This window comes from Rattus rattus, chromosome 4 (assembly GCF_011064425.1).
Source record: "Rattus rattus isolate New Zealand chromosome 4, Rrattus_CSIRO_v1, whole genome shotgun sequence".
NCBI lineage: Eukaryota > Metazoa > Chordata > Mammalia > Rodentia > Muridae > Rattus > Rattus rattus.
Genome location: NC_046157.1, coordinates 17,607,033 through 17,751,211, shown reverse-complemented (window position 1 = coordinate 17,751,211; position 144,179 = coordinate 17,607,033). Strand labels below are relative to the sequence as shown.

Here is a 144,179-nt window from a genome sequence, read left to right as displayed (position 1 = left end):
AAAAAAATAATAAAACAGGAGAGGAGGAGCCAGCTGAGATGGCTCGGTGAGTAAATGCACTTGTTCAACACTTAACACCCTGAATTCGATCCCTGGATGCCATAGTGGAAGGAAAGAAACAACTCCTGAAATTTACCCATGGCCACCACGTGTGCCATAGCATGCCTATGCCTGCTTGCTCTCTGACTCTGACATCCCGACCCACTCTCCCTGCCTGCCCCTCAACTCATTTTCTTCTATATTTAAAAAAAAGGTAAGAGGAGAGGAGTGGGAAAAGAAGAAAGGCAATCAGAAATGTGCTTCTTACTAACGAAAACAAACAAACGAGCCCAAGACTGCATTTGCTGTGGTTTCTTGTTCATCTGTCCACTCGGGAATGCAGAGAACAAGGGCTGTGGTGCTGCCTCCCCACCCTCCCATATCCATCCAGATCTGTGTGCCTGACACCGTTTTCCTCTCTTCTGGTTCTCTAGGAAAAAGACAACACTTAAAAGTCTGTGGTGTGAATTCCTGGTGAGAACTCCTGACTGGGAGAAGTTGTGGATGGAGGACTTGGATAACCCACCCATGCCTTCCTGCATATCTGCGAGTGTCCGGTTTTAACTTCAGTCAGAAGGTGACATTTTGGGCAGGGGTGGGCACACTGCTTTCTCAGAAACTTCTAGATATTTCTTTACTACTTTCTCATCAAAGCGTATGACAGAGAGAAAGGGAGGGAGGAACAAGGAGATGTATAGAGAGAGACTCAGAGGGGGTGGGGGATGACTTGCACAGGTGTGACACTCAGAGGACGACTGGCTAAAGCTGGTTCTCTCTGACCACATAGGTTTTATGGGTGTGAGGCTTCACACCGTGCTGCCCTCCAGCAAGTTCAATCCTTCTTCTGAACCAGAAAGGGCCCTGTACCCTCAGGGGCCATCTCCATGCTCTTCCTCGTGTACTTCTGTTCAGTGGACTCTTCTGCACGGTCTCCTAAGGCATGCATTTGAGGACTTACATAAAACTCCTCTATAAGTCATTACAGTTTCCTCTCATTTAAAGTTCTTTTATACTCTGACTAGAAGCATGCTATTCTGTTCCCTTGAGACTTTCAAGACTACTTGGTTTGTTTGTCTTTCCCTAGTCTACTTCTACAGCCAGCTTCCTCACCCACTTTCCTTATTCACGTTCTCCTCGATGTTTTGCCGTAAGCAGACAGTAACAGTAGGGAGGCAGACAGTTTAGCAGACGACTCTTTCTTCATCAACTGACGAGTCTCCTCAGTCTCACAGCTCAAGCCACACTGCAAGGGTTCACTGAGTGACAGTTCACCTTAGAATAGTAGAAGCAATGTTTAAAGGTTTCCTTTTGTGAGCTCAAAGGTTGTGATCACCATCCAAAGGCCTCTGATTATCTCATTTCTCAGGGCCACTATACCAAAGAACCCCATGCTCCATAAGGAAGTCTGCTGCTTGCCTACCACGAGGTTGTAATTTAAGAAAGAGACCAGCATCTTGCCAAAGCACCTCCTAAGTGCACGCACTGTCTGTGAGTGTAAAATGCAATTGTATAAAAACAAGTTTCACATAAGAATCATCTTGAGGAGAGTAAATATACTCTCTTCCTCCCAAAGAATTACAATATAAAATTATTCATAATTTGATGTATTTAAGGATAAACCCTTTGCATATAATCACATTGTGAATGTCTTTAGCACATAGTACAACAATAATTATTTTATCAACTATAATTTAATTCCATTTTAAAAGCTAGAAGAATAAAAGGAATTACTAATGTTAATTATAAAATGTTTCAATATGGGGCTGGAGGGTGTCTCGGCAGTTAAGAACACTGGCTATTCTTACAGAAGACTTGGTTTTAATTCTCAGTACCTACACGACGGCTCACAACCATCTGTAACTCCAGTCCCAGGGGATCTGACTCCCTCTTCTTGTCTTGGAGAGCACCATGCACTCACACAACACACAGACATATATACAGACAAAACACCCATTTACATAATTAATAAAACAAAATGAATGCTTCAATATTTAAGTTTGATGCAACAATCTTCAGGCAACAAGCTAAAAGAAGTGGAGACAGCTTCCGAAGCAGAGTATTTACTTGTAGTTAGTCTTGCTTTCTGATGAAGGCTAACCTTGAATACAGCGTTCTGCCTTAGTATCTCTAGTGCTGTGATTGTAGGTGGAGACCACATTTGGTGTGGTAGTTTGAATATGCTTGACCCATAAGGACTGGTACTCTTAGGAGGTGTGGCCTTGTTAGAGGAATGTGTCACTCTGGGGGTGGGCTTTGAGGCTCCACACAGTATGGAAGAGTGAGTTTTTCCTGGCTGCAGTCAGATCAAGATGCAGAACGCTCAGCTCCTCCTGTGCCATGCCTGCCTGAGTGCTGTCATGCCCCTGCCTAGATGATAACGGACTGAATCTCTGAACTTGTAATCCAGCCCCAATTAAATGTTGCCCTGTATAAGAGTTGCCTTGGTCATGGTGTCTCTTCACAGCAATCAAACCCAAATTAAGATTAAATCTGAACTATTATAACCTAAGAAAGAGAGGCTTGACTTAGTAGATAAAAGTGTTTGGTAAGCAAGTATGAGGACTTGAGTACAAACCGCCCAAACTCCCATAAAGCTGGATGCAGAGAATGAGCATCTATAATCCCACACTCCTACAGGGAAACAACAAGTGAAGACCAGAGAATTGCTCAAACTGTGGGTCTGGCATTGCAGGAGAAAAGAACAAAGAGGTTCTGCATCAACCAAGGTGAAAGGCAAGGACCAACATCCAAGAAATCCTGCCTCTCCTCTGCCTCTCCTCTGCCTCTGTCTCCCTAGTTAGCTGAAGGCGAGTCTGCTGCACCTGGCTCCTAGGTATTCTTTGTGTTTTAAAATCGTAAACAAACAAACAAAAAAAAAAAAAAAAAAAACCCAAAAAACAAACAAACAAAAAAACCCAACCACTTCTTGAGAGCTTATCCAAATCACAAAATCACACCAATTCCACCAACGTGGGAAGAAAGAACATCCTTACAACACTGAGCCTTTTGGTCTAAAAGTGCAACTCATTTCCTCAGCAAAGAAAAGCTTTAACACTTCAAATAAAGCCTCATAATTTGTCCCAGAGACTTTACAAAAGTGTCGGCATATTCCCAGATTCTATTACTTCATGAGTGACATACTCGTAACCACTTGTTACTCACATGGAGAAGTAAAATAACTGTCCTATTTTGATTTTGTATCTGACAGCCTTGGTAAATTTTTAGTTCAAACAACTTGTCTGCTGATCCTTTCAGACTGTTTACATGGCTCTCTGAATAATGGAGCCTTTGTTTCTTCCTCTGTGCTTTTCATGTATTCACGCAATTTCCTCACCCTGTTTGTTAGAACATCAAGTATAATGTTGAATAAAAGAATTATCTCTTTTGTTACTAATTTCAACCGTTTTCTTTGTTGACTGTATGAAATTAAGAAAACCTAAGTTTGCTAAGACTTTTTATTGGTAATAGGTATTAATTTTACTAATAAGTTTTCTTCCTGTATTGAGATAATCTTATGACTTTTATATTTTATTACAGTAATATGGAATTTTCCTTTTCCTTTTTTTATTTATTTTTTTTTTGCAAAGATAGGTTCATTAAGAAAATGTGAGGGCTGGGGATTTAGCTCAGTGGTAGAGCGCTTGCCTAGGAAGCGCAAGGCCCTGGGTTCAGTCCCCAGCTCTGAAAAAAAAATAAGAAAATGTGAGAAAGAACTACTGAGAATAGAAGGAAACCCAAGGGAGGGATTCTCAGTTTTTACTTTTTAATATGCCATATCCTCATAAATCCTTCGTTCTATTAAAGTAGATGAGAGCAGTTTTCTAATTTCTAAGAGATTTTATAACAAAGTGTGATGTTTGAAGCAAAGTGATGGCTGCCATCACTGTCAACTCCGTTAGATTTAGCTACCAAAGAGCACCTCTGGGTTCTCTACGAGGGTCCTCCCAAAAAGGTTGAACAGAAGGGAGTGTGGAGGTCTCAGACAGGACAAGCAGGTGAGAGGAGCAGAGTGCCAGCATTATCAACCCGGCTTCCTGGTTCTGGATTGTGGTGACGCCCCACGGTCAGCTGCACTGTGCTGCAGCAGGGAGGAAGTGACTAACACAAGCCCAGGGCTCTCTGACACTACGCCTCACCCAGGCTCTCTGCTTCTGCCGTGTATCCCTTACCCTGTTCAGCTTGCTAGAGCACAGTGCAAGTTCTTACTTAGTCATTGTGAATGACTGTTAGTACTGACAGCAAAATTGTACTACCCTCCTCAACTTGGACTGGGAGCATTCCCTCCTCTTCTACTGACTGAAAGGGCTATGTAGGTTTCAAATTATTATTGTTATTATTAAAGCTTGTTAGAATTGCTGGTAAAGCCATTCATTTAAGCTTAGAGTCTTCCTTGAAGAATTACTCTACTGGACTTCTTTTAATATTTTAAGATCATTTATATTTTCTTGAATCGGTTTTAAATTATGTTCTAGGAGTTTGCTGGTTTTGTCTTGTTTTCTATTTTTATTTTCATTAGAATGAGATCTTATTTTGTGGTCCAGGCTGATCTTAATTTGTAAGCTCAATCCTCTCTCCTCAGCCTCATAAACACTGAGACCACAGAGGTTTTTTGTTTGGTTGGTTGGTTGATTGGCTTGGTTTTTGGTTTTTCAATATATAATTTCTCTGTGTAGCCCTAGCTGTCCTGGAACTCACACTGTAGACCAGGCTGGCCTGGAACCCACAGAGATCCACCTGCCTCTGCCTCACAGAGTGCTGGGATTAAAGGCCTGCGCCACCACTGCCCAGTTGACCACAAGCATTTTTATCATCATGCTGGCCTAGCTGTCTGCTATTTTTATTAGCATAAAGCTATTCATAATATCCTGTGTTTACAAACTTTTATAGTATCTATAGGGACCTCCCCTACTATATTCTTTTGCTTTGGTTATTTATACCTTCTTTCTTGAGGAGAGCATCCTAAGTTTACAACATCACTGGCATTGTCTTTGCCTTTCTTCAGTGCTAAGGTTGGGTGTAGAGCTTGTGTATTCTAGAGAAGCACTGTCCCTCAGCCACAGCCCCTCCACACCGTTGACTTTCGCTTGGTTAGTCTGTTCACCACATGTATGCGGTTTCTACTCTGTTCCTTTCTCATCTTTATCACCTCTCTTCTATCAGGAGGAATCATGCTGGGGTTTGGTTTTTTTTCTTCAAATTTTAGCCCACTAAATTTTACTTATTTTTCAAATATACGCATTTAAAGCTATACATTCATCAGACATAACAGCACATGGCTTCAATCTTAGGTAAAAGCAGGGTAAGTTCCAGGCCAGCTGTGGTTACATAGTAAGACACTTACCTACCTTAACAACAACAAAAACCAGCTTTAATCTCTCAGAAGGCTTAGGCAGGTGGGTCTCTATGAGTTCCAGGCCAATGGACTAGACAGGGCCTCAAAGTAAGACCCCATCTTTAAGAAAAAGAGGGAAAAAAGCCCCCTAAAACTATAACTTTTCTTCACTGCTGTTGTTATTTCATAAACCCTTAATAATATAGTATAAGCTTTATTAGGTTATTAAAGATATTGATATCTTATAATTTTCATTATTATTTGACTCATTCTATTAAAAATATTGCTTAATTGCCAAACATATAAGGACATTCTACTCATATTTTTGTTAGTGATTTCTAGCTGTAATAAAATATATCTGATTTTAATCCTTTGTTTTTTGCTCAGATTTCCCTATGATTCAGCAAGTGATCATTCATATAAATATTTCATGAGTCTAAAAAGACTTCTACACCAGACATCATGTTCCAGTTAAGTCTATATGTTATGTTTACTTATTTGATAATATTCACTCAATACTTGCCATCATTTTTTATTAGACTTACTAGGTTTTATTAGATTTTTCTATCAGTTGCTAGCAGAGAGGGAATATTACACTCTTTTACTACTGTTTTCTAGTTTTGCTCAGGCTGGCCAGGAACCTCAGATGCCCCTGCCTCAGATTCCTGAATGCAGGGGTTACAGGCACAAAACATGCCCATCTCTTAATTACTGAGGACTAGTTTTACACAGAAACACTGCTAAACATTATATATTTGCTAATGTGTTGTATTTCCAATAGTTCCTGTCTTAAAGCATGGTTCATTTTTTCTTTCTCTCTTTCTTTCTTTCTTTTCTCTCTTTCTCTCTTTCTTTCTTTCTTTCTTTCTTTTCTTTCTTTCTTCTTTCTTTCTTTCTTTCTTTCTTTCTTTCTTTCTTTCTTTCTTTCTTTCTTTCTTTCTTTCTTTCTTTCTTTCTTTTTTCTTCCCTAGAAACAGCTCTGTGTAGCCCTGGCTGTCCTGGAACTAGCTTTGTAGACCAGGCTGGCATTAAGCTCAGAGATTCACCTGCCTCTGTCGTCTGAGTGCTGGGATTAAATGTGTGCAGCACCACCACCTGGCATTCATGATGCTTTTATTTCTGTGGTTACTTTAGTCAGAATTCTGAAACCATTCTGGAAACCTAATCCTACCAGCAAATGTCAGTTTCTTGGTCCAAACGCATGTTGAAGTCATTAATCTCCTCTCCTCTATTACTGCTTCTTGTGCCTATTCTGAGTCAAGCTAAATGACTCATGGAGAATTTTTCATATAGAATAAAACACAAAGATGAAAGCATTAAGTCAGTTTCCCATGTTTGATATATCAAAAGAAAAAAAAAGAAAGAAAAAGAAAAGAAATACCAAGCCTTCCCTAAATCACAGACCATCATTTTTTAATCATTGGTCACCCCTAAGAACTAATAATATATTCATTATTTTTGCTTTTACAAAAGGAAAAAAAACATAAAATAAAAAGACCTACATTAAAATGTTATGATATTTTTCCTATCCTTCAGCAAAGTTCAGTGAAGGAGAGGCTACTGTATCCTTGTGTGGCTAGAGCAAGCTCCTTGACTTTACACACATACGCAATACGACGACACAGGCCTCTGAGGGTTCATCTCGCTGCCAAAATAACCAATCATCTGCTGATTTCCAGACTGCCAAGTACTATAAAAGCCACCATCTGGATCATAAACAACTTTGCAATTAAGCTATTAAGTTACCTCTGTGTTTCACATCCTGAGTATTGGTCTTCTAAATGCCATTTTTTGTCTAATAATAGTGCATAAGCCAACGACTACACCAATTTTTGGCACAGCCTTTGGATATTTTATTCAGCCGAGCAAGGCAGAAAATGGCCTATTTAGGCCTGATATAAATACAAGAACATTTTTGGAATAGGAAAAGATGAAACTCTCAATTAATTAAAAGAAATAGTTCTATTCCTCTCCAGGATCTAGCTGGAAAAGTGTAGCCCCCCCCCCTTTTTTTAAATCAGGGAACAGATAAAGATCCTTACAGAAAACCACAGCTAATCAAAATACTAAATTGTGGAACCCAAATCTATAAGCCAACTCCTGTTTCTAAGGCTCGGGGACAACCGTGGAAGAGGGGACAGGAAGATTGACCAAGGACCAGGAAGTTTACTGTGAGGTTGTGTCTCCTAGGAATGGCAGAAGCTACACCCATACAGTCTTAATAACATGGCTACCTGAACAAGAACAACACTGATAGATATGCTAACATGGACAGGGAAGCCTCAAGAGGTCTCAACCCTACAAAAAGCTAGAGGCAATTGTGGTGGTTTGAATATGCTTGGCCAATGGGAAGTGGCACTATCAGGGGTGTGGCTTTGTTAGAGGACGTGTCATTGAGAGACCTTCCTCCTGGCTGCCTGAGGAAGACAAGTCTCATGGCTGCCTTTAGATCAAGTTGTAGAACTTGGCTCCTCCAGCACCAAGTCTGTCTGCATAATGCCATGCTTCCTACCATGATGATAGTGGGCTGAACCTCTGAAACTGTAAGCCAGCCCCAATTAAATGATTTTCTTTGTAAGAGTTGCTTTGGTCATATCAATAAAATCCCAATACAGCAACTAAAGAAAGCTGGGAAAAGGAGACAGAAAAACCACTAGACACACTCATGGTGAGCCTGTCACAACTGACAGATAACATCTTTACCACAGCTCCTGCATCTATGGCTCAGGGAACATCAGTCTCTCCTAGAAATGGCTGCATAAACAAGAGCAGAACAATGGTATCGATAAGTAAACTCACATGGAAGGGATTCTTTTGGGGTCCTACCCAGAGACAAAGAGCGACAGGGTGCAAATGAGTGCTAGAAGAATTTACCTCTCATAGGAATGAGTCGCTGACTGGTTGTCTAGTGCAGAGTAGGCAACCCTGACCATACACACACACACACACACACACACACACACACACACACACCCCAAAAAATATAAAAGAAAAAGAGTCCAACAACTTGAGATTGGAGGAGGGCATGGAAGAGGTTTGAGGGGCAGTAGTTGGGAGGGGCTAGAAGGAGGAAAGGGAAGCGATGAATTCTATTTCAATTAGAACATTAAAAAAAGAAATATTTCAGTGGAAAAAGCTTTAAGTAATCACTTTCACATTTAAAATCCTGATTACCTTCTTTACAAAACCACATCTTCAACATTAAACTCATTTCAAAAGTATTCATTTTGCTTTAAAATATATTAAATGAAAAAAAACCCTAAAAATAGTGTTTTTAAAAGTCTTAAGAGTATAAGAATGATCATTTCAGATTCATACATCAAGTTTCCATTAGTAATATTATTTTTGATTGACAGATTACAACTGCATCGATTTATGGGGCACAGTGTGTTTTGATATGAAGTGTATAACCTATGTATATGGATGACTGTTGAGCTCATTAACATATGCACTGTCTTGCTTACCTATCTTTTTCATGGTGGAGTAACTGAAGTTGACCTTGTTAGTTATTCTGAAACACACACTATTATTTCCTGCAGTTACTGAGCCACACAGTAAACAGTAGGTGTGTTTTGAGGGAAAACTGTATGGTTCAGCTCTGTATACTTTATACTTGTCATGAAGAGTATTACAGGTATTCAATCAGAAAACAATGAGGCGCCCTGCGGTGTTGGTGCAGACCTTTAATCTCAGCAATAGGGAGGCAGAGGCAAAGTCAGCCAAGTCTACAGAGACAGTTCCTAGACAGCCAAGACTACACAGAGAAACTGTCTTGGAAAAAAAACAAAACTAAACCACTAAAAACAAAAATGATAACCAAATAAATAAATAAATAAAAGCCGCAGTGAATGTTTGAAACAAAAATTGTCTGGAGCTGAAGAGAAGGCTCGGCAGTTAAGGGCTCTGGCTGTTCTTCTAGGGCCTTGGGTTCAATTCCCAGTGCCCTCACGGTAGCACACAACTGCCTATAACTCCAATCTAAGGGATCTGATGTCCCTTCTTGGTTTCCCGGGGCACTGCATGCACATGCAGGTGAAATATCCATACATCAAAAATAAATAATAGGGGTTGGGGATTTAGCTCAGTGGTAGAGCCCTTGCCTAGGGAGCGCAAGGCCCTGGGTTCGGTCCCCAGCTCCGAAAAAAAAAAATAAATAAATAAATAATAATTTTAAAAACAAATTTAAATTGTGGACTCAAAAAAAAAAAACAAAAAAAAAAAAACAAAACCTCGGTCTATACAAGGCTACAACATAACTAACTGAAATACTGAAAGGGACCAAGATAAAACTTTGCCTTTTTTGTTTTTTGAAGAAATACTGTGTAATCTAGATAGAAAATAAGATTTTCTTAGGAGGCTGAGGTAGGAAGAGCCCATGAGACTAGACTTTGTAAGAAGAAAGGGAAGAAGAGATGATGGATGGATGGATGGATGGATGGATGGATGGATGGATGGATGGGTGGGTGGATGGGTGGATGGGTGGGTGGATGGATGGGGGCGGGATGGATGGATGGGTGGGTGGGATGGGTGGGGATGGATGGATGGGTGGATGGATGGGTGGATGGATGGATGGATGGATGGGTGGGTGGGTGGATGGATGGATGGATGGGTGGGTGGGTGGATGGATAGATAGATAGATAGATAGATAGATAGATAGAAACAAGCCTCAAGGTAAAACATATCAAATCTACCTTCTGTATTCCCATCAAATCCAACATCTGCATCCCCAACTTTATTGCAGCAGTGTTCACGACAGCAAACAAAAACTAGGAACAAGGAAAATCCAAAACAACCTATATGTTCATCAGCTAATCAATGTGTAAGAACATCTGGTACATATACAACCACAGTGCTATTCAGCTATGAAGAAGATGGGCTCTTATCACTCATCAACAATATGGAGATAATAATTAAACATGTCAAGTGAAGTCACATATAAGGGCAAACACTGCATGATTTTACTCCCAGCAGAGATAGAACGCTTTTTCTCATAGAAGCTCAGAGTAGAATGGTGGTTCCAGAGGCTGAGGGGTGGAGGGGAATAGGAGAGGTGGAGAGAGGGTGCTCAGTAGGTACAAGCTAGACAGGAAGACGATGTTCTGGGGTGTTACTGCAGATTAGGGTAGCTGCCGTAATGTGCAGGACTGCTCAAAAAGACAAGAAAGGAACTGGAATTTCTTAACACAAAGATGCTTAAGGTAATAGCTAATTTTACCCTAAGCTAAACATTATACAAGTAATATTAAAATATCACATAGTATCTCCCAAGTATGTAAATTGCTTTTATTCCTCAGCTAAATAAGTTTAAAGAAAAAATAAAAATACATAATAGAATGAACACATGTGCCAACAAGTGAAAAGATAAACCCAAAAGATGTAATAATATACAGAGGCTGAGATGGGTTATAATCGTGAGATGATTCTTCAGGAATATTTGTCCATATGACTTTGGGCCTTCTAAAATACAAACGGTTTAGTTTTGAGACAAAGTCTTACTATGTAGCCCTGGCCGGCCCTGAACTCACAGAGACCTCTCTGCTTCCCCACTGCTGAGGCTGCAGACATGAGCCAACATACCCAGCTAAAATGTTTTTAATTTATGGAATCCCTTCTCCTATTTAAAAGCACCCAAGCAGTCTATCTGTTAGCTTATTGTCTTCATGGCTGTAGGGCTTCTCATTTAACTCGTCTGTATTACCTACCTATGTAAGCCTTGTTTATTTTGATGCTCAGATTTGCTAACATTCTGGCACAAGATATTCCAGGATGACCTCAAAACTTCCTTACTCTGGTTCTGGAACTAGCTATTTTCTTACCCGCACAACAAACTTACGGCAAGGTACACTTGTGTAGACAGAGAGGGGTCAAGCTAATAATCCTACAGGAAGCTACAGAATTAAGTTAACTGTTGCATTATGCCACTAAGTTTTGAAGTGTTTTCTTTAACAGTAATAGAAAAGCAAACCAGAAATTGATACTCAAGACAGAAGTCTGGTATATAAAAACCTACAATATCAGCTTTAGAACTGGCCAGAAGAAGCAGGAGCGCTACGAAGGCTGTCTAGCCAGACTGTCTGAGAGGCGTACAAGCTGCAGCACTGAGCCAGAGGGGCTGCGTACAATTCATAGGGACCAGAAATATATGCCGTGTGACCTGTTTCTTAAGAAATATTTGAAATTAAGAAGAGACCCACCGTATGATCAGATATACTACTACTTGCACTGACCCAAACCCCTATATCCTACCGCAGAGATATTTGCACACCCATGTTCACTGCTGATTCACAACAACAAAGAACGGAAGCAGCCTACCTATCCATCAGGAGATGAATGGTAATGCGAATGTGACATACATATAAGATGCAATGTTATTCAGCTGTGAAGAAAACAGTATCATGAAATTGCCAGGAAACAGGTGGCCCTGGGACTGTATTAAGTCAGGTGGCTCAAACCCAGAAAGAAAAACACCGCACATTCTCCCTTGTATGCAACACTGCCTATACTGGCTATGGGTAAAGAGGTGAAAGTGTGGGTACAACTCAGAGAGAGCTCTATTAGGTGAAGAGAGAGGATGGGACACAGATAAAAGGACTCACGGGGGGTTGGGGATTTAGCTCAGTGGTAGAGCGCTTGCCTAGCAAGCGCAAGGCACTGGGTTCAGTCCCCAGATCCGAAAAAAAAAAAAAAAAAGGACTCACGGGTCATGAAAAAGCTATAAAGGTATTTTTTTCTCTTTTTAACTCACAGTTATTTCATAGTAGGTACGTGGGTTCATCTTCCTGTATACTAAAGTAGCAAGAACCACTCCTGCCTTCCAAAGACTGCAACATGCTAATCATTTAAGCTAGTGAACAGAAAAGCTGGGCTTCCCTTTTTATTTCACTAACCGTGCAGTAAGAATCAGACATGACTAGTAATAAGTGTACTTGTCACATGGCCCCACTTAGAAAAAGTGATTTTTTAAAAACTTGTTTTGAGGGAAGGGTCTTCAAATATAATATTTTATTAATTCTTGAAGTTTTTCATACTAGCATACAATTAATTTTTATTATAATCATCCTCCCTACTCCTGGGAGAGATGTTTCGTAACTTGAATTTTTCCTGGTTTTCTTCTGTTTAAAACTATATAAAGTCGTTCTACTATAGTGTTATTTTATTTTTATTTTTTTTAATTTTTTTTCTTTTTTTCAGAACTGGGGACCGAACCCAGGGCCTTGCGCTTGCTAGGCAAGCGCTCTACCACTGAACTAAATCCCCAACCTATAGTGTTATTTTAATTTAGTTTTTTGTTTGTTTGTTTGTTTGCCTTTGAGACATGGTCTTTCTATGTTTCCCTGGCTGGCCTGCAACTTACTACGTAGACTGGGCTGGTTTTGAACTTGAAGAGTGTAGATTAAAGGCATATGCCACTACACCTGGTGATTTTAAACTACTATACATTAAAAAAAAAAAACAAACCTGTGGTTTTAAAATTGTTTAAAAAGAAAGATGCAACAATAAGCCGGGTTCCAAAGTTCAAGGTCATTCTCTAATCTTAACTTTTGAATACTGCTGATCTTTTGTTTACAGGTTGCTTACGGAGTGTGGACCTTTATCAGTGTCTGCCTCACAAGACTGCAATCCTTCCTGACCCACTCAGCCCACACTGAGTAGCACAGGATGACCCTGAACTTCTGACCCTCCTGCCGCTTGTTCCTGAGACTACAGGCTGCACCTCCATAGGGAGCTGTAGGCCTATTTTTAACTGTTTATGACTTTCTGAGGATAAGCTTGGAGCCCAAAGAACTCAGGTCTTCCTTGAGAGCAGCAAGCACTCCTCAAACTGTTGAGCCATCTCTCTAGCCTCCAACCCTTTTTTTTTTTTTTTTTTTTTTTTAAGATAGGGTTTCTCACAAGGACCTGGGGCTCATGTTGACCTAGGTGGCTAGGCTGGAGGCCATTAAGCTCCAGGGTTATTCTGGTCTGGGCCTTCCCAGCACTTCCATGAGATCACAGCTTGAACCACTTTACTCAGATTTGTACATTCATCCTAAGAATTGAATGTAAGTCCTCACACGTGGGTCAGATGCGATAGTTAATGCTGATTTTCAATTTGATGGGACCTAGAATCACCTGGTAGACAAGCCCCTGGGCATGCCTGTGAGGGACTAACTCACAGGTTAACAGATGTGCGAAGACTTCCCCTCCGTAAAAGAGAGTGAGCTGGACTGTCTTCCCGACGGTGAGCAGCTGACCCGTCACCATGACATCTGTCTTGATGGACTGTACCCTAGAACTGTGAGTCAAAATAAAGACTTCCTTCCTCAAGCTGCTTTTGTAGGGGATTCTAATCCAGCAACAGAAAGAAAGAGAGACAACAGGGTGCACAGCAAACGCTCTGCCCAATGCACTTGCTCCTGGTTCCTGCTGAAATGGCAGCCTTTTCTCTCTGGCCGGCTGTTTAAATTTTCTACTTCTGTTTGAGACTATGAAGATTATAAGTTACAGAAATATTTTTGACTGATATAATACAGCTTAGTTCAAATAAGACAGCAAAAAAAAAAGTAGAAAAAAACATTAGCTACCATCTTAAATCTTTAAAGGAAAATAATTACACGTGTTTCAGTAGTTTTCTAACATTTAGCTTAAGAAGTTGTTATTTAGTCTCAGAGAACTCTGTAATTTTGTCTGTTTTCTTTCCCTTTTCTTTCTTTCTTTTTTTTTTTCTTTTCTTTTCTTTTTTTTGGAGCTGGGGACCAAACCCAGGGCCTTAAGCGTTCTTCCACTGAGCTAAATCCCCAACCCCTTCTTTCCCTTTTCAATTTTGCCCTTTGATGCAATCACCACTTTTGACCACTCCTGAGTTGCTTGAAGCAACATTTTTTTTTACAGATTAGTGTCTGCTTTTCATATTGAAGGTGCCTGAGATCACTATATCTTCCTGTCAGATCAAATGACTCTCTTTTACCCTATTCTCCTATTCATTCTCCTAAAAGATAGCAGAACATTAATATGGTAACATCTGATAGACAGGAACTACTTATGTGGTAAAGTAGTCACATGAACTACTCGACTACTCGATCCCAGTACTTTCAATGAACACTTAGGTTCTCTATGTCAACAGAGGTCAGCTTGACCTCATTCAGTTGTCCATAGAGTTCAGACTTCTAGCTATTCTCTGAGGGCAAGGGCTTAAGGCACAAAGAAAACGGGAATCAAGGGACACATTCCAAACCTCTCATTTGGGCAGTGCATACTGCTCTTAGCACAAATGTCTCCAGAAAGGCAGCTATTAGGTTTGCTCAACTGACAGTGTACTCATTTCTGCCACACTCGTAGGGGCTAACCTTCCCCAGTCGGTCAGTCCTAAGTACCAGTGATACTTAAATGTGGGGACTTGCTCTCTCACGGTAATACTTAAAACTCTGAGCTATTGAGTCATGACAACCTTGTACATCAATATTCACATCAACATTATACACGACAGTAAAAAGTATAAACACCCCAAATGTCTGCGGATAAGTGAGGAAATGGAGCGTGCTGCCTGGATGCAACAGAATACCTTCTCAGCCCCTTCTTTTCATGCTAGTTTTAAAGACTGGTCTTCTACATTGCTCTGGCTGGCCTGGAACTTGAAAGGAATGTAATTCTGCTTCATGGTGCATCATAGATACACAAAACTAAGTAAAGCAGGCCAGGTGACAAAGAACAGACCCTGCAGGGCTCTGTGTGCATGGATCCCTGAGAACAGTCCAAGTCAGGGTCTTGGTAGAGTGGTTACTAGAAACTGGGGCAGGAGGAGGAAGGGAATCAAGAGGGTTGGTTTGGTAGATAAAATTGTATCACTTTAGAATGATAAAAATTCTGGGGATAGACATAGAGGTGACAACTTGTATAACAATGTATACATAAAACTAGTTAACGATAATAAATTCGGAAATGCACATCTTACAATAATAAAAATATCAAACATGTCAATCAAAGTAGAAATATAATCTGCTTCTTTTTAATGTAACTCCAGCTCCAGAGGGATAACAGGCTTCCAAGGGCATTAAAAATTTTAAATTACAGGACTTTCTAATAATCATTATCTTATGCTTCAGTAACAAACTGAAAACTCAAAGCTGAACTTTAATCTCAAAATTCTGTCTGTGTAACAGACACTGGCATGTTTCCCTTTCCAGTCCCATTGCTCTTCACCAAGAAAAAATATATTTTAATATTTTATTCAATCCAGCTCTACAGTTATGATAGTAAGATTTACTTCTCAAAATCTCAGTAAGCAGGCCAGGAAAATCTAGGTTCATTCCAGTCCAAGCACAATGTTTTCAGCAGAATGGTATTTAGTGAGAAATGCTAGCACTCAAAAGTCTTGTGTTCTTTAATAACTGCTTCAGGCCATCCCACACAGTGACATCATCCTTACCAAATAAGGCCCATTATGCAACAGCCACATACCATATCATCGGGAGCACTCACTACTACTGTGGATGGAAGGACGAGAGCCTGGGACTATGACAACCTCTACATTAGATGTTTTTTCTATACTGAGCAACATAATGAGAAACAGTATATACAAACTACAAAAAAACTCACCTTCTAAAATACACAGACCAATATTAAATCAAATATAAACCTAATTCTCATGAAGGTCAAGTACTTCATGGGCCATATCAAAGTAGTCTGACCACCAAGAGACTGCTGCCCATGGGGCTGCTGCAGCCTATGTCAAACAGAGGAATAGAGTATCCGTGCTGAATGAAGGTAAGGGACCACTGCCATACATTTGAAACTTTCTAAGTTTGCCATACTGTGGAAATACTCTATGCTTACATATTTCATTTTTGATTTCAACCATTATGGCATTTTGAGGTAGAAAGCAATAAAATATTTTCATTTCACTAATATTAACCCAGAAAAGTTAAAAAAAAAAACAACAGTATCTTCTAAAGCATTTCACTCAAGTCATATCACATTTATACAACTTGTGAACTATCTTTTAAATTTGTTTTTACTTAGAATCACAGCCATAAATTTATAACTGTAAGTGCTAGTGACTTTTGCTTCTGGAGCACAGGACACATAGACTCTTCCTTATTTCTTCTGCTTAGTACAACTAAAGTACTGAGATGTATACATCAAACAGAATGAGAAGACTGAGTGCAGGGGCCTCGGGGCTCAGCAGACAGCAGCAGCAAGGTCTCTGGGGTTTGCTGTTTGGATTGCTTTGGTCTGTACCCATATTTCAGACATGGAGCTTAAGTCACCAAGCTGGCACCCCATCAACACCAAGTCACAGCAACAAGAAAAAGAAACCGAGTGGGTGGGGCAGCTGCTAGATCACTGTGACAATGTTTGAATGAACCTTGAAACACCTTGAACACTCGGAAAGCAGAAAGCCTCACCAGAGCAATGGAAACTGAAAGAAATGAGATTAAAAACAAATGGAAACTAAAGCTGAAAACTAAAGCAACTGAAACAAGCACATGGAAAGGGAGGGTCAACTTCGATGCAGAGCAGAGAAGAGCGTAGGGGTCAGAGGGATGGCTCAGTGGCTAGAGCCCTCTAGCAGAGGACCTAGGGTCAGTTCCCAGCAGCCATGACAAGTGGTTCACGACGACCAGAAACTCCAGCTCCAGAGGGATCGAAGGCTTCCGGCTTCTAAGGGAACTCAAGTGCACAGACAGACACACAAAATTAAAAATAAATCTTTTAAACTGGCAATGAAATGAAATGCAGAACACTAGAAATTCTCTATTTAGAATGACAGACAAAAAGTGGAAAAAAAAAGAGAGAGAGAGAGAGAGAGAGCTGTAGTGGGAACACAAACACCTGACTCCTCGTGTCATTAGAGTTCTGTGAGGAGAGGAGCGTAGGCCTGGAAAAGCCCCTGACTGAAGCCTCTTCAGGTTGGAAGTAATAAATGTAGAGACTTGAGGCACTCAACAAACCACGAATTTTAAAAAGAAGGAAAATGATATTAAGATATGTCAAACCGGAGGGGGTTGGGGATTTAGCTCAGTAGTAGAGCGCTTGCCTAGGAAGCGCAAGGCCCTGGGTTCGGTCCCCAGCTCCGAAAAAAAGAAAAAAAAAAAAAAAGATATGTCAAACCAAGCTGTGAGTGGTGGTGGTGGTGGTGGTGGTGGTGGTAATGGGTCTCTTGAATCCCAGTACTTTAGAGTCAGTGGCAGGCAGCTCTCTGTGAATTTGACGCCAGCCTGGTCAATTGAATAAATTTCAGAACAGCCTGGGCTGAAACACAGAGAATCCCTGCATCCTGACCCTCCCCCTGCAGGAAAAATATTTCATACCTAGACTTCTGAAAGATAAAGATAAAGAAAAAATCTGGAAAACAATGAGAAAGAACAGGATGACAGTAAATACCACATTATGAACCACAGAGGATAGAGAAAGTAGGACATCTTCTAAGATGCTGAAAGGAAACAATTGCTCACCCAGAATTGTACTAGAAAAACACCCTTCAGGAATGGAAGAGAGAAATCAAGACGTCTTCAGACAAAGAGAGCTAAGAGAACTTGTGGCCAGCAGAGTGAATCTAAAAGGATAACTAAAAGTAGTGCTCTAATCAGAAAGGAGGCAATACAAGAACAAACAGTACAACAGGAAGACAGTCCAGAGTCTATCAGTTTGCCAGGGCTGTGGTTTCAACAACCAGAATCTATTTTCTCCTGGCTCTACCTTTAAAAGTCCGGAATGGGCACACACCAGTGATTCCAGCACTCAGGAGGTAGAGGCAAGAGGCTAGAGTTCAAGATCACCTTCCAAGAAGTAGCAAGTTAGAGGCCAGCCTAAGCCACATGAAGCTATTCCAATGCCAAGCAGGGCTGGGTGCAGCCCAGCTAGGACAGGCAGTGCTTGCCTAGCACGCATGCTCAAAGCTCCATAATCCCAGCACTCCAGTGGCAAAGGCAAGAGGAGCAGAAGCTGAGGGAAACAGACTACACAGCAGGCTGGAAGCCAGACTGCGCTATGGGAGACACTGTCTTAAATATCAGCTAAAAGGGTTTGGAACTTGTTTCTTGTCTTGCTGTCTGTCATATTGCTATCTTTTCAGTTTCAGTTGTTATATATCCCTGTCTTTGGTGTCACAGATGTTCTTCCAATACAGACTGTCTCAGTCTGTGTCACCCAAACCAAACTTAGAGCCCCGGACAGTTCTCTGAGATAAATTAAGTTGTAGTTCTGAGTTTAAACTTTCATTTCTCTACATAAATTTCTTTATAACATTTTTTATAGCCCAGTTTTGTAAACATGCACCAAAATTTTATCAGCCCACATACATTTTTCAGCATCCCACTCATAGGATATGTGGAAAGCACAGCTGTGAAAAAGAAAGAAAGTTGTTTTTAAGCATGATTGATTTTCTGAGAGAATGTACACAAACCAATAATGTCCCAACACAGGTGACTGATGAGCTGAGTATGTGAGCACATGCCTGGTGACAACAATCTAAACATGGAAATACCACTGCAAGCATGGAATTACGACATTAGACACTTCAACTGGTAGGAGGTCTAAAAATAACTAATAAAGAATTTCTCTACAACTTTAAACAGAAAATTCTCAGGGCCAGAGAGATGATAGTGGGCTCAGGCACTTACAAGGCTGGAGGACCCGAGTTCAATCCCCAGGACCAACATAATAGAAGAAGAGAACTGATCTTATACACATATATTGGTGCGTACACACACGCCTTATCCTCGCCTCCTTAAATAAATACATAGATAAATAAATCAAGGTAAAAAGTATCATTTAGGAGACAATTAAACCGTGCAATAAGAAAAATAAATGCCTTCAACGAAGCACTCTGGGAACACAACACCACTTAGCAGTAACAGCTCAGTAGAAGAGCAAGTGCCCAGCACATTCTAGAATCCGGACTTCATAGTGAGTTTCAGGACAACCAGGACACATGCAGGACTCTATTTCAAAATACGCAAAGAAAGTGGAAGAAAGAAGAGAGTGCCACGCACATAAAATAATGACACCTTTGTTACTCTGTTCCATAAGGCTGCAATCTCAAACTATAAACCTCTTTACCAGGCAGATACTGCACAGAGGAGAATGCTATTCGAGAAGGTTAATGTTATTGAAAGTCTAACACTTGTTTACAAATCACTATCCTATACATAATTTTCTAATGTATACCAAAGTTGTAGAGTGAGCTTTGTAAACATGCATTGGGGAAGCATAAACAGGAGGATCACGAGCTCCAGGCAGTCTGGGCTACGTGGCAAGTTTCACGCCAGTGTGGGACACATGAGACCCTGCTTTAAAACTGTCAATAAGAAGTAGGGTACGGGGGGGCTGAAGGTGGCTCAGTGGTTAAAAGCACTGGCTGCTTCTCCAGAGGTCTTGAGTTCAATCCCCAGCAACCACATGGTGGCTCACAACCATCTGTAATGGGATCTGATGGCCTCTTCTGGCCTTATTAGGAGTACACACAGATTGAGCACTCATACATAAAATAAACCTTAAAAAAAAAAAAAAGAAGTAGGTATGGTGATGCATGCATGGAAATCCAATACCCAAGAAACAGAGGGATGAGAACCAAGAGATTGAGGTTAGTCTAAACTACATGGAACCCAGTTTCAATAGTAATAAAAATGGTGATGATGCCAAAAACCAACTATGAACCCACCATTATCCTAGACAAAACCAAGGTCTGAGTAAAGGGAACTATCTAATAAGATACTATGATGCTGTCAGCTTGACCAGACCGAGAGACACCTAGAAAGCCTGCTAATGTATATCAAGGTGTTACCTGTTAGGCTATTTGCATTCAAATCAGCATTTTATAGGAAGAGATCCATAATGTCAACCACACAGTACAATGCATGGGAGCTTGGGAAGGAGGTCACTTTGGTAGGCAAGTTCAATTTTTTTTGAGTGGGTACAAACAATGCTGCTGCCATTGCTTTGAGAGGGGACATCAGACTCTAGCTTCTTTAGCCTTTGAGCTGGATTCATACCAGTGAGTCTCCAGGGAGCTTCCAGCTTCTTAAGACTGTGTAACTACTGCCTTCCCTTGCTCTCAGGATTGCAGATGGCTACTGTGGAGTCTCCAACCTCTAATTCTGTAAGCTAGTATACTAAATCCCCTGTATAATTACATATGCATTCACTGGTCCTCCTCCTCTAGAGAACCTTGACTAACACAGATCCTATCATTAAATCATCTTTCTTCACAGAGGCTCTCACTAAATATAACTTAAGGTGTCTAGGGACTCCAGGATAAAGTCTATGTTATGCTTATATGCTTACAGGCTGGGTTTCTCTTTGGATTTTGGAACAATATGGTTTGAGTGTGCTTGCAGGTCTGTGTGTTAGAAACCTGGTCCTGAACTCTCGATGGAACATGGTGGGACTTACTGCAAGGTAAGGTTCACAGGAAGCACTGCCTTCTGAAGGTATTAAAGTACCTCTTGTGGGACTCCAGTTAGTTCCTTTCAGAGAGAGCTATTATAAAATGCAGTATTAGCCCTTGTACTGGTGGTTTTGTGTGTCAACTTGACACAAGCTGGAGTTATCACAAAGGAGCCTCCCTTGAGGAAATGCCTCCATGAGATCCAGCTGTAAGGCATTTTCTCAATTAGTGATCAAGGTGGGAGGGCCCCTTGTGGGTGGTACCATCCCTAGGCTGGTAGTCTTGGGTTCTATAGGAAAGCAAGCCAGTAACTAACATCTCTCCATGGCCTCTGCATCAGCTCCTGCTTCCTGACTTGCCTGAGTTCCAGTCCTGACTTCCTTTGGTGATGAACAGCAATGTGGAAGTGTAAGCTGAATAAACCCTTTCCTCCCCAACTTGCTTCTTGGTCATGATGTTTGTGCAGGAATAGAAACCCTGACTAAGGCAAACCTCCTCTGCTCTCTGGTTTCCTGTCTAGTCATGTGACCTCTTCTGCATGTGCCTCTGTAATGCCACCACCATAAGGCCCTGACCAGAGAGCTGAACAGAAGTAGGTGATATACTCTCAGACCCTAAAATTATAAGCTAGATAAACCTCTTTTCTTTAGACGTTACTCTACCTGAGACACTTTATGCAGCACTGGAAAATAGATGAGTAAAGATAGGAAGGTTAAAAACAATTATATTGGCAAGAAATGGGGCCTGCTTTCTGAGTGTCACTCGTGCTCCCTGTGCTAATTTCCCTGTTCCCAAAATTTTTATTCCTTTTGTTTGTTTGTTTCAGATGGGGCCTTACATAGTCAAGGCTGGCCTTGAACTTGCTATACAGCTAAGGATAACCTTGACCTCATCTTCCTGCCTCCACCTCTCAAGTGCTATGAGATTACACGCATACACCACCACATCTAGTGCCCCCCCACTCTGTGTGTGTGTGTTTCTTTGCATGTGTCCTAGCTTTTAAACACGTAATAAAGCTTTTTGTAAAGTATTTACATGTTATAATCATACTTTACCTAGTGTGGCTGCCCTATTCCTGCAGATATTTATAAATGATTACACCTGTTCTGGCCCATACACTTGAGTCACTGCCTACAACACTTGGCATGCCTGCTTCCCCAACAGTGTTCCTGAACGATATAGAAGATGTAGGCCAAGAACAAAACCTTCTGTATGTCCATCTTCCTCACATGGCCCCTAAACGAGGCACCATTGTCCTTTACAAGCCTTGGTTCCTTTTAGTGAACAAAAGGATAATGATATTTGGACCTCATTCTCTATCATCATAGGGCAACTACATCCAGAACGAATGGCGTTAAGGACAACTGTAAGTATTTCATGTGGAAAAGCAGTAAACTTTCAAAGTCATGAAAAATTATCCTCCATTATTGTAAAATTTTAAGTTTTAAAAATTATTTAATTTTTAAAGTAATAAAGCCTTAGCAATTCTTTCTCAAGAGATGGTTCTTGTCCACTCCTATCCATCTTTTGCACCTCGAACATCAGGATGCTGATTTTACAAGTAGCTTTACAAGACTCCACCGCAGTCCGAATCACTCTGTGGGGGCTACCTTGGAGTACACTGCCTTAAAACTGACGCTGGTGACTCTGTACACTCTCACTCTGAGAACCGACTGGCTACAGGTTTTCACCTGATACAACTCAGACTGCTTACACAGTGAGCCCATGATACCCTGGGCTACTGTGTGAGGAAAGCTAAAGTAAATGAAACTAATTAACTAAACTGGCTAGAATCTACACTTTTATTGCATAGAAAGAAGAAAAGAAAGACATGCTTATAATCCTAGCACTTAGGAAGATGGAAGGTTAGAAATTCAAAGACATCTAAGGCTTTATAAAGAGTTTGAGGTCAGCTTGGGCTATATAAATTCCTATCTCAAAAACAACAACAACAACAACAACAACAACAAACCCATGTTATCAGGATTCTCTTAAACTAAGTGAAACTTGTGCTATTATCAAATTACATATACCAGATAAACATAGAAGCCCTACATTATTTTGTAAGGACCTTACAGTTGTGCCAGACTCAGAAACTGTTATATTGCTTCTGGTTTATTTAGGGTTCTGACTACTTATCTATGACATCAATAAAGGTCTGAGTGTCTGTCTGCTCTACACCAAAGGTATATAAAGTCATCAGTAGTATCCTTAAGGATGTTCTCATTAAATTCTACTAAACCTAGCAACAAAGAAGGCAGTTTTTAGTCACAGCACTTGAGAGGCAGAGCCAGCCACAGGCAGATCTCTGTGAGTTCTAGGCCAGTCTGATCTACAGAGTGAGTTCCAGAACAGTCAGGGCTACACAGAGAAATCGTGTCTTGGGGAAGAAATATAAAAAAGAAAGCAGGGGTTGGGGATTTAGCTCAGTGGTAGAGCGCTTGCCTAGCAAGCGCAAGGCCCTGGGTTCGGTCCCCAGCTCCAGAAAAAAAAAACAAAAAAAAAAAAAAAAAAAAAAAAGAAAGAAAGAAAGCAGCAGCAGCCACCATCATTATTTTCAAAGCTAAGATCCATCTAATTTTCTCATTCAAAAATCTATTTTTTTTTGGTTCTTTTTTTTCGGAGCTGGGGACCAAACCCAGGGCCTTGCGCTTCCTAGGCAAGCGCTCTACCACTGAGCTAAATTCCCAACCCCCAAAAATCTATTTTTTAAGGGATGGATATACTTCCTAGGAAACTACAACTTATCAAATACGAATCATAAAAAAAAAGCTTTTGAACGGATTAATCAGGAGTAAAGAGAACGAGTCAGTAATAGAAGTTTCTCTGGAGTTTTCACTGCATTTAAAGTATGCTGATCTGGGGCTAGGGAGGTGGCTCCGGTTCAGAGCAGGTACTGTTTGCTCTTTCAGAGAACCAGAGTTTGGCTCCCAGCGCCCAGGCCAGTGCCTCACAACTGCCCTTCTCCAGCTGCAGGGGAACCAATCCTCTGAACTTCACAGGCGCCTGCACTTACGTACACATACAGTCCCACACAATTAAAAATAAATCTTTAAAGAATATTGATCTGTCAGATGTGGTAGCACATGCCTTTAATCCCAGCACTTGGGAAGCAGATGTGGGCAGATCTCACTAGACTGGTCTTCATAGCAAGTTCTAGGTTAGCCAAGGCTACATAGTGATACCTTGTTTCAAAAAGCAAAACACAAAAAGTCTTTCTCAACTTCTTTCCACAGATTGAAGAGGAATGAATAGTTCCCAGCTCATTTTACAAAGCCAGAATTAAGTTACCAAAGCCATGTAAAGGTGTAAGGAAACAAAAGCATAGGATAATGTCCGTGATTGATGCAAATGCACAAACCCTCAACCAAACACTAACAACTGAATTCACAACACATTAAAGGACCACTCACTCGGTCAGACGAGATTTACACCTACATTCAGGAATGGTTCAAACAACTTACATTTAATCAAGGAAAAAGTTATACAATAAAACCTGTAAAAGACTGATGAGAGGAATTGAAGAGGGACACACACAGATACAGTCCATGTTCATGGCTTAAAGGAATTTTACTATTATTAAAATGCCCATGCCACTTAAAAGTGCTCTTAGATTCATGAAGTCGCTGGTAAAAGACACTTTTTCTTTTTTTTTTTTTTTAAATGACAATTTTATAGAAACAATCCTAAAATTAGTTGGATATGGTAGCACTTGTATGTAGTCTCAACTAAGTCAAGAGGCAGAGGGTCTCTTGATCCTAGCCTAGGCGATATAGTAAGGCTCTGCCTGTATAAACACAACCAAACCCCCTTGGTTCAATTCCTACCACCAGAAAAAACAGCGCTAAAATATTTATGCAACCACAGTGACCTTAGAGATCCAAAACAATTGTAGGTAAAAGAACAAAGCTGGAGGCACCATACTGCCTGATTTCCAAACCTGCCAGGCTGTGGCAGGCAAAAGAGAACAAACGGCAGTAGCAAGAACATACACCTCCAGTGGAGACGAATGGAGGCCAGCAATAAACCCACATCATTTTGGTCAAAGACTCTTTGCGGACACTGCCTAGAATCACAACGAGGAAAGAACAGTCCTTTAGTAAACGGTCTTAGGATAACTGGATACCCACATGCAGAAGACTGAAATCAGGGCTGGAGAGATGGTTCAGTTGAGAGCACTTGCTGCTCTTGAAAAGGATCAGAATTCAGTTTCCTACACCCACATGGTCAGCTCACAACCATCTGTAATTCCAGTTCCATCAAATCAGATGACCTCTTCTGATCACCGTGGGCACCATATACACACAGTCAAAACATGAACACATGTAAAATAATACCAAAAAATGAAATTGGACTCTTACAGCATGATAAAAAAAAATCAATTCAAAATGGGACTTAAAAACCTACATGTTAAGACCTGAAACTATAAAACTACTAGAATTAAACAGGGGAAGCTGGTTGTGATTTCCTAGCACTAGACACGTTTAATCCCAGCAGAGCAGGTGGATCTTGTAAGTTGGAGTACAGTCTGGTCCACGTCCTGAGTTCCAGGATAGCCAGGGCTACATAATGAGGCCTTCTCTCAAAAGAACAAATAACCACAAAAGATAAAGACAAAAAACACAGAGGAAGGACCTATGCCATTTGTCTTGAGAATGTTTTTGGAATTGACCCTAACAGAAAAGGCAACAAAAGGTAGAGGAAGCAAAGGACCCTAAATGCATACAGAATTCAAACAACTCAGGTTAAAGAGCTCTCAGTAAATAACCAAGTAAATAACCCGGTTAGGAATGGACAGACAGCAGGCAAGATAGCTTATCTTGCTACTAAGCCTGACACTGACTGAGTTCAAGCCCTGGGGTCTACATGGTGCTCCTGCAGACTGTCCAGTGCTCTACATATAAACATGTAGCGTGTACACCGACAAAAATTAATAAAATGTAATAAAAAGTTAAACAGACAAGAATTCCACACAGAGAAACACTGTCTTGAAAAACTAAACCAAGGACCGGAGAGATGGCTCAGCGGTTAAGAGCACTGACTGCTCTTCCAGAGGTCCTGAGTTCAATTCTCAGCAACCACATGGTGGCTCACAACCATCTGTAATGGGATCTGATGCCCTCTTCTGGACTGTCTGAAGACAGTGACAGTGTACTCATATACACAAAATAAATAAATATTTAAAAAAAGAGAAACCAAACGAACAAGCAATCATATTGCTATGGGCTGGACAGGCCTGATTCCAGCGTCTCAGAAGTATGCCCTGACCTCAAGCTGCACAACCCTTCCGATTCCTTTTCACTCTCCTGTACCCCGATTTTTAAGGCAAAAACGTCCTTGATTTTCTTTATAACTTTAATATTTATGTATTGTTCCTGCTTTTGAACTTAAAAAAAAATCCATTTTTACTACATATACTGTGGAAGTTCATGTGTTCCCCATTCTTTCCATGGCTGTCCACGTAATAACACAGTTGTAGCTCATTCACTGTCGCTGCTAGGCGGTCACAGCAGCAGCTGCCCCACAGCTGAGCCATGTGCAGATGAGCACCTGAGCCATCAACTGTGACTACTGCTATGGACGCTGACGCAGTGCACACGCATGCGCATCCATATGCATGGCTAACTGAAGAAGGTTATTGGAGTGTGTGCCTCTTCAGAGTGTGTATGTCGGGTAGCGAAGGCGTCTAGAGCACAGCGCATGTACTTTTCACTTGTTTTCAAAGTCAGTGTATCAACTCCCACTCCCCCAGCAGTGCATGAGCTGCCCCACTCCACAGGCCTCGTGGCACGTGGTACTCTCAGCTCTTAAAGTGGTACCTGAGTGTGGCTGTTTTTTGTTCCCTTGATTATTGATGGAATTTCTCTTTGGTAAAATATCAGCTCAAGTGCTGTCTCTGTTGTCTCCCTAGTTCTCTTTTTATTTACAGAAATCCTACATATGTTCTACATACATTGGAAATAAGCCCTCTTTCACAGTGTGGTTTCTCTTTATCATATGCGAACTGTTCTCTAAAATGTGTTTGCAATGAAAACTCCGTTATCAGTAGTTATCATGTGACAAACACTTCAGATTTCACACACACACACACACACACACACACACACACACACACACAGCTTCAAACTTGCCATGTAACCAATAGCACCTCGGCATTTGTAATACCCCTGCCTCCACCTCCTGAGTGCTAGGATTACAAGCCAGCACTGCCTCATCTTTCATGCAGTGCTGAGGACTAATCCAAGGGCCTCTTACGAGTATTTTACCAACTAAATTACATCTCCAGTTGGATATAGGTTTAATAAACCATTTAAAATACTTGCTTAAGACTCCCTTCAAACAAAATAACCTGCATTTTAGAGGCAAAGGAAGTTGAAAATGAATAGAAGGGCTGTAGGATGGTCTGGCAAGTAAGGGCACTCACTTGGTGCCGGACAACCTGAACTCCATCTCTAGAAACCACAGAGTGGAGGAAAAGAATGATCTCTCACAGGTTGTGCTCTCATCCACATACATGCCCTGGCATATACACAATAAATAAATAGGAATCTTATTAATAAGTAAAAAGACACAATAAGTTTTAGGCCTGTTTATGACTCTAAAATTAGTAGTATTACATTTGATGTCACTGGCTTTCCTATAAACTCAAAGTAATATTCCATTCCCTTGTATGAATTATCGCATTTACTAAACTTTTTTCCTCAAGCACAAATGGGATAATTGTCTCATAAGTGAACTGAAAATATCTGATGCTATATAACTTAAGGGTTACATTTTCTATGATCCTACCTCCCAAATAAACATATATAAATGAAAACAGAACTTAGCCACGTTAGCTGAATGTTGCTGGCCTTCTTTCTGTCTCCACACTGGCTCTGTTGTCACCATCCTGCTATTTCTCTATCTGTTTCAAATGTCATCCCAGTGTAGAGAAGCCTGGGTTATCCCCCAAAACCTCAATTTAATTTTTTTTTTTTTTGGTTCTTTTTTTTTGGAGCTGGGGGACCCGAACCCAGGGCCTTATGCGCTTCCTAGGCAAGCGCTCTACCACTGAGCTAAATCCCCAACCCCTAATTTTTATTTTTAAATAGCTTTATACTAAGCCTCCATAATCCCCACCACCAGCACAGCCTCTGTGTCTCTCTATAAGCAAGTGTGTGTGTGTGTGTGTGTGTGTGTGTGTGTGTGTGTGTGTGTGTGTGTGTGTGTGAAAGCATTCATGTGTGTGCTCTAAGTAACCACAGTCTCTTTACCCTGTCAGGTCCCTTTTCCCGTGCCAGTAAGGTGTTCAGCTTATACTTGGTTTTGAGGCGACAGGAAGGAAGAAGCATGAGGATGAGTCTCTATTAGGGCCAAAGACTTGAGAGAGAGAGAGAGAGAGAGAGAGAGAGAGAGAGAGAGCGAGCGCACAAGGATATGGAGGTCAGAGGACAACCTCAAGTGTCAGTACTTGCCTTCCACTTTGAGACAGGGTCTCTCTTATTCACATTGTTCACACAGCTGAAGCTTCTCCTGTCTTTGCCTCCCACTGCCTGACATAGCATGATGGGCTTACAGATGCTGTTGCAACTGTGTCCACCTTTTACTTGAGTTCTGTGGACCTGAACTCAAGGCATCAGGCTTACAAGGCAAGCACCTTACCCACTATCCCATCTCACCAGACCAATATATTTTTATGAAAGGAAAAAAAAAAATCACACAGACCTCTGTGACATGCTTGTGAGGATAACTGAGTTCAGCCTTGCTGCCACCATCCCCTTGCCTTTGCCCTCACCTAAGCCTTTACCTAATAGCTGTGCCTCACTGCTAGCTTACTATTTCCATAATAAAACTGCTAAAGCAAGTGTGATTTATAATGTAAACGATAAGAAAAAAATCAAGTTCCACTCATTATGCCTCCATGTCACTGACAAAATGCACTTTTCTATAATGATGAAGAGTTCTATTTAATTTTTTTTTCTTTTTTTTTTCGGAGCTGGGGACCGAACCCAGGGCCTTGCACTTCCTAGGCAAGCGCTCTACCACTGAGCTAAATCCCAACCCCTCTATTTAATTTTTTTATTTGATGATATAAGAAGCCTGAGCCAGGCAGTAGTGGCACTTGGAAGGCAGAGGCAAGCAGATCTCTGAGTTCAAGGCCAGCCTGGTCTACAGAGTAAGTTCCAGGACAGCCAGGGCTACAAAGGAGAAGCCATGTCTTTGAACATACACACCCCCAAATTAATTCAAGTCTATACAGTGTGTTGTCCAATTTGACACATATATCACTGAAGCACCTGAAATGTGGTTAGGTTATCTCAAGAATCAATTATCCATCCATCTGTCCTAGATATAAAATGTGGTATCCTACACGTGCTAGGCAAACTCTCTACTTGAAATTTTTGTAAACACTTATTTATTTTATGGGTATAAGTGTTTTACCTACATGTATATTGGCTATCAGATGCAGGCCTGGTGCCTATGGAAGTCAGAAGAGTGTGTCAGATCTCCTAGAACTGGAATTATGGATGACTGTGCCACAATGTGTACACTGAGAACCAAACACCCAGATCCTCTACAAGAGCAACAAGTGCGCTAACCAGTGAGCCAACTCTGCAGCTCCGATCTTAAATGTACATGTATTCTGTGTGTGTGCATGTGTATGTCTGAGTGTGTATGTGTGTACACATGTGCAGGTCAGAAGACAACCTGCTGGAGTCAGTTCTTTCTTCCCATGACATAGGTTCTGGGTATCAAATTAAGATTGTGGGGCTTGGCAGTAAGCACCTCTGCCCACTGAGCTAACACACAGACATAGACAGACAGACAGACAGACAGACAGACAGACAGACACACACACACACACACACACACATGACAGAGAGAATATTTCACTGTGCTGGTCACTATTGTTTGATGCAGGATTCAAATTCCTATGCTCAAGTAACCCCCACCTTAGCTTCCTGAGTAGCTGAAATACAGGCACACGTCCAGCTTTCTTGCTTGTTGCTTCTTTCCTTGCTTCCTTCAATGCTTGACTAGAACAGGGTCTTACTAGATACCTTAGAGTGGTCCCAAACTCCCTATCCTCCTGCCTCAGCCTTTCAAGTGCTAGGCATGTGTTGTGAGATCTAAAAATATTTTTTATTTTAATTTTTATTTTAATAGCATCTATGGCTGGTGACTATCACATTGAAAAGCAAATTTCTAAAAAATTCATAAATATACACACTTGATTGATTAAAAAACCAACACATTATTTCCACTTAAGACCTGACACTATAGTGCATATTTCCAAGACTTACAAAACCATCATTTTATGGATTACAAATTGCATTCTTGACAAGTTAAATGGCATTTTAGCTGTCTCTAGTTTTCTTGCCCCCCCCCCCCAGAAGACAGGGTTTCTCTAGCTGTCCTGAAACTTGCTTTGTAGACTAAATTGGCCTCAAACTCAGAGATCCACCGGCCTCTGCCTTCCTAAAGGCACATAACATCCATTCTTCTTGTATAGGAAATAAGTATTCATTTCTTACAGTCTCAGTTCTCATGGCTTTGATGATACCTTACTATGCTGATGTACCTGTTACATCTCCATTTGTTTTCTAGATGTGTGCAAACTAATTCTTCCCTCCCCATTCAGCCCACATCCTCATGCCTTTCCCTAATTCTGAGGCTTTGTTCTTGTTTTCTGTCTTTTATTCAAAAGACATGTTTTATAATCTCAAGCGTGATTCACATTTGCTGTCTGTGAAATACTATCTATCTGGTCATCTCACTCTACACTCTGAAGCATATCATTTAAACCGAGAGAGCTTCTCATCTATAAAGGAAGTCAGATGTTACTAAAACTCCTCCAAGCTTTATAAGGCTATGAACTCTGTAACAGGCCTAGTTAATGCATTTGCTTGCTTTTCCCTCAGGCTGATTCTTCCTTCTTTTCAAAATGCCAGAAAGGACTCCCTTTTCTATTCTTGGAGAAAGAATCTGAATGTCTGAACTTCCACTGTCATTTCCTTGAATTTATTTATGCTCTAGCCCCAGTTTCACTCTAAAGCTCCAGGCCTGTATTTCTCTTGGCTGCACACCATTAACTAGCAGTTATGCTGCCAGTCCTGATACCAATGAAGGTACTGGGCAAACCAAAGAAATCTTAGGTTTCAAACTTGCATGGCTCAGTGGTCAAAAACATAGCTTTAGAATAATACGGATCTGACCATTCTTGAGACAGGGTCTCACTATCTAGCCTTGAACTCCCTAAATAGCTCAGGCTCTCTCGACTTCATCCTCTTGCCGCAGCTTTCTAAAAGCTAGGATTACAAGCATATACCAGCATGTCAGACTGTATATGAATTTGAATCCTAGTTCTGTTGCTTTCTGAATGTGAAGTCCTGGCCAAATTATATCATCTCCTGAGTCTCAATTGTCTGATGTGTGGAGTCAGATAAAAATAAATCAGTACTTACACCTCACATAATTGTCGCATGTTTGTAAAGTATCTTAGCTCGGTGCTGAGCCATGAGCATGCCCTTCAGAGTAGGATTTCTACAACCTCTCGGGGGGCTCGACAGGAAGACTGAAATATGTTATGGGACTGAAGAGGATCAGATAATGGTCCTGAACAGATGAGAACCCCTAGACTCTTGAACCTTTCTGCACAGTCTACCATTGCCCAGAATGGCTTTCCGTCTCCTTTCTGCTAACAGAAGCCCAAGTTGCATCTTTCCTGCTCCAAGAATTCTTCTGTAATTTCTTCTAAAATCTTGACCACAAGATCAAGTCACTTACTCCAAAATAAGCATTTCTCTTTCTTTAAAAAACAAAACAAAAACCAAAAACTCATTTGTGTTCCTTCCTTAAATGTGTATAATTCCTTGTTTAATCCCTACTGCCACAAAATTAAAAACAAACAAACAAACAAACAAACAAACAACTACTCCCCAACACCCAACAGGATCTCACTATGCAGTTCCTGCTATCCTGGAACTCACTATGTAGCCCAGTTCTTCTCAAACGCATAGGGTCTGCCTAATGCACCATCATCATGCCTGGCAGCATCTACCTTTCTAAACCAACAGGAAAACAATCCCCCGACCCCCCTGACCAAAAAAAAAAGAAAACTTTTCTGACAAACTTCACTATGTCCTGTTGTAAAAGGTGTGGGTGATAAATGCTGTTTCTTAGGATGTAAATTCTTAGAAAGCTACTGCTTTCTACCAACCATTCCATACTTAATGAAAGATAATCTATGAGCCAACTCTGATATAATCTACATGGTTTTAAGAATTTATAGTATCTATGAAAAATACTTGAACTACTGTAAATCTGGCTTCAGGCTGAAGAGATGGCTTAAGTGGTTAAGTGTGTTACTGCTCTGGCAGAGGACCAGGTGGCTCAGTCAGCACGGATCCCCTCCCTGACCAGTCTCCCTAACATCTGCACTCATATGCATATACCTGCACTAGAGACACATACATATACACATCATTTAAAGAGTAGTAAGCCTGGATTCATCAAGTACCTGCAAAAAAGCAAGAATGAGTTTTTGGAGTTATGTCAAACAGGGCTCCAGTCCTAAAGAACACCCTCTTCCTTTGGTTTCAGGTCTTGAGCACATTATTAAACATTTCTAAGCTCCCCTTTCACTATCTGCAACAGGAAGAAAAAGAATGCCTCAGTGCACACAGAGGAGTTGCTTGACAGAGTAGAGAGAACAGACTTAGCTAAAAGTCTAACTGTAGTAGGAGTATCTTTGAGTTACTTTTTCTATCAAAGTGGGTTTAATCATACTTAATTTATGTGTATTTAACAAGGCAACATCTAAGGACGAAAAACAAATAATGAACACTCAATAATAAATTATGTCACTGGCATTAAATTGCCTGTTCAAAACTATTTTTGTTCTAATTACTAAGAGCTGCCAAAGAATGAATTTGGCCTAACAGATTAAAAACTACTTTGTGATCTTTTTAATCTCTCCTTTTTTTTAGTATACTTTAACCGGATAAAGTGTCAAACAACAACAACAAAACCTTTGACTTAATAATATGGCAACTAGAACATTAAAGTATGAGTAATAATATACATAAAAAAATCAGAGCTCAAAAAGCAGAACTTTTCTTTAGATTAAATACTATTCTTCATAAATGTCCGGTTTTATCAATAAAACTTTTTATTTCTCGATGGCTCAAACGTTCACTCCTAGAATTACTTAGGAACAGCTGAGATAATAAGCTAGTCTGACTCCTATAATCATCTTTCTCTTTACCTTCAGGCTGCAGTGATACTGAAATCACGCAGCTCAACATGAAAACCACCCTGCCAGTCGGCCCTCCTGTGAGCAGAGTGCAGAAGGCAGGGAGGGGTGTGAATGACAAGTTCACATGATGGCACCAACACACATAAAAAAACTCAAGTAACTGTTCATGTTTACCTGAGCAAGTTTGACTGTAATACCATCAAGTAAAAAAAAAAAAAAAATACAAATTATATTTAAAAAAAGAAAAAACTCCTCAAATAAGCTTTAGTAAGCAGAGGAAAAGTTTCTTTGGGGTAATTTAACATCTTTGTTTTCATTTTACAGTGTGTGTGTGTGTGTGTGTGTGTGTGTGTGTGTGTGTGTGTGTGTAAGACAGAAGACAAGTTGAAAGAGTCAGTTCTTTCCTTCCATTATGTAGGTTCTGGGGATAACTTGGGTTGTCTGGCAGGTCTGTCAGCAGCAAGCCCCCCCCCCCATTACTCACTGAGCCATCTTATCAGCCCAGCTCTATTTATTTTTTCAACATTAGTGATTATAAGTAATAATTACCAATCTCAGCTGACTACACACACTTAAGAAACAGTATTAACTCTAACATTTTAAAATTAAGCAGATGAAGATGAAACAATGTATACTATACACTCACTACATAAACACAAAATACTTAAACCGCTTCGGAAGCGACCCCTCCCCTTGTATTTATGTAAAATAAAAGGACTCAATTCTTAATCTACTCCCTGAGGAAACTATATTTAAAACACAAGAGGAACACACATTACAGCATGTTGAATACCTCAGTCACCATACATTGTTTCCCACAACTAAGGAAACCAAATAATACTTAATTCCCATTCTCTTTCCTGTCTTAAACAATATAAGGCGCAGAAATGTTTTTAAAGGGAAAAGCAAATATAGATGTGGTAGACAATATCCCACTACATTTTTCTTCCTTTCATGTTTTCTTGGCGGGGGGGCTGGGGTGCAGAGTAAGAATGGAAGACCAAAGTCCTGAGCACCTAAACATGGCCTATTTTTACAAGTACTTTTCGGTAAGTCAGACGGAGGCGAAGAAATAAGCTGTTACAGCGTTCGAGTCCACACTACACACACGGACCTGGGTCCTTTGACAATGCAGCACCCAGTGTCACCCATACTACGGTGGAAGAACGTGCTTGCCACGCTCCAACTCTTAGCAAAGTCAATTTGGCATCCCAAATCCAAAGTGGCCTGCACACACCGGGGTAAAGCAAACGTCTACGGGATGGACACTGACGCCGGAATTTCCGAGCGATTCAAGAAAGATCACCCGTCAGTTGCCCCTAGCCGGCTTCCGAGATGCTGCTGCGCTCCGCCGCACCCCAGGCTCCGGGTCTGGCCAGGCCGGGAGGGCGCGCCGTACGGCCAGCTGTTCCCGTTACCCTAGGAGCCTCGGGCCAGTCGCCACACGCCCCTCGCCGCCACCCCTTCGGTCCTACGTAACCGGGGTGCCCGCGCCCCGCTCACCGGCCCGGGTGGTGTCCGTCAGGTCGTGGTTGGCCGCTCCCCGGGGAAACTCCCTCAGTTTCCGGCCGCTCAAGCTCAGCACCCCGGTGACCGCCGCCTCTTCCAGGGCTCGGTCGACCGAGCGGCTCCAAGAACCCGGGCCAAGACCAGGGCCCAACCCAGGGCTCGGTCCACAGTTAGCACCGGAGAGGTTTCCCCCGGACCCCACTGGGCCAGAGTACTCCGCAGCCGCTACCACAGCCACCAAGCCCGCGGCCGCCATTTCCCAGCCGACAACTCTCCGGCCCGGCTCTGCGCATGCGCCACCCGACCCGCTGGGTGGGCGGGGAAAGGGGCTCGCGGACCCCGGACAGCTCTCCGGGACGCGCTGGGCGCAGCTAGGCGCCTGCCTGCCTCGCCCACAAGCAGGTTTTCCAGGGAAACCAAGCTGAAGTCGCAGAGCGGCAACAGCAGGCTCTGGGCTCCCTAAAAGGCCACTACAAAAACCATCCTTAACAGCGCTCCAACCCTCAGTGGTGGATTACATTACACAGCATTCTTAGCACCGTTGCTGCCAAAAACTTGGGTACTTAAAGGGGACTCCCTGGGAAAAGCTCGAAATTGTCTCTCAACTTGTCACCGTAACTGTCAGATAATCCGAACTGAAATTTGTGGGCATACTATTAGTTCTTGAAGGTGAAAAACACTGTGTGCGCGAATTCGGCTACCAAGTCCCTAATTCTTGTTGAAATTGTTATATACCTTAGATTCCTTTTATGAAAGAGCTCTTCATGAAACCTAACGTCTAAATACTATAGCTGTTTGCGCTGATTTTATCACTGACTGTTGCGGAACGAAGAGTATTTAAGTCTAACGTTGAAATCTGTCTATAATATAAACGTAGGGATTAAATTTAGAACAGAAAGACCAAAACCGGAAACCGTTCAAGTAACGAAAAATATCACTCACATTTAAATAAGACCTTCCTGCAGTCTTATTTTCCCAAATCTGTTTTAAATTCCAGCCATCCCTAATATGCGGTGCGAATGTCACCATCAATTTTAGTTTGCTGTACAGAATTCGAGGACCTGTCAGATGAAGTCTCTGTCCTAAAGAATTAGCTAATCTTATTTTGGAACCCAAGGAGGCCAGTTAAAATAAGACAACAATAAAAGGGCTGAACAGGAGGAGAGGATTATCTACTAGAGTTCACAGCAAAGCAGTCCCTCTCAAGAATGAGTGAGGTTTTGAATCAAACCTGAAGAGTTATGAAAGGACAGGATGGCAAGAAGGCAAAATTCCAAATGGAAGATGAGTATACCCAATCCAAGTATGATTTTTGATGCATGTGAGAGCATTATGACACAAATGAGGGATTGGGGATTTAGCTCAGTGGTAGAGCGCTTGCCTAGCAAGCACAAGGCCCTGGGTTAGGTCCCCAGCTCCGGAAATAAAGAAAAAAAAAGATAAAGAAAAAAAAAAAAGACACAAATATCATTCAAGGGCCAACTCCAGGGAAGCCCCAACCAACATTTTCCTGAGCTTCCAAGTTCAAGAAATTGTAAAAATGTTTCAGTAATGAATTTGGTTAGTAACAGTTGCTCAGAGACCTGCTCTGTCAGCCCTTTTGTAGCCCAGACTGGCCTTGGCCTTCCAACCCCTGGAAATACAAAGCTAGCATACAATAGCTGATACCATGTCTGGCTCTCACTATGTGACATTCTAGTTTCTTTTGCAACAAATTCCACAATAAATTATTATTGTCTATTCATGGGCCACTTCACCGTAAGTAATGGGAAGTTTTGGTCAGGTAATGTTGAACTAATATATGTGTATTTTCTGATCTGAAAATTGATAATTCTTTGAAAGATACTGAGCTAGCCAGGCACACGTTGCAATCCTAGCACTCGAGAGGTTGAGGCAGGAGGATCCAGGCCAGCCTAGATACAAAGGGATACCTGTCTAGAAAAAAAAAAAATTAAGTTGGGCTGGCAAGATGGTTCATGGAGGAAAAAAGCTTGCCACACAAACTCAACAACTGAAGTTTAATCCATAGAGCCTGTGGTAAATGTGGAGAACTGACCTTTAACCTGTGCCCACTCCGTCATACACAAACACACAGCATATAATCCTGCAGAATTGCCAGATGTACCCCTCCAAATGCACTTGGTCCTCTTACTACTTTATATTTGCATGAATTCTGACAAGTTCTTAGCAATGTGGCCTCTTTTTCCTATTGGCATACACTGCAATCTCAGCGTGGTAATCTGAATCCTGAACTGGCTCCATGTGTAAATTCAAACTACTCTGTTTGACTTGATTCGAAGCCATTAGTGATTTAACCACAATGCTATACACACCTCCCATATCCCAGGGAGATAGGAGAAGGCTGATCACAGGAATGAAAAGGAAGCATGGCTAAGTAGGTAGGTTATATATTAACAACAGAGAGAAAATTAAGGGGGAAATTGGAGTTTTTCAGAACACAGTTTGAAAGTCTGTCGATATCTGAAGGCCCAAATAAAGAGGTCTGTGGATGGGGGAGAAACGAAGGTGCTACACACACTATTATGTGAGAAAACTTCTTTAAAAAATAGGGGGTGGGGTGAGAACTGACTGGGAAGATGGCTCAGTGGGTAGAGTTCCTTGCATGACCTGCATGAGGACCTGCTTTCAAATCTCCAGCACTCAGGAAAGAAAGCCAGGTGTGGCCACATCTGTGCTGTAACTCTACCCAGCACAGGGGACACAGATTACTGAGGGCTGCTACGTGTCAGCCTGGCTCCAGGTTTGGAGAGAGACTGTATCTTAAGAGAACAATGAAGCAGGACCTTTGATATCTTCATCTGGTCTCTGAGCACACATAGGCGTACACCATACATATATGAAAAGGTTATTTTAAAAATGGGAAGTATGAAGAAAGCTGGAGCCAGAACGGGGCTCTCAAGTCAGTCTGTGAGTGCTAGTGAGATCCTGTCTTAATTAAGCAACTAATGAACGAATGAATGAAAGTGGGTATATGCCTGTATTCCCAGCTACTAAAGGCAAGGGATTACTTGAGCAGAGGAATTTGAATCCTGTATCAGACAACAGTGAGCTGTTATCCATATATATTCATATATGTTTATGTCTGTGCACATGTGAAAAATATGCACATATACACACAATATGTAAAATTAAATCTCAGGGCTAGGTAGGTGGTTCAACCATTAAGAGCACTGGCTGCCCTTCCAGAGGTCCTGAGTTCAATTTCCAGCAACCACAAGGTGGCTCACAAGCATCTGTAATGAGATCTGGTGCCCTCCTTTGTCATACAGACGTATACCCTGTCAGAGCACTCAACCACAGTAAAATACATAAATGAAGTAGCAGTAAAATTAAATCTGAGCTGCAGTTGGCTCACTGGCTAGAACTTGTTGCTCTTGCCAAGAATCTGGGTTCAGTTCTAGCACCCACATGGTGGCTCACCTCTCTAGCTCTAGAGCATGTGATGCCCTATTGTGACCCTGGCAAGCACCGGGCACACATGGTACAAAACCTATAAACACAAGCAACACATACACAGGTCTAAAAAGTTCTTAAGAACCTGTCATAAAATGAGAGGTCGAGGGGAAATTCTTAAGATGTGTAAAGACTTGGGTTCAGTTTTCAACTATGATGTAAATGCAAAATTGTAGAATTCTCATCCTATTCCCTCAATCTCTCTCTCTTTTTTTTTTAAATCTTCTGAGACAGTATCTGTGCATCCCATGCTGTCTTCCACGTTTGAACTTTCCTGCCTCTGCTTCCTGAGTGCTAAGATCACAGGCACGCACTATCAAATCCAGCAACTCCATCTTCATGAAGTAGGTACCATATTACAAGTTCTCAGAAGTGGAGTCTTTGTGGAGAGTTCACATAGTGAAGAACTGAAGAGTACTAACAGTTGTGAGCAAAGGGGATACAGAAATCAACCACCTTATTCAACTACTGTTCTGCTATAAGGGAAAGCTGAACAAGAGGGCAGCAGGGGCTATTCAGTCTCAGGCACTGACAGACTCCCCTTCTTCCTGTTTATTTTATAGGCTAAAACTTAACTCATTCAGTACCAGAAACAAGTTTCACTTCAATTTCAATAGCTTTCAATAGAGCCACTGAAGAATTCATTGTGGGAATTCCTTAAGACTCTACTTCTCTAAGATTAAAAACTTGGTATGTCACATCCTTTTTAAATCTAAGAAACTTACTTGAATATTCAACAAATGTTTGGTCATTTTAGTTTTGGTTGTGCTGAGACAAGGTTTGGTCCTGCCTGGCCTGGAACTCACTATGCAGACTAGAACCCACAGCAAACTTATTGCCAGCCTCCCAAGTACTAGGATTACAAAGTGTATGCCACCATACCTGCCTTTCTTATTCCTTTAATAGGGTCCAACTGATTTTAAAAACTTTACACGACAAAGCTTAACATGAGTTTCTACTTATTAGAGGAAATGAAAAGGGGGGGATGGGCTCATGAGTGTATGTGTGTGTGTGTGCATGCGTGTGCATGCGTGCGTGTGTGTGCACGCTCATGTGAACACATGTGGAAGTCAAAAGATAGTGTGCTCTCTGGAGTTTGTTCTTTGCTCCCATCACATAGGTCTGGGGATCAATTTGGTCATCAGAGTTGGTGGTAAGCACCTTTGCTCACTGAGTTATTAGACAGTAATAGCCATACACAATAGGTAAATAGCTCCCTATTCACCTTTAGTATGATATATATATATATATATATATATATATATATATACACACACACACACATATATCATATTTTATTAGTATATACCAATATACCATCTGGGTATATTTAGAAGTTTATAATTTCCAAGCAAATCCTTACATCTCTTAGTGGTCTACTGTATCCAAATTTTTTTTCATAAATGCTTGGGGTTTACCGAAGTATCCAGTCTGAAATGTGCCAGAGGGGCAGGGGAGAGGGTTAAGAGTGCGCACTGCTCCTCAAGGGGAGACAGGTTCCATCGCCACCACCTACATCAAGATGCTCATGGCACCTCTAACTCCAGTTCCAGGGGAACAACACCCTCACCTGCCCTTCAAGGGCCCAGCACATGCGGTGAATACACAAACATGCAGATACACACACAAATATATAAGCCAATCTCTGAAGTGACAAAACTAGCTACTGTGGCACACTCCTAGAAACGCAGTCATCTGAAAGCTGGAGCACAGCTGGAGAGGAAGGGGAAATAGAGGGAGAAACGAAAAGAGAGGCAGGGAGGGGAGAAAGACTGATTATGACACCACCACCAACACTGCCCCCAGCTCCAAAGAGAACCACCATCTTTGCTGGGAAGCTTAAATTATATAGACAAAGTGGCAAGATGATTAATTCCAAATGAATGTAAAAGGTCTACTGATCAGAAATGAGACTTTTTGCTGTAGTATAGCCTGCATTTGGAATATATGGAACTCTTTGTATGACAAGTGATGTTTTAATCTCTTCATGTCTCATGCCTTGCATATATTGTATGAATTACATTACAGGCAGCAACAGTTAATGTGCACCTCTACCAAACTAAAAAGTTGACAACCACACCCATGTTTCTTAAACAAATGTTAGAATTTGATTATAATTAATATAGTGAAAAGTTTGTGTATGTTTAAAAATACATGACAGATTCTAACACCAGCCTGTTTCCTCTGTGTTAGATTTTTTGAGATGGGGTCTGGGATTAGCAGTCGTCTTCCTGGTGTACACGGGAAACATTGGCCTTTCCTAATTAATGAGTTTCAGTAGCTTCAATATCAAAGTACGTAAGGAATTATCATTGGAAGAGTCTATTTACTGAGCACACCACAAATGCCGACACAGGGCTATTACTAATTTTTAGATATCTGACACATTAAATACCACAAAACTACTGTCTATGTGTGAAGTCGTTTATTGTCCACTGAGAATTATAAGACATGAGGCTCAAAACATGACAGCTATATGTACGTTTTAGGAAATGTCGGGGTCACTGTACTGGGATGTAAGAAGAGGGGCTGATACAGGACATCTGAAAGGGCTCATCTACTTCCTGCTCTGCATTATAACAATGTAACTATCCTTAGTTTTCCTCGGTGACCTCGTGTTGGAACCTCATGTCACCTATGCATGAAATGGTCAAAAGTTAGAGGAATACCAAGAGTGGAGATTTAGCTGATCAGTGACTTCAAATCCCAGAAAGCATAAATAAAACCACAAGATGCTCTGTAACACAGAACCATCTAAAAAACCACAACTCTATTGTTATAGCTCAGAATAACTCATGTCAAACCCGTTACATTTTATTTGTTAAAAATGAACAGCTTCAGAACAAATCTAATGTAACTTTTCCAAAAAACACCAAAAAGTACAGTGTAAAGCGCCTCCTCGTTAAATACAAACGTCACTGTGATGCACTGCATCAATGTTCTGCATACACCTTGATGCAAAGGAAATCTTAAGTTGCACCCTGTTTAAATAAAAAAAAATAAAATAAAAGGCTCCAAGAACCAAACAAGGATTACTACAGTCACATTCCGAGAAAGGAAATTTCCCTCCAACAAAGCATAGTGTTTTGTTTATATACAACATGTCAGCACTCAAAAGAGTTTTAACTTAGTTGTATCAAAGGCAAAATTTGAACAAAAATTAAATTACAGATGCATGAAGAGCAAACATTTTCTATACCAAAGACACTGTTGTTCAATGTACTTAATGTCAACATTTGGGCGATTTTTAAGATTTTCCAAAAATGGAATTACTAATACCTCTGTATAATAATATTTAAAACAACAAGAAACAAAGACTTTTCTATCATATTTTTAAAACTGTTCCAAAGATAGTGTTCATGCTCAGTTGTTTTTCCTTTGCTTTAAAATAAGCTACCAGCAAACCACTCTAAAATGTTTTGTTTCTGAACCAAATATAAATATTCATATTGGCAAAAATGTTTTAAAATGAGTCTTTGACCTCCATGAAAAGCATACAGCTAAGGAGAAACTGAAGTTTACTTTCAAATTCTGTGATTAGCCTCCAAACCCCTTCCCCCTCTCAAGTACAAGTACAGCAGATCACAGATGCTGGGCTGAGGAAAGATTTAGATCTTTGGTATAAGCATGACATTGTTGCTGACTTTCCCACGTCTAGCACAAGCCAGGAAGAACATCAAAGACAATGAAGTCTAGGACACAATGAAGGCGGGCAGGAAGTATAGTGCTCTGTCTTTACAGGAGAAATCAACAGCAGAGACTTAAACACCCACTCAAACTCGAAATCATAGCAAAACTAAAGGTCAGACTTCAAAATGGCTACACCTGATCATCTGTAGCTGGAATTTGTCACTGCATTTTGGCATTTTACTGTAATTCATGACCTATGACTACGTAAGTACTCTCAGCACTATGTTGGCACAGCAGACCTCACACAGTAAGGAAAACCTTTCTCCCTATAATGCCTGAACTCTGAGTGATAGAAGGAACAGAGTGAATGTGTACAGTAAAGTGTAACTTCATTATAATTTTGCTTTTTTTTCTTTGTGACATATACAAGTAGATTTTTGTTTGGGGAGTTATAAATTATTGAACTTATCAAGTCTAGAAGCTTTAAAAAAGCTTTTGAATATGAAACATAGGACTTTTTATCTAGTAAGTGTACTGTCAAAATACCCAAGGATTCAACTCGTTTTACAAATTGTAAGCATCATTTACAGAAGAATCTATGAACAATAGATTCAAGACAGAAGTAAATCCAGATAGTCTAACTATGACTCGGGTTTTTATTTTTCCCGTTTCCAATCCTTCAGTGTGCTGATGCCTTTCATGTTGTCTCCACTAAACACAAACTACCAGGGTTTGTATTAGGTATCTCCTCCAAGGACCTACCAGATAACTTTGTAAACAAGCATTTATGGTCCTGACACATTTTGGTTTGAGACTAATCCTGAGAGCCACATTTTTATTAAAAGTTTAGTAGTAACTGCTTAGAACTCAGGGAATTTAATCTAACAATAACTGAAAAATGAACCAAGTTCCAAATATTTCCATAAGCCTCGAACGTCAAAACCGAAATTCTCCTACAGTTTAAAAAACACCAGTAATGATAGAAAGGCAGCTGTGCTTGCCACACCAACACATGAGTGGGTAAGCAACAACACAGAGGTTACCCTTAGTCCTCCAGCTTAAGATTTACCATGGCAAAGCCTAAAAACTGGATAGAAGTGATGAGATCCTAAATACGCTCATAAAAATAATCAATTTCTATCTCTTTGTCTTCCTTCTGCTTCATGAGGAATCAAAGAAGTCAACAGAGAGCTGCTTTGTTTGGGCCAACCATGACATCTTTAAGAACAGATAGGTATAGTCCCTGCTATTCTTTCAGGGCATTATTTATACATTAAAAAAAACAACAAAAAAAAAACTTTCAAAAATAAAGTTATTTAGGCTTGTGAATATTCTGAAGTAAAGTTTCTTGAACTTTTCCGATGAACTCTTCAAGCAAATCAACTTTTCAAACAGTCAAACTTAAAAGTTCCTTGGACCTATCCTACAGTCACGAAGCGGCTTCCTCCTTTGCTGAAGGGGAGGGCGGCTCTTTGCTCTTTCAGTATCCCAAATCGTTCATTCAACGTCATCCCTGTCTATAAAAAAACAGAAAAACATTAACTTAACTGAAAAAAAAATGTCCTTTATATATGATCTTAAAATTACTAGTAATTAGTAGTAATTTACATCTTCAATTGTATATATAATTTCAATTGACTGTAACAAAACTAAGCTATACATCATTGAGTTGCCTATCAGTAGCTTTAGAACTTAAAAGTAGGCAGTCCAAGAATCCTTATCTTCCAATCATTAAGTATCTATACAGTGTTATACAAGTATATACATATTACTATTACTGCTTATATAAAATATATCCAAAAACCTCGATCTGAATTAATTTGAAGCTCTCTGAAAACACTGTTACAAATTCTAGTGAAAGGTTTGGCAAAAAGTGTTACTTCAACTGGTGCTGGCACACACATTTGATTACAGGAAGCAAAGGTGGGTAAATCTATGAGGTTAAGTAAATTTAATAAGCTCAGAGAATACAATACACGAACTGTCAAAATCATACTGAAATGTCACTTTACACTTATCTGTCACTATACAGATAAAGTGACGGATAATAACAAATAGAACAAAATGTGGAGAAGTTTAGAAACCCCATATATGCTGTAAGAATATAAAAGAATAAAGTCATCTTTGGAAAATAGCTTGGTAGTTTTTAAAAAGGTTAAAATTAGCATACGATCTACCAAAATCTGGTAAATCTAACAAAATCTATCACATATATCCATTGGCATTTACCTCCTCCCCTCAGAGAATACATGCTAACGGCCAAAGAACACAAAGACTTCCACCTAAAGGATTCGTAATGTGACAAATACATGTAATGAGTACCATCAAACAATACAAAGAAAATGCTAATATGGATGAAACTTTAAATAAATCATGGTAAATGGAACAAGATCTGATTTAAATAAAATGTTAAATAGGCAATCTGTCAGAGTGCCTAGGGAGTGGGGAAGGGCTAGGCCACCCTGTTTAATGTGCATACAATGTTTCTGGTTAACAGAAGGCTGTCAGTGAAAGACCCAAAGAAACCTAGGAGGGACACATTTTTATTTACCTGTTTTCCCACACTATTTATGTCAAACTGTAGAGGGACTCCTTTAGGAATTTTCTTAACATCAGACTGTTCTCTTTTTGTTAAGAATGAGGGCACAGCAGTACGAGTTAATCGTGGTTTCTGAGTTCTAGTAAAGAAAATAGCAGTTTAAATTAGCTTACAAGATAAAGTACTCAAATTTTCCTCACACACATTCAAATGAATTAAGGCTATTACAATGTTCTCTCAAAAAATAAAAATAACAGTGCCAGCTCCTGGTAGACTACTCTTAACTACCAAAATGTCTGACCGCCATAGAATTCCTTTTCAAGTATAACTACACCTTTTTAAAAGTTTTTTTCCATTTCATGTGTATGAGTGCTTGCCTCCATGTACATGTGTGCACCATCTGTATGAAGAGACCATGAAGCTGAGGATAGAGTGTTGGAGCCCTTGGGATTCAAGTTACAGATGACTGTGATCTGCTTTATGGGTGCTGGGAATTGACATAAGATCCTACACAGGAATAGTTAGGTCATCTCTCCTGCCCTGCCTGTAAAACATTCTTTTTTTTTTTTCCCCCGGAGCTGGGGACCGAACCCAGGGCCCTCCGCTTGCTAGGCAAGGGCTCTACCACTGAGCTAAATCCCCAACCCCCCTGTAAAACATTCTTAAGTCAAATAACTGGTGATTTCTAAGTCATGATCTTTAATCTGTATTTTTGGTGCAATACATATAGTGAAATAGTTAACTCCATTAAGCTTACATTGATAAAATACACTATAAAACCTTTTAAGACAAAGTAGGTCCAAATGATCTCAAAGTAATGACATTCAAACTACCCAGAGGGAGGAGGGCAGGAGTGGCAAGCACAGGCGTCACCTCACTTACTACAGCACACACACTTAAAAGGACATGTTTGCTCTACAGACTTGGAATTCTGTGTCGTCTGTGTACAGTGGCAGCCACAGGTTAATTGTTAGGTGTTTCTCTATCCCTCTCCACCATATTTCTGTATGTTTGATGGAATCTCTCATCAAGCCTGATGCTCAATATCTGGCTAGACTGGCTTGCCAGTGAGCTCCAGGACCCACCTGTCCAGCCTGTCTCTGCTCCCACCCCTCCACCCCCACGCTGGGATTGCAGGGTCATGCTGCCACACCTGGTTTTATATGTGAGCCCTGGGGATACAAACTCAGTTCAACGTGCTTGTAGCAAACAGTTTACCTCTAAGCCATCTCCCCAACTCCATGAACAGAATTTTTGAAAGCAAAAATACATAGTAAGCAGAGATGGTGGCATGTATCTGTTTCCTCAGCACTCAGGAGCTTGAGACAAGAAGTTCAAAATTTCAAGGCTGGTCTGGGATACTTAGAAGTATTGTCTGACACAAAATTGGTAATATCTGTATTATATGTACAGATATGTACATATGAGTGGGTGTTTTGGGGGGATGTAGAGCCAGGAATCACTTGACCGTATATGATTTCCACTTTTGTTTGAGACATGGCCTTAGTCTATACTTGAGCTAACTTTGAACTCAGTATATATCTAAACCTGGTCTTAGAATTCATGGCAATCCTCCTGCCTTAACCTCCCCAAGTACTGGTTAATGTTGCAATCCTTTATCCTTGCATCTAATTTTATCCTGACTTAAACAGTATACTCTGAGCACAAGTCCAATGCTTCTCACTTTCCTATCATATATCAAGAGTTTACAATTTTTCAAGAAAGAAAAAAAAAAAGGAAGAAAAAAACTTACACCGGACACTGTACAGCTCCAGGATTGTCAATGGATACAGTCAAAATTCCTCCATTTGTGGTGGAAGTTCGCCATCTAGGTTTGAAATTTTTTTTCTTAAAAGCTTATAAATCTTTCAGTATATCCCACTGGAAGATACTGTTCTGTCTCTCTGCCCATCCATCTGTCTCAGTTCACCAACCAAGTGGTCTACCACCAAGGTAACATCTCAGCCCTGAACTATCCATTTCAAAGCAGCCATTCAGTTTTTTAGTTTAAAACACACACAGAGATGCTGGATCCCAACATCCAGGTATAAGAACTGAAAACATGGATTTGTGTTTATCAAAGCAATGACCATAAAGACATTAAAAAAAAAAACAAAACAACGAAGTAGAGAGGAGAATCTAATGAAACCAGACAGCAGGCAGTCTCATTCTCATCTAGAGGTGGCTCTCCTGACTTTCCTACTTTCAGTGACATCGGATACTTTCGTTTACTGCACAGGATGTTCACACAGAAAGTTCTTCCTAAGATGATACCAGGCACTCAGCTTTCCTGCCCATTCCCCACCTCTAACTTTAATTTCCACGGTTGTATTATTATTTCCCTTTCATTGTAAATTAACTACAGTCCTTCTAATGGTGTCTGGATTCTGCCGGCTCTGATAACATTTAGTAGTAAATGTAATCTATAATCCTTTCTACTTTCCGCCACTTTAGACTTCCCACTCTTCCTCCTCATCACTGGTCTCACTGTGTAGTCTAGGGCTTGTCTCTCTCTGTCAGCTGTCTAAACACTGAAATCACAGGTGAATGCCACCATTACTGTCAGCTCTACCATTGTATTTATTTATGTTAGCCAAAATCCGGCACTTTCATTATAATTTCCCAAATTAACTGTCTTTTTGCTTTATTTTTTACTCTCAAAGCCCAAAACAAATAAATAATGCCAGGCATGCTGGCACACCATGTAATCCCAGCACTTGGGAGGTGGAGGCAAGAAAATAAGGAGTTCAAGTCTAACCTCAGATGCATGTTGATCTGAGGCATATGAGACCTTCCCCCAGCATAAACAGTGTATGTATGTGTGTGTATATCACTACTATGTTTGTTGAAGAAGCAAACAGACTGATTATTAAGTTCAGTGACTCAGTAGATATTAAACTAACATCTGAAGCCTGGTTCACTTGGGGACTACAGATGTGGCTCAGTGGTTATCTAGCACCTGAGGGCCAAGGCTCCATTTACCCACTGTAGGAAAAATTTCATTTTGGGTTTTATTTCTTGCACACTGGGACAGCTGACAATTCGAGTAGCTAGTGTCTTGTAAATTCAGAAACAACATCTTAAAAAAACAAATTGAAACTTACTGACGTGTTCTCTTTGCTACCACATCATCTATCAGCTGTTCTGTGTTCAACTGGGTCTGAACCTAAAAGGAAAATAAAGACAGCAAAACCCCCCGGCAGATCTCATAGAAAACAGAGTATTTAAGTCCAATCGGCCACCATGTGAAAACACAACCCGGGGTCAACATGAGCATAAACTCAGGAAGCCTGTGATATGCTGGCAACACCTCTGTTGGGGTTCACCGGATTAGAAAAGGTTCAGACACAAGTTTATTAGTAAAGAACCAAGGTAAATTATTATATCAGCAAGAACAGACAAGAAATAGAAAAAAACATGTATCAACAGAAAGAATTAATCTAGTGTCTTGTTTTTCACATTAATAGGCCAAGCCTCTGATTCCTAAAGGACCCCTGTGAGTAGAAACAGCACAAGCAGGGCTTTCTAATACCTTCAGGCCTCTTCTGAAAAGAAAAGTTGCCTGACGAGTGTCTTTCTGATGACTTAATTTATTTCCACTCCTGGTAAAATTAGCTGGAATGTTATTTCTGCAACAAAAAAACATGTATTAGTGATCTCAGCCACTTTGCTTTTAAATATGTTAAGGAAAAATAAGCAAAAACAGTTAAATCCATAAGCTTAAAATGTGATAAGCATGCAATATAGACTCCAATTTGCTTTCTTATTTATACAAAGCTATTAAATTATATTTACAAAATTCCCTCTGTAGTATACCATATAACAACTTGGTTTTGAACTAGTGTAATTCCCAAATGTTCTACTCTCTAATATTTTACATCCTATGAAGACATTTACAAAATTATATTTTAGTTCTATTATTTCCTGTATTTGTTTTTAAAATTATAATTTAGTACAAAGAAAATCGTACCTAGATGCATTCAGAGCCAAACTGAAAACCATAAATAAAGAGCTGTGGCTGGATAGAGGGCTCAGAAGCTAAGAACACTGGCTGTTCTTTCCAGGGGACCTGAGTTTGATTCCCAGCACCCACATAGTGGCCCACAACAATCTAACTCCAGGGAGACCTGGCAATCTTTCCTGACTTCTAGGCACTGCACACATGTGATGCACAGACATACATGAAGGCAAAACACTCATACACAGCAAACAAAAATAAATCTTTTTAAAAAAGGGGTTGGAAAAACGACCTCTACTGCTCTTGCCTTCTTTTTTGTCTCCCTTCATAAATACACAGTAAGGGATATAATTAAATGGTAGAGCACTTGCTGAGTGCATGTGAGGCCTTGGGCAATCACAAGTATGGCAAGTGGAAAAACCTGCCAAACATAAACACATAAAACCCAGAGGTACATATGTATATAAGGTAGATTAGTATGTTCTCTGACCCAGCAAAATGCCTCCGCAGGAGAATGCATTTGCCATGCCTCACTGAGAACATGACTTCCATGCCTAACACACATAAAGGTGAAAGGAAAAACCCAACCTGTCAGAGCTGTCTTCTGACCTCTACACATGCTCTGGGGCACGTATGCACACAATAATTAATAGCTCAAGTTACACTCTACTTTTCAATTCTTTCATACATGGAACAGCGCACATATATTATAAATTATAATTACCATTACATAACGAAATACTTAAAAATTCTACCTAAATCTCATTTCTAACTTTCAGAGGTTCAAATGCAAATTTCTAACACAATTAATACAGGAATCTCATGTAACAATAACATTCTAATTTGCAAAGAACCCTTTTCCCAAAAGATACCACCAAATGATTTCCAAAATAATTAGGTAGAACTGCAATTTGATTACTACATGTTTATATGGTAATGAAAAGACCTCAATCCAAGTTGTATTTATCATGTCATTTTCTGTAAGAGAAAAATAATAGCACTTGAAATTCAAATGATGATGATGATGATGATGATGATGATGATAATGTAACTTCACAGATTATCAGGAAGAATATCCTAATAATTCATAAATTTTAGAGGTTTTTATGCTCTTAAATTTAGTCTAAAAGCAATTTCACTTTAGGAAACATCCATGTTCCCTAGGGGAGGCGCCTGCCTGAGTCCTAGCCCTGAATGGCAGAGGAGGCAGAAGAATCCCTACACATTTGAGCACAGTTTGGCCTACAGAGTTACCGAGCTACACCAGACTATGGGGTGGGGGGCCAAACCAAACCCAGAAATATCTACATAGCTCTGTAGCTTTCCTGTCCCCAACTATGCCCCATAGTTTAGTAAGAGTCAAAGGCTAAAAAAAAAAAAAAAAAAAAAAAAATCAATTCAGCTTTCAGAACTGGTTCAATAACTCTGACCCAAGTGCTAGGATTTTCACCACAATGATACTTTACAATTTTATTTTAGATGTTAAAGGAGGAAAAGAAGCAGTGAAGTCCACTTGGCCCCAAGTCAGATGACCCAGGCTAAATCCCTGCAACCACAGGGTAGAAAAAAGAACTAGTTATCTCAAGCTGTCCTCTGACCTCCACATATGCATCATGGTACACACACACACACACACACACACACACACACACACACACACACTTACTTAAAAGTGATACTTTTAAAAAAAAAAGGTTATATTAATGAAATTCCTTAATATTACTGTGTCTGAAAAGTAAGAAAGTTACTGCTTCCTATGTTAGCTTTTGGATACATATTCCAAGTATCTATTTCTTCTTTATTTTCCAGTGTTAAGGATAAAACCCTGGGCCACATGCTAGCTAAGTGCACTGGGTCACACCTCCAGCAAGGAAGTAGCTATATTGAAATGACCAGGTAACTTTAAGAAACACTGTAAATCCAATCTTCTGAACATCTATCAAGGAAAGTATTTTGTACACTGTGATGGTTAATCTCCAATGGCAAATTGGTAGGATTTATAATCATTATGGAAAGAAATCTGTGGACATGTCTGGGAAGAATTCTTTAGATTAGATTAAAATGAAGTTGGAAATCTATCCACCAAAGGGAGAAAGACCCCTTCTACAAGGGTCCTCCCTTCAGTTGCTGTTGTCAGATACTCTGGCCCAGCAACAAGACAAGTGACAGACACAGATAGTTTACATAGCACCCCCCTTCCGCCTGAGTACTTACTTTCTGTTTAACTGATTCGGTCTCTTGAGAACGGCAACGGGTTTCCTTTGCACTTCATTTTGTCTCAGAAGGCTTGTCTTCCTTTTTAATGCTGGAAAATACCGTTCTATATTCTTTTAAGAGGGAAGACAACTGTGTTAATCAAACTGCCATTTGTCATATGCCTTACTACAATAAAGACTTATTTGGTTGTTATTTTTTGTTTTTTTGAGATAGAGTCTCACTGTGTAGCCCTGGCTACCCTGGAACTCATTACGTAGACCAGGCTGGCCTTGAACTCACAGAGATCCACCTGCTTCTGTCTCAGGAGTGTTGGGGATAAGACATGTGCCGACATGCCTAACATTTCTTAATGCTCAATGGCAGAGCCCTAAAACTGCTTCAATACAGTAAGGAAGATGGAGAAATTAAAATTACTTGAAATTTTCATAAATGACTGAAAAGATGACAATCATATTACATGTAAAATACAGATAAAATGGTGTGGGAAGGTGAACTGGTGATGGAAGAAATGTTACCCCTCACTCAAGAAAACAATCAGAGGCACTGAAGAGTCTCGGGTGACTGGGGAGGAGTAATGCCTTGAAGGGAATTGTGACAAACACCCCCCCACACACACTCCCCGGTTTCTGGCCGTGAGGTGAGCATTTTGCTCCATTAGTCTCCTGCCATGACCTATTTCACCAGAGCCCAGAGCTATGTGCTCTGCTGCTCCACCACTCAGCAGTACAACCCTAAAACAAGGCAAAACCAAACCCTGCTCCTTAGTTACTTCAAGTGCTTTAGTACAACAATAAAAAGTCGACTAACACATTATGTAAGACGATAAAGGCCAATTTCCAAAACAAGTACATAAAAAGAGGTTTTAATAAAAGATATTAAACTATAATTAACGGGGTGGGATTTAATAAAATCAAACATGTGATATGTCTTTTCTTTCCTTCAAATATATAAAGTATATCCATCCTAAAACCCTAATTCAAGTTTCCACATTTTCTACAAAGATGTCTCCAAACTCGTTAACTGAATACATTATCTTATACATTATCTGTATTTTCCTATTGCTTTAGTCATGAGAAGTCCTTAATAAACATGACAATGATTTTAAAAACAGTCCTTAAATATTTCCTTGCATATTTAACTTGGATTTGTTGTTTTTTCCTCCCCTTCCCCTCTTCTTCCTGCCAGGGTCCCTCGGCATTTTCCTTGCTAGCCTGGTACTCACTAGGTAACTCACGGAGAACTCTGCTTCTGCCTCCTGAGTGCCGAGTTTAAAGGCGTGTACCACAACACCTAGCCTATGTATTTTTCTTTTTCTTTTTTTTTTAAGATGTATTTATTTCATGTATGTGGGTACACTGTCACTGTCTTTAGACACACCGGAAGAGGGCAAGAGGTGCCCATCTTTACAGATGGTTGTGAGTTACTGTGTGGTTGCTGGGGATTGAACTCAGGACCTCTGGAAGGGCAGTAGTCAATGCTCTTAACCGCTGAGCCATCTCTCCAGCCCCCGTGTTTGTTTTCTTGGGACAGGATTATACTGTGTAGCCCCAGCTAGCCTCAAGTCTCACACTCACAATCTCCCAACTTCCATAGTCTCTAAGTGCTAGGATTATGAGGGGATCCACAGTTGGCTCCATTTTTGTTTTAAACAGATCTTTATTCATTTACTTATGTGTGTGGCACACACATGTGTGGATGGACATATATTTCTGTACACGTGAGTGAGTGAGTGTGTGTGTGTGCGCGCGTGTGTGTGTGTGTGTGCGCGTGTGCGCGCGCGCGCGCGCGTGCATGCGTGCGTGCGTGGAGGACAGAGGCCAATGTCAGGTATCTTCTTCAACAGCTCTTGGCTTTATTTATTTGTTTATTCCAGACAAATTGACTGGGTGGTCAGCAAGGCCCAGGGATCAACCTGCCTCCCTTCTCCACTTCTCAGATTACGCTGCTTTATGTGGACTGCCAAGTGCACATGCTTGCACAGCAAATGCCATCCTGAACCATCTCCCTAGCACTGCCCCACTGATTGTTAGAGGTTATTTACAAATGAAGGAGACATAGAAAGGAAAACAATTATCAAAAAAAAAAGCCCCACAAAGTCAGACTGCAATCCCAATCCAAGCGTTTTACTTATTTATGAATACTGTGTTTGGGTATGAAGTATGTGCATATGCATACATGTGCTTCCAGACAACACAAGAGGCTGCCAGAGCCTCTGGAGCTGAAGTCCCAGGTGATCCTAAATCTGATGTCGGTGCTGGGAGCTGACCTCGGGCCATCTGCAAGAGCAGTGTGTTCTCAGCCCAGGAGCAATCTCTGCAGCTCCTACCTCAAGCTTCCCAAGTGAGAACGCCAAGGGTTATTTTACAGATAAACGTCAAGTGCTCCTCTATGAAACATAATTTCTCCTGTAAAGTACCTTCCATGCTATAGTGTTATTTGTTATAAATTAATTTTTAGATTTATTTATGCCAAGTATGGTGGTGAAGTCCTATAATTCAAGCCTCCTTAGTAAATAAAGGCAGGAGGGCTCAGGAGTTCAAGTTATCTTTGGCGATACAGTAAGCTGAACAATCCCCCTCTCAGAGACAGGACAAACTATGTTTAATAAATGTTTATAGATTTTTGTCATTGTTTCTTAAATACAGTAAAACAATTACTTATACAGTATTTATACTGTAATAGGAATTACAGGTAAATAGGATGTCTTAAAGTACATAGGAGAATGGGCATATTTTATATGCAAATACTATACTACCTAAAAGACGTTGAGTCACATATGAAAGACCTTAGTATTAGAGAAGTGTCTGGAACCAATTCCCACAGATATGGAAGAACAACTGTATTTGAGAATGAGGTATATTTATGTATGGCAAAGATATCACTTAGCTATTAAAATGTTTATGTAAGTTCCAAGGTACTTTATCTAAAAATAAAAATCAATTTGGGCATGGTATCATACACCTTTAATCCCAACCCTTGGGAGGAAGAGGCAGGTCAATTTTGTGAGTTTGAGTTCCAGTACAGGCAGGGCTACGAAACAGAGGGCTGTCTTAAACAAACAAACAAACAAATAATTTTAAATATACAAATAAGGAGAGCATAAGCATGAAGGACGTGCCTGTAATTACAGCATTTGGGAGGTAAAGGCAGGAGTCTAAGGCTAGCTTTGGCTACCTGAGGTCCTGATTCAAAAAGATAAATTAAAAAACCAAGGCTGGGGATATACTTCAATAGTACAATGGCTGTCTAGTTCTAAGTTTAATCTGTGTCATTCAAAAGAATAAATACCTAACAATCAAAATTCTCTGAAACTGGTAAGATGGCCCTGTGAGTAAAAGAATCTGGTGGGATGGGTTAGGTCCCCAGCTCTGGAAAAAAGGAGAAAAAAAAAAAAAAAATCTGGTGGGCAGATAAATTGATAACCATCAGTTTATCCCCTAGACCCACATAAAGGAAGAAGGAGAGAACAGACTCCCAGAGTTGTCCTCTGACCTTCACAGACACCCAGGTGCATGTGTCTGCACACAAATATTTCTTAAATATTAAAGGGGTAGGAGGCTAGAGAAGACAGCTCAGCAAGTAACAGGACCAGCTGTTCTTACACAGGACACCAATTCAGTTCCCAGCACCCATGACAGGAGGCTTACAACTGGCCGTATCTCCAGATCCAGGGGATCTGACGCCTCTGACCGCCAACGGCACCTGCACTCATGCAAGTGTGCACTTACATTTACAAATAAAATCCTTATTTTTGTTTGAAATAGTCAAAAGGCTCTAAAACTTATTCGTAAAAACATTAGGATAGCCAGGTGTGGTGGTACAGCACTTAAAAGGCACAGACCTCTGTGAACTCAAGGCCAGCCTGGTCTATACAGCAAGCTCTGCAGGCCAGAAAGGACTGCATACCTTAAAGTTCACTAATAAGCATGTGACAGACAGACACAGGTATAAATGGAAAACGGAATCTGGGTCAGGACTAAGCCATCATGTGACATCCTACCTTGTCACTTAGAGGTGGACGATTCATAGGACTTATTCCTTTTCGAATACCAGTTGCTTTCCTGGCAGCAAGGCCAGTGATGACTCCATAAGGACGTCTCTTCCCCGGCAATACTCTTCCTCTACGGCTCACGCTAGTTTTACCAAAACCTACAGAAGGAAAGGATATTAAAAATTCAGAAATGCCAAGATACTTCACTTCTGAAATAAGGTGGTGGACACAGTGACAATGATTAACTCAGGGCCTTCCATGTGCTATGTAAACACTCTACCACTCGAAGAGATCTCAACCCCTAACAGTAACTTCTCAGTAGGACAATCCAAACTACACTTGTGTGATACAGAAGCACTATTTTGTTTTTGAAACAGGGTCTCACTACATAGTCCTCGACAGTCTCGAGAATACTATGAAGATGGGGTAGCCTTGACCTCACAGAAGTTTTCCTGCTTTCCTCCAAACGCTGTGATTATAGGTGTGTTCCACTCCGCTCACAGTGGCCAGTAATTCTATGTGGCTGGTGAATTCTGGAGTATGACCAGTCTGAGCTGAGTTAATGACTGGGTACTTCAGGCTGAAGTGGTGACACAGTGCACATGCTTGGCTAGGGTGATCCCTCGAGCACAGTCACACTTCTCTGTCAGTGTGGATCCGCACTGTAGGCCACTCACTGACAAGTCACAACATGGCTTCTTTCTTTCAGCCCCGCTTTATTCCAACTGCTTTGCTGGAATCTTCACTGGAACTTATTTTAAACTCGGTGGAATACAAGCATCTTGAGTTTGCTTTTCTGTTACATGGCTCTCCAATTTAAATACTTTTTCTAATTTAAAAAAAAATGCCCATTATATATATATCAAAGAACAAAATCAATTTTAAAAGCCTAAAAGAAGTGTAATGTAGATATTCCAAAAACCAAAATTTAGCTTTAACTATTTAATTTTAGCTTTAAGTTATAAATATTATATTTAAGTATTATCACATGGTAAGTAAGCATTCTGTACTAGTTAAGTACAGAAAAAGTGAGCTGAATCAACTTTTTACATCGGCTAAATTTATACTTGTGTACTATTTTATAGGCTATATTAATATTATACAATGAATATTATTCCATGTTTTATATCTTTTTTATTATATTACTTTTAAATATGCTACACTCAACCTAACCGACTTAGTAATCATCTCAGTTACCTTTTTGCCTTTTGACACAGGGTTTCTCTAGGTAGTTCAGGCCGACTTCTAACTTACTATGTAACAAAATCACCTTTAAGCTTCATCTCAGCTATTCCTAAAGTTTTTGCACACGTCCACATAACATGCCAGGCCACAGAATGATGCAAACTCCTAATAATTTATATTTACATTACAAAAACATCCCAAATGAATTCATTTATTTGTACTTCTAGAAGCCTAAGATAGAATTCTCTTTTTCTATATTATTAACAACTTTTAAAAACTTTTATCTTTGAAAAATGTTTTGCGTACTATATTTTTTTAAAGATTTATTTTTGTTTTATGTGTACAAGTGTTGTCTGCAGAAGTCAGAAGAAAATGCCAAGCCCCTTGAACTGGAGTTACAGATGGCTGTGAGGCAGCTTGTAGGTGCTAGAGAAGAAGCTGGTTTTCTCAAGGAGCAGCCAATGTTCTTAACCACTCACTGATGTCTGCAGCCCCTGTGTATTCCACTCTCACTAAACACCCTTGTTCTACTCGGCTATTCTTATTTTCATTAGTACGTTTTACTTCTTTTTGCTTGGAGCTAAACCTAAAGCCTTGTCAATGGTAGTGAAGCATTCAGTAACTAGTCATACTCTCAGCCCCTTTTTATCTGTATTGATTAGTATTTTTATATGTATTGCTTTATTTGTAATTGGATTACCAATGAAAATAAACCTGCATCTCTGGTTTTTTAGCTATTTATATTCTTTCATTATCAATGTTCATGAAACAGATTTTGTTGTTTTTAATAAAATAGAGTCCTATATGCTTGATTTACCAAACGAAGACTCGGGAGCCAGATGCTGGGGTGAAAGCCTGCGAGCTCAGGCAGGCAGAGAAAGCACCTAGCTCACCTTCCTACTCCACTGATGTCCCTGAAGGAAAGGGCTCCTTCTCCTTCTCCTTCTCCATGCTGTCTTAAATACCCTTCAGCTCAAACACCCTCCTTTTTCTCTCCTGGCTTTCCCATGTTCACTCCCTGCCAACTGGCTGCTTCATCTGCCTCCCGTGCTCCAGTTGACTTTCTTTCGCTCTTGTTTATGATCAGCTATTGGTTAAAGGTGTGTGCTAGCACCCAACCAGACCACAACAATAAACAGGTTTTTCCGGCTCACAACAGCAGAGGCAAGTGGATCTCTGGGAGTTCTAGGCTAGACTGGTCTATATAGTGAGTTCCAGTACAGCCAGAGTTATGTTGAAAGACCCTGTCTTAAGAAAAACAACTCAAACAAACAAACAAACAAATGGGGAATTACATTTATTTATAATTAACTTTATGCATCTTTATATTATTTCACCATACAAATATTTTTGTGTCACTGTTAGCTAAGTGAAATTTTGTTTTGCACATTTCTTTCTCATACTTATCACTAGATATTCTATGTACGTTATCAATCATATAAAAATTCATTTCTCCTGGGCTGGAGAGATGGCTCAGCAGTTAAGAGCACTGACTGCTTTTCCAGAGGTCCTGAGTTCCATCCCCAGCAACCACATGGTGGTTCACAACCATGTAATGGGATCAGATGCCCTCTTCTGGTGTGTCTGAGAACAGCTACAGTGTATTCATATAAATAAATTAAATCTTTAAAAGAAAATTCATTTCTCCTAATAAGTTTTAAGCTGTCCCTCATAGTGTCATAGAAAGTTACTACAGTCTTAATTGCTACTATTTTTTTTGGTGGTGCTAAGGATAAACCCAGAGTGGCGTGCATGCCAGGCCAGAGCACTATCATGAAGCTCCCATAGTCCTGCCCCCATAGTCCCTAATTACTACGTTCTTTTTCTGGGGCTGGGGATTCAGTTCAGTGTTTTACAGAAGCTAGACAAGTATTCTACCACTGAGCCACATCCCAAAACTCTTCTTCCTTCACGTAAATAGTCCTTCATTGCTTTCATGTTGCACGTATGTACACACACACACACACACACACACACACACACACACACACACACACACGATTCTGCTTATGAGAGAAAACATGTAGTATTTATCTTCCTTTTTAATAAACTATTACATGGAACTCAGCTATATAATCTTTTGCATTATCCTTCTGGAGGCTTTTCTTTTCCCCATGGTACCAGAGATTGAATTCAAAATCTTGTAAATGCTATGCACCAGCTCTATCCCTGAGCTGTACCTCTAGCTCCAAATTCTGTAGTTTTTAACCTTAGGATTTCTGGGTGACAATTATGTCATTTCCAAATGACATCGTCATCTTACTTTCTCAACTTTTTACAATTTCTTTTTTTTTTTAAACAATACTTGTATTTTGGGGTTTTTTTTTTTGTTTGTTTGTTTGTTTGTTTTGTTTTAGATGTAGGAGTACTCTGCTTGTACATCTGCATGCCAGAAGAGGGCATCAGATCCCTTCACAGATGGTTGTGAGCCACCATGTGGTCGCTGGGAATTGAACTCAAGGTCTCTGGAAGAGTAAGTCAGTGTGCTTAACCACTAAGCCATGGCACCAGCCCTTAAAATTTCTTAATGCAACAGTCAGAAATTTTTAGAAAATTAGCTAAGGAATTATGGAACTAAGGAACTATTAGCTAAGGTAATGATGGGAAATCTTAACTCTGATTTTGGGGAGAATGTATATGATAAAGGGAAGTCTCAATTCTGATTTTTAGAGTGGAAAGGTTTTAGGGTAACATCTGCGACATAGAACAGGTTTTTATAACAAAAATCTCATTGTAAAAACTAAGATTAAAATTAAAATAGTTTTCTTTACTGTAGAATTTCTCAGGACTAATATGTACTGTAGATCTCAAAGAGACCAGCAATAGCATATGTCATCCCAAAGCTTATGTAACTCTTGAACCTTTTTGTGTGAGTCCCCTTATCAGAAATTTTAAGACAGAGTATAAGATAGGAAAGCCTGTTATGCTATGGGGGTGTATTAATCACTACTAATTTATCATCTCTCAGCTCCCACAGCTCACCCTTTACTATCTGCCTCTTAGGGGGACAGAACTATTTGATCAGTGAGCACAACTCCTTGTCAGTAGAGGACTGCTTGGAGACTCTAGGAAATGAGAGAACTTTTCTTCCAGGTGCCAGTGTGCTCCTCATGGTTGGTCCTGAGGCACAGGACTTGCTCAGCTTCTCCTAGGTATCATTTACCTCAGGGCTCAGATCGTAACCCCACAAAAGGGTGGCTCTTCTGATGCCTCATGGATCAAATCAAATCTGATTCATTATATCAGGCTTTCTCCTGGCACAATACTCATGTGACATTTGTAAAACTGTAAATCTAAAACTTTATGTTCTATGTGCATGAGCGCGCGCGTGTGCGTGTGTGCATGTGTGTGCCTGTGCTGGCAAGAGCAGCCAGTGCTCTTTACTGCTGAGCCATGCGTGCTGTGTCTTTCTTCTTCCCTCCCTTTCCTTTACTGCCGTCAGCTTGCCTCAACTTTGATTGTTGGATTTTTGTTGTTGTTTGGGGTTTTGTTGTGGCTGTTTTTCTGTTTGTCTGTCTGCTTGAGATGGTCTCACTAACCTAGACCACTCTGGCCTTCCAGCAAGCAGAGGCCTACAGATGCTGACCTTACAGCCATGCTTACTATGCCCACCTGTGACATTTCTTTTCTTTTTTCTTTTTCTTTTTTTCCCCATCTTTATTAACTTGAGTATTTCTTATTTACATTTCGACTGTTATTCCCTTTCCCGTTTTCCGGGCCAACATCCCCCTAACCCCTCCCCCTCCCTTTCACTAAGAGTGTTCCCCTCCCCATTCTCCTATTACCGCCCTCCCCCCAACAATCATGTTCACTGTGTGACATTTCTTTAAACTCTATCTTCTCTAAGTTATTTGTTACTAGAAATTAATTCTTTAAAGTAAGAGAATGTATCTTTATGCATTCGCCAAACCAGGCATTTAAAACACACTTATTAATAAATACTGTTTTTGGTTAGTCCGAACTCTAAACAATTACTTCAAGACAAAAAATATAAACATTTATAATGATACATTAAATATGGTGCACTGAATAACAACTGTAAAGGAATCTTTAATATAAATCAATAGAATTACACACTTTTTCTAACAGCTAAATACCTGTCACAGAATGTATACCAGGTCGAGCTATTTAAAGAATTCTCAGAGGCTGGAGGCATGGCTCAGCTGCTAAGAGCATCTGCTGCTCCTCCAGATTAGCAAGTTTAGTTTCCAGAACCCAAGCCAGGGGGCCCACAGCCACATGAGCCACATGGAACTCCAGCTCCAGGGTCTCCAATACCTACTCCCATCAGCAACGACACTCACATGTACACAACCTACATATAGTTAAAGATAAAACAAATCTTAAGAGAACACTGAGTTTCTTATGAAGTCCAGTGTCAGTAATATATTTTTAAAAACATGCTGGTATATACCTGTTAAACATGTAAGTTATACTCTATTGGAGTTTAATTTTTACTTTTCAAAATACAGAAAAATTAAGTTGGTTAATTTGTCAAAGTTATTTTTATTCACACGAAAAAGATATTTCTTTTTATTTGAACAAAGGTTCAATGATGCTGATATAGCTGCTAAAAAGTTAATTTATAATATATGTGCTAAATTATTGTTCCCAGTCTATTTTAGAACAAAATGATTACAGGTAAAGCAACTATGAGGGTCTCAGAAAATAACTATATATGTATGTATTTTATCTAATTATACCTACAACAATCAACTTAGAGTGTGGCCTCTGGAAAATTTTCAAATAAAGCTCTTGGATGGTACGGCAGAGTTTGGAGGAAAGCTGGGCATGGTGGCACATGCCTTTGATCTCAGTACTCAGGAAGCAGGGGCAGCCAGATCTCTGTGAGTTCGAGGCCAGCCTGGTCTACATAGCTAGTTATGGCTACACAGTGAGATGCTACCTTATATAAATCAATCAATCAATCTGCCTACTGGTATTTTCTTTTTTTTTTTTTTTTTTTTTGGTTTTTTTTTTCGGAGCTGGGGTTCGAACCCAGGGCCTTGCGCTTCCTTGGCAAGCGCTCTACCACTGAGCTAAATCCCCAACCCCTAGTATTTTCTTTACAGAACAGCAGTCTTCACACAGTAAAGGGTTCTCGTTTATAAAGTGAGTTTGCTTCCTGTAATACTTAAGACATGCTTTTATTCAAATCCAGAATTTTCTAGTGACCAGAGCAGTTCCACAATAGTGTAAATTATCTTGTGGTGCAGTATGCTCGTCTACTGAACAAATTCAAGCTGAAGTCACTTCTCATCAGACTATCACTACGGAAGGAAAACAGGACCACATGCTATGTAAGACCTTTGGCAAATCTAAGCTCTAAAATAAGTAGTTTAATAATTTAAACTGCTTATAAACTGGGATTACTTTTTTTTTTTTTTAAAGATTTATTTTGTATATGTGAGTACATTGTCATTGTCTTCAGACACACCAAAAGAGGGCATCAGATCCCATTACACATGGTTGTGAGCCACCATGTGGTTGCTGGGATTTGACTCAGGACCTCTGGAAGAGCAGTCAGTGCTCTTAACTGCTGAGCCATCTCTCCAGCCCCTGGGATTACTTTTAAGCAACTTAGCATTTTAAGGAACAATCAATCAATGGCTATTTTAGGAAATAATGTTTTTCTAGGTTTTTAGAATTAAACAAGAAACTCTGAGAGTACTGGTGTATTCCATCCAGGTTTTCAGTCTATGGCTGAACATATTACACTGAGTCCATAGATAGCAGCGCTTTAGACCTCACCGGAACTCTGCTGGACTCCCCACCGCACTCTCATCCTGAGTTGCCGGGCACCACTTTGCTGGAGTCTTCTATTCAGTCTTGGAAAACTTTGCTTCTTTCCTTCCTTTCTATTCAATTTGATAATTTCATCTACAAAAATAAAATAGAATAAAATAAAAAAGTAATACCATAATTATTTTAACACAATGAATAAAATTGCTTGGTCTTATTTATAGCCAATAGATTCCTCTTGTGTCCCTAAATTAGTTAGTCCCCACTATTGTCTTCACTGTCTCAGACAGTGTGTGGCCAAGGCTGGTTAAGAACCTGCTATAGAGCTTAGGTGGCCTGGATCCCCAGGACTCCCAAGCCCATCCTACACATCAATCAACCATTTTGCCTGATGAAATGCTTGGGGAACAAAGGTTTTCTCGAAAAGTTCCAACCAACAGACAAAGACAGACCTACCAACTGATGAACTCTACCAGGGAGAGGGACAGGAGGGTAGATTCAGCTCAGCAATAGTGTTTACCTAAAACATACAAGTCTTGGGTTCCAACCCAGTACTGCAAACAACAAAATGTCTCCTCTTACTGTTATGCACGATGGCACATGTCTAGAGTTGCAGCAAAAGGAGGCAGAGGCAGGAAAGTCAGAAGTTCACGGCCAGCTTTGACTAAAGATCGAGTCTGAGGTGAGCTTGGGTTCTCGCAGTGATATCTCAACAAAACCCAACCAACCAACTCAAAATAACAACAACAAAACCCCCAAAAGTCCAATTTTTTAAATTCACCTGAATTCAGAAAACATTTACTGGATGTGCAGTTTATGCAATTCATTCACATGTAAGACTATTGTAAGGGGAAAGTGTAAGACAGCCCCCATTCTCAGTAAGCTTAAGTTTTTAGAAAAACATAAATAACTTGCAAATAGCAAGCAAATGAACAAGTATAATAAAGGAATGGCAATTTGGTTCTGTTCATCTCTAGCAAAGCCATTCATAATTCTCTCTATTCTGACCTCACCAACTCTATTATAAGTTTCACTATTTCCAAAAACACCTTCAAACAGCCTCAAATTAACTCATACTGTGTTAATAGCACAACAAACAATGTAAGTATGAGAAAACATTAAATTCCTATTAAGTGTCAAAGGTGACTAAGAACCAACAATATACTCATTCAAAAAAGTATCTGGCACCAGGAAGATGGCTCCATAAATAAAGGCAGCTACCATCAGGCCAGATGGTCCAAGTTTATTACCAGGACCCAAATGGTAAAAGAAGGCGGCTGATTCTCCACAAGCTATTCTGATTTCCACACTCATACTGTGGTGTGCAAACCTAGACACACAGACACACAGACAGACAGTCGCGCATGCATGCGCGCGCACACACACACAAGTATTTAAACAAAGAGGTATCTAAACTCAGCTGGGTGTAGTGGTACACACTTGTGATCCCACTTGACAGAATGAGCAGGAGGGCTGCTGTACTCTTTAAGGCCAGCCTTGGCTACACAGTGCTACTCTATCTCAAGAAAGACAGAGGAGGAAAGGAAGGAAGGAAAGGGAAGGATGGAAAATTCTCTAGTCCCAAAACCCAGTGTTATTGTGGTGACTGACAAAGCAAATAACCAAAGAAACTAAACTGTCAACAGCTAAAGCTAAAAGCTAATTCCAATCATTTTATCAAATTACATTAACCATAACTGTATCGATATAATTAGTTTTTCCTAAATCAGTGAAGGAAATATGATTTTTAAGGATCATCTTTCCTTCTTTCTTTTGTTCATTCTGGTTTTTGGGGTTTTTTTTTTTTGTTGTTTTTTTGTTTTGATTTTTCAAGTCATGGTTTCTCTCTATGTAGCACTGGCTGTTGTGAACTCTGTTTGTAGACCAAGCTGCCTTCAAAATCATAGAGATCCGAATGCCTCACTCAGCCTCCCAAGTATTGGGATAAAAGGCCTGCGCTAGCATGTCTGGCTTATTGGTCATTTCTTACACGATTTATATTATTTCTCCCATAAGTTGTCCTCTGGCCTAAATGCACAAAGCAACATGCATCCACATATACACAAAAACAAATATATGTAATTTAAAGCACTTCAAAGTGCCATTTTCCTCTTGAGACTCATCTCCAACTGCAAACTAGCTCACTAAATTTAACAACACAAGGGCTTTGGGTGTAGTTCATGGTAGAGTGCTCCCTAGAATATGTAAGAACCTAGGTTTGATCCTCAATGCCAACTTATAAGATAAAAGATACTAAAAATTGTTTGTTAGTCATGCTCCCTCACTGAAGAAAAGTACCAACACCCCCCCCCCCAAAAAAAACTAGAAAGAAAGGCTTTGGGAGATAAAGGGGCAGAAAGAAAGGCTTTGGGAGAAGAGGGGGTAGGTGGGAGACCATCCTTTCAGAGGTTTCATTCAGTCTGCGGTCACCTGGCCCTGTTGTTGCCAAACCTGTCATGACAAACAGCATTGTGATGGAAGGGCGTGGAGGGGAAGCAGGCTACCTCCACTGCCTCTTGACATCCAGGCAAAGAAGTGGCTGCCACCCTTCAAAGGCACACCTTTACTAACTGCCTTCTCCAACCCGGCCCTACCTCACCTAAACAGCCCATTCAATTATGAATTTATCAGTGTCTAATCCTGACTTCATGATTCAATCACTTTCCACAGCTCTGCCAGCTGGCAAAACCAGGCCTTCTACATAGGAGCCCTTTGGGAGACACTATTTAAACCATAACACTAGGTTTAAACAAAGGTTTCATAGAAATAAGTGCTCACTGAGAACAAAATGAGAAAGACATTGTTTTCCCTTCACCTACTTTCCAGCAGCTATCTACAACCTCAAAACTTTGAGACTATACCCAATGAATTTGGTCAGGAGAGTAGGGGCAAAAGAGGTGTTGATTTTGACAACTTGGGTAATTTCGCTATTGTTTCTTGTTTCTGAGACAAGGTTCCATTCAATATGTATCCCTGGCTGGCCCAGATAGAGTAGGCTGGCTTGGGACTCAGAGCTCTACCTTCCTCTACCTTGAAACTGCTGGGATGAAAAGTTACAATGCCCAACATACAAGAGTAATGTTTACTTAGAGTAATTTTAAATATAACTGGAATTAATTTAAGATGAAGTCTCACTAGCCTGAAATTCATGATCCTCCTGCCTTATCTTCCAGATTGACAGATTACTAATATATAACACAATTCTTGCCACAACTAAAAATTAAAAATAGGAAGACATATTATCTAAGTCCTCAAAGTTTTTTAATATGAAAGAAGCTCATGGCCCCTCCTACCTAGTGAGTAGACAGGGTAAACATTAGAAGAAAAAAGATCCATTACAATGAACTAATCATAATGAACTGCATCGTATTCTCTGGGGCTGGAGGACACATCAGCAGTTAAAAGCACTTACTGCCACCAATAGCAGCACTCTGGTGGCAGAGGCAGGTGGACCTCTGAGTTCAAGGCCAGCCTGGTCTACAGAGCAAGTTCCAGGACAGCCAGAACTACACAGGAACCCCGTCTCAAAAAATAAAAAACAACAAAAAAGAGCACTTGCTGCTCTTCCGGAAGACCCAGGTTTAATTCCCTGTGTCACAACTCAAGTTCCAGCGGATCTGACCCCTCTTCTGCTTTCTACAGGCACCAGGCCGGCACCCATGTGGTAAACACTTATACACATAAAATAAGTATTTTATCACTTAATGAAAGGAAACATTTCTTCCATGGCACTGTATATGTGTATGTGTGAGATAATTATAGTGCACTGAGTTATTCTTACAACAACCCCATGAAAAGTGTTACAGTATTTCTAAATTAAAAAACTGAGCCAATGTCAGTTATTAGTTAAGTTGGTAGATACTCTATAAATCTGGTAAAGAAAAGAAAACCATATTCATGGAGAGCTTTGGGGCTGCTTGGCAGGAATCCGACACTGGGCCAGGACAAGGAAGTTAGCTCAGGCAGGAATCTGATTTGGGGCTAGAACAAGGTAGGCTTCAGGCAAGAGTATGACTTTGGGCCAGGACAGGGAAGTAGGCTCGGGTATCTTGGTCATCTTGATAAGCCCCTAGAAACAGTGGTCATGGGACTTTGTTTATTGCCTTGCTCATTACCTAACCTAGAACTGACATTACTTGCATGTAATTAAAATGGTATACAAGCAGATTGGGGAAATATAAACCCGCCTCACCCTCAGAATTGGCTAGGGTCACAGTATTGTCTAATTGTCTTTTTTCTTTTTAATCCTCACTCCTGCCCTGGAGAATCTGTTGACTGTCTGAGCTGGTTTGGTCACATATTCTAAAATGTTGGGGGGGAGGGTTGGGGGAGGGTCCTCACTATGCCACCCTGGCTGGCCTGGAACTTGCCTCAAACTCAGAGATCTATCTGCCTGACTCAGGTTCTCTGCTGGGATTATAGGACCTGGTAAGACTATCACAAACTCTAAGATTCTCGCTAAAAGACAAGCACCTGACAGACTGACATACTTTCCTGAGGAAAGGACAGCCCTATTTCAGCTCTCCATAGCACTAGTTTTCTACTTTCAAGAAGAAGCAGCCTCTTTAATTGATGTCCTATTTATCAAACGATACATACAAAGGGTATAGAGGGATGGCTCAGTCAGTAAAGTATTTACCCAACAAGCATGAAGACCCAAGTTCAATCTCCAGCACCCATACACAAAGCTGGGTACTGTGGCACAAGTCTGCAATTGCAGCAATGGGGAGGCAGGGAGGCAGACACAGGATCCCAGTCAGACTGGCCAGAAGATGGGCTTCAGGTTCAGTGAGACCCTGCCTCATAAAGGTAGACAGTGACTGAAGACACCAGATGTCAACTTCTGGCATCCACACACACTAAAAACATACAAAATACAAGATGGCTCAGTGGGCAAAAGCCTGATGATCTGAGTTTAATCTCTGGAACCAATGGCAGAAGAGAACCAGTAACTCTTGGAGGTCCTCTGACCTCCACATAGGTGCTGCCACATGTATACATTTTGTACACAGAGAGAGGGGAGAAACAGTATTTTTAAAGAAACACAAAACTATGAGCTCCTAAAATGTACTGGCTGTGGAAATAGATGTTTAACAATTCCTATAACATCTATAGATTGAAGCTCTAAAGTCAGACTGAAATCCTGACTTCTACTGACTACACCTCATACGACTCTGAACAAATCATGTCTCTACCTCAGACTCCTGCAAATGAGAATTACAATAAGAGTACACACACACACACACACACACACACACACACACACACACACACACACACACACACACACCCTATTATATATAGTGCAGGTGTGTCTAAAAGACAGAGCCTTTAATTCTAGAGGCAGTTAGGTAATTCTCTGTGAGTTTGAGGTCACTCTGGTCTACAGGTCATCCTGGTTGCAGGCCAGCCAGGGATACATAGTAAGACCTTGTCTCAGAAAATAAGACAGACAGACATAGCATTTACTGTCCACCAAATATTGCTCCAAGCAGTTTTCATTTGCCTATTGATCCATTTAATATAGCAATTTTGTGAGGTAGTTGCTATCGCCTCTTTTAGGCTTTTATTTTTAATAATGTGTATATGACTGTGGATTTGTGCATGTGAGCACAGTGTCTCTGGACACCAGGAGAGAATGGGATCTCTAGAACTGGAGTTAGGTTGTAAGCCAAGCTGCCAAAAGTAGGTACTGGGAACAAACTTTGGGTCTTTGCAAGAACAGAATGTGTTCTTAACCACTAAGGTATCTCTCTCACCCCTACTTTCACCTTTTTAGACAATTTGTCCATAGTCACAGGGCTAGTAAATGTCAGAAGCAGGGTGCTCATGAAATAATATGTCTCTACATACTTATCACTAGGAGTACAGCCCTTGTGAGGTTATTAGGACATTAAATTATATTAAATGTTTAGTTTACTATCCAATAAACATTTATACTAATTCATGACTTTCATTCAAATGCTGTCTTTATTTATTTATTTATTTAATTAATTTGAGTTCATTATTGATTAGCCAATGGGATCAGACTAAAGACCAAACTTATTTTTTGATAATTTACAAGTTTAAATATTAGGTTCTGACTTAAGGCAACCCTATAAACCAAGAAAGAGTTCTTAACTGTTGATCAAAAACTTTCCAAGTAACAGAAGAAATAACACAAATATAAAGAAATAACAAGAGTTTCCAGGCCCAGCATGACCCTGAATAACATCCTCAGAACAGGTTACATCTAAGCTCTGTAGTCCCTAAGCCATCAAAGCAGCCAGCCCCTCCTTCCTACTCCAGCCTAGGGACACTGTAAGATGCCCCGACAGGAGCAGTCAAAATGCGGACACCTCTTTGCCTCCTCCCTAGAACTGTCACAGGCGCTGTAGTGGTGGCTTGTCTCCTTTCCTCCCTCAGCCTAGAGCCTAGAGGTGGAAAAGGAAATGCGCCATGAAATACAGCTGCAGGAGCTGACCCACAGCAGCAGTCTACAGCTACTTTCCAGCCTCTCTGAGATGGCGCCTCAGCCAAAGGGGCTGTGGTCAGGAAAGACTTCCTATCCTAACCCATGGTCCCCAAAGCAGTGAAAAGGGCTGAAAACCTACCAATCCCTGAGCTTCCCACAAAAACTAACCAATCCCTGAGTAGGAAAACCCACCAATCCTTATTCTGGAAATCTCTGTCGTGAAAAGCTCTGCCCCCTAAGAAACCCTATATAAACTCTGCCTTTTGTCCAATTCCCTGTGTCCTATCTTGGGAGCAGAGGGCAGCCATCCTTGGATCCTCCAATAAATCTCTTGTGAGGTGTGACTGATAAGCAGCCTAGAAGCAATGAAGAGAAGAAGGGAAGAAATGTAGTAGAGCTGAGAGTTCTCAGCTCAGCTGGGAATACCCTCCCCGGGGAGCTGCAAAGGCTTCCTTTCAGAGCTGTGTGGTTCCTGGGCACTCGTGTCTCAGTGTGCCCTTCCACTGGGACACCTTCTCTCCTCTGAGCTGTATGGCTACCAAAGCCCAGGATATCCTTTCATTCGAAAAGAAACACAAGCTCGGTACTAACTTATTTTAAATTTTCAAAGAGGGGTGGTGTGGTGAGAAAAGAGCCAGAAAGAGGAAAAAACAAGACAGCACTGATCCCATTCAATACCATAACTTGACTCTACAAAAATGGAATTACTTTTGGATCTGCTAAGCCAAAGCAAACAGAAGCCTTCTGGATCTGAATTTTTTTCCGGGGGGAAAAAAAAAACCCTCATGCTTTTTTTTTTTACATAATCAGCAGCAAACCACGGCATCCTTTTTATGTATACTGGACCCCATGTTCTACCTGACATTTTATCAATCTGCGTACATCTCTCCCTCCCCACCCCCAACTGGCTAACTTTGAAACCGGGTTAGGGAACACGCTTCAGTAAACACCTAATTCAACACAGTAATACGGTTCTCGCTTAACGACCCCTCTAAGTGGCCGTTCTGGGACCGCGTCCGGGTCCCCAGGCGTTACCAGGGGGCGCCAGTTGGAAATCGCCCGTGCCCAGCGCACTTCTGGGCACTTCTTGTCACACCAGACAAGCCATTCTCGCAGCTGCTGGCTTTAGTCATTTGCAGCCCCAGCCTGGTTCTAAGACCTTTTATAAGGAAAAGCCCCGTGTGGGTGAGCACACGCCGGCCCCGGGTGGCCCCAGAGACCACGTCCCGCCGGGTAAGAAGACAGCACCCACCGACCCTGCGGACCGCCCGGCCCGGCCAGTTCTTGTTACGACGACTCCCTACCCCAGGGTGGGACACGCCGGGGTCGCTCCCGTCCCACCTCCGGGGGTCCCCGCCGGTTCCGCCCACGCGCGACCAAACCCGACAGACAACCGCGGCCAACCGCCCCTTCCCCCACCGAAGCTCCCGCCCCCTCCCCCACCACGCCGCGGCCACCCCGGTCCCTCACCCAGGGACATATCGATTTTGTCGAGGTTCTCATTGCTCCGTGCTTTCGGCGCCGGCGGCGTGGTCGCCGTGGCTCCCACCAACCGGGTGCCAAACCGGTTCATGACTGGGGATGCGGCGTCGGAGCAGTCAGCCGGGAAGGCCACAGTCGCAGGCCCGCCGCCTCCCACTCACGCACGCAGACTAGCTGCAGCGCAGAGCGCGCACGCGCGCTGCCGGCGCCCTCGCCCTCCCACCCACAGCAGCGGGCGGGGAGAGAAACTACCGAGACGAACTGCGGGCCAGAGCGGCCCACGCGAAACTGACGCCTAGCGGCCCTCGCCGGTGCGGGGCGACGTACTAGAGCCTCAGCTTCGGGCGCTGGGAGTAGCCACTATCCTAGCGCCTCGACGGTCCACATCATTGGCAGCGCCTCCGAAACCGAGTCTGAAACGCAAGCCTGGCACTGCTGTTCGGGCCCGTCCTGTTGCCGAAAGGCCCGGCACGCCCCTCTGCAGTGCAGCCTTGGGAGGCTGGGACCCCTGTGAGAGTAGATTGCAGCGATGGGTCCCAGCCCCTCTGTCCCTGAGTTGCCACGTCTGATAGCAAAGGCTGCAGTGACAGTTCTTGAGTCACCTTAACAATAAAAGTAAATGTTAATGTATCTGCACCATGTCTCAATCGGCACTCTATAAACATTTGGCACGGTACTAGCTACCTTCTTAGTAAGACCTCATCTTCCCTTGGGAGGGTAAGTATTTCTGTTTATTTGGCTGCGTTTTTCTATTACTCAATTGAGTTGTGATTCCTGCTTAATAATTCGTTTCCCCTTTATGAAATGTTATATCTCCCTCCTTTTTTACTTTATTCTCCTACAACGCACTTGCGTGGAAGCATGCTTGTTATTCCATCCCCCACATAACTGCTCAAAACCATCTCAGACATTTTCATCCAAGGAAGAAACATGTCAAATGTTATGTTGGTGTAGAAATCTCTGCCACCATTTTCTCCACTTCCTAAAATTTCTTTCGGAGAGACCCGAGCAAGCTTTGTGGCAACCCAAGGAATCTGAAAGCCACACTATCCTATATTTAATTTAGTAATGTCACAATCCGTGTGGTTTGCAAATTCAGCAGCCGTGACACATTTTACTATTTTTTGCTTTGGAGCTTCCATAATTTAAAATACTTCTCATCTTGTACAATTGCATCTATGAATAGCGTATTTTCTAACTTTTACCAGCCAAAACCTGGTTGTATCACATCTACCCATTTTAGTAAAGATTGTGGTAGTTACTGATCGATCTTAAAAATAAGACTACATGCTAATGCTTCTTATAATATGGTTAAAACAAAAAGCTATTCTAAGTTGTGATGCCATACAAAAGCATGATCGTTTTGGGGTGTTTGATGAACCATAGTAGACTCATTTTGAGGAAACCTGTAATTTTCTATTGAGACTTTGAGAAATAGAATTCCTTATTCTCAAAAGTCAGCTAGAGCCAGGTGTGGTCTCCAGTGCCTTTTATTGCAGTACTCAGGAGGCAAAAACTGGTGAATTCCTGTAAGTTGGAAGCCAGCCAGATCATAGTTCCAGGACAATCAGGGCTATGTAAAGATCACCTGTCTCAAAAACAACAACAAAAGTCAAGCTGTTTTCCTTTCCTGTGGCAAAAATACAACTGTATGTGGTCAGTTATCATAGCACACACCTATGAAGGTGTACAAGAAACTAATGGTAAAAAGTTTGAATTCAGCAAGATGCAACAATAAAATCTGGCATGTCAAGTAGCCTGACGCTCTTGCCACAAGGTCCTTGAGTTTGCTATATTACTCTCTAACCCCCTTGAACTGCTACGACTGGAGAAGCTAGATTGTAAAGAAGAATGTGGATGAGGCCAGGCATGGTAGAGCACTTCTTTGATCTTAGCCCTCAGAAAGCAGAGGCAGGTGGATCTCTGAGAATTCCATACCAACCAGAGCTCCATAGTGAGACTGTGTCTCAGAACAACAAAACCCAAACCAAACGACCAAACAAGAAAGCCTCTAAGGTTCCTGGGTTTATTGAGCAGTACATTTATCACTCCCTTGAGTCATTTGTTATATTGCCTCATGAAATGCTATAGGCCTGAGTCTGCATAGGTCATCCTAAGATTCTTCACAATCCTGAGTTGGGTGGTGGTGGTGCACAACTTGAATCCCAGCACTCAGGAGGCAGAGACAGACAGATCTCTCTGAGTTTGAGGCCAGAAACCCTATCTTAACATTTCTGAGATCTGAGATCCTCGAAGCACAAGTCATTTCTCCCTGCATTAGATCTCTGTCATTAGTTATAACCTTGCACTCTGTCATTTTGTAGGAGTAAACTACAGAGAAGAATGGTAGACTTTCTCTCTCTCTCTCTCTCTCTCTCTCGCTCGCTCGCTCGCTCGCTCTTTCTTTTTACCTAACAGGAGTGTGGAACTCCCTATGCAATCTACCTGGTCTCTTGTTCACAAAAACCTGCCTTCATAGTGCCAAGGGTACACTAACATAGCCAGCCTGGAAATTCTGGTTATGTTTATAAGTTATTTATTATATGTATATGTATGTGGTATATGTGTATGTAACATGTAACATGGCATGTGTGGAGTCAGAGAACAACTTGTGGGAGTCCATTCTCTCTTTCTACCATGTAGAGATCACACTCTTATTGTCAGGCTTGGCAGCAAGCACCCTTACCCACTGAGCCATCCTACCAGTCCATCTTGTTTCTAATCTATATATAAAAAAATTAATGCATTTAGGTTGTGAAAGAATGCATTTGATATAACAAAACAGGTGTGTTTAGATTTTGGAATTTTGTTTTTTTTTAATTTAGGTATGTAAAGAACAAATAACAAATATTCCAATATATAAAAACTTCTTTGCAACAATATAGTAAATTCTACTCTTTGTCCCCGCCTTTTCTCAAAACTGAAGCCTGATTCCAAACCTTTTAGTTTTTGGAATGTTCCTCGGTATCTCATCAAGCATTCCTTCTTGTTTTATTTGGAATTTCGAGTTTCCCAAGGGCTAAGGTCTCAGAGATTCAGAGACTCAGATTTCAAAAGATACGGGAATAAAGCATTGTGGTAATGCTATGTCAGTACATAGGTCACACACAAAGCAAAACAAACAGAGCAATAATCATAACTCTACTCTCTGTCCCACAGACTGCTCGTTCTGGACATTTCATACAAGCAGGAACATATAATATGTGATCGTTTGTGTCCAGCTTCTTTCACCAAAGATTTTCTAAGTTTGCTCATACTTTAACAATAAGCCCAACCCTTACTCCTGTTAATGCTGGAATAGTATTCCATCGCATGGATGTCCTATGTGTTTCCTTTATCAGTTGGTAAACAGTTGGGTTGTTTCACTTTTTGGTTACTATGAATAGTATGCCATGAACGTCCATCTATGGGTTTGGTGTGGACATAAGAAGTGAGGACTTCTTAGAAACTTCCTAGATACAGATTGCTGGGCCGTATGGCAGCACGTTAACTCTGTAAGGAACGGGCACATTGATTTTCACAGCCTACGTTTTATTACCATCAATAGCATGTGAAGGCACCAGTATTTGCACATGTTCCACACACTCATTAATAATTGCTAGTATTCTTGTGAAGAGGTCTGACTTTGTACGTGTGCATCCGTTAAAGTTTAAATATGAAGTTGTGTTCAGAGCTGTGGTCTGTCAGTACAAACATTACCACAAAGACTGGACTTGGAAGTAATCTATCTAAATCAATTAGATGGTATAGTCAAACTGATCTTAAGCTGACTTTGGAATTACAGAACTGAATTTGGTTCCCAGAAGCTCTGTCACTCAAAGTAAATGGTCAAAGCCTATGGGTCTCAATTATCCCTCCCTCGTATCATATTAATAAATTGTAATTCCAGGATCATAGTCAGGACTCAACTGCATTCATATTGCCCTTCCATCTCTCTGCTTCCTGACTGTGAGTGTGACCAGCTGCCTCATTGTTCCTAACATATGCCTTCCCTGTCATGACTGTACACAGGTACACAGACACACACACACACACACACAGACACACACACACACACACACACGCACACACACACACACACTTTTAAGGACATAAGCACCACTCACACTAATCAGCCATGTACAGAGGCTGGAGTTAAAAGCCGACTGCATTTTCTAGGGACATGATCAATAGTCCTTCGGTTAATCATACAGTCACTGTGCGCCAGTGTTGTTACAGGCTTTCGGGGATAAACAGCAAGCAATATGGATGCAGGGCCTCACACTTCACACAACTTGCACAGCGGAAGGTACTTTCTGCGCATCTAAATCCGTGAGGCACCATGCTGGGAGTGGAGCAGTTCAGAATCTTCATCTAGGTCAAAAGAAATAGAATTCAAGCAGCCACCCTTTCTAGAGGCTTGATTTCGTACAGCATAGATAAGACAATATTTAGTATGTCAGAGGAAACCGAGGGCCAATTAATATGGATTTCAGATAAGCAAGGACATGATATGTCACATGTTTCAGATAGACAGCAATTTTTACTATTTGTATCTGATGTAGCATTTAAGATCATATATTATATGTGGGTGGGTGTTCAGTGTGATGTGTTTGTGTGCACACACATGTATGGGTAGGAGTTAAGTGCCAGACATTGTACTAGGCTCAGAGGATCAGCAGTAAAGAAAAAAATTGTATCTCTTATCTTTGCTCAGCTTAAAGAGCAAATGGTATTTTTTTGGCACCTTATGGGCTTTCCGCTGTACAAGTTGTGCGAAGTTATGAGGCCCTGTATCCGTATGGTTTGCTGTTTATCCCCGAGAGCCTGTAACAATACCTGGCGCACAGGGACTATTGCTTTCTACCATCTATTATGTTCATGTATGCACACAGATGTGCGGAGGCCGGAAATCAACCTCTGGTCTACTTCCTCATGAGCCGTCTAACTTGGTTTTAGCTTTATTATTTAATCGAGTATCTTGTACTTGAGTACCCCATATCTGTCTGCAGCATTCCCACTCTCCCTCTTCCTGCTTGAGACATGGGCTCTGACATGGGACCCTGAACTCACCGATGATGCTAGGCCGTCTGGCCAGAGGCCCCAGGAATCTATCTGCTTTTGGAGTAGCACCATACCTGACTCTTTAGGTGAGCGCTGAAGATGGAACTTGGGTTTTCTCAGGCCCTCATATATGCTGCCACTGAGTTGCCAACTGAGCTTTGATTTTGACTCCAGGGAACTCTAGTGCCATGCTTTAATTAGTAGTGCAACATCTTTACCTTGTTCTCAACCCCAGAGGGAAAGCATTCTGATTTGGGGGTGGGGGGCTTTCTCTTTCTTCTTTCCTTCCCTCCTTTCTTCCTTTCTTCTTAAACTTATTTTTATGTATTTTAATGTGCATATGTGGAGGTCAGAGAGTAACTTGCAGGAGCTGGTTCTCTCTTTCCACCATGTAGGTCCAGGAGATCAAACCTAGGTCAGGCTTGGTAGCAAGCATCTTTATTTGCTAAGTCATCTCACTGTCTCAAGCATTCCGATTTTAGCCCTTAAGCAAGACAGACCTTTTATGCTTTTTATTAATATCGCAATTATTTGTTTCTGGTTTGTTGAATTTTGATTATGAGTGTTGAATTCTATTTAATGCTTTTGCTGAATGAAGTGAGATAATCAAATGGTTATTTTAACTTCTTATTGACATGGTAGAGAGATTTTTCATTTCCTTTTTTGTTTTTTCTTTTATTTTATGTACGTTGGTGTTTTGCCTGCATTTGCCTGTGTACAGGTGTTGGATCCCCTGGAACTGGAGTTAGAGATTTGTAAACTGCTCTATGGGTGCTGGGAATGGAAACCCAGTCCTCTGGAAGAGCAGTCTTAACCACTGAGCCATCTCTCCAGCCCTTTTATTTTTATTTTTGATGCTCAGTGAAATTTATTTTTATTTTTAATCATGCATATGTGCATGGGTGTCCCTGTGTGTGAATGTAGCGCCCACAGAGGCCAGAGGTGGTATTGGAACTGGAATTAGAGAGTTGTGAGTCATCTGACGTGGGTGCCAGGAACCAAACTTGTGTCCTCTGAAAGGGAGGTGTGTGCTCTTAACCTTTGAACTATCTCTCCAGACCTGGTTATTGCATTTCTTAGATAAATGTATATAGCCGTTTTGTATCATCTTTGTTGTTGTTGTTGTTTTGTTTTGTTGTGACAGGGTTTCTCTGTGTGGCTCTGGATGTCCCGGAACTCTCTTGGTAGACCAGACTGGCCTGGAACTCACAGAGATCCAATTGTCTTTGTCTCCTGCGTGCTGGGATTAAACCATGCGCCACCACTACCCAGCTTCATCTTTTTAGAATATGCTATTGTATTTAATTTGAAATGTATTGCAAAGGTTTTTCTTTTCTTTTCTTTTTGGAGACAAGGTCTAATTTTCTGTGTAGGTCAGCTCACAATCCTCCTGCTTCAGCCCCTTGACTGACAGAATTATAGGTCTCTGATATCACATCCAGCTTGGACTTTGTCTTCTCTTGAATGAAACTAGTTTTTGTTTGTTTGTCTGCCTGTCTGTCTGTTTGTTTGCTTGCTTGCTTGACACCGTTTCTCTTATATAGCCCAAACCAGCCTTGAACTCAACACGTAGTCAAGGATGAACTTGAGCTTCTCACCCTCTGCCTCTCCAGTTTGGAGGTTACAGATATCCACCACTAGGTTCCCTTTACCTGGTGCTGGAGAGTGAATCTAGGGGATCCCAACCTGGAGCTACGGCCCCAGTCCAGGAGTCGGTTGTTTTTTAACATTCTTTAGTTTTAATGGAGTTATTCTTGCCTTCTTCCTCCCTCTCACTTGCCATATCTAGGCCATCACAAAACAATGCTGATTCTCTCACCTTCGCATTGCTGTAATCAAGCTTGTTCTTCCAGCCCTGCTCTAGTTTAGGCCTGGGCTTGCAATTAGCAACCATAGGGCAGCCTTCAGCATAGCGTCAAGCGTCCCTTGGTCTGAACCATAGTCTGCCAACATTTAGAAAGGTAGTTAATTATACCTTTGGGGGGCAGATGCTAGCTTGTTTTTTTGGAAAGAAAATGATATGATATTAGTTGGCAACTCAAAGCCCTAGTGTTCATTTGACAACACCCCGTTACAGCTAAGGTGAGGCTCCCTTCTTGGAAAAAAGCTGACACAGTCCAGCTCAGAATTTCTGCCAGTCTCTTGTTTCTTGCAGCTGACTTGTCTAACTCTTGGCTATCACACACAGACTCTTCTAGGGATCTCTAATCTCTATTTCCCTCTTACTTCTGACGAGATACCCACCCTATCCCCTTTCCACATTGTCAAACTTAGCTTTCTAAGCACATTTGCCACATCCTCTCATTGGTACATCCTTGATAAGCTCACTGCTCTATGGCTAAGATCTGAACTCTGAACTCCTTAACATGGCATCTCATAACCTGGTCTTATTTGCATGAGATACCCACATCATGCATCTCACGCCTTCTTTGCTTTAAAACGTCTTTAAAACTCTGTGTGTGTGTGTGTGTGTGTGTGTGTGTGTGTGTGTGTGTGTGTGTGCGCGCGCGCATGCGCACACGCATGCATTCAGGAAAAGGAGAAAGTTGATTCTCTCCTTCCACCATGGAGGTCCGTGGCTTGAACTCTGGTAGTCAGTCTTGGTAGCAAGCTTCCATACTTACTGAACCATCTTGCCCTCTCTCAGTTTGGATTACTAAGAAGCAGCAGTTTCTAAAACAGCTATTTTATTAATACCTGTCAGAGCTGTCTTGTCCATCTTCCTCTCCTCCTTGTTAAACTCTTATCCTAGAAACTGCTGTGTCCAGCTTTGGTAGTGTATGCTTATAATCTCAGCACTCTGGAGGCTGAGGAGCTTGAATTTGAGGCCAACCTGTGCTACAATACCAAAACAGAGTGGAGAATTGGCTCAGGGGTTGAGAACTATCTACTCTTGCAGAGGGTCCCTGTTCCCGTGATTTTATGAGCTCCTATAAGCACGTGATACACATACATACACTCAGGCACACCCATATACATTTAAGAATATTTAAAAAAACAAAACAAAACAGTAACCTGTACCCTGACATCACTCCTGCAGGAGACCTTCCCTCAAAGCCTTTCTACTGCTCTTTTCTGGTTCAGTTTGTGATCTCTTGTTGTGAATACTTGGAGTCTCCCAACATCAAGAAGTGTTAAATCAGGAATGGATTAAAGTGAAGTTAATAGAATTAGGATTATATCAGCTTTATTGTCTAGCTTAACCTCCGACAGAGTCTAATTTCCTGACTAAAGTGTGACAGGAGTTTGCCCTCGAATTCCAGATTGTCGTTCATGGAGCTTTCAATCCAGGTTCCCAGCCCAGACAAACTCGCCTAGGGCGCAGCTGTCGTCTGTGTACAGTGGTTAGGTGAGCCTGGGATTGGATAGAGCAGTGCATGCCGGGAGAAGGATGGTCTTCGAAGGGCTTTTTGGGAATTGTAGTTCTTGGAGCCGGAAGTGGGGGTGGCAGGGGTAGAACGGCAGCTGAGGCAGCAATCCTTGACTCTGTCGCTGTCAGGGTGTAGTGCATGGTTCTGAGCCCACCAGCCAGGTGCCTCCCCTCTCTTGAGGGTGCTCCGGGTGCCCTGGCGGTCGAAGCGGCCTGGAGCCTCTCTTCGGCCCCGAGACGGCCTTACAGTCCGGATGCGTCCGGAGGGCGCGGGAATGGATCTTGGCGGCGGCGGGGAACGCCTGCCGGAGGAGAGCAGGTGGGCTGGGAGAGGCTGGCAGTCGGGGCTGTTGGGTGTGCGGGAGCGCTGGGAGACTTGGCAGGGCAGGGATGACACGCAGTGCGGAGCGCGGCAGACCGTAGAGCTACTGCTGTAAGTGACTTGTTTGGAAAGAATTTCCAAGAGGAGGGACTGGCAGGGCGTATATAAGGACGAGGGAGAAGATGAATTTAGGGACGGTGAGCCAGGGTGGGTATGATTCTTTGAGGGTGAGGAAAGACAGTGAAGAAGCTAAAATCCAAGACTGCCGGAGGAGAGAGGTGGACATTGAGAGTCTGAGAGAAAGGACTGAGGTGCTGTAGTGAGATTTTATAGGCCAAAGTCTATAGATAAGAGCAGAAACAAGATTGGTGCCCTGCGTTAAAACTTGTGGTGATAGCCCAGACCAATTTTAAGAGGGTGCTGTAAATTACACTGGGAGCTGAGGTTTTTAGATTACAATGGCTCAGCAAGGTTAGGAAGGGATGAATGTGGGTGAGGAGGAGAGGCAGGCCTGTGGGTGAAAAGCCACCGATTTCACTGGGTGTGGGCTTGCTGAAGGGACAGAAATTGTGTGCATGTCCTTTGTCACTGAGATCCCGATACCCTGAGAGGACCTCCATCATTTCCTTTTCATCTTCATCCCTTTGCTGCTTCTCCACAATGCAAGCTAAGTAAGCTCAAGTTTATGTGGAATTATTGTCAGAAAGCCTTAGCTTCTAGAAATAGGGGGGTTTAAGATTTATTTTCCTTTTTGTTTGTTTGTTTGTTTATTTAAGCAATTACACTTATTTGTGTGTGTGTGTGTGTGTGTGTGTGTGTGGGCGCGTGGGTGCGCGAGGTTAGAGGACAACTTGGAGGAGGCAGTTCTCTCCATCCACCATGTAGATTCTGAGAATAGAACTCAGGTGTCAGACTTGGCAGCAAGCATCTTTACCCAGAGCCATTTCACCAGCCCAGATTACAGTTAAAACGAAAACAAACCTACTTTAGCCCCATCATCCTCTGGACTCTGTAAAGATGTCTCCTACTTAGGATTGCTTGGGTAACAACTGGTCTTAGGTTGGCGGTGTGACTCCCAGGAGAGCACTTGCCTAGCATGCAGGCAGCCCTGGGTTCCATCCTCAGCATCACAACAGAAGCAGGGTCTCAGCCTCTTCGGAGGATGTAGAAGCAGAGACGCAGTAGACATATGGCCTAGGGGAGTCTTTCTTGAGACTTAGACATAGGTTTGGTTACAGTGATGGTCTCCTGAACAGGTGACGTCCCACGACTAGAAAAAAATAATTTACCTCAAAATATTTTTAGGGGAGAATGGAAAAGTGCTTGTGTGAAGATATTTCTGCTGTGATGTACTTTCTTGAGTACAAAGTAGCCTGTGGCCTACTGAATTAGTCAAACATGGAGTTCTTGCCTGAGGTCTATGGATGGTGTATACTAAATGAAACTGGATGCCCTACTTCCCTTTTCTACACTTTAGTTTCTGCTTTTGTATATTTGGCTATTTCTTTTTCTCCAGATGTCTGTGAGGTGTCTTATGTAAATGGTCCTCTGTAGCTGCTAAGCAAGCTTTAGGGCTGTTTTGATTTTCTTGTGCTGTTCCGTGTGGAGCGGCATCAGCCAGTCATCCATTACTTCTTTCTCGTACACCAGACACTGTTTTGACAGCATTGCGAAGGCTAAGCTGTTGAACATCTTAGCAGTTGTGTGAGGTAGCCACTATACCTATGGTCATTTCCCTGATGAAGAAGCAGAGTCACAGATGCCATCATCACTCGGTGAATCTCTGGTAGAACTGAGACCCCCCCCCCATTACTTTTACCCTCTACACTCTGCTGCTGCCCCTCATGATGATAGCGGCAAATGTCCACAGTAGTGTTCTGTTTTTACTGTTCTGTGCCTCATTTAGGGGGCAGGACAGCTCCTTTGCAGATATATTTTTCTGTCAATTACCCCTTTTATACCTGCCTCTTAACTTGAGTGCTTTAGTTTAAGCAACTCCAGCACACAGAAACACACACACACACACACACACACACACACACACACACACACACAGTCACTCGCTCAAACTGTTGTTGTAAGGCTACTCTCTGCTGGCGGCTAATTAGTTCAGAATGTGTGTTTAGTGAAGCTTCATGGTACTGATGGCCTCCTTAGCTCCAGATAGACACTGGTAAACACATGCCTTATGTTTGAGAATTGAGGCATTGTGGCCAGACCCCTGCAAACATAATCTTTTTATGGTCACTACAACACACAATTCAAAATGTCATCTTAGTGAGCTGACAGCACTTGTCACGCATGAAGGATATACAGTTTTCCAAGCACTTAATAGGGAAATGTGCATATTTAGCCCCACCACAAGCCTCTCTTCTGTTTTGATCTCAGTTAATAGCATCTTGCATTCAGTCAACCATGCCAGAGCCTCACAGTGAAATTTCAGGTTTCTCTTTTCATTCCTTATATGCAAAGCTACAGCTGAATCCTAGCTTTGTGCTCGGTTTGCTCATCTTACCGAGCCCTGCCGTGGAGGCCCAGTGTCCTTCCCGCTGGAAGGTCATAAGAAGTAAATAAAGTTAAGAGCTCAAGCTCCTCGCAGTATGCCTGCTATGTACTAAAGTACAAAGGGCTGCGTGCTTTGTCCGGTCTCCAGCTGCCGTGTGCTTGGAATGTTGTCCACAGGTTATCATGCAGGAGAGTAGCTTTTTCTTCCTAGTTTCATGGCTGCTCTGGCCAAGTCGAGCTCATGGGAGATTGGGGTGTTGACCTAGCTCTTCACTTCACCCTAGAAGTGTAGTTACGTCATAGGTTCCTGTACTGTTTTCCATGTAGCTAACTATCATACCAGAATGCCGCTGTGCTTAAGAGTGGTACTTCTCTTTCCCTAGAGTTTCCGTAATTGTTTGGGAGTCGTCTGCAGGAGCTGTCATCTGAAGCAGCAGTCCTTTAATTATTGTTGTCAGCCTGGACTTTACTGAGCAGTACAGTCTACTTGAGAGCTAGGAGTTCAGCTCTACCCAGGGCTCAGCTTTCCTGGTGTAGTGGCCCACAGAGTCAGAATTAAATAGTCAGGTACACTATTCAGTCAGTGACTCCAAGCACTCAGTGGACCAGGCCTTCCCTCCTGTGTCCTTAGCCCCAGTCTGTAGCATTTTCCACTCAGTCAGCTAAGCCAGAGCCTCCCCATCATACTTCTCTCTCCCGTGTCCAAGCACACATTTGTTTCTGTGAATTCTTCCCTACTATTTCCTTGAATTCTTTTTTATCCATTTCCAGATATAATGGTTTATAGTCCTTTTTTAAGATCCAGGGCATAGTAAAAATTTCAGGCACAGCCAAACCTTGGTACAGATGGGTCCGAGTTTGTTGGTTTCCTTCCTAGTGAGACTTTATATAGGGAAACCTTAGCAGCTCCAAGTCTGGAGATCTCAACAGCAGTAACAGAAAGGATGAAGTCCAGCAGCTCCAGCAAAAGCAGGCGTTCCCTGGACTGACTGACTGATGTTCCTACAGTCAGGATGTAGGGCGTGGCACTCAATTGGGCCTGGATTGTATTGGACTTAAATGATGGACCCTAGGGTGGGATGAACCCTTCCTAGAATTTCATTGACCAGAATAAGTGATAAAGGTGATTCCCTTCTGGAACGCAGCTGTTTTCAGAAGGCCACGGGTTCCAGGCAGGTGCAGGCGCATGTTCATTTGCTGACACGCTCTCACACCGGAGACTATTCCAGCAACCACTTAACTCATTTCCTCTCTGAACGTAGTCTCAGCCCAGGTCTATATTGCTGTCACTTATTTAAATTTTCAGAAACAAAGTCACTACATATTTGTTCAGAGATCTTCAGTGATCTGTATATAGCAGTAGAATTTTTTCAACCATAGTGAAGGATGAAGTTTATCGTTTGCAGGAAAATGGCTGCTACTGAAGGTAATTATAAGGTCAGCCTCAGGTTAAATATCCCATGGCCTCTTGCTCTTATTTCATTCCTGTAGTTTACAGCTTCATGAGCTGTAGACAGACTGATGACCTGAGAGTGGAACAACACAGGGGACAGTGGGAAGGATGAGAAGGGGGTGCCTGGAGTGTGAGGTACCATGCAGAGCACATTATGTTCTTGCTCAGTCTTCTGTGATAACAACGGGTATTGAGTTGTATAGAACTCAGCAACTAAAGGGATGGGAAAAAACCAACCCAGTGTTGAGTTTGTGCGTCCTTCCCTCTGAAGCTCAGTCCCAGGCTCAGTCGCCTGGGCTTCTTTCAGCCGTCTCTGCACTCTCCCAGTCTCTTCCTCTCTGCCTGAGGAGCTTAGTCAGCCTTCAGCAGGCCTTCCAGACTCCTTCCCACCTCTCCCTCACAGCCTACCCTTTCTCTCCTTCCGTCCTCATCTCTTATCACTTCTTTTCCTCTCACCAAGGATTGGGATGCCAGGGGTTGGTGGTGCATAAGGATGTTGGTAAAGCAGGCGATGGCGGGATTCTTGAGCATTCATTCTGCACTGTGTAGCTTGGTCATTCGTGTCAAATACTTCCTACTCCAGCCGCGACACCCCCCCCCTTCCCCTGCCTGCAAATACATCCTGGAAGCTTTCAGGGAAGTGCGTTAGGAGGCGTGAGGGGAAAGTGTCAGCCGATGGCAAGGACTGTGCCTCAAGCACTTGTTTCTGTTGGTGACAGTTTTTCAGTTCTATAAGATGGATTTTTTTTCTCTCTTTTTCTTCCTCCTCTTCCATATCCTTCTCTTTAATTTAATTATTTATTTTGGTTTTTCAAGACAGGATTTGTGTGTGTGTGTGTAGCCCTGGTTGTTCTAAAACTAGTCTGTAGACCAGGCTAGCCTCATAAACTCAGAGATCAGCCTGCCTCTGCCTCCCAAGTGCTGGGTCAGAAGGTGTGCACCACTGCCATCACCAGCCAGCCTCACTCTGCTCTTGTAAAATCATTTCCTATGTACATGTGTTTCATCAACTTGTTGGGTTGATCACAGACGGTGTCATTGGCACAACTGTGTAGTAGCTATAGTAACGATAAATATTACCAAGAAGACTGGTCTGTTGCTAGCATGGGGTCTAGGGATCCTAGCAAAGCAATCATAGTGAAGCAGATTACTTAATATCGCTGAGAAGAAGTTGAGCTAGCTAAACCTGAGTACCTGCGTGAGGTGAGGAGAGATGGTCTACATAGAAAGATCTAGTAAGGGGTTGGGGATTTAGCTCAGTGGTAGAGCGCTTGCCTAGGAAGCGCAAGGCCCTGGGTTGACCCCCAGCTCCGAAAAAAAAGAAAAAGAAAAAAAAAAAAAAAGATCTGGTAAATAAAACACCAGGAGTCAGAGTGAGGTCAGCACGCTGGTGAATAGACTATACTGTGTAGACTTCATTGTATTTAGATTGCAGGATTCTAGTAGGAAAGTATTTAGATTAAGACCAAGTGATAGAGAGGGTGAGAACTTCCTACTAAGGGGCTTGTACGGCAGCCATGGGTATAGTCTCTGGAGTAAGGAATTCTGCCTTTTGTTAATCTAGTCATTGTTGAAATTCAATCCCAGTATCGTTCAAGTTTGGTATGACTGGTGAGGCATAGGTCTAAGATACAAAGTTGTGTAGAGATATTGACGATTTCTTCCTGGATATGAAGATGAATATTATGAAGATTAAAGAGCAGGGCAGGCCAATGGCTAGGGTCTCCTGCATGCCTCAGAGTTGAGAGACTGTACAATAGAGTCAAGTATTTTTTCCATAAGCATAGTATTTAAGAAGAAGCATAAATGCTTAATTATTTTGTGTTTTTCTGTACGTAGAGGAGTAACCAATTCTTTTTAGAAATTGCTTTCTGACCTTGAAAGTCCCAGGGGATTGCCTAGTCAGAGTTTTTCAGCACGAGACCCCTCTTGACATTTGAGTATTTAAAAATCCTTTATGGTACTTTCCGGTTCTTGCTTGCTAACGTGTTTATGAGTGCTCACTTGCATGTGTATATGTGCACCCTCAGAGGCCAGGAAAGGATATTAGATCCTCCGGATTTGGAGTGACAGACAGTTGTGAGCCACCACATACATGGTGGGACTGAGACCAAGGGCTCTGCAAGGGCTCTTAACTACTGAGCCATCGCCCAGCTCCTATGGGTCTGTATTAATTGCTAATCTCAGAAAAGCCTACACAGCTCTTCTCCTTCTTAGTTTCCTCATACCCCCAAGGTAACACTGATAACATACTTTGGGTTTTAGTATTTTTACATTGAGATTTGTCCCGTATTGTCTCCCCACCTCCCCCCAGCTTTCAATGTTATCATAGCTAGAGAAAGTATTTCTGGTCAAACTTCTTATTCTTTTCTAGCGTTTTGTCATGTTGATATCATGTTCCACCCTCCATTTCAGGGATCAAATCAATACTTGACTTGGTACAAGCTGACCTCTAACTGTGATCTCAGTAATGATATCCATCCTAGATAAATGACATACTGTGAAAGGGATATGCTAGAGTAGTTTCCTTTTGCTTCTAAAAAGAACACTTGAGGGCCTGGGGAGGTAATTCAGAAGATGAAGAGATGGCTCTGCAACTATGAGGCCCTGAATGTTATCCCTAGCATCCACGGTAAAAACAAACAAGCAAGCAAAAAGCAAAACTAGTTGTGGTAGCATGTATTTGTAATCCCAGCTCTGGGATACTAAGACAAGCAGTTCCCTAGGCCTGCTGGTCAGCTAGCTGAACTAAGCAGCAGGCCTCAGGTCCTAGTGTGAGACCCTGTTTTAAAAACCAAGATAACGACTCCTAAAGAACGTCAGCTGAGGTTGACCTCTGGTCACCATACACACAAATATGTATAAGAGCATTTCTGAGGATGACACTCTGAGGTTGTCCTCTGGCCTTTATGTGTACCAGTACAAATGCAGAGACAGATACACATACACACAGAGGGAGGGAGGGAGAGGGAGAGAGAGAGAGAACATTGGGGATTGTAACCGCCGGTATTTACACTGAATCTCATTTTATAGTTGTCTAGTGTCAGCAGGTGTGGTGCTGCATGCGTTTAATCCCAGGACTTGGGAAGCAGAAGTGGCTGGGTCTCTGTGAGTTTGGGGCTATCCTGGTCTACAAAGCAGGTTCCAAAACAGCCAGGACTGTTACACAGAGAAACCCTGTCTCAAACAGGACCCTGTGGCTGGAGTCCCACAGCCAGTTGTAAATTGCCGTGTGGGTACTGGGAATCAAACCTGGGTTCCCTGGAGGACAGCCAGTGTTCTACCCACTGAGCCATCTCTCCAGCTCCGTTGTCTTAAGTGTCATTTCTTACTATAATTTGGCAGGCTTAAATCTGGGTAAGTAGTTAGGAAACCATTTTACCCCAGATAGTTGAGTCACTTAGCTAGCTTCTATTTCTCTTTAAAGGAGGGTTATGGTTAAACTCCTCCCACAAGAAACTAGAGGATTACGTCCTGGGACCCACTTTACTCTAAGCAGTGAAAAGACTCGAGTGGAGATGGGTTATGCATCTTGTTTGTGTCTATGACAGCTTTATCAGTTCTGCCTCCAAGAACTTCTCTCAGCCTAACCCATTTCAAAGGCTTTGACTTGTCTAGGTAACGGTTATGTGTGGAGATGATATCCATCCAAACAATTATGGTTGAACAGGCTAGCCAAACTTTATCTTGCCTGTTGAAATGCTTTTCAAACAGCGTTAGGGTTAGGGAAATAGCTCAGTCAGAAAACTGCTTGCCTTCTAAGTGGCAGGGCCTGAGTTAACTGCCTAGCGCCCATGCTAGACACGGTGACACACACTTGAAATCCTAATGCAGAGAGTAGCTTGGTAGCCGATGGGAGAACGTAAAGATATTTGGGGCTTACTAGGCAGCCAGTGCAGCATAATTGATCATCTCAAAAGAGAGAGACAGCATTTCTGAGGATGACACTTTGAGGTTGTCCTCTGGCCTCCATGTGTACCTGTATAAATACTCCCCACCCCCACACACACAGATGCATGCACACACTCATGAGAAAAGGTGCTTGTTCTCCACGGTGAACTTACATCTAAGGATGCTTAGATGGAACTTACTTACATCTAAGGTTCAGGCAAGAACGGAGTAACCCAATACCACTTTGTGAACTTCAAGTTAATTCTGTGTCTCATCTCTGAAAATATGTATATCAGTAAGAATACTGAAAGGCTTGGTAAACGATGTAAATACAAATTTTAGAGGCGTATGTTTCTTCCAAACGAGCATCCACCAAGCATAGAGTGCGTGGGTACCGTAGAAGAGCTTTGTTTCTCTGTAGCTTTAGCATCTCAAGGTCACTCTCTTGTGGGAAAGGAAGGTTCTTTAGCTTTGTTCAGAGTGCTCAGAGGTCCGAGGACTTGAGTGTTGTAGTCAAGAATGATGTCTGCGTCATGGTGCTCTTTAAGAAGTTAATTGGGATTGGCCCAGAATGAATCAGACCGCAGGTATGCGGCCACTTGCTGAACCACGCTGGCTGTCAGGCCTGTAAGGCTTGATTGTAGTTTGTTGGAATGCGAAAACTGAGTCACTCGGAACAGGCCAGAGGATTATTAGCCCCGTTGAATCAGAGGATATGCAGCCGGTGGGCAGCAGTTGGCTGTCAGTTGGCCTCTGGAATGGCACTTTCTCATAATATAAAAATAAGTGGCACTTTGAGCGATTGCCTTAGTTCTGTGGACATTTTAGGACTGGTATAAAAATGTAAGAAAAGTTTGGTGAGTCGATATTTCTGTAAGATAAGGTCACTCTGTTGCTCATGCTGGCCTGGAACTCTTTGTAATACAGGCCGGCTTTCAGTTTGAAGCCTCCTGAATGCTGGGATTATGGGAGTGAACCACCATACCCAGCTGGTGGTTCAAACATTTAATAAGGAAAAGAAAGCCTGACTGTCTCCCAGTTCAAACAAATTCTTGTCCTCAGGGCTTCAGAGCCAGTCGCAATCCTCCCAGCCCTCGTTTGTGGACGATTCTCCTACCCCACGCCTGTCGCCCACTCATCTCAGGACTTTACTTGTTGGCCTTTACTCAGTTACTTCCCTAAAAGAGCGCAGAAAAGGCACGGAAGACCGGTTTTGCATTGATGGAAGGGATTACAGTTCAGATTCCATCCTCCACTGTTGTGCTCATGACGTAAAGTACCCATGACGAAGTGTCCTGAAGGCCTCTTCTGTGTCCATGGAAAAGGAAAGCGCAGTAGTCTACTAATGAAAAAGAGGATGATGTGATGTGTGCAGTTCATAGCTGGGACCAAGAGGCCAAGTGTGTGTGACACATCATCTCATGCTTCCCTCATCCAGCAGATCAGCACGTCCAGCTCCTGCGCTCAACTGTGTCTGCCCTTGGGTGTTTACTGTTTAAAGGCTGTGGGAAGAGAGTGCAGGGATTAAGAGAGACCAGTTTGATCAAGGCAGCAATTTTCTGACTTTTCCAGTGAAGTACATCAAACAGTCTAGGAGGTGACAGCCGCCTGGTTTGAGGACATGTCTCAACGTGACTTCAGTGCAAACTTAAAACCTTTTTGTTTTAATGCCCACTTAAAAATCACAGGAAAAAAATGGGTGACCCGGGGGTGCAGCTCAGTAGTTAAGAGTGTCTGTCTGATACAAGATCCCTAGCACTGTGTAACGCCAGAGCTGGTAGCACACGCCTGTCATCTCGGCACCTGGGAGGCAGTGGCAAGGGGATCACAAAGTTATCCTCAGCCACTCAGTGAGGTCCAGGGCAGCCTAGAATACATGAGACTGTCTCAAAAACATTACAGGTTGTCTATGTTCTTATTTGTAGTGTGTGTGCGTGTGTGTGTGTGTGTGTGTGTGTGTGTGTGTGTTCATGTGTGTAGTGTGTGTATGCATGTGTGTGTATGTGTGCATGTGTGTGTTCATGTGTGTAGTGTGTGTATGCATGTGTGTGTGTGTGTGTGTGTGTGTGTGTGTGTGTGTGTGTGTGTGCATGCCCTCTGCCCTTTACTATGCTCCACTTACTGCTTGGGAATACATAGGGAATAAGAAGAAGGGTTGGCTTGGGCTTGGTTTCTAACATAAAAGGCTTCTGACTTTGGGTTGGAGAAATGAATCAGTGGTAAAGAGCACTTTCTACTCTTTCAGAAGACCCAAGTTCAATTCCTAGCACCTACAGACAGCTCCCAACCACCTGTAATCCCAGTCTCAGAGGATCCAATACCTCCTACATCCACCATCACCAGGCACACACATGGTCCCGGGCAGATGTGTAGGCAAAACATCCATACACATGAAAATTAAAAATCTGTCTGTGATTTTAGGTGGGGGTTCTCAGCTTTATCTTATGTGTTATCACTATTCAGAATTGGATCTTTTGTTCTGTTGCGTTTCTGAGACAGGGTTTCTCTTTGTAGCCCTTGCTGTCCTGACACTCACTGTGTAGACCAGGCTGGCCTCAAACTCAGAGATCCACCTGCCGTAGCTCCCTAGTACTGGGATTAAAGGTGTGCAGCACCACTGCCTGGCTCAGAAATGGGATGCCCTCCTAAAACCACAAATACCCACAATATGCCGTGCAAGTGCAAGGTTTGAGTCTTTATAACGAACAGTAATACTCTCAGGGCGGAGCCTAATGTTGAAGTGAGAAATTAATAGGGGAGAGAAGGTTAGCATGCAGGGCGGGAGACTCCGTTTTCCGTTTCTTTTTCTTTTTCTTTCTTTCTTTTTTTAAATTCATTTCTTATATATAAGTACACTGTAGCTGTCTTCAGACACACCAGAAGAGGGCATCGAATCTCTTTACAGATGTTTGTGAGCCACCATGTGGTTGCTGGGAATTGAACTCAGGACCTCTGGAAGAGTAATTGGGTGCTCTTAACCACTGAGCCATCTCTCCAGCCCCTCTTTTTCTTTCTTTATTTTTTGATCTGTTTGATCGGGATCAGGCACAACAAGCTTAACTAACCATTTGGTACGATTTCAGGAGAGAGCACTGGCAGCTGCTGGGTAATTTGAAGACTACTGTGGAGGGTTTGGTGTCGGCCAACTGCCCCAATGTCTGGTCCAAGTATGGGGGCCTGGAGCGGCTTTGCAGGGACATGCAGAACATTCTGTATCATGGGCTCATCCATGACCAGGTATGTAGAACTCATCCCCTCCCCTCCTCTGTATCCGGGACACTCACTGAGTGCCTGATATGCCATAGCTGTCGGAGCCATGAGTAAACCGCCGGGGTCAGCAGGCAGCACATCAGCAAGATCTTAATCAGCTTGTCTCCTGTCGATTCTAAAACAAGGATGAAACTCTCCTAGTTATTGATTTATTACCTTTCAGCTCTTGAGGTCAGAATTCTCAAGTAAGCTTCATTAGGCTCAAACCAAGGTGTCTGCATGCTGTGATTCTCTGGGAAATTCTAAACATTTCTTTCTTAATTTTTTCTCTTCCCCTTCTCCTTCTCCTGATGTTGTTTTGTGTATTTCTTTGTTCGTTTCAAGACACAATTTCTCTGTGTAACCCTGGCTATCCTGGAACTTGCTCTGTAGACCAGGCTGATGTTGAACTGCAGAGATCTGCCTGCCTCTGCCTCCTCCTGAGTGCTGGGATTAAAGGCCTGGGCCACCATTGCCAGACTAAAAGTTTCTTCTTTCTTGTCTTTCCAGCTTCTAAGCTTTGTCTCTTGTATTCTTTGACTGTCGGCCTCCACTTTTTAAAACCCAGTAGTACAATGTCTTGAAATTTATTTCTGCTATTGTATCATAACCTTTCCTTTCTGTGAGCTCTGTCTTTCTTCAGGGCTCTTATAATAACACTGGTCTGACCTGCAAGACCTCCTCATCTCTAGATTACTAAGTCAATTCCATCTGAAAAATCCCTCTTTCCATAAAAAGTAACAGTTACGACGAGTCATGCACTTAGACTCTAGGGCCTAGAACACGGCATCTTAGAAGACGTTGGGTGTTGTTGTTGTTGTTGTTGTTGTTGTTGTTGTTGTTGTTGTTGTTCTTCTTCTTCTTCTTCTTCTTCTTCTTCTTCTTCTTCTTCTTCTTCTTCTTCTTCTTCTTCCTCTTCTTCTTCTTCTTCTTCTCGTTCTTCTCCTTCTTCTTCTCCTTCTTCTCCTTCTCCTCCCCCTATCCCCCCTTCTTCTTCTTCTTCTTCACATAGGATCTCATTGTGTACCCCTGGCAGCCCTGGAACTCATTATGTAAACCAGGCTGTTACCTGAGAGGCAGAATCAGGCTGGCCTAGGACTCACAGAGATCTTCCTGCCTCTCGCTCCGAAGTGCTGGGATTAAAGATGTGTATCACAGTGCCTGACTTTTTTTTTCTTTTTTCTAGTTAGAGTGATTATTTTTAAATTATTTGTTTATTTATATTTATAGTAATTTGCCTGAATGTTTATCTGTGTGCTATCTGATGCCTGTGCCTCAGATCAGAGGAGGCTGTCAGATCCCCTGGGACTAGAGTTAACAAACGCTTGTAACTAAACTAGAATTAAACTCATGTCCTCTGGAAGAGAGCCAGCACTCTTTTTCTTTTTTTTTTTTTTTTTTTTTTTTTTTTTTTGGTTTTTTTTTTTCGGGCTTGGGGGCGGAACCCAGGGCCTTGCACTTCCTAGGCAAGCACTCTACCACTGAGCTAAATCCCCAACCCCGAGAGCCAGCACTCTTAACAACTAAACCATCTCTCCAGCCCCTAGAAGCCATTTTCATCAGCCATAGTCATAGTCTCATCTGTATAAATAAGGGTAATAGTATTTATCTTATAGAGAAAATCTACAGAACAATAAATAAGGTAGCATATAAATCTGCCTTGCATAGCTTGTGGACATAACCAGTGAGCTGCTCAGCAGGCAAAGACATGCGTCACCCCCACACCTAACAACCTGAGTGTGGTTTCTGGGACACACGATGGAAGAGGAGAACTAACTGCCAGCTGTCTCTGACTGCACAGCATGTGTGTGTGCATAACCGTACAGAACTAATTAAAAACTCCAAGTAATTAATAGTTTTCCTATTTCATGTTGTCCTGTGGTATATATAATTAAGAGCATTGAAAATTTGAAAACAACTTAGTTCAGTGAAGTCTTACTCTCTCCCTTACCACTGGTGATCTTGCAGTGCTGTTTAAGAAAATGCCATTCCTTTAATCTCAGCACGTGGGAGGCAGAGACAGTGTGATAATCGTGAGTTCAAGGCCAGCCTGGTCTACAGAGTGAATTCCAGGCCAGCCAGGGCTACAGAGAAACCTTTTCTCAAAAAAACAAAGAAGAAAACAATGTCCATGTTATCTAATAGAAGAACCATCTCTCCCTCGGTTAGTAAGTGCAGTACCGTTGACCCCATCATTGCTCGGTCTGTATGGTATTATCTTCTGATGTCACAGGAAGCACTGTCCTAAGTCTGTGACATTCTTCTGTTCCTATCCCTGAATTTCTTCTTGGAGTAAAGAAGAAATTTAATTTTTAAAAAATTACACTTATTTGTTTGTTTGTTTTTGGGTACATGTATGTGAAGATCAGAGGACAACTTGCAGGACCCTCTCCGCTGAGTGGGTTCTAGGGCTGGAACTCAGGGCATTAGACGTGGCAGTACCCTCACCTGCTGAGCCATGTCCCTTGCCCGTTACAGGGTTCTAAAGGTGGAGTCATTGTGTGAACTCTTATGTCCCCCCTCTTTTTCCTTGAAGCGGTCTCTTGTCACCCATGTGCCTGTGACACTCAGTTCAGACCTCAGTGCCGAGTTCCAGGTCTGAACCTGCTGTCTCCCTCACACTATGGTGTGGCTGTCGGTCCTACCCAACAAGCAGGGCAAGGCTTAGTATCTCTCTCGGGAGACTGCACTCCATCCTGATACTCTTCGTGCCAGTTTGTAGCATTGAACTACCCAGTGTTCCAGCCACAAGTTTGGGATGCACGCCAGAAAATTTCGTTAAAAACAAAATGCAAGTTTCCCAGGCTGGTGACCAAAATAGCTGCCAGATTAGTGGTGCTGTCATTCAGTGGTTAAAGTGCTTGTGCCTTGATAACAAAAGTTCTTTTCTTGGCCCTGTTACTAATTTTACATTGTCACATAGTAACACAGCCAGATTACATGATAGTTTCACCATCTTTACTACAAAGGGAGAAATGTGGAGACTTTCAAACAAAACAAGCTTGCAGATGCAGAATGGTGTTAGCATATCTTGTTAGAATTCTTTAAAAACAACAGCATGAAAACCACTCTTCAGAACGAAGCATGTTAAAGAGTGCATGCAAGACTCACAACACTAGCATCAGTAAGTGTGAGCAGAGAAAACCACGTGGCGTGCGGACGTCCACACAGGCAGCGTGTATAGGCACATAGTACACTGCGGCTGCAGGGGGAAACCTGAAACTGCAGCTCCATGTCAGTTTTACTGTGGCCCTGTGCCTTGTTAAAGTCTAAGAGTTCAAGTCGGTCCGTGCCAGACTTGTTTTTCCCCTGTCATTTCCTTCCAGAAAGTTCAGTGCTTTCAAAGGTTTCAGGCTGCTGTGTCATCGGGAAATGTGCTATTCTGGGTGCTGTGTCCTTGGAAAGAGGAAGGGACACATGATTCCTGTTGGTCATTTCTCCTCTTTGTTTTCAAAAAGATGTGTTACAGATGTGAGCCCTGTTTTCTTGTCGTCACCCAGGGCTCTGGGAAGCTGTATGGCGTGACAGTAGTCTTAGCGGGATATCATTATTGTCAGCCACATCTGGTACACCTTTGACTGCTCCTGCAAGGCCAGTGCATTGATAACATCTCTGTTCTGCTGCTTAGGAATTCGGAGACAGTCCCTGAGGTGGCTCTGCTGAGTAGAAGTGACAGGGCCCCTCCCCCTAGCACAAGAAGAAACTGCTTAGCCACGTAGATGGCCCAATTAAAATGATTCATTTTTATGTGTATATTGTCTACATGTTTGTATGTGCACCGTGAGTGTGCCCGGTGCCTGTGGAAGCCAGAAGAGGGTATTGGATGCCCTGGAACTGCAGGTCCAGGCAGCTGTGGGCCACATGTGAGTGCTGGGAACTGACCTTTACAAGAACAGCCGTATTTCTCTGTTTGTAGCCCTGGTTGTCTTGGAACTCAGTCTACAGACTAGGCTCTCTGTTTCCCAGTGCTAGGATTAAAGTTGTGTGCCACTGTGCCTAGCTCATAATACATTCCTTATTTGTTCAGACTTTGACATATGCCATAACGATTCAGAAAAATAAATCTCACCCATAAACTTAGTACCAAGTAATATTGGCAGCCTTTGTGGAAGCAGGCAATTCTCTTCCTCTCCCTCCTTCCCTCTCCTTCCTGCCCTTCTGTTCTATCTGTCTGTCTGTCTGTGTCTGTCTCTCTGTCTCTGCCCCCCCCCCCGTGTGTGTGTGTGTGTGTTTCCGGGCTGCAGTGATCTGCTCACTCTCTTTGTTTGGCAGGTCTGTTGCCGCCAGGCTGATTACTGGCAGTTTGTGAAAGACATTCGGTGGCTCAGCCCGCACTCAGCCCTTCACGTTGAAAAGGTGAGATTCTGGATATTCTGTTGGAAAAGTCTTTTCTCCCCGAGATAGATGTCACTGATAAGAGGGGAGGCTTACCCAACCAAGCAGCCTTACAAGTTCATTACTCCAGAGTGCTTTCTCATCTCCTGGGACAGGGGGAAAGAGTTGAATGAAACCCTTAAAAAAAAGTCACACCTTTAATCCCAGAGCTTGATAGTCAAAGGCAGGTGGATCTCTTGAGTTCAAGGGTAGCCTGGTCTACAGAGCAAGTTAAGACGGCCAGTCCTACACAGAGAGACCCTGTCTTAAAACAACAACAACAACAATCACACAAACAAACAAAATCTAGGACCAATGGCAAGAATTTGAGTGCAGCCGATAGCCGACCACGTAAGAAAGGTGCGTCGGGCAGGAAGGAGAGCAGTTTCCGGAGCCCAGGGTCCGGCACTCTGAGCCGCCTTACGAGCTTTGGCTGCTCTGGATTCTCGTCTGCTGCTCCACACAGTGCTCCATGTCACAATCAGGGAAACCGTCCACAAAGGTGCACGGCTGGCTCCCGAACAGTCACTGGCCATTCTGTGTCTGCACTTAACTTTTATCATGGAAGAGTGTAAATGCATCAGCTAGATGAATGAAATGGCTCAGAACACACACCTCGGCCGCCCTCTCTAGTCCCCTTTGTATGGCCTCTTTTGCCTCACATGCGTCCCGGCTGTTGGGTTTGTTGCTAAGATGAGGTCAGGAGGCATACTCACACTTTTCTCTAAATATTCAGAGAGCAAAGCCTCAGGGTTTCATACTGGCCTTCTGTGTGTGAGAAAAGGCCGGGACCTGCTATTTTCTTTACCTTCTCATCCTTCCTTCCTTCTCTCCTTCCTTCCTTCCTTTCTTCCTCCCTTCCTTCCCTCCTTCCTACATATTTCCCTTCCTTCCTTTTGTCCTTCTCCCTTCCTTCCCTCCCTCTCTTCCATTCATTCATTCATTCATTCATTCATTCATTCTGTCTGTCTGTCTGTCTGTCTGTCTGTCTGCTGAGGTAGAGTTTCACAGGTAGCCCAGGCTGCCCTTGAGTTAACAGGTAGGTGCTGCCGCCCCTAAGACGTTGTGCTGTAGACATTGCTACTGATGCACTCTGTGGTGCCCATCCCAGCTGTGAAACCTTATTCTTTGAAACACTGAAGGAGGAGGAGGTTCCAGAGGTTGTTACAACTAGAACTCTTAGAGACCTCTGAGGCTGCATGGCTCAGTGGTTAAGAGCCCTGGCTTTTCTTTCAGAGGACCTGGGCTCAATGCCCAGTACCAACAACCAACTATAATTTCCAGTCCCCGGGAATATGATGCCTTCTTCTGAACTCTATAGGCAACACATCTATTTGATACACAAACATATATTCAGGCAAAACATTTATACAGTAAAAGAAGCAAAAACTGGGAAAAATGTCGGTGGTGGTTTTTTTTTTTTCCCCTAGACCCACCATCTACATATATGATACCACATTCCTCTCTGGAGGCTTTCTGAGATAGAGGAGTCAGAGAGGTCAAGAGGTCACAGTCCTTCCTGTGCCTATCCTAGAGTAGTAGCTCTTTGGAGATAGGACTCAGAGAGCCAAACCTAGCAGCCTCGCTTGTCCTAGGACTATCTTCCAGGGCTCACCCGGGGTCTGGCAGAGTAGAAGATCCACCTGTCCTTTATCCTCCTCCTCCTGTCCCTTCTGGAAGCTAGCTAGAGAAGATACCTCGTGGTAGCCTGCCTTACTGTGTTCAGTGTGGCTCTCAGAACACTTGGCTGTGTCTGCCAGGGCCTGTGTTTGACTTGGGCTCTTTGCCTCCACAGTTCATCAGTTTGCATGAGAGTGGCCAGAGTGACACCGACAGCGTGAGTGAACACACTGTCGCAGAGCTGTGGCTGCAGCACAGCCTGCAGTGCCACTGTCTCTCAGCCCAGCTCCGGCCTCTGCTTGGGGATAGACAGTACATCAGAAAATTCTACACAGGTGAGTAGAGGCCATGCCGGGCTTCGTGTACTCCATGTTCTCTTCCAGCCCTCTCATCCTCTGTATAGCACTTCTGAAGCCAGCGTCTCCTGAATTTCACTTGATGCCATCAGCTCTCTCAAACACACAGCCAGTCTTCCTCTCCCCGCCCACGATCACACCCATGCCCCTGTGCTGGTCCATGCAGACTGAGGGACAAGTGCATGAGCTGAGTGTTTTATGTGCTGCTCACTGTTAGAGCCGGCAGTAGGACTGGTATTTTCTAAGCAGCGAGCCTAGCTGATTTGGCCAGAGGCACACAGAGCTAGGATCCAATTCTGGGCCTCTCTGGTTGTGAGACTACTTCTTACGCTAGACTCCACACAGCTTGGCCCTTCCTATACTTTCCTTGTCCCCGAGTCCCTTCTCTACACAGAGGCACACTTTTCCTCAGTTCCTCTTTACTCTGTCTCTCTCTCTAAGCTTCTCTCTTCAGCACTGTGGTACCTTTTTTCTTCCTAGAAACCGCCTTCCTGCTGAGTGATGCCCACGTCACAGCCATGCTCCAGTGCCTAGAAGCAGTGGAACAGAACAACCCGCGGCTCCTGGCTCAGATTGACGCATCTATGGTAAAGGGGCAAGGAGTCGACCGTGTCTGTCCTGGGCCTCTCCACTGTAGCTCATGACTTCCTCACTGAGGCAGCTGTGAGCTGACTTAGTTTTAAATGCTTGTAAAGAGCTGGTGTGGTGGTATGTGACTGCTGTCTTAGTCTGCTCTCTCTTGCTATAACAAAACGTCTTGACCTAGAGCAACTCAGGGAGGAGAGAGCTTGTTTGGTTTACAACCCCGAGTCCTAGTCCACTGAGACAGGAACTCAGGCAGGAGCTGATGCTGAGGCCGTGGAAGGACGCACTTGCTTGCTCCCTCCCATGGCTTGCTCGGCCTGTTGGTTTTGTTTTTGTTTTTGTTCTTTCTATTCTTTTCTCACATATTCCATTCCAACTACAGTTTCTCCTCTACCTTCCCTCTCCCCCAGATCTGCCTCACCTTAGAAAGGAGCAGGCTTCCCAGGGATATCAATCAAAGCAAGCATAGCAAGCTGCAAAAGCAGACAAAGAAATAAGTTCCAAGCTAGCTTCAGCTATGAGGTCCAAGCTTAAAAATAAAAAAAGGAAAGAGGAGGAGAGGGGAAAGGGGAGGGGCCTAGACGAGGATGGAAAGGAAGGAAGCAAAAGTCCCTACTCCATTGTCAACATCTCAGTCCACACACCTTGTAGAGTGGAGGTCTCCTGTCTGCTGTTGTTTTAATGTTGACTGTGTCACCGTCCACGGAACACTTCCCTTCTGCCAGGCACACAGCGGTACTTATTCACGTGTATTTAATCCTCGTGACTCTGAGAGCAAGACATTATCTCACTCTAAAGAAAGTCACTCAAGGCTGGGGTGGCTCAGTGGGTATAGTGCTTGGTGCAAAAGCAGGACCTCAGTTCAGATTCCCAGAAGCCATGCACAGCCACTCATGAAGGTGTGCAGGTCTGACTGCAGCACCCAGTACTGCTGACCATAGTCTAGGCGTTGATTCTCAGCCTTCCTAATGCTGAGACCATTTAATACAGGTCCTCATGTTGTGGTGAGCCCCACCGTAAAATTACTTTTGTTGCTACTTCATAACTGAAATTTTGGTACTGTTATGAATCATAACGTAAGTATCTGTGTTTTCCAATGGTCTTAGGTGACCTAAGATGATCCTTAAAAGGGTCATTTGACAACCCCCCCCCCCACAAATGGCCCAAAGGTTGAGAACTACTGGTTTAGCCTAACTGGAAACCTCAAGTTCAATGAGAGACCCTGTCTCAAAAAGAAGGTGGTGGATGATAGAGGAGGACACCCAGTAGTGACCTCTGGCTTCCACATGCTTGTGCACAGGTGAACACATGCATACATGTGAATGTATGACCTACCACACAAGAAGACAGTAAGAGAGAAGAAGTTGAGTCACTAGGACAGGACCAGACCTGGTGACTCACTGTCGTAACCCTAGCTCCTAGCAGGCTAAGAGACAGGACACAAGCTTGAGAGCAGGATAGTTTGAGCTGCGTCATGAGTCCTAGGTCAGCCAAAGTGACACAGCAAGACCTTGTCTCGCCCAGAGCCTGGGTCAGATGCTTGTAAGTGACGCGCATGGCTTAGACCACCAGTCTATCCGATTTTTGGTTCCACATGCATAATGTATTTATGTGTGGTGTACATACATGTTTGTATGCCTGTTCCCATGTGTGTGGATATACTTAGTGCATGCAGGTGCACATGCATGTGGAGACCGGAGACTGATGTTGGGTGCATCTTCCTTGATTGCTCTCTATTTTATATACTGAGACAGGGTCTCTAGGGGCACCTGGAGTTTGTTGATACAGCTTGCTCCTGAGGTCCTCTGCTTCCCACGCAGTCGCCCATGCCCACTGAAGTTTCCACTGGTGTTGGGGATATGAACTCAGTGTTCACGCTTGCAAAGCAAGTGACCTGTGTTCCGCACCACCTCCCAGGCTTAAGTTCACTGTTCACTGCTTACAGGGGAAGATACACTAGGATTCCAGTGCAGAAGCTGTGGTGCACGGCCAAAGACCAGCTTCTCTCCAGTCCCTGCAGCGATGAGTGGCTCTCCTCTGAGGCCTTTGTGCTCTACTCTAAAATGGTTTCTTTTGTTTTAGTTTGCCAGAAAGCAGGAGAGCCCACTGCTGGTCACAAAGAGCCAGAGTCTCACAGCTCTGCCTGGTTCTGCATACACCCCTCCAACCAGCTGTGCTCAGCATTCCTACTTCGGGTCCTCCTCCAGCCTTCACCAGTCCATGCCTCCCAGCCACAGCTCAGGTATGGGTGATGTGTGATTGCTGTGTGTATTTTAGGCCTGGGAAGTAGAGGACTTCTGTGAGTGCTCACGGGCCAGAACCTGTCTTTTGTTTTTTTAGCCTCATCTTCCCTTCCCTTCCCTTCCCTTCCCTTCCCTTCCCTTCCCTTCCCTTCCCTTCCTTCCCTTCCCTTCCTTCCCTTCCTCCCCCTTCCTTCCCCTTCCTCCCCCCTCTCCTCCTTTCCTTTCTTTCTTCCTTTTTCATTTGTTCGTTCTGTTCTATTTACTGAGATAGAGTTTTATTACGTAGCCTAGGCTGGCCATGATCCTGTAGTTAGGTGTAGGGGTGGGAATCTTCCTGTGTCTGGAGAGCAGAGAGCCTTTGAGAGTGAGTACGGGCTGGGAATCGGCTTGGGCTGGTATGAGTTGTCGAACTTCATGCCTTTGTAATAGGCATCGTAAAAAGGTGTGCGGCAGCTGCTTGATGTGGTGGTGCGTGTCTGTACTCCCAGCACGCAGAAGACACAAAGGAGATCCTTACAGGTTCAAGGGTATCCAGGGCCACGGAATGAGACCCTGCCTTACAAAAGCAAATGGGACGTTATCTATCAGCTAGCATAAAATGGTTTTGTAGCGTTATTAGATCAACAGAGCATAACTGGAGGCTTCCGAGCTTCTGCTCCATGTTGCAAATAAGGTCTTTAGTTGCTAGCAATCTTTAGAGTGCCTGCACCATGCTGGATTCTGTTAGAGTCAATTCGTATGGATTCCTTCGTTTGATCTTTAAAGCAGTCTTGTGAGGTGGTCGTTCTCATGATTCCTCTCACTTTTATTTGAGCGATTCGTGCTGAGAAGCAGGAAAGCCACAAGGTCAAGTACCCGTGCCCTCACCTCACCGTAGCTGCTTCTAAACCATCGCTTTACTTTAGGCTGACCTCCTCTGCGTGACATGTGGGACCACCCTTACCTGTGGTCCTGTGTACACCGTAGAACTCCAGAGCTCCTTTCTCTCCCTGCACCCTTTTTATATTCCAGAAAGAAGATCTACTTCCTTCTCACTCTCTGGCCCTTCCTGGCAACCTCAAGAAGACAGGGAGTGCCTCTCACCAGCAGAGACTCAAACCACCCAAGCTCCACTGCTTTCAGACTCCGCTCTAGCCCAGGATTCCCCACTGACCGCCCAGGACATGAGCTCCAGCACTCTGACTAGCCCCCTAGAGGCATCCTGGGTCAGCAGCCAAAATGACTCCCCAAGTGATGTCAGTGAGGGGCCTGAGTACCTGGCCATTGGCAACCCAGACCCTCATGGCCGGACTGCCAGTTGTCAGAGTCCCAGCAGCAGTGGTGAGAGTAGCAGCTCTCACTTGTTCTCCTGCAGCAGCCCTCAAAAGCCAGATGCTGCTGCTGCTGCTGCTGCTGCTGCTGCTGCTGCTGCTTCTCTAGGGGACCAGGAGGCAGGTAGGCAGAGTCAGGCAGGCAGCACCCTTCGCAGATCCAGCTTCTCAGAAGGACAGACAGCCCCTGCCGCCAGCGGGACAAAGAAGAGCCATATTCGCTCCCACTCAGATACCAACATTGCCTCCAGAGGAGCCGCAGGTAAAGATGAGCCTCAACCACCGGTCAGCGGGGTCCCCCTGAATGCTCGCAGGGCTCTTCCAGGTGACTTGATGCCGGTTCTGCCGGGAGAGACGTTATCGTGTAGTACTGAAGCAGCCCGAGTGTGCGATATACTTTCCTTTACACAGTACTGAGTACTAAATGCTTCCCTGATTCTCCCATAGTTCCTTCACGGGATGGTGTAAGTATGGAAGTTTTAACTGAATCCTTGACTCAGCCTCTGACTTCCGCAGAGTCTTAAAGAGGTCTACAGATATCCTACTACATTCCTTCTGTTGTGATGCCTTAGAGGTTATCATACTGAAGCAGAGTACTGTTAATTTCCTAACGCTATCAACAGGGCTAATAGTGAATATGGGTGGGCGGTGTGGCCTTAGACCAAGTAGGTGGGGCGACTGCTGTCCCTAACCAGACCGAGGCAGTCAGAGAGAAGGATCATTTGCCCTGCACCTCCAACCCCCCCCCCCCGCACATAAAGACAACTGCTAGCCAGGTAGGAGCAAGCTTGGGTGGGGAAGGTGGGCACCCAGATTCCGCACCACATCGGCCCTGCCTTCCTGGGGTCTGTAGGCTTTGCTCTGGCATCACCTGTGGTAGGACATCCTTACAGTAGGTGTAACACTAACTTTTGTGCTCAAAGCCATTATGGGTCAGCAAAGCCCCAGATACAAAATTAATAAAAATAAAATAGGAAGTATTTAATGAGACAAAATGAAGATTTCCTTTGGCAACTGGAGCTGGCCCTGTCTCTCTGTAATTTCTAGAAAGATGAGAACTCAGGGCCTCAGCTAAAGCCTGAGTAACAAGTGTTCATCTGTTTTCCTTCAAGGATTTAACGTGACTTGTTTGGACTGTTAGAAAAATCTCCAACTCAAAGCTCTTTCCATGGACATTCTCACTGGGAGAGTGTTGAGGTTGGATCCTCAGGTCACATCTCCTGGAGCCCTGGTGTCTGCTGCACACGAGGGCGATGGTCTTTGAGCATACAAAACTTCCCTGCTCCCCACATCCCAGTATGTGTTACAATGGAACCCAAGGCTTTATTCCCGCTGAGCAAGAGCTCTACAGAGCGAAATTCCCAGCCTCCCTGGCTCCATTCTTGAATCTGTGTGGATTCCAGAAACCATGGTAACCTGCATGGGAAAAGGGAGCTGGAAAATCCTGGGCAGACGAATCTGAGCATGGGTCTTGTAGCTTCTTGTCCGAGTCACCCCTCCTTCAGCCCCGGTATTCCCTCTTGGAAGTTAATATTACCACTTCTGCCAGGTAAAAGTCACGGGTTAGTTTGGTTTCTCCCTTCTTTCTAATCCTGTTTGTTCTGTCTGGATTCTCCTCTGTACCTCTTTACCTGCAGGAGGCCCCAGGAATATCACCATTATAGTTGAAGATCCCATTGCAGGTTTGGGAGCCAGTCCCCCACCTCTTCTTCCTTTTCTCCCTCTGTGACCACCTCGCTTAGTTCAAAACCTTTTCCAGTCTGGTGTCAAGTCAAGTCTGGCTAGTTTGATCCTGTTGTGGTGCTGGGGCCTATCAGTAAGAAGATACTGGTATTTCACTGGATACGTGTCGTGCCCTAAACATGCTTCCAAATGCCCTAGTCATTCTACCAATGGCTTCTGGAAGCCATAGTCAAGATAAAGCAATTCTGCTTTGCCCAAGGTGAAGCAGAGGCCTACTGTTTGACTAAGGCCTCATGGTGGGTCAGTGGCAGGGCGCATTTTAACTGAAGACTGACTGTGGGTTATTTCCCTTGACTTAACACCAGAATGTGTCTTACTCCCCGTATGTATCCTTGCATGGGTCTTGCCTGATCAAGAGTCCCTGTTTCCTCTTCCCTTCCAGTCTTCATTCACTTGTGTGCCTGCGTACCCCATGCTAGTCCTGGAACATTTTCTAGTAATTCTGTCTTTCTCCTTTTCCCTCTCACGGTGCTTTTAAACTGAGGTTTGTGTTCTAGTCTGAGTAGTGTAATGCTGGAATTATTAATGTGGGTGTTGGTAAAACAGCGGTGAGGGAGGACCAGGAACCCAAGCCTGCTAGTAACGAAGAGGTCGCTGGTGTGTTTTCTTGGATAAGAGAAAGAAGAACACCTACAGGACCTTACCTGAGAGAAAGCAGATTGCAAGTGAACAAAAGGAAGTGCTGAGTCAGTCGAATGGCTGCCCTTAGGAAATGGGAACTCAGGGCAGAGACCCCATGGCTTACAGAGCCAAAGTCACAGGAATGGTGTTGCAGGTTATATGGTGTGCCCTCTGGCTAGGCATCAGACCATGTCTTCCCGTGTTTCTTAGCAAGGGACCGTGGTGGTTTCCCTTAGTTCAGTAGACAGAAGCAGGGCCTACTGCCAGAGCCACATGAGGGACACAAAATTACTGTGTGTGTGTGTGTGTGTGTGTGTGCTCGCATGTGCCTGTGTGTGTATGTGTGCGTGTGTGCATGCGTGTGTGTGCGTGTGCCTGTGTGTGTGTGCGTGTGCGTGCATGTAGCAGCTGACGACTTGGCATTATTGATCAGGGAAGCAGTTGGGTATTGTATAGTTTAATCATCTGCTCTCCATGCTGCTCACGACTCAGGCATCCATTGTTTTTCTTACTGGACATTTTGTTTGTTTTTATGAGACAGGATTTCTCTTTGTAGCCCTGGCTGTCCTGTAGATCTCACTCTGTAGACCAGGCTGTCCCCAAAGTCAGAGATTCTCCACCTGCCTCTGCCTCCAGAGTGCTAGGATTAAAGGCCTGCTCCACCACCTACCTGACTGGCAATCTTTAATTTACTTTTGAGTATCAGTTTCTCATATGAGCCCTTTGCCAGCATCCTTGTTTGTGAGACAAGATTTTGCAATGTAGTCTAGGTTGGACTTAAATTCACTGTATAACCGGTCCTGGGCCCAAAACAAGTGCTGGGATAGCAGCCATGTGTCAGCGCGCTCAGTGTCTGCCTGCTCTTGAAGCTTCTCCTTTGATGACTAAATCCTTTGCTTTTGAAGCCATCATCCTCAGCGTCTCCAGAACTGACTTGATGTTGCTTTTAAACACTTTCCCAAGTTTCATTTTCATTAGGGAAGGTAAATTTACTGACACTGTTTTAAAACATAGTACCAAGGTACTGGAAAACATTCGATGTACCTATTTTTGATTTTACCATCTGAAAACTGTCTCTTAAACTAGTTTGTCAGGAAGTCGATGATTAGCTGGTACTTTTGTAACATTGATTTGAAAGATGAAGGAATAGGGGACTAGAAGCGTCGCCCGGCCTCTTTCCCCTTCGACACACTGACAACTCATCTCCTCCATGAGTTCTGTCTTCTTAGACTGTTGTGAAGGCTTTGGGAACGAGAGAGTTAAATGTTGTATCTGTTGCTCACTTGTATGTGTGCTTTATTCCTGCTGTGGTCACTGGCACTAGACTCCTGCAATGATAAGTTGAATTTGAGAGACCCCTTCCCTCCTCTGGCCAGAGCAGTGCAGTCAGCGCCCCAGCCCTCTGTGCATGGAGAATGGTGATCGAGTGCTCAGAAGGCAAGGACTGACCCTGCCCCGCTCTGCTTTCTCTTTGAGCCTGCTGAGCCCTGTGTTGTGGAGCCCGTCTCAGTCTGTGGAGGACACTGTGCTCTTCCCTTCCTTCTGACATCTTCCACACTGAGATCCCACTTCCTGTGGACCTCACTGATGTGCGGTTCCCACCCTCTCATGCTCTGGGTGCTACCATGGGTGTCTGTAGTACCTCAGGTGATGGTGGCCTGAATAAGCCAGAGCCTCGACTGTGGGTCCTTATGTATTCCCAGGAGACACTCACAGGTGGAAGGAAGCATTTATGTCCCTGCGCTCGGCACTGAATTAGCTCTCTTTTCCTTTTCCGTAGAGTAGGAAGAACAATGTATTATGGATAAATTTAGATAGGAAAAGGGTTCTCTCTAGGATCTCACATTTATTCCACCATTCTCCTTCCAAGAGGTTTGGTGCTCTGGGGCTCCTAAAACGTCTAAACAATGTCTTTAGAGGACAGACATCTTGTGTCCAGTTCCCTCTTACCTGGGGAGAGTGGAGAGCGCCATTAATAGTAAGACCATCAGACTTCTTGAAGAAGCATGGTTGTTATAAGTTTTTATTTCAAGACAAATATTATATCTACACTTCGATTCCCTCAGAGGGTGGTCAGTACCTCTGCTCAGGAGAAGGCATGTTTAGAAGACCGTCAGAAGGACAGTCCCTCATCAGTTACCTCTCTGAGCAAGACTTTGGCAGCTGTGCAGACCTGGAGAAGGTGAGGCACTCAGAGGGAGGAACTCGTGGGGTGTGGGGTCTGGCCTATGGGATTGGCCTGATGGTCTTTGCTGCCACCGTTCTGGTGAGAGTCCGTGTTCTCGGAGTAACTGAGCTGCAGGGAAGCTCCGTGAGCGCTTCTGGGGAGCTGTTCAGGGAGCAAATGCTTAGCTTTAGTCCCTGCTCCTCTCTGCAGAGAGATTCAACTTTAGTCACATGATTATTGTTCTTTGACCCCGTGACCTCACATAAATACTTCTTCTAGAATCAAGTTCTATTTTTTTGTTTGTTTGCTTTGTTTTTCAAGATAGCATCTCTGTGTAGCCCTGGCTGTTCTGGAACTCACTTTGTACACCAGGCTGGCCTCAGACTCAGAGATCTAGCTTCTTCTGCCTCCTGAGTGCTGGAATCAAAAGTATGCACCGGCACCTGGCCAAGTTTGTTTGTTTGTTTGTTTATTCCTGGCCTCAAATATGTGTACATAGTATTGGTGCACTAGTCTTTTATGTTGGGACATGATGTTTACCTAACTCTTGTGTGTATGGGCGACTCTCGTGTGACTGTAGAAGAGGCTGTTTGGAATTCCTGCCATGTTCTCTCCTTTCATTAGTCCTTGTTTCAAGCATGATGGCCTGGTTTCATCAGTTTATTTAATTAGTGGTGAAGAGTGAACTGTCTATCAGCAGCATCTGGAAAGAACTGCAGTGTCCAATAGGCAAGGTCCAAAAGCATTAGACACAGATTTGATACAACTATGAACAACATTTTGCTGTTGGTTTTGAGTTGGGATTTTACTATGCAGCCCCGACTAGCCTCAAACCTTAGAATCCTCCTGTCTCTACCCTCTGTGGGCTGAGATTACAGGTGTCTGTCATATACCTGGCTTGAGTAATTTTTAAAAGCAGTCATAAGAGAAAACAGCAGCTGATAAAACCTCAAGTTTTGTCTTCTTCAGAAGTTGACTCAGTTCAGTTTGTTTCATTCTTAGAGGCCATGTCATCAGAATGCTCTGGAAGGTCTGCAAGTGTCTCATCTTCTCCAGAGCAAGCGGTGTTTCCCATCACATTCTGGGCAGAGCTTCAGCTAGCCAGTCCACACGCGGCTGGCCTGCATGCCACAGCAGCGCTGTCCATTGCATTTTCTCAGTGGCCTATAATGGTGGAAAAGTTTGTTGCAAGATCCCTGGATTAACAATGGGGCCATGGAGGTGGTTCCTCCATGTGTAGATAATCTCGTCAGTAGCAGGGATGCTGTTTTGTGCCAACCAACCCTCTTTAAGGACTAACGTTTTCTTCAACTGCTGTGGCTGGTCTGTGAGCCACATCTTTCTTCAAACAGCTCCTCTGCTGCCAATGTGCCAGTGCTTGCAGTTTGGTGACTTTTTTAAAACTGTAGTTTCTTTCGTTGTGTTGAGCAGAGCACAGGGAAGTAAGGCTGGCCCTGAGAGCTTAGGCTGAGAGCCGAGAGTCTCTTCTCATTTTTATACAGAACGTGGAACAGATGAGATAGTCATGCCAGCTACGAGAGCAGCGATGCTAGAGTAGGCTGTCTGCCCGTCTGCTTACAGCAGTTCCCCTGAGGAGAGCACTTGTCCTCAAAGCTCTGCTTCTCCACCGTGTACTCAGCAATGTGTTCCCGCTTTTAGTTCCCTGACAAGCAGCTTCTTCTGGTGTCCTCCTTCCTCCAGGAAAATGCCCACTTCAGCATCTCCGAGTCGTTGATTGCCGCCATCGAGCTGATGAAGTGCAACATGATGAGCCAGTGCCTAGAAGAGGAGGAAGTAGAGGAGGAAGACAGTGACCGAGAGATCCAGGAACTGAAGCAGAAGATCCGCCTCCGGCGCCAGCAGATCCGCACCAAACACCTGCTCCCTGCGTACCAGGAGACTGAGCATGGAAGTGAGTAGGCCTGTGACACTGCGTGTGCCTCTTTATGGCTTCACAAAGCTCAGGCCGTGTGGGCTTTCACCTCTGCTCTGCATGTGATGTGTTATGCCCAAGCTGAGGGTTCCTCTCCTGTCAGAAGGTTGTACTGTGGTGGTCTGTTTGTTGTTGGTGGGTTTTTCCCCCTTGATAGACTAGGAATACTTCCTACATCAGAAATAGCTTTATTTCCAAATGGGTTTCCAGGATGAGAACTAAAGCCAGGAGTCACAAGTGCACTTCTCCAGAGTTGAATGAACCAGCAAGAAGGACCAGGTCCACTGTATAGCTTAAGCCCCAGCCAAGGCTCTGCTCTCTTTCCTCTGTTAAAGTGTGGGTCCTTTATTGTGGCATTGAAAGGGATGAGAGACCCTTTATCCTGTCTGTAACTGTGACGATCATTAATGTCACAGGCTTCCGGGTCACCTCCAGCAGCTCCCAGTTCAGTTCACGTGATTCTACACAGCTTTCAGACTCTGGCTCTGCTGAAGACGTTGATGAATTTGAGATCCAAGGTAAGAAATGACAGCTCGTTACAGGAGCATTTATGACGTGTTTCTTTTCGTTTGAAATACTGTGCTGAGCAACCCTGAAGTAGATCTTCACTATGACGCATTATGGAGCACTGTTAGTTATTATAAGGGATGGCTACTCTTGCTAAAAACAAGCCCTCCAGCATGCATGCAGAAGAGAGCCTTAGTCGAAGGGGGCGTCCAGCCGTTGGGGTCACCCTGACTGTCCTCAAGTCTGTACCTTTCTCTTGGGTCCTCACTCTTGTTCCTTCTCCTAGCTGAGCCAAACCACATGAATTAGACTGTTTTCCCTGGGCTTCACAACACCATGAAATTGTTCCAAAATATGGAGAGAGAGAGAGAGAGAGAGAGAGAGAGAGAGAGAGAGAGAGAGAGAGAGAGATTGATTTATTGTAATTAAAGAAACGACAGGAATCATTAGGGAGGAGAAGCAAAAGAAGACAAAAAGGAAAACCAATCAGTTTCCATAGAGCTCTAATTTCTGTCTTAGCACTTTTCAAGGAAGAGTCCAGCCTTGCTGCAATCATCAGTCAGTGGAGGAGGCGGGGCTGTGATCTGGGAAAGCATTTGTAGTAAGCAGGTTTGTGTTCCCGTTTGCATCACCAGTCAACCAGAGGAGGAACTGACAACAGACCAAAGGAACAAGCCCAACCTGGTGATTCAGGGAGTCACTGGTTTACTTATAGGCTACAACAACAACAACAACAATAATAATAATAATAATAATAATAGTAATAATAGTAATAATAGTAATTATAAAAATCATACCAACATGAGCGACAGACTCCCAAGAGCTGCATTGCTAACCCTCAACCTCCTGTATATTCTAGCACTTCCTAACCCCACATGCAGCTGGGACAGCCTTACTCAAAGCCAGGGGCATCAGTAAATGAGTGACGGATGAGCTTCCACCCCAGTCTGTAGGAAGGAGAGCGTCAGTAGGTTTGATCTTGAGAAGGTCTCATTGAGTCTAGCCAGGGATCAGCTGCCCTTCTTCCAGCCCCGGTGGCCACGTCCTACTTGAAGAACATGCTTCATAACAGCCCTATTCCTGCAAACCACAGACTTCAGGCCCCAACAAAAAGACAAACAAACTAGCAAGCAAGTGAACACAGTAATTCAGGGTCATAAACTTCCCCATGGAAACACTAAGTGACCTCCTTACAGAGCTGAACTGTCAGCACTCCATTATAACACTATAAAATGATATTGAATAGATATATTATTATTATTTTAGTCTTCAGAGTCCCCCCCCTCCAAGTACCCAGAGTTCTTTCCTGCTCTGAAATCCAGATTTTGCACAGATTTTCTAGGCCTCTAAGATGTTTTCTTTGTGTTCTTCTTAATGCATCAGATGGTGTTAGTCACTTCAAACTCTCCCACCCCCTCCCCGCTTCGTTTGTATGTGGGTTCTTTTCTAACCATAGTGCTCACAGAGTGCACTCCTGTTGGAAACTGTTGCTTCGTCTGTGGGCCCCAGAGGTGTGTGTATTCAGCCAATTCCCTGTTGGTTCAGAGCAGAAGTCCTTAAAGGAAACAACCATAGGGCAGGATTTCTCAGTTGCTAGGTCCCTGCCACTCTCTGTTGTGAGGGACTGCCTTGAAGTTTGAGCTGTTTGCCATCGTCTCTGGCCTCTGCACACTGCCCACTGCCAGTAGTGCCCCCAGTCCTCCTCAGTGCTCAGAAGCATGGCCAGCTGCTCCTAACGTCCCCTTCACTCCTTTTGGGGAGGTGCTTGGGGCGGGACTGGTTTTGGGGAGTGGCAGTAACTCTTTTCCAGGCCTATTCACACATGTCAAAAGGATTGTCCGTCTCAGAATCTGTCTGTCTTTCTACTCATTGTTACACAGGTGGTAGCGAGGGCTCTGACCTGGCCCACATGTTAGAGAGTGGACTCCCAGTGTCAGGGGTCTCACTCTTCTCAGGTAGCAGTGCTGGAGGTGTGGACGTGCTTCTGCACGCATGTGTGTGACTGTTTACACCAGCTCGTGTACTTACTTGATCTTGTCACTTGTCAAAGTTATGAGAAGCACATGGTCTGGAGAACTAACCTGACTTAAGCAATTTGGATATTCAGATGCCCTTTTCCATATGCCTCAAGCAGTCCTTGCCATCTCCCCTCACTAATTTTATAGTAGGTAGTCATGCGACTGGTCAAAACAAGAGAAAGCCTAGTCAAAACTAGGAAAACAGTTGTGTCTTGGATTTTTTGGTATTGGTGGTGCATAAAGGCAAAATATTGCAAAGTGATCAAAATTTAATGTGGAGCCCATTTCAATTCAACGCCTGTTTTAACTGTAGAAGTTCACCGAGTTGATAACTTCAGATCTAGCCAATTTTGGTGCTTGATATTTTATTTGCAAGTTTCTTTTATAATAAAGGTTATTATATTGGAAAAGAAACAATCAGATTAAGAATTTAAGTTCAGGGGCTGGAGAGATTGCTTAGCGGTTAAGAACACTCACTGCTCCTCCAGAAGACCCAGCTTCGGTTACTAGAAATCAGGTACCTCACAACCACCTGAGCTCCAGCTCCAGGGCATCCGATGCCTCTGGCCTCTGTGGGCATTTACACACACACACACACACACACACACACACACACACACTACATAATTTAAAAAATAGTTAGAAATAGAGGAGAGGAGGGAGGGGGCTGAGATCTGGATTAAAGTTAATATATAAATTAATTAATGAAGAAAAAAGGGTTCAGGAAAGAAGGAACGCCATGAAGGGGATTGTTGGACAACAGAGAGTGATGACAGACTCAAACACGCTGACTCAGAGCCCCCAGCATGTAAAGGAGAGGGAGGGAGGGAGGGAGGGAGGGACAGACAGAGAGAGACAGAGAGAGACAGAGAGAGACAGAGAGAAGCACAGCCACATTGGAACTAACCAGGTAAAGAAGACACAGAAATCAGCAAGTAGCCCTCATAGGTAAATGGTCAGCTCTCCAACTCCAAGATGCAGGCCAGCTGATGGGATTAAAGACAAGATCCAACTGTTTGTCATCAAGAGCAAGCCTCACTGGCAAAGCCCCACAAACAGGTACTGCAGTGAAGGAATAGAAAATAGGGCTGGGGGGTTGGGGATTTAGCTCAGTGGTAGAGCGCTTGCCTAGCAAGCACAAGGCCCTGGGTTCGGTCCCCAGCTCCGAAAAAAAGAAAAGAAAAAAAAAAGAAAATAGGGCTGGAGAGATGACTCAGTGGCTAAGCGCACTGACTGCTCTTCCAGAGGTCCTGAGTTCAAATCCCAGCGACCACATGGTGGCTCACAACCATCTGTAATGCATTCTGAGTACAGCTACAGTGTACTTATTTAAGCAAATCTTTAAAAAAGAAAGAATAGAAAATGATTCACTGAGTAAGGAACAGAGAACAGGCTGGTGTAACTGTACTCACTGACAAAATAGACCACAAGCCAGAATTAATTGAAGAGGTAAAGTAATAGAGGACACAGGAGAATATGGTAACTGTAACTATCTTTTCACTGAACATCAGTGCATCCAATTACATAAAGAAATACTGGACATTAAGGGGACAGAGTGGCCCAGGTACAATAACGATGGGTGATTTCAGTACCCAACTCTAGTTAAAAGATCATCCAGATTTAAAAATAAAATCAAACAGAGCTGCACAGTGATGGCACACACCTTTAATCCAGCACTCTGGATGCAGATGCAGGTGGATCTCTTAAGTTCAAGGCTAGCCTGGTCTACCAAGCTCATCCTAGGACAGTCAAGGCTATACAAAGAAACCCTGTCTTGAAAAAAACAAAACAAAATATCAAAAAGAAATTTAAGAGTTAAACTTCACCATAGACCAGAGAGAATCGGTAGCTGTCACAGAGTATTCTGTGCGGCATCTGAGGAGCATACATCCTTCCCAGCAGTGCATGGAACTTTCTCCAAAGCAGAGCATGGTCTGGGACACATTGTGGCTTTGCAGGGTAAGCATACAGATAAAACAAGCCTTAACAAATACAAAAGAAAATTGACTTTCCTTTCCTTTATCAGAATGGATTTCAACAAGAAACCAATAGTAAGAGAATCTGCAGGACAACTGAAGATGAACAATACAGTAAGATACATCTAAGGCATAGTGACGTTCATTTACATTATAAAAGCAGAGAGAGCTCAAACTAATGAAGCACCCCAAGGCCGTAGAAGAGATCAAGCCAAGTCCCCGTCTCTTAGACAAAGGAAGTGATAGGTCAGAGCAAAAACTCACAAGCTGGAGAGGCAAAGGCACGGCAGAGTGGTTTCTCAGAAAAGATCGAGTGAGCCCTGGTGGTGGTGCACAGGAGGCTGAGGCAGGGGATCTCTGTGAGTTTGAGGCCCACCAGGTCTACAGAGAGAGTTCCAGGACAGCCAATGCTATACCTCAAAACCCTGTCTGGAAAAAAACAAAAACAAAGGGGGGGGGAGTTAAGAAATACCTGGCCAAACTAACCAGAGACCGGGCAGATTCACTGCTGAGTGTTACCAGACTTCAAAGAATAATCAAAAGGAGAACTCACCTACATTTTGTTTTGACCCCCCATTGGCACACAGTGGTTTTCGACAGGGAAGGACAAGAGGAAGGAATGTAATGAGATGTCCGTCAGAAGTGACGAGCTGGCCGGGGGTAGAGAGCATTTGCTGCTCCACCAGGGGCCCCACATTTGGTTCCCAGAACCTTTAACTGTAACTCCAGTTCCTGGGGATTCATACTCCCTTCTGGCTTCCCAGGGCACCTGTGCCAGCACACACACACACACGCACACACGCACACACACACACACACGCACACACGCACACACACACAGTCACACACATTCTTTCCCTCCCCCCTCCCCCCCCACTCATACTTAAATATTTTAAAGTAATGATGTAAGTTTGTGCTTTTGCTCCACTTGGTTCCTCATTATGAACTTCAAATGCATTCTTTAGTTTTCTTTTTGCTGCGTGTTCATCGTCATCTGTTTCTGGTCTTTAATTGGACTTATGTCAAAATTCCCCTTAAAAGTATACTTCTCAGGAGCAGTGCCCTTGATAATGTCAGCGGTTTTCAGGTATGCTCCCTCTTGATCACCTTAAGGAATTCCATTCTACTGAAGATTGTCTTAGTCACTGTTCTGTTGCTGTGAAGAGACACCATGACCAAGGTAACTTATAAAAGAAAGCATTTAACGGGGGCTTGCTTACATTCTCAGAGGTTGGCCCATATATCATGGCAGGGAGCATCGGTGGCGCACGGACAGGCATGGTACTAAAGAAGCAGCTGAGAGCTCTACATATGGATCTGGGTGCAGACAGGGACATCAGGCCTGGCGTGGGCCTTTGAGCCCTCACATCCACCCCCAGTGCCCCTCCTCCAGTGAGGCCACACCTCCTAACCCTTGTAATCCTTTCAAATAGTGCCACTCCCTGGTGACTATGAATTCAAATATATGTGCCTCTGGGGCCATTCTTATTCAAGTTACCAAGATATCTTGATCAAGACAGCTATCAGAATTTATAAACCTTTGAGAGTAAGGCATTGAAGTGACCACATTGTGGATATCGATTATGATAAGTAGTCTGTGTATTGCATAAGCCTCTGATTAATCTACTTATCTCAGAGTATAACTCACTACTTAGACTATATGAATCAGTAATCATAAAGAAAATGGACTTCAAAGCACTCCATTCAGCAACAAAGAACATAAACCTAGAGATGGGAAAGAACCCAATACAAATATGCCAATATAATGCATAAACGCCAATACAAACACATGCATGTCCAGTAACATGTATTTGTCTAAAACACAGGTCTGTTGAAGTATAATTTACATAACAAAATTCACCCACAAGTTACAACGCAGTGACCTTTGATAAACTTGCTGAGCTGAGCAGCCTTTGTTATTATCTGGTTTTGGTACATTTTCCTCATTCCAGGAGATAGATGGATTATCTGTGTGTGTGTGTGTGTGTGTGTGTGTGTGTGTGTGTGTGTGTGTTCTCAGGGTCCAACCAGGAGACAGAAAATAACCACAGCAACTTGAAGGGGGAATGGTAGGAGTTGTATACGTGATAAGGAGTTGAAGCCACAGGAGAGAAGTGCCTAAGGCGTAAAGAAAACATAGAGAGCATAGGAAGGGTGGATACAAACGGCAGCCTCTCCCAAGGGCTACAAAAGCAGCACCAGGCTGTGTCCCCAAGTCTGAGATCCAGGCTGCCTGGCAGAGAAGCATCTGAAGTCAGAGTCATCCGTAGGGAGAAGCCAAGCCAACAGCCTCCACTGGGAAGCTATTCTCAGTGCCTTACCTCAGAACTCAGGCAGGACTAGGAGAAGGGCTAAGCCCCGGACACTTACCATAAAGCTCTCCAAGATGCACTGTGGGAAATCGTTGGGAGAGGCACCGCTAATTGCGCTGTGCTGGGCAGAATCAGTGCATTGAGCTGCCAGCTGAGGTGGGAGCACAGCTGACTGCAACAGGACAAATGCCTTCCTCCTCAGCAGCCTCCCAGCGCCCTCTACACACAAGGCTTTCCTTAGCCAGCTGGCCCAGGAGACATGTTTGAAGCACAGCAGATTCATGGCTCAAAGGCAATAAATTGAAACCTAATAGAATATATGAGGAAGGGTACTCATGAACTGTTTTTTTTTCCGATAAGAAAAATCTGTATCAGGTTTTGCTGAATAGTTCTATGTCAACTTGATACAAGCTGGAGTCCTCTGAAAGAAGGGAACCTCAATTGAGAAAATAAAACCTCAGCCTCCATAAAGTTCAGCTGTCAGCCCATTGTGGGTGAGGCTACCCCTGGGCTGGTGGTCCTGGGTTCTATAAGAAAGCAGGCTGAAGGGGTTGGGATTTGGCTCAGTGGTAGGCGCTTGCCTAGGAAGCGCAAGGCCCTGGGTTCGACCCCCAGCCCCGAAAAAAAAAAAAAAAAAAAAGCAGGCTGAGCAAGCCATGGAGAGCAAGCCAGTAAGCAGCATCTATCTCTCCATGGCCTCTGCGTCAGCTCCTGCTCCAGGTTCCCGCCCTGCTTGAGTTCCTGTCCTGACTTCCCTCAGTGATGGACTGTCGCCTGGAAGTGTAGGCTGAAACAAACCCTTCCCTCCCTGAGTTGCTTTGGTCATGGTGTGTCGTCACAGCAGTTCCCTAACTAGGATGAAGTCCAAGGCCGTCAATTGTTTCTCCTCCCACTCTTTTAAATAAAAGTTTAATGATAGTAGTTCTCCATTTTATAGTTTTGAATTCAATTACAGAAAATTCACTGGCATTGGAATGCATATGTGTGTCGGAGGGCAACCATGGGAATCCTGGGGTTTGAACTCAAGTCCCCGTTGCTGGCAGCAGGCACCTTTACCTCTGGAGCCATGTTGCCACCCCCCCCCTTAAATATACATTTGTTTTTGTTCAAAAGATTAGTAAGAATGTTTATAATTATTTTAAACTCACTAGGAGAATGCAGACTTCTTTCTGTTCTCTATACAACACTTTCCTTCTTGTCTATTTTAGAACTTGGTATGATTTTACCATTGTGCTCAATTAGTGGTCCACCCACATCAGCTTAGTCATCTGAGTCATGGAGTACCCCACAGGATACAGCATGTTAGATGGATGTCAGGCACCGTACCCACTGGGTATCAGGGCTGCCTCAACTCTCTGCTCTGGGGTGGACTCTTACCCCAAGGCCGTGTTGCAGTATTTATGATTAACTAAAAGGTCCCTGTCACACACTTCCTTCTGACCCTTTTATGTGCCTCATGAAAAAGGACAATAAGCAGATTTAATCTGACTTTATTATAGGTTCCAAAGAAAAGAAAAGAGAGAAGGAAAAAAGACTTCCACAGGACCACTGTCACATGCATCGGCCTTCATTGACAAAAACACCATTATGTGGCATGGTTGTAGTTTTATGGAGACAATGGTTTCTGTAGCAACACTTATCAAATGTCTCTCTGTAGTGTGTACCACTTTTTTCTAATAGCTCAGGCCTATGGTATGAAAATTGGTTAACTCCTTATCCAAGGATGTCTGTCTAAGATTTTCTTTGATTTTTTTTTCCCCTTATCCCAAGTGGGATGAAATTTGCCAGAAATTTTAATTGCTTTTAGCTGGTTCTTTGTTCAGAAAATAGTCTCTGAAAGTTTTTTTTATAGAATGCTATTTGACAAGACAAGATTCATGTTCAACCCAAACAGTAGTTGTGATCCCCAAGCCAATGGTACAGAACAAACAGTTGTGTGAACACATTCGCATCCTCCTCCCCACCAGCTAGTGACAATGGACTAGACAACTGGCAATGCTTTGGGATCTGCACCATTTGGGTGACTCAAATTCAGACAAAATATGATATAAATGAGCAACATTTTGTCCAATAAAATGGTCTTTTTGTAATTACCAGCAAAAACAAAACCGGTTGCTGTCTTGTTTTTATATGCTTTAAAAGCAGGCGAGGGTTGGGGTATAATTCAGTATCAGAGTTCTCGCCCGTCACCATCAGGCCGGAGTGGGATTTCCAGCACTACCCAAACAAATAGCAGATTGAAAGCTACCGCATGTGGCTTGGAGGCCAGTGGTTTGTGAACAATATTACTGTGTTACACTTGTATCCAGAACTGTGTGCAAGATGTTGTAAATTTCACTGAGTTAGACATAATCTCATTTTCTCAGAGATACTCTATAATCCAGAATATCTGGATTTTTTTTTTTTTTTTTTTTTTTTTTTGGGTGAACACAGAAGAATCTAGGAGCAGCTGAAGCATGGGGCACAATTGAGGCACTTGTGACCAAGTGCAGAATGATGTCATGCAAGCCTAGTGCTCTGTTGGAAGACTCAGACACAGGAGATTGGTCATTGTGCAGGACTAGTTAAGGAAAAAAGGGTCTTCTCATTGGTCATCAAAGGAAGTAAGAAATGAGATTACCAACAAAATAGCCCTTCCATGACTTGATTAGGCACTGACTAGCTTTCTAGAATATGACTCTGTAGCATTTGCTAAGTAAGGTCTCTGGGGGCTCAGCCTCTCTTTAGAAATCTGCTTTGAAAAGTCTAATTTTCTGTGGTCATACATGAGATTTCTATAGTAATGGTCATGTTGACAGTCTCTATAGGAAGCTGGTTACAAGGGTTCTCCAAGGGGTCTCAAGCAAGGGGAAGTTCTTTCCTTCCCTGAGCTACCAGACAGGAGTAAAGGTAACCCATGAAACTTTGTTCTAAAGCTAGAGGAAACACCTGACGTTCAGGGGTGGTGGTGAGCAGTTAGTAACACGTTTAATTAGTAGCCTCTAGAATCTAGAGTTTTGTGTTGGTGCAATTCTTTTGTTAAAAAAGCCACAGCCCTTTTCTATAGGTGCTCTTAACACATGACCTCCGGGCTCAGCCTTTCCAGTGCTGGAATTGCAGGCATGAGCTTCCTACCACACTGGCTTTGGGAGTGTGGCATTTAAGAGAGCTTGAGACCGGAGCCTGGAGGAGAGATTTGGTCGTCACTGTGTTTGTGCCTGCAGATCTCTTTCTCTCACTGTCTTACACTGAACCTGTGTGTGTGTTTCCCCCTCAATCAGTAACCACATTGGCCTTCTCAGTGCTCCACACAATGTCACTAATTCAGCCGAGTTGTGACATGGGTGGAAATGGACTCTTGAGTAGCGTGTAGAGCTTCACCTGTTTCCTCCCTGCGTAGATGTAGCGCCTAGGTGCCACCCTAGTACTTAGCTGCAGCCCCCCGTGATGGTCCCTTAGCTTCTCTTCCCTTCTCACTTCCTGCTCCCTTATCTCTGGTTCCCATGTAGATGCTGACATCCGGAGGAGCGTGGTCTCAAACGGTAAATCATCCTTCTCCCAGAATTTGTGAGTATCTTTTCATTTGTTTAATAACGTTGCTGTGTATGGAGAAACAAACCCAGATCATGGCCTGTGGTTGAGAAAGGTCACAGCAAAAGCCATTCCGTTACAAGAGGAGGCAGGGTTCAAGTGATGGCCCTGTCCTGTGGGGGCCACTCAAGGGGAGAAAGGCCACATCTTCTAGAGGTCCCACAGCAGTTTTACTGGTGTTATAAACGGGCAGAGTGTCCGTCTTAAGTAAAGAAGCTGAATTTTAGAGAAAGGAAACAGAGACCTCTCTGTACCATGTAGTGCTGGGAGGTGAGAGCAGTACTTGTGTACAGTCACTGACGAGCAGTGCATGTGTCTGGCAATGTGTAAAGAAAGGTCAGGGGTCTGGCCTTGGGCCCCGTGGGGAAGCCCCAGCCTTCTGACTTGGCTCTCTCCCTTCCAGCTCCCACTGCTTCCTACACTCCACCTCTGCTGAGGCCGTGGCCATGGGGCTTCTGAAGCAATTTGAGGGGATGCAGCTTCCAGCTGCCTCGGAGCTGGAGTGGCTAGTCCCAGAGCATGATGCCCCTCAGAAGGTAGGCTTTTCCCGTTCCTCCATGCCCAGGAGCCTGTGAACCCTCTGCTCTTGTTCTCCTTTCTCACCGCCCCAGGCTGGAGTGAACCTGTATATCTTTCCTTATTCAGGAACACAGGTTGTTTACAAGTGTGTTGAGTGCCTGAGTGAATGACTGAGTGGGTGAATGCCTGCCTGCCTCGGTTTCCCTGGCTGTTGCTCCCTCACCATCCTCTTCCACAGAGGAAGAGCTCTTTGTGTCTAACTTTTAAGATTTTGTGTGAGAGTGAATTTTTCAAATTCCTTTTCCTCTGTAGTTGAATCTTTTGAGGCGTAAGGCATGCTGGCATAGTAAAGACCCCAGGAAGGGTAGGGGCAGTATCAGCAATGGGTACCGGCGTCCTAGAATGCTGAACTAAAGATTCTGGCTTCTAGTAGCCTGGTACCTACTAGTTTGTTTTTAAATTGGGGTTTGTTAGAGCCCCAGCCTGTGTTAATTCTGACGTATGTCTTATCGTCTCTGCTTCTGTTGTGGCCAGAGCGCCAAGCATGCGTGTCCAGGCCGGCTCATGTGCACTTTTCTCCTGTAGCTCCTGCCTATCCCAGACTCCCTGCCCATCTCACCAGATGACGGGCAGCACGCAGACATCTACAAGCTTCGGATCCGTGTCCGTGGCAACCTGGAGTGGGCTCCACCGCGGCCTCAGATCATTTTTAACGTTCATCCAGCCCCAACGTGAGTAGCCAGTGTCTGTGCCCTGTGTCAGAGAGGATTCATTCTCTTGGCACTGTAGGAGCCATCTTACCTTTGGTCTCTGCCTCTGGCTGTGCTTTCCATACACTTCTGTGTATTTAAAAGCACGGAAAGACAATCCTCCACTTTACTTTTGTCTTAAAATTCTTCTACCCTTCAGGTCTCTCCCATACTTAACTGGACCCCCCACACACACACACATACTTTATTTTTTTTTTTTTTTTTTTTTTTTCTTTTTTTTTTTTCGGAGCTGGGGATCGAACCCAGGGCCTTGCGCTTCCTAGGCAAGCGCTCTACCACTGAGCTAAATCCCCAACCCCTATTTTTTTTTTTTTTTTTTCTTTTTTTTCAGAGCTGGGGACCGAACCCAGGGCCTTGCGCTTGCTAGGCAAGCGCTCTACCACTGAGCTAAATCCCCAACCCCACACATACATACTTTTAGATCAGCATTCCCAGACTGTGCCTTCCTCCCAGCACTGTGAGCTCACTGGGTTTTCTTCTCCTTTTAAGATAAATGCTTTTCTCTCCCTTTGTTCTTTCCTACTTACTATCCCTCATCCCTTACATTTGTACAAAAAAAGTGGTTCACTGTAAGGATAATCCCTTACTCACTGCCATGGCCTGACCCAGTACACCCTAACCTCATAAACCCTCACTTTGCACTAGTGCTCCCAGTAGAACGTAAGTCTGTTCAACTACAAAGTTGGTGAATTCTTGGCTCTCCCTTCCTCACAAGAGTCTTCACACCCTTATCCTTTACACCCCAGATCCCTGTGTAGCTACCATCTGCTAGTCCCCTCCTTCACCTTCCTGTAGGAGGAAGATTGCTGTGGCCAAGCAGAATTACCGCTGTGCAGGATGTGGCATCCGGACCGACCCTGGTAAGTCCCATCATAATGGCCGGAGAGCTCTGTCCTCTGCCATGCCTGTCCTAGGTTATGTGACAGGGTGCGAGGATGGGTGGGGGAAGGGTCCTGGAGCAGGAGAGGGGCATCACCTCAGGGAGCAGCACTACCAGAACCATTTTCTGGAGAAACTGGCTCATTGCAGCTAGGCTCTGAGAGTCTGGGTCTCATTGGTTCCAACAGTGTGGATTCTTCAATGGCCTGTAGGATGGGGTGCAGGAACCATAGATCCCACTGTGCGAGTTCTTTCCAGCTTCAGTTAGAAACCAGTTGACCCTCCCTGCCTGCCTTTTGAAGGCTCCCCAGCTTCTGAGTACAAAGTCACATTAGCCTTTGACTTTCTGGGTTTCTAGATTATATCAAACGGCTGCGGTACTGTGAGTACCTGGGCAAGTACTTCTGCCAGTGCTGCCACGAGAACGCCCAGATGACCGTCCCCAGCCGCATTCTACGCAAGTGGGACTTCAGCAAGTACTACGTCAGCAACTTTTCCAAGGACCTGCTCATTAAGATCTGGAATGATCCTCTCTTCAATGTGCAGGACATCAATAGCGCCCTCTACAGGAAGGTCAAGCTGCTCAACCAAGTTCGGGTGAGACATCCAAACAAACCCTGCCATACATGCCTGCTCTTGTCCTAGCTTCTGTTTCTGTTGGTGCAGTCGCCTAAGGTCACCACACGTCTTGTCATGGTCACCATTCACGTTCCGTGGACTTCCTTGTTTGTCTGTCTTCCAGTGCTGGGGACTAAGCCCAGCATTGATACCCATAGTACTAGCACGGCCCCTGTCACAGAGCTACACTCCCACAGTTCCTGGGTACTTGTCCTGCCAGTCTCAAACCTTGAAGCAGCGCTAAGGCCTGACAGCACTTGAAAGCAAACAGTTTCTGCCCTCACAGAGGACGGGGTTGGGAATTTGAATCTCAGAGTTCTCCAGCGGCTGCCCTTGTGTGTGAATGAGCATTCTGACTTACAGAAGGGCCTTCCATGGCCAAAGATCACATTGAAGTGAAGTGGTGAAGACTGGACTCAGGTGTGAGGGCAGCACTACCCTGGCTGCTGTGTGCAGTCTGAAGGCAGCGGCTGCCCTTCTAACAGCTCCTTCTCCCCTCTTCTCCACCCAATGTCGTCTGCAGCTGCTGCGGGTTCAGCTCTACCACATGAAGAACATGTTTAAGACATGCCGGCTGGCCGAAGAGTAAGTCTCCTGTGGAGGCCAGGGTCCTCCGGCTGCCTCCCCGTTGCTCTTAAAGGAGCATGTCCCGACAGTTGGCTGTTTTATATAAGGAAGAGTTTGCAGAAATGTCTGAAATTAGTCAATGGGAAGCCATGACAGTAATTAAATTGTGTCTTTTTAAAGAAGGACTATGTGTCCATCCATGGCCAGACACCATTTTCCAAGCTCACTCTACAGGGTTTATAAATAAAATGCTTGTGGTATGGGGAGCTGGGGGAGCCTAGAATACCTAGGCTGGCTGAACGTCGCCCACCCCATTAGCTTCTCTCCTTCTGAGGAAGGAGCTCGGTACTGTCATGTACCATGTGAAAAGAAATATTTATTTCCTCTTCCTCCCACTCTCTCTCTTTTCTGCAGGCTCCTGGATTCCTTTGATGTAGTTCCAGGCCACCTGACAGAGGACCTCCATCTGTACTCCCTGAATGACCTGACCGCAGCCAAGAAGGGAGAACTGGGGCCCCGGCTGGCGGAGCTCACCAGAGCGGGAGCCGCCCACGTAGAGAGATGCATGGTGAGGTGGCCTTGCTCTGCCTTGCAGCTGAGGTTTTGCTTGGGGCTTAGGTGGGGCAGAGTTCTTGCCCTTTTGCTCCAGAAACCTGAACCGGCCAGTTGACACTTAGAGAAACCAGAAGGGCTTACTGTTCTCTAAGTCAGTGAGTAATCGGTTCTTATCTGAAGACCCTGGAGTTAGAGGAGGGAGCATTGCTGAGCTGGGACAGGAGGACTCGAATTCAGAGTCAGCCTGGGCTATTCATCAAGACCCTGTCTTGAGAAAACAAAAATAGGAAAACAATTAGGACAGGAGTTGATGCTGGTGCTGGCCCTGAACCAGGGTGAGTACCCTTCAGTGATGGCCACACTGGGTAGACCCTTGACCATAGTCTACACTGCTGTTTTCAGTCCCAGTCTCAGCAGGTGCTCTCTGTGGAAGCCCATTTTCTTCTCTCTGGAATGAAGGGGACTCTTAGATGAGTTGTCCTTCCCTCTTGAGCATTTGCGGACTGATGACAGCTTATTTGACAGGATCTCTGTAAATTCTATTCACAAGTGTAACTTACTGTTGTTCATATACAATCAGCGTGCTAGAAATCTAAAATGATACTTTATACCTGCCCATCTCAGCTGCCCAGTTTTTGGCCTTTGGTGGGGTGGGGGCTGTGGGGGGGGTGGACCTCCTGCAGAATAACCTGACAAGAGAGTGTTGTTTCTGGGAAACACCCTCACTTGACCTTTCCTTAATCAGTAGTGATACATGTTTCAAAATAAAAATTGATGTTGGATTACAGAATTGAGGACCCTCTTTTCAGTACCCTCTCTTCACTAAGGGCTGCTTCAGTGACAAGGGCTTCTCAAGCCCGTGTCTCTTGTCCGTACCTTAAGTTTTGTGTGCGGTGACCAGCCCTGCTTTGGGTCTGGTACTCACAAGTCCAGCCAGAGGCTCTATGCCACAGACAATAGACCCCTTCACCTGCTCAGAGGTTTATTTATGACTTGCGTCCCCCCTCACTGGAGTCCACCCTCCGAGCTGGCCCCTCACTTCTCCTCCATTTCTCTGCTCCACAGCTGTGCCAGGCCAAGGGCTTCATCTGCGAGTTCTGCCAGAACGAGGATGACGTCATCTTCCCATTTGAGCTGCATAAGTGCCGGACCTGTGAAGGTGAGGCCATGCTAGACACAAAGTGAGGGTACTGCCTGAGAGCCCCGTTAGCAGGAGCATGGTGTGAGAGAGTAACTCCACACTCTAGCCCTGAGCTCGGGCTGCGGGGAAAAGTGGCTGTGTGGTGAGTTGCTAACAGCCTGGGATAGTACAAATCGTTTTCTTCTCTCTCTTTTCACCCTGAACAAATAGAGTGTAAAGCGTGTTACCATAAAACTTGCTTCAAGTCTGGAAGCTGCCCCCGGTGTGAGCGGCTGCAGGCCCGACGGGAGTTGCTGGCCAAGCAGAGCCTGGAGTCCTACCTGTCTGACTATGAGGAGGAGCCCACAGAAGCCTTGGCTCTAGAGGCCACCGTCCTAGAGACCACCTGAGGAATGTGCCTAAGCCCTTTGTCTAAGGGTCTGGCTAGGGTCAGATATAGAACTGAGCCACACCTTCGAGGAAGGCGGGGCCTTTTAAAAATATATATTGTCATTTTTTTATGACTTGTCTGCTGTCCAGGTATAGGCAACCTTTATGGGTTGATGGATCCAGTCTATTGTGACAGATATCTGTGGACATTGGGTATTTTCATCAGAACTGACCCTTGGAGTGCCTCTTGTCAGGGGAGTGGACATCAAGACCCAGTTCCGACACGCTTGGCCTCTTCCACTAGGATCAGATCTGGTTTCAGATGCAGCTCGAAGATCATTCCCATTCTTGACTTAGTTCCTCAGCGTCCGAGCCAGGCCTTTCTCAGCCAATGATCTCCTTTGCTGCTGAAACACAAGAATGGTCTTTTCTCTGTCCTAGTCCTAAAAGAGAATAAGACTGCCCTGAGGCACTGAAGAGAAAGGAGGTACAGCCGGGCAGTCTGTCTGACGACTTAGGTATATGGGGGGCAGGTAGGAACAGAACCATCATTGTGCTGGAATCCCCAGGATCTCAAGGGGGCAAACATGGCTTCCCTGGTTCAGATATTCCTGGCACAGGCTGGGTTGTGTACTCTGGTAGGCTTGAAGGAAAGAACAGATCTGAGTCTTAGGCCCGGCCACAAGCAGAAGTGTGGCTGCAGCCGGTGCTTAAGGAGCGGTTTTCTCAGAAGCGCCGACAGCCTCCTCTGGGGTGGTCAGTTCATGCTCAGGCAAGTCCCTGATGCAACCTAAGGCAAGGATAGAAACACCACCCACCATCTTAATAGTGGGTTCCCTATTGCTCTGTACAACTATGTGACCATCATGGTTCTAAGTACAGGTATGACCCAGCTCCATTCTCTGTCCCCCAGCAGAGCTGGGCCCTTCTTGGCTGATCTCTTGCCTCAGTTTCCTTTCTCAGAGTTGGGGAGGCTGTCCCCCCACTAGTAGCGCTAGAGCGCTTGACAGTGTGTGAATGTCTCTGCTTACTCTGAGTAACCGGAGCCTTCCGCAGTTAACTCTCTTCAGCCTTGGTAATGTATGCTGAACCATCCTTTTCCTGTTTAACAGACCCCTCCCCTATCACCTAATGTGCATTTTTTGTGGGAAGTTTCCTGGACTAGGCCGCACATGACTGTGGTGGTGTTTGAGTTGCTGCGCACCTAACGTCTATAACACTGGTCAGGGTTGCCTCTCAGAGCCTGGCATCTGTAACTGACATCCACAGTGCTCTTGTTCTGGAGCTGGCCTGTGTCTCTGTACTTGATTGCTAGCAAAGTCATTGGTGCAGGCAGTGCCCCAAGAGGTCAGACAGAGTTGCACGTTGCTGTAGCTGAGCTAGAAGGAACCAGGGCTCTCCCAGAGAGGCAGAGGCACATTGGTGTAACAGCCAGGCTAAGCTCTAGCAGAGCAAGAGGAACGAGTGGAAACTGACCCAAGGTGTGGCTCCCCTGCCTCACACTTGGGATCTGACAACTCTATGGGCTGGATGACTAGAACAGCTCTCTGCAGGAGATAAGGCAGAAAGCTGAGGCCAAAGCCAGTTTCAAAGAAGAGCTGGTTAGAAATCCTTTCCAACTCTGTTATCACTGAGTCAGACCTTGGATTGGGACTCTGACTCCAGTTCCAGTTCCTGGCTGACTTCCCGTCCAGCTGCTCACTGACGTCACCATCAGCACAGGCTCAAGCAGTCTCCCCGCCTTTCCTGTTTCCCCACCTCCCCTACCCAGTCCCTCTAGATCACATACCCTTTAGAACCCCTGAGTCTGTGCTGTCATTACTGACCACATACCCACGTTTGTTTGTTTGGGAGTTGGGGAGAAGGAGCAGGGAGGTGAGGTGAAAGCCCTTTGTCACTTAATGATATCTGAGGATCCCCTGCTACAGTAGGGAGAGGCATCCCAGGACTGATGGGGCGCTGCAGGAGGGGAACACCCGCTGTCCCAAGGAGAAAACTCCAAGTCCTCTTCCTCTGCTGAGGGGTGGAGAGCTTTCGCTGAACTAACAGAAAGGGAGCAAGAGTCTAAATAAAAATGCTCTGTTTGTGTACAACTTGTGTTTAGAACTGGATTTTCACCTGCTGTAATTTACACACATCCTGACAGTTCATAGTCATCTTTAATAAACTAAGAAAAATAAATCTTGCCTTTTACTTACCTGCCTTGATGACTGGAATGGTCTTGTGTATTTACTGAAAAGCGACTGCATCTGAAAATTCCTGTGTGATTTTTTTTTTCTCCTCCACATGACTCCTTTGTTAGTTGTTCTATTACTGTCATTGTTGCTGGGTTTTAAACACAGGGTTTCACCATGTATCCCAGACTGGCCTCAAACTTGGAATCCTCCTGCCTCTGCTGGGATAATAGGTTACACGCCACCACACACTATACATGTGGCTCTTTCTCATCTCCCACCAACATCTAAAACCAACACTTATCTCTTCAAACCTAAACATTGGTGACTCAGGTCTGAATGCTGGCTGTCTCTGGCTTCCTTGATGACAGGTCATACATCTGTCATCAAGTTTGTTAACTGTCCTTTTCTTTGACTCTATCTCGTTCCATTTCTCCCACACCAATGCAGGCTTTCAGCTGTCTGGGCAGTTTCTTCCTGTTCAGTCACTCTCATCAAATATTCACCACTGTACACCAGTGTCTGTGGGAGTCTGTAGGGCTATAGCAGAGAGCAGAGTGGAGACAGGCCCTCCCATAAGGAAAGGAAACACTCGTGTGGTCGACAGATGTTGCACAAAATCACCAAAGTGAATGGATAGCCAGCCATCTGTGCCTGCAGGTCTTGGTTAAAAAGCTGGGCACGGTGACATATAATCCTAGCACTTGGGAGGCTCAGAAAGCTGACATATTTAGAAAAAATACAGTAAAAGCTACTACAAGTTGAACACACCACAGTAGCTATCTACATTCTATTACATACTATGAGCTATATAGAGATCATTTAAAGTATATATGATAAAATGTAATAGGTATATGATAGAAATAAGATGTGATCTGAATAGATCCCCTACATATATCAGGCTACTGTATATGAAAGATCTGAGCATTGATGGGTCTTGGGAACCCCGGAACCAGTCGCCTGCAGGTAAGGAACAACTAAGTAGTTGTAGTCCCCGCTGACAGCCACAAGGAAAAGAGCAGATGCTACTTCAGACGATCCAGAATGCATAATGGACTAGAGAAAGTCCTTCCCCAAGAACAGGGTTCAGGGCAAGATCTCTAACCAGGAACTGGCCTGCATGAGGGCCCGACAAGACAAGAACCAGAAAGGATTTATCGATTCAGACTTGTTTATGTTTGTAACCTACACTGGCTTCAAAATTCTCATGCCACAGCCCCGCAGAGTGCTGGGATTACAAATGTGCACAGCCAATGACAGTTTTACATTTTAAAAAGTGTTTGTGAATGCAGGGGTGTGAATGCTCTGCTGCTTGCATAGGTCACATGGCAATTTGGGGGAGTGAGCCATCCTCCCTCTTTTGAGTAGGGGTCTTTGATGTTTCTGTTGTGCTGCAGACCCCAGACTAGATGGCCCTCGAGCTTCTGGGTTATTTTCCGATTATCTCGGTGTTGGAGTGCTGGGTTACAGATGAGGCACTCCACCACATCCAACTTTTAACATGGGTTCTGGGGATCCAATGACTTTGAGAGGTAGTTTCAGACCCAAGGACTGAACTTGGGTCATCAGTCTTCTGTGGCTATGGTTTTTACCTGTGGTATAATTTTCCCATACTCCCCATCCCTTATTTAAAAGAGAAGGTATCACACCACCCAGGCTAATATCAAACGCGCTCTATACCTGAGAATGACTGAACTGGTCCATTTTCCCCTGCATCTCCCACATGCTGGAATTACTGGAGTATGCCTCTGTTCCCAGCAATTTTAGGTTTTATATTGGGAATTGGTGCAATAGACAACATTTGTGTTACCCTAAAATTTGTATTGAAGGCTTTATCCCAATGTGGTCTCCAGATAAGACCTTCTGAAGGCAAATGGGTATTGTTAGAGTCAAGAATTCCAGGGAACAGACAAACAGCTCTTCCCATCTTGAGAGGGCGCCGCACAGACAACTATAAACCAGAAAGAGCGTTTATAGTCACCTCAAGTTCACCAATGGGAAAGCAGCTGAATAGTTTTATTCAAGGAAGTGAGTGGCTGCTTAAAATGTCATCCTTTGCAGAGAAAGGGCAGAGCGGTGGGCTGTTCTACTGGGAGGTGGCTCTAAGAAAGCTCAAGAGAGGTTTCGTTGATCTAGTGCATTGTCACTGTCACCACCTAAGAACATATAAGAAGAGAAAGCCCATCTGTTCTGCTCAGTTCTGTCTCAGCATTCTTAGGCAGAGAACAGAAGGTTGGGGACAGCAATAGGAAAGACAGGGTCAAGCACGGAATCTCAGGGAAATCACGGACTTCTCAGGAAGGGCAGGGATTAAGAAAGCCCAAGACTTTGCAGACTTTCCCTTGAGCCTGCTGCCAGCAGTAACAGCTCACCCCTGAGTAACAGAGACACCCCAAAGACACCCCATAAGTAAAGCACGTGTTTTAGACATGGAATATTTCTGGGCACTACTCTAAGTCATTTATATGTGGATGAGTCGTTAACCCTCCCAAATACCCACTGAGGTAGCCCGCATTATTGTTTCCACTATAAACGTGGAACTAAGGCAAAGAGAGTTTAAGTAACTTACTTAACACATGCCAGCTAGTGGACCCAGATCCATGTATGGGTGGCTTCAAATCTCCACTTTTAACCACTGTTATGCCAAGCTAAATGAAAAGACTGAGTTCTAAGAGGTCAGAGAAACCAGCAGCGAGCGTGGCCATGACACAGGGAAGTCCAGTGCTAGAGCTGATTTCTAAACCTTTGTAGGCTCGTTAGGATTCTCTAGAAGAACAGAACAGGAAGGATGGGTAGATATTAAAGGGGGCTCAGTGGGCTGTCTCACCTGGTTTGGGCTGATCAGTACACAAGGCTGGCTACCTCAGGAGGTCCAGTCAGGTACTGAAAGCCGGGAAGGTTCCTACAGAGCATTGGTCTTCAGTCTGCAGGAGGTCTGTGTTCTGGTAATGAGTGAAGGAGTATAGCAACAGCAGAAGCTGTGACATGGCAATGGGGTGGCCGAACTCACCAGTGAGATGCAAACTTGAAACTTTTTCCTTGGTCCCCACTTTTCTGGGCTACTACCAGAAGATGCTGCCCTCCTAACATGGGTATTCCCACTTCAAATGCCCTGATCGGGGAAAACCCTTGCAAGTGTGCCCAGCAGCTTATCTAAGTTTCTTCCAGTCCTGGTCAAGTTGACGACTACATGAGTCCACCCCTTGCCAACCTGCTACCCAATAACATCTCCATATGTTATGCTTAATTTCCTAATAAAAACAGCAACAAGTCACAATTCCCCTCCCCCACATGATATAGCGATCCTGCATACAATCACAGTTTGTATGTTTTCCCCTTCAGAATAGGTGGTAAAGTCCTTTAAGAAATGCTAAATGCAGGCTGGAGAGATGGCTCAGCGGTTAAGAGCACCCGACTACTCTTCCAGAGGTCCTGAGTTCAATTCCCAGCAACCACATGGTGGCTCACAACCATCTGTAAAGAGATCCGATGCCCTCTTCTGGTGTGTCTGAAGACAGCTACAGTGTACTTACACATAATAAATGAATAAATCTTTAAAAAAAAAAAAAGAAATGTTAAATGCGGGCTGGAGAGATGGCTCAGCCGTTCAAAGGCTAGGCTCACAACCAAAAATATAAGAAATGCTAAATGCTAAGTCCCAGGACTTAAATATAGCATAGGTTTACAATACTTAAACTCCTGATATTAGCTTAATTGTTGTTACATTACATGATAAATACAGGAAAGGAAATGCAAGCATCTGCTTAATGTATGTGTGAGTGTGAGTATGAGTGTGTGTGAGTATGAGTGTGTGAGTGTGTGTGTATGTGTAAGCATATTCACAGAATAAGACAGAAATGCTAATGTCAACTCTAGTTTTTGGAACTGGTGAGATAGCCATTTTCCGTTGTCAGCTTGACTCTATCTGGAATGCACTACAATCCAGAAATGGAGGGCTCGCCTGTGATCCAGATCTTGAGGCTGGGAAACATAGGCTTTTGATCTGGATCTTGAGGCATAGTGGCCATGAAAAGCTTAGGCCCAGGCAGGGTGGTACAGCCTTGAATCCCTGGAGACAGAGGCAAGCAGATCTCAGTTAAAGGTCAGCCTGGGACAGAGCAAGTTCCAAGCAAAGAATGGCTTAGGTGCAGTCATGGTGGTGCACACCTTTAATCTGGGCCACACCTTCTGCTGGAGGCCCACATAAGGACAATGGGAGAAGGAAGGTTCTCTCTTTGTCTGCTTGCACTTACTTGTCAGCACATCTGTTGGAACCCACTCCTTCAGGAATCCAGCTTCTACAGAAGACCAGCTGTAACACCTTGTGAGACTGTGAAAGGCAGCCTGGCTCCTGGTTGAGCTAAGACTAGAAACCCTGCTGGCCCTGACAGCATTTCCCCCTGACTCCCAGAGAAACCAGGCCCTTGTCACTAGCCTCAGCCCTCCATAGGTTTGTGGCCATCAGTTACATATGGGCAATACCCCAAGCCCCTCCACAGGTATAGATAGGATGGGACCACAGGTCACTTAGGTTCAAGACAGATCTCCATTATAATGGGGTACCTAAAGGCCTGGAGGCTTAGCCAATAAGCTTTCCTTCCCAGACACTCCTCCCTGCAAAATGTATTTAATCTCAGGCCCACCCTGAGAAGTGGGTATGGTTTTACACATCCACTTTCTGCCATGACAATAAATGCCTTAAAACCATGGTCTGCCCTTTTCATCGGGATCTGCTGTGGGGAGCCATAGAGAAACCGTTCACCTACAGAGCCGCCATCTAATCTCCCGTAGAAGGCCTCTCTGTGCTCCCAGCCACAACCATCAAGCCAAATCAAGCCTGCCACTGCAAAGCCAAAGACTGCCCCCAGTGGGACCAGCCTGAGCTTCCCCTTTTCCCCCTCAGCCCCAGGCTTAATCCAGCCTGGGGGCTCCCACTCTGTTCTCAGCTCTTCCGAGGCATCCAGTAGCACCTGGGTGTCTGAGAGCCTAAGAACCACATGGCCCCAACCTCCTTGCGGGCCAGGAGACCCCCCAAGCCAGCTCTGACTGTCCTGGGCCTCAGACTGTGCTTCTCTACCCACGGAGCGATGTCCCACAGCTTCCCTACAGCCTAACACCCACCCGGCGGCGGCGGGAACCCACCATAACCCTACAACACCTAGCTTTGTGGGACTGAGTAACTACTAGAGTCTTGGACTTCCCATTCGCAGCTGCCCACTGTTGGGTTAGTTGGACTACAGACTGTAAGTCATCACAGTAATCCCCCTTAATATGCCGAGATATTCCATAAATTCGTGACTCTAGAGAACCCTGACTAATACAAATGGTCACTCGGCCTTAGCTGGCATTTACAATTACCTTTCCCTACTCTCCCTCTGTCTTTCCTCCACCCTCAGCAAGCACCTCAGAGGGTCTTGGTTCTTCCCCTGGAGGGGTGACCCATACCTTCATTCGTAAAGGGCCTGGGCCATTTATCATCCTAACTGGGTTGGATTGTTAACAGTTTCCGTTGATCTTAATAACAAGACACGTGATACCGTGGGATGTCTAAAGGATTCCCTGAATTCCAAAGGTACTTTCCCTTACCTCTGTTGTGGAAAAGCAGCCCAGTTTCCCTTAGTGGTCTGGATCCATCACCCCTCCTAACCTGTAACTTGTTTGTCAGCCTAAGCTGTAACTCTTAGTAGCCTAACTCAGCATCAGGAGCTCACAGTGGTAAGGAGGAAGTCTTTTTTTTTTTTTAAGTATTATTTACTTATTGGTGTATATTAGTATCCTAGTAGCATGGCAGAAGAGGGCATCAGATCCCATTATAAATGGTTGTGAGCCATCATGTGGTAACTGGGAAGTGAACTGAAAACCTTTGGAAGGGCAGAGGGCACTCTTAACCACTGAGCCATCTCTCCAGCCCTAGGAGGAAGCCTTAACCTTCCAATTTAGTGGAATCTTTGCTTTGCCTCCTGGAAGAAGCACACCTTCTTTTGGAACCTAAGCTTCCAGGTTGTGAAAACGGGAAGTGACTTTATGCTAGTGAGTCACTAGGGGCGAGAGTGACTGAAACTATTCCCATCTCGGACTCCTGAGTCCTGGACCTGTGAATCCTATGGGAGAAACAGTACCACTTACTCCGATGCTGATTCAGATCATGTACTACTGCCTCCTGGAGAACCCTGCCCCAACCCTGCAGGCTACTGCTGCCTAGTTGGCTCTGGAACTGTTTTTTTTTTTGTTTGTTTGTTTGTTTGTTTTTGTTTTTGTTTTTGTTTTTGTTTTGGTTCTTTTTTTCAGAGCTGGGGCCCGAACCCAGGGCCTTGCGCTTCCTAGGCAAGCGCTCTACCACTGAACTAAATCCCCAACCCCTGGAACTGTTTTTAAAAGACCGTTCCATTGCTTTATTGGGCCAGCTGCTTCAAGATGGTGGGGTATGTGGCAAGAGCAGTGAGTTCCATGAGCATGGGTCCACTGTTGCTCCTCTTTGGCTGTGAAGTGAGTTCTTGGGTCAGAAGCAATGCTGTGTGGAATAACATAGGAGTGGCCGAGGCATCCTGTAAGTCCATGGACGGTAGTTCGTATAGAAGCGTTACATGCAGGAAAGGAAAATCCGTAATCATAACAGACATCTATTCTAGTAAGGATAATGTGTTGCCTTTTCCATAACAGAAGTAGTCCAAGGTAGTTAGCCTGGTGTCTGGTCTACATAGAGAGTTCCAGGACAGAGAGAGAGAGAGAGAGAGAGAGAGAGAGAGAGAGAGAGAGAGAGAGAGAGAGAGAGAGAGAGAGAGAGAGAGAGAGAACATTGAACCAGAGTTACTTCCTCCTATATTTCTGAGGGATGGCTGCTATGTAGGGTTGAGCGCTGGGGTCAAATTCCTCACCTGCTGCTGGACTGAAAGCGCAAACATGCCTTTCCCCTCCCCCGTGACTCAACCCTATCCTTTCTCCCCAAACCCCTCCTGCCTGCTATGTCACTCAAGGCTTAGCTGCCCAGCGGAGCCTCCTTTTTATAGACCAAGCTCACCCTAAAGTTATCCAGGAATGCACGGGCGTCCTAGGCACTCCCGCTACTCACGTTACCAGAAGGTCACAGTTATGCGAGGCCACAGTGCTTGCCCCAAACTCTGACCATGTGAGTCACTTAAAAGTGACACAGAAACTTTGATCTTTGCCTTTTCTTCAGCTATAAAGAACCCACACTCCAGAACCTGCACTTTCCGAGGCAATGAAATCGGAGGCATCCACATGACTCTTTGAAAAGCCGCATAACATGTCCCTTTTTGCAAAGGGTCAGCTGGTCGTTAAAAAAGAAAGTGAGAAAGAAAGCCTGCCACGCCCAACCGCCAGCTTGGTTTTACGTTTTTAAATTATCTTTTTCATGGGGGTGGGGGAAGGCTCTGCCACGGTGCATATGTGAAGTTCAAAGGACAACTTGCAGGAGGCCGTTCTCTGCTTCCACCATGTGGGGGTCCGGGCTCGTTAATAAAGCTGTTTCTCTGTCTCTCTGAACTCAGTGCGATCTGGGAGCGCTGTGTTTTCCACGCATGCGCTGGCCTTCTTCACCCGCCGCCGCCAGGGGGCGCCCCGCGTTCAAGGAGGTGGGAGTGGCTACTCTTTAAAGATCTTCCACCTCTGCCCCTTTGACCCTGAAGTCCAGCTCCTTGCACACCGCTCAATCACTTCCTACCACTCCTTCCCACGAACCCATTTCTACACTACCCCTGATCATATCTATTGGGACCTTCCAATTTCACTTTCCGTGCTGGGGAAGGATGCACGCAGACGTGGATTAGACTATTGTTAAATCATGGCCTCTCACCTGGGTTTCAGGTTATAGCAATTCTGTCTGTAGAAGGCTCACTTTTCCGCTCTTTTTTAAAAGATTTCTTTCTATCACTTTAAGGCATGTGTCTGCGTGCACTGTGTGTAAGGGGTGGGAAGCGATATGCCCATGTGCATGCCGACAGAGGGATGTCTTCTTTTTTTTTTGGTTCTTTTTTTCGGAGCTGGGGACTGAACCCAGGGCCTTGTGCTTCCTAGGCAAGCGCTCTACCACTGAGCTAAAGGGATGTCTTTTAAAGCTACAGCTACAAGTAGTTTTGAGCACCAGTGTGGATGCTGGGAACCAAACAGGATGCAATCTTAAATGCAGAGCCGTCTCTCCGGTCCCCCCAACTTTCCCATTCTTAACCGAGACTACCCAAACCTTTCCTACGCCACGGACTCTTTCATTTCCTCACGTCACAGAGAAAAGGTGGCATCCAGAAGAGACGCCCTCTTCACTCTGTCACCCGAGTTCCTCTGTGCCAGGCCACTTCAGTATTCTTCTGCCCTGTCGCTAAGTTGCAGATACCGGGGATGCAGAAGCCTCTGTGCGTTGTGCTAAAAAGCCAAATGGTCTGTGGAAGAGGATCCCACCCAGTGGCGCAGCTTGTAATCCCAGGCTTCCGGAGGCTGAGACTAGATTCTGAGTTCCAGGCCAGCACAGGCTAAATAGCCAGAACCTATTTAAAAATAAATAAATAAACAAACAAACAAATAAATAACCAAACAAAAAGTATTCCACAGACTAATGAGTACAGCAAACGAAGCGCTATCCTGGGAGAATGTGGCTTCATCTGCTGCGGCCATTTCTTGTGTGTTTAACTTCTTAAGGAGAGTAGAAGCACAACTAATAAAGTACAGACAAGATATTTCCATTTTAAAACTTCAGGCTAGAGAGATAGTTTAGCTATTAAGAGCACTCACTGTTCTTGCGGGGGACCTGGGGTCAGTCCCCTGTACTCACATGGCACCTCAAAATTGCTTCTAACTCCAGTTCGGGGAATCTAATGCCCTCTTCTGGCCCCCACGGGCAGGCATGTGTGAGGTGCATATACATACATTCATGCACCAAGCATATATTAATTTAAAATATGAATAAATAAATATTTAAGCTTACTTTGCTCCAAGTTATTTCTTCTTTATGGCCAAACTTCTCCAAAACAATGACCGTGGGGTTGGGGATTTAGCTCAGTGGTAGAGCGCTTGCCTGCGAGCACAAGGCCCTGGGTTCGGCCCCCAGCTCCAAAAAATAAAAAAAAAAAAACCAAAAAACAATGACTGTATTTTCTGCCAACTTCTGAACATTTACTACCCTCAATTAAGCCAAATCCTACTTTCTTCCTACTCCCACTTCCCTGGAAATACGTAGGCCAGAGGGTCCTTGTGCCATCTGGGAGGGTTGCCTGAGTGGACTTTTCCCGGTGAGGCTCTTTCTGGATGCCTGTGCAATGTCTGAAGTAGTCAGATGCTGTTCCCTTAGAGAGGAAGGACACTGTCCTCTCCTGGGCTGGTGGCTCCATCTGCTGGTATTTCTGGTGTTATACCCAACTTGCTCTCTCTCTATTCCTCCCCCTAGGCTCTTGAGCTCCTCTCAAGGATGGCATCCCCACCAGGTGGGTGAAGATACAGTCAAATCATCTAGACAAGCAACACCTAAGCCTTTGCTTCCGCTCTGTGGAAACCCTCGAGTTGAAGTCAGCAGGACGACACCCATAGACCTCTGAGAGAAGCAAATAAAAAAAAAATCCCCTTCTATCGAGGCAGTGATGGTGCACACCTTTAATCCCAGCACTGGTGGTGGACCAGAGGCAACCTATGTGAGTTCAAGACTAGCCCAGACTACAGAGTGAGTTCTAGGATAGCCAGGGCTACACAGAGTAACCACTTTTTTTTTTTTTTTTTTTTTTCTTTTCTTTTTTTTGAGCTGGGGACCGAACCCAGGGCCTTGCGCTTCCTAGGCAAGCTGAACCACTGAGCCAAATCCCCAACCCCGAGTAACCACTTCTTGAAAAGCAATAAAGTAAAATAAAGCAAAAGGTCTCTTCCATGTAACTGTTCACAGCCTAAGACCCTGAGAAGTCCAGCGTTAAGTAATTCATCTTGATGATGAGCTAGCTCACTGGAACATGAGTAGCATGCCCGCGGCCCACATTATACCTAAGTTGATGTTTTCTCCCTAATATTGGGACTAGAGGGAGGATGTCCACACTCAGCACCTTAACTCAACACAGAGAAACAAGCTCTATTCATTCTAATAAGATAGGAAAGGAAATAAGATGGATCTCTGTTTGCAGACGGCATGGTAATATAGAAAATCCCAAGGAATTGGTTTCTAAAAGCGAATAAATCCAGAATAAAGGGGTGAGCCCTGCTGACACATGGTGTGTGACTTTGACCTCTGGGGCGGTGAGAAGTCGCTTCTATATTATTAATTAGTTTAGAGAGCAGGTCTCTCTAGATCATAGTCGTCTTGGCCACTGGCTCCCTGAGAGCCAGTTTTCCATCCCAGCCTCTGCACTTTTAAAGATTATTATACCATTATGCTTCGAGCTACACATCGAGGGAGCCCCACCAAGACGCCAGGCAAAGGAAGTTTGTTTCCCTAATGTTTCAAGAGCCCCGGGGGAAGCACATCAATTGATAACTCTGGTTTGGTTGCATAGTGATCCCTTTGCAACCCAGGCTCCTTCCATCCTTCTACCCCATCAGTGATTATCGTTGCCACAAGAAATCTAATAAAGGCAGGAAGGGGCGGGTAAGAATGCTCAGAGGGTAGGGTGCTTGCTATGTGAGTCTGACAAACTGAGTTCAAGCCTCAGGACCCATGGTGGAAGGAGAGAGCTGATTCTCAAAACTAGTCTTTTGGCTTCCAAATGCATGTGGTGGCATGCATGTGTGTTGCCATGCCCCTAAAAGGTGACGGCTAAAATTAAATTTTAAAAAGCATAAGTAAAAATGCCAGAGAGAAATGGGGTGCTATATTAGGGTTCTCTAGAGAAACAGAACTGGCAAAATTTACAGATATATTAAAAAGGGATCTATTAAAATGACTAGCAGGCTCTGGTCTGGCCAGCCCAACATTGGTTGCCACCTGATGGAAAGGCTGACAATCTGGAATTGTCCCAGCCATGAGGCTGAATGTCTCGGCTTGTCTGCGCTCTGTGTTGGAATCCCCCAAAAGTGGGCTCTAATATAGAAAGGATGTTGGAGCAGGAGCAGGAGTAGAGTAGATGAATGTGCCAACAAGAAGGAGGGTAGACAGGCAAAAAAAAAAAAAAAAAGATAAAAACTCCCTTCACCCATGGTCTTTTCTGCGGGCTGCTACCAGATTTAGGGTGAGTCTTTTCACCAGTGGAAGGTCACAGGTTGGAGTTAGGAGTAGTTATTTTCTGTTTTAGGCACCCACTATCCCTTTTAAAGCAGAGCCTCTGATGCATTCAGGGATTGATCAGAACCTGCTTGGGCCAAAGACACAACCAATTTCAAATCAAGTCATTCAATCATTTCCAAATGCCCAATAGAATTGATTCTCTGCATTTTTAAATAAGAACGAAGGGGAAAATTCTTTATCCTTTAACCTTGAAATGACTTTCCCTCAACCCTCAGCTTTGTGTCAGAGCTGTAACCATTCTTTCTGCCAGGCAGAGAGCTTCTTCAAGGGAACTGAAGTGCCCCCCACCCCCACTCATCGCTGTAGTTGATGGGACCACTCTTACGATATCTCTCACTTTGATTGGGATAGCACTGGACTGGGAGCTGGGGGACCAGTGTTGTCACCTCAGCTCTCCACATTGAACTGTGTGAACACAAAGTCTCCTTTGCCTTCCCGGGCCTTAGTGTCCTTGTCTGTAAAAATGGGAAGGTCAGATCCTTGGTACTCTGCCACCTTGACATTTCAGATTCTTCCCAAAGCTTGGGTCATAAGATGTAAAAATTACCTGTGTTTAGGTAAGGTAATCCAAGCAGTTGGAACACCTGTGTCACGCAGCCATGGTGCCACCCCCTTGCCAATCACCAGGTGTCACCTGCTCCTCCTCTATGCGCAGACGCCGGGCGAGCTCTCTTGAGTGAGTAGCTATTGGAGCTGGACCTCCATCTCTGAAGCCCTTCTGCTTCTGCTGTAACTGAAGCCATGTGGTTTGCCTTTCTCCTCCTGCTGTGGCCGGGCCCTGTGATTCCAAACCAGAAGACGGGTGAGGAACTGAGCTGACCCCTATTCGAGAGGTCAAAGATACCCTGCGTTTGTTCTCATTCAGTCAATCAATTATTTTTTTCCGGTCAGATACGCCACCTTCTGATGGCTAGTACCCACTCACTGATCTGATCGGGTAACCCACTTACTCGGACATCATCGCATGTATCCTGAATATGCGGGAGTGGCTTCTTTGTGTGTCCCCATGGATGTCTCTGCAGTGAGCTTGGAGCCTGGTTGGGAAGGCTGTGGAGTCCTCAGGGGTGGTTCTGATGGTTCTCTACTTTTGGTAGAGGCCATGAGGGATCAGGAGGGACAGAGAGGGTAACAAGTCCAGGTCTGGATTAACAGCAGCCTGGTTCATCAGCCACCACCCACTCACTGAACAGGATGTCTAAAACGTACCTGGAAATACAACAGGAAATCCACGACTCTTTTATTATTATTATTATTATTATTATTATTATTATTATTATTATTATTATTATTATTTTGTGTGGGGGGTGTTGTTTGCATGTCTGTCTGTCTGTCTGTACACCATGTGCATACCTGGTGCTCCCAGAAGCCGTAAGATTTTTGGAACTGGAGTTGGAGATGGTTGGGAGCTGCCACGTGGGTGCTAGGAATTGAACCTGGGTCCCCTGGAAGAGCATATAATGCTCTTAACTGCTGAGCCTTCTCTCCAACCCAGGAAATTCAATAAAGGTATCTTTCCCCAAGTTTTTCTGCTGCCCTGCACCCCCTTTCTGCACTCTGTACCCCTTCCATACTGCAAACCGCTCTCACCTTCTCTAGAAAACTGCCAACGCCTTGCTCTTGAGGGAACCAACTTGGCTGCCCTGGGTTCTTCACACTTTTGCCTTGCTTTCCAGTTTGAGACAGGGTCTCACCAAGTTACCCAGGCCGGCCTGAGCTCACTCTGTAGTCCAGGTAGCCGTTAAGTTTAAGGTTGTTTCCCCAGGCTCCCACAGTGCCATCAGTACCTGACGATATGTTTGTTTGTTTGTTTGCTTGTTTGTTCTGAGACAGGGTCTCCCTACTGTCCTAGAAGTCACTATGTAGATCAGACCAGCCTAGCACGTCTGCCTGCCTATGCCTAACTCTGTCTCCTGAGCGCTGGAACTAAAGGTGTGCCCCACCATGCTTGGCTACAATGTTTGATTTTTGTTTGTTAGTTTGGCTGGGTTTGGTTTTTGTGTTTTTTGAGACTGGGTTTCTCTGTGTAGCCCTGGCTGTCCTGGAACTCACTCTGTAGGGCAGGCTGACCTTAAACTCAGAGATTTACCTGCCCCTGCCTCCCGAGTGCTAGATCATTAGGACGTTTTCAGACACATTTAACTTTCCATGATCCTCTTCTATTTCCCTCCTCCAGGTCCCTGTCCCTCTTCCCTGCCCCTCCTCCCTGTCCCTCTTGCTTTCTTGTCACATATAGTCGATTTCTTTTCTCCCCTCCCTAGCCCTTCCTGAAGACTTCTCCTCCTTTCTCATGGTACCTTTTATAGTTTAATAGCTAGCACCCATGCCCACATAGATGCCCATATGTAGTCACTAAAATCTAGGCTCTGCTTAAAGGGGAAAAGATGTGTTTGTCTTTCTGACCCTCTGGTTCTTCACTTAGCACAATATTCTCCAGTCTTATCCATTTTCCCGTGAACATGGTGTCTGCTTTTCCTTTATAGCTGAAGGAAGGCTGGGTTCAAGTGTGACCTTGATACGTAAGAACTGTTTCTTCTAATGGGTTCGTTAGGGACAGGCCCCCAAGCTGATGGCACAGCATACGCCAAGGCTCAGAAGCAGGTGTAGGCAGGGTGTGACACTCCTGGGGCAGTGCGGTAGGAAAGCCAGGAGATGCTGCTTCTCCCAGGCCTGTGGCCAGCTCAAGCACAGCCTTGGGTGCCCATCCTCCATCTCTAGAATGAGAGCATCTCTCTAGACTCTCAGCTTTTCCGGCTCCCATCCATTTTAACAGACACTAATTGTTCTGTGACCTAGTTCTCTCATTGCAGCTAAGGCAACTTGTAAAGCTACTCATTCTCGTTGTATATAATGTATACAGGTCCATCTGATTCAATCTAATTCAGCCTGGTTCCATTCCATCCCGTCCCATGCTGCCCCGGCACAGTAAACACCGGTGCCATTGAATTGATCTCTGATTCATAAACAAAGCCAAACCTTAATTTGGCCGGCTTCTCCTACTCTTCCCTCTTTAGTTGATTCTTGGTTTGGGACGCTTGGGAAGAGGGATGACTTAGGGATGGAAATAGATCGTCTGTAGGAAGCCCCTGAACGTGAGCTGGAGGCTGAGGCACAGTCAGAGCCCCAGCCCCACCCGCTCTCACCTTGAGAGGTCTTGGGCCACTGCTCTCTGCTCTCAGGACTCCTGTTTTCACAACACTTTAGGTTAGCCACACCCAGTCTTGCATCCTTCCAAAGGCTTGCTTCTGTTGACCCTGTCAACGCTGAAAGTTCTCAAGTTTATCCTTAAACAAGGCCCCAGGCAGGTGCTAAACTGACAGGAATCAACTGAGAAGGAAGAGAAAACAGCATTAAGTTAGGGGGGGGGGCAGTTCCATGAACCAGACCTTCCAGTAGCTCATTCCTCATCCCCGCCTGTCTGTGCTTCTTTTTTTTTTTTTTTTTTTTTTTTTTTTTTTGTTTCTTAAAAGAGGTGCACCTGCTTATTTGTGGGTTAACACACGTAACCACTGAAGAAACTGAGGAAAATGGTTAGGGAAGCAGAGCTGACGAAACTTGCACAGAAGGACGGATGGTGGATATCTTCCACTCTGCAGAGAGAGAGTCACTCTTGTCTTCCGCCCTTTCCCCTCAAAGCACCACAGTTCTGTGTTTTACTATCAGGCCTGGGAGCCGGCAGCTCAGTTGACTTTCAGTCCTGGTTTGAGGTAGGTGTTTGGTTTCGGACAAGGGATTAAGGAACATATTTTACATACCAAAGGAGACTTGGCGCGCGCTCGAGCTCGCTCTCTCTCTCTCTCTCTCTCTCTCTCTCTCTCTCTCTCTCTCTCATTCTCCCACCCCTCATCCTCCCCCCCCCTCTCTTTTCCTCTTCTAAGGAGCCTCTTCCCCTTTCTCTCTACCCACCCCTTCCCCATGGCGACTCCACTGACCTCAATCCTTGGAGTCAATAAACAGCTTCCCAATAAACCCGCCTTTACTATAATCTAAACTAGCTCGAATTGGCTCATTTCACTGGCAGTGAAGGAATAACCTATCAGTAGGAATCCAAAGCCACTCTTTGGCATACGACGCACATGCAGTTGTGCCTGCCCCGTTTGTAAAATCTATTGTCTTTTTTTTTTTTTTTTTTTCTTTTTTTTTTTCCGGAGCTGGGGACCGAACCCAGGGCCTTGCGCTTCCCTAGGCAAGCGCTCTACCACTGAGCTAAATCCCCAACCCCTATTGTCTTTTTTTTAATGTCTCTTTCCTCCAGGCAGTTGTTCCCACCCCCAGCCTCTCTGCTGCCTGGGAGTAGATCACCGCTGCCAGAGAGGAAGCTGCTATTGTGATAAATTCTGCCACGTGGTATCAGACTGCTGTCCAGACCACAGGACCCTCTGCAGCCCTGGTGACCATGCACACCCACTTCCACCCCGGGCACAGCTGGATGCCGTAACCCACAGAGGCAAGACTATACTTTAGATGGTGGCCACACTAAGGGGCGGACGGCACCACATCCTGATAACCCTGCAGTTCTTGTGGTCTATCCAGTCCATGCCCAAAGTGTCTTCATGTTCTCAGCTCTGCTGCTCCCACCGCTCTCCTCCAAGTCTTTCTTTAGGTCCCACGGGGAGAGGCTGAGCTATTGGTGGTGATGACCACGATAGGGGATGTGGCTGGCCCAGTCTTTTCTTGCTGTGTGTGTCGCTTGGCCTTGCCCGGAGACTTCAGAGCAGAAGAGTCCTCAGCGAGGTGTTGGGGACGTTGAGCGGCAGTGGGCTGGGAGGCACGGGTGAAGACAGGGCACCACACCCTGTGTTTCAGCCTCTCACACTCCCAAGATGGTGCTACAGATGTTGCTGAGGATGGAGAGTCCACTCGACTCAGCCAGGAACCATCAAGATTTGGTACAAACCACGGTGAGTGCCCTGGGGTGGGGGCAGCATCCTCTACTAGGGTTGGACGCCTCAAGCCTCGAAGACTTCTAGGACTCAAGTAAGGAAGGGGAGAGAAGAGGGGAGGGAGGGAGGGAAGGGAAGGGGGAGGGGAGGGGAGGGGAGAGGGAGGGGAAAGGAGGGGGAGAGGGAGGGAGGGGAGGTGTTGTGCTTTATAAAAAAGGAGAAATCAGGGATATGTTTTTGTAATGCAAGGTTGGGTGAAGTTGGAGGGGTGCCACGGAGGGGAGGGCCCATGCTGAGGCACCCCTTCCCCCCGGGGTACCAGCCATAAGACAATATACTACGGAATAGAGTTTATTTGGGGAGGGGAAGGGGAGGTTGATGAGGGAGTAGAAATAGAAAGGCAGAGTGAGAAAGAGAGATAGAGAAGAGGGGAAGAGAAGAGGGAGAGGAGAAGGGAAGGGAAGGAGGAGAGGAGAGGAGAGGAGGGAGGGAGGGAGGGGAGGGAAGGGAAGGAAGGGAAGGAAGGAAGGAAGGGAAGAGAAGAGAAGAGAGAAGAGGCCGGCCAGGAAGATTTGGAGGTGGGGGGGGGGGGAGAAGGGGCGGAGTAAGAGGAAGAGGAGGAGAGGGGGAAAAGCACCCCCTTTATAGTGAGTCAGGCACACCTGGCTGTTGCCAGGTAACTGTGGGGCGGAGCCTAGAAGAAAAGCTAACAGGAGGGGAGGGGAAGGAAATAGAGAGGAGGGAAGGGGAGAGGAGGGGAGGGGAGGGGAGAGGGGAGGGATCCTTTGAGCTGGAGCAGAGCATCTCATTTCATGTATCATATTCGCTTCTTTTTCTCCACCATCATTTATAAATACGCAAAACATCCTTAACATCCGTAGCTTGTGAAACTACAGAAACTGGCCTCATGCCAAATTTGCTCCCTCCGATTCTTCAGGGCCCTGGCCCTACAGTACTCAGCCCAGCACAGAGAGACACACTTCACTGCTCTTACACGCGAGGAAAGGGTGTGAGGGTCCCGGACACTGAGCCAGTTTGCTCTTCTGGATCCTAGAGCCTGCCTGGTTGGGCAGCAGTGACAGTTCACTGAGAGCGAGCGTGGAAGGCCGTGGCTCTTGCTGGCCCAGGAGATGGTAAAAATATGAGACCACACATGTGTCAGCAACCCAGATGGTGTTTGTTGCTTGTTAGGTTCTGCAGTTCCTCCACACCGTCTTCGGAAGGCCACTCTCGGTAACTGTGAAGGGAATCAGGAAGAAGGCCTGAGTCTTCCTCCACCCCTGCCAGCAGGACCCATGGAACGGAGGTCACCTTTGGTCTGCTGGGGCCAACATGGCTGGCCCAGCCCAGGGGTATCTGTCTCTCAGCTGCCACCCCATGAGCACTCACATTGGCTTAGCCTGGAATTGTTGTAAACACATTTAAAAGTGCACAGAATTAGCCATTAAAAAAATTACAAAAACACACTTGGCTCACAATATTGCTCATTGTGTTGTGATGATTACACACACACACACACACACACACACACACACACACACACATATATATATATATATAATTATGATATATTTATTATAATATAACAATGACTTGAAAGTAGAAGATTAGGGAGCTGGGGGTGTAGCTTAGTTGATAGTGTTTGCCAAGCATGTGAAACCTTGGAGACAACGCAGAGCACCCCAGAAATCAGGCATGGTGGCACCTGCTCATTCTAGTACTAAGGAGATAGAGGAGGTGGAAGTAGGTAGATCAGACATTCAAGGTTGTCTTAACTGTATAGTTAGTTCAAGGCCAGCCTGGTCTGTGAGACCCTGGAGGTTTTTGTTGTTTTGTTTTCTTTTGTTTTTTAAAAAAGCAGAAAATAAGAAGCCAAAACAAAAATCTTTAGTGAAGGGGTTGGGGATTTAGCTCAGTGGTAGAGCGCTTGCCTAGCAAGCGCAAGGCCCTGGGTTCGGTCCCCAGCTCCAAAAAAAAAGAAAACAAAAATCTTTAGTGAAGTAATTCACCTTCCTCCCCTCCCCCTGCACTTGACCTCCTGGATCTTAGCCACAGGGCCATCTTTTACTTCCTTCTGCTGATATCCTTCTTCTAATGCTTTGGCCACATTGTCCGTCTTATTATAGTCCTGTGACTACAGTCTTGGATCAGTGGCTCTTTCCTGGTGCTGGTCTCTGACTGGCTTCTGGCCAGACTGCCTCACAGAAGCTCTGGTGTGTGGCCAGCTCCATGTTCAGTGTCCCATCATGTTTCCATTCTCTGTACTATAAATATGAAAGCACTGGGTCTGTCCTGTGCACGACTCCAGCCTGATCCCCTGTTAATCACCCACTCTTGGTTGCAGCTGAACAAGGTGAACGGGTTGGTCGCCCGTTCTCCTCACCCACGCCTTGCTCTGAGCCTTTGCTGTGAACACTGGCCTCTGGGCAACTGATTACAGCAAGAATCCCTGTTGGCGCAGAGCCCGGCTCTTAGGTAATGGTTTTACATTGGCTTAATTTCTCTAAGTAATTTATTTAGGAACATAACCCCAATGGGATTAGGGTAAGGCAAATGAAACAGGGACGAAGGGAGAGCCAGCACAAAGCCCTGCCCCTCCTGTCAGCTCTAACTACTACGGCTGGCTGGTTGCTTCACCTGTGATATCTTCTAAGAGGCCTCAGGGGAATGTGTCTGAAAGGCATCTATCTGGTAACAGATCAGTATGCCTGCCTCCTTTCCCAGGGGTTACAAGTCGGCGTACAGAGTCCCGGAAATATATATTGAAAACATATGCAATAGAGTGAGAAGCAACTTTACGAAGACCAGGGGAAAACTGGGATCAACCCAAACATCCATCATTAAGAGAATGAACAGAGAAGTTGTGGCTGGTTATTACAATGGAAAACCACCGGCCACGAAAGGAGAAAGCATTGCTATCTGGGGAACCTCACAGACATAATGCTAAGCAGGGAAGAAGCCGGATACTGACAAGCGTATGCACGATGCCATTTACACAGTCCAGAGCTTGTCTGTGGTGACAGAGTGAGGGGACACGCATGGCAGCCTCTTTATTATTTTGTTGGTGGTGGAACCTAAGACCTCACCTAGATGCACACTCTCTACCACTGACCTGTAATCTCCAATTCTGTTTTCAACTTTACTTCAAGACCGGGTCTTACTAAGTTGCCCAGGCAGGCATTTAACTTGTTCTAATCTTGCCTAATCCTGAACCTGCAGTCCTCATGTGTCAGCTTCCACGACATTCCCTGCACACCGTCTGTGCTTACACAACATGCAGAACTGGTGGACTCCTCTCAGAACCCTGACAGATGGCATGAAGAAGTTTGTTTTTGTTTTGTTTTGGTGCGTGTGTGTGTGTGTGACAGAGGAGAGGAGAGGAGAGGAGAGGAGAGGAGAGAGAGAGAGAGAGAGAGAGAGAGAGACAGAGACAGAGACAGAGACAGAGACAGAGACAGAGAGACAGAGAGAGACAGAGACAGAGACAGAGAGAGAGAGTATAGCTGCATACGCACCTATATGCACATTCATTTGAAGGCCAGAGGACAATCTCAGAGGGCATCCTCAGGGACACTGTCTGCTTCCTTTGAGACAGGATCTCTCCTACGCCTGGAGCTCACCACCTAGGCTAGGCTATCTGGTCAGCGAGTCCCGAGGATCCTCCTGTCTTTGCCTCCTCAGCTCTGGGACAGCGACCGCGCACCACACCTAACATTTTTCTGTGGGTTTAGGGGGATCAGACTCAAGCCCACACCTCGGAGGCAGCGCTCTAACAACTGAGCCATCTCCCTAGCCCTACATAAAGTTTAAGTGAAAATATTGGGGGTCAGGCAATATCACATCCTAATTTATCTGGTTAGAACAGATCCCCCTCACGATGCAGGGTTGGCACAATTCCCAGCTACTCTGCTTTGGAGACAGACTGTCCCTCCTGTGGGCCTAACGAAGCTTGTAGCTCCTCCCCCACTCTCCCATTGCCGTTGAAAGCCCCATGCCCATTGGTAAGTTTGGTATATAAACATTGCGATCCCTATCCGGTGAGCTATTTATACCGAGCACACACATACAAGTGCACCTGTAGATAAAGTTTGTCCCCCTCCTCAGGTGACACACAAGCCCCAGCTCCTGGACCCAAGATGGTAAAAGGAGACGGTGGAGATAAGAGACCCAAAA

General features: G+C 44.0%; 3 protein-coding genes across 7 annotated transcripts in view; 1 reads left to right on the top strand and 2 right to left on the bottom strand.

Annotated features, from left to right (window-relative positions):
- The window catches only part of Lrch3 (leucine rich repeats and calponin homology domain containing 3), a 102,723-nt gene extending 67,961 nt beyond the window's left edge, over positions 1–34,762 (bottom strand). For all 4 annotated transcript variants that reach the window (XM_032900124.1, XM_032900125.1, XM_032900126.1 and 1 more), the window contains exon 1: positions 34,480–34,762. In XM_032900124.1, the coding sequence (XP_032756015.1) occupies positions 34,480–34,741 (262 nt within the window). In that variant the 5' untranslated portion in view covers positions 34,742–34,762. The remainder of the gene's footprint in view (positions 1–34,479) is intronic.
- A 5,607-nt stretch (positions 34,763–40,369) lies between these two features.
- Positions 40,370–69,343, bottom strand: Fyttd1 (forty-two-three domain containing 1). Of its 2 annotated transcripts, XM_032900120.1 has the most exons (9): positions 69,146–69,343; positions 61,231–61,359; positions 54,304–54,452; positions 50,301–50,413; positions 47,661–47,757; positions 47,233–47,294; positions 45,882–45,956; positions 44,141–44,267; positions 40,370–43,106 (listed from the first exon to the last, which is right to left on the bottom strand). In XM_032900120.1, exons 1-9 carry the CDS (start codon positions 69,246–69,248, stop codon positions 43,008–43,010), a joined length of 954 nt encoding a protein of 317 aa, XP_032756011.1. In that variant the 5' UTR covers positions 69,249–69,343; the 3' UTR covers positions 40,370–43,007. The 2 variants fall into 2 exon arrangements, with proteins under 2 accessions (XP_032756011.1, XP_032756012.1); XM_032900121.1 differs by lacking the exon at positions 45,882–45,956 and having other exon boundaries at positions 69,146–69,339.
- An 8,282-nt stretch (positions 69,344–77,625) lies between these two features.
- Positions 77,626–123,456, top strand: Rubcn (rubicon autophagy regulator). Its single transcript, XM_032900122.1, is given in 23 exon segments — positions 77,626–77,889; positions 88,825–88,978; positions 93,263–93,346; positions 95,160–95,319; positions 95,821–95,927; positions 98,008–98,167; positions 99,180–99,740; positions 101,116–101,160; positions 103,167–103,193; positions 103,196–103,260; positions 103,911–104,024; positions 105,711–105,921; positions 106,359–106,460; positions 108,330–108,404; positions 116,244–116,301; positions 116,729–116,861; positions 117,430–117,575; positions 118,410–118,474; positions 118,852–119,090; positions 119,635–119,696; positions 120,093–120,246; positions 121,299–121,392; positions 121,585–123,456. Coding segments are annotated over 23 exon segments (3,060 nt in total). The 5' UTR covers positions 77,626–77,824; the 3' UTR covers positions 121,764–123,456.
- Positions 123,457–144,179: the final 20,723 nt, after the last annotated feature.

Excerpts from the sequence above, each read along its gene's own strand:
- Fyttd1 (XM_032900120.1), bottom strand. The coding sequence starts at position 69,248 with ATGAACCGGTTTGGCACCCGGTTGGTGGGAGCCACGGCGACCACGCCG. Across the intron at positions 47,295-47,660 it reads TTTTCAGAAGAGGCCTGAAG|GTTCAGACCCAGTTGAACAC; the intron begins GTATTAGAAAGC and ends TTTTCCTTTTAG. Across the intron at positions 44,268-45,881 it reads GGAGCTGTACAGTGTCCGGT|AACTCAGAAACCACGATTAA; the intron begins GTAAGTTTTTTT and ends TTTCTTTACTAG.